The sequence below is a fragment of the Lissotriton helveticus genome, chromosome 7 (genome assembly GCF_964261635.1).
Source record: "Lissotriton helveticus chromosome 7, aLisHel1.1, whole genome shotgun sequence".
Lineage (NCBI taxonomy): Eukaryota > Metazoa > Chordata > Amphibia > Caudata > Salamandridae > Lissotriton > Lissotriton helveticus.
The window spans coordinates 1,655,790,207-1,655,934,385 of NC_136068.1; the positions used below are offsets into that span (position 1 = coordinate 1,655,790,207).

The 144,179-nt window shown below is 43.8% G+C and overlaps 1 protein-coding gene across 1 annotated transcript; it reads left to right on the forward strand.

The window, feature by feature from the left end:
- The first annotated feature begins 14,584 nt into the window (after nucleotides 1-14,584).
- Nucleotides 14,585-88,152, forward strand: LOC144770640 (zonadhesin-like). Its single transcript, XM_078655335.1, has 4 exons — nucleotides 14,585-14,693; nucleotides 43,778-43,835; nucleotides 43,922-43,972; nucleotides 87,647-88,152. Exons 2-4 carry the CDS (start codon nucleotides 43,796-43,798, stop codon nucleotides 88,006-88,008), a joined length of 453 nt encoding a protein of 150 aa, XP_078511461.1. The 5' UTR covers nucleotides 14,585-14,693; nucleotides 43,778-43,795; the 3' UTR covers nucleotides 88,009-88,152.
- Nucleotides 88,153-144,179: the final 56,027 nt, after the last annotated feature.

Here is a 144,179-nt window from a genome sequence, read left to right on the forward strand (position 1 = left end):
GTATCTCATTCATCTTCCGAATCTGAACAAAATGATCGACTACCTTTAAGAAGAAAAAAAGAATCTTTCATCTGGCAATTTTTCACTTATCCTGAAGATCAAAAGAAAGTAAATGCACCAAAAGTAACCTGCACGATATGTGACTCGTTTCTCTCAAGAGGAAATCCAAAAAAATATTCCTTTTCCATACATACCATGGTGCGGCATGTCAAACAAATGCACCCTGTGCAATTTGCAGAGGCATTGACAAAAGCCCTGGCCACGCTATTACCCTTAGAGGTGGCCAGCACATTTTCTGATCGACGACCTGTATCTCCATCGAGTGCACAGATGGACTTGAGATATTTAACTATATATGGTCTATAACCTATGTTTTTTCAGTGAATTTTCAAGGTTTTCTAAATGCTAATTCCTAACTATATATGGTCTATAACCTATGGTTTTTTCAGTGAATTTGCTCCGCCGCCCACCCCGCCCAAAATAACGACAAACCCTATGCAAATATTATAAATATATACAACACACCAACAAAGTAACAAGGTAAAACGTTTCATTAAATAACTATTTACATGGCAGCCTGTTGCAACATCGATCCAAATGCTTGACACTGTTCCTGTCAAGGTAGCATAGCTGGCGGCCTAGGGGTGGAGGACCGTTGTGCAAATACCCCGGGGAGGACTCTGGATATGCTTGGTCCCTGAGATTCTTCAATGTCACTGCCTTCCACAAATGGCATAAATCCTGGATGTTCGGTGCCATACTTGAGGGTTTGACCTAAAGACACGTCCTGCGGTGCCCTAGTCCAACCATCACATATACCTCCACCAGGAGATGGCGTGGGGTACACTGGAAGGGAGAGGCGGCGCGAACGAGCCTCCCCCACCTCCCCAGGTGGAGGTTTCTCAGCTACACCCGTAAAGACACGTCCTGCGGGGGCCTGGTCCAACCATCACATATACCTGCGCCAGGAGACGGCGTGGGGTGCACTGGAAGGGAGAGGCGGCGCGAACGAACCTCCCCCACCTCCCCAGGTGGAGGTTTCTCAGCTGCACCCCAGCACTTCACTCGACATAGGCGGCCGGCTCCCGGGGTCCGGCGGAACTTTTAGCCTTTTGGTGACTATCCATTCTGGACCTTGTCCCACAATCCGTTTGACCTGAAGACACGTCCTGCGGTGCCCTGGTCCAACCATCACATATACCTGCGCCAGGAGACAGCGTGGGGTGCACTGGAAGGGAGAGGCGGCGCGAACGAGCCTCCCCCACCTCCCCAGGTGGAGGTTTCTCAGCTGCACCCCAGCTCCTCACTCGACAAGATGAGTTGCGCCCGCTCCTGCGGCACATTGCCTCGCTCGGCCAGCTCAATTACGCCTGCTCTTGCTATTACAGCGTCTCACCCGCCATCCGTCTGAATTGCACCCACTCTTGCGGTACAGCGACAGGCGGCTGCCACGGAGCTCAGGAAATGGCGGTCGGCTCCACAGACTTGGGCCTGGCCTGCAAGGATGGCTCTGGACAACCCTGGAACTCGGACGCTTCACTGCTACGGCATGGGCCCCATTCCCAAAAGCGTCCCATCAGCCTTGAAGATTCTACAAGAGTCACCGGGGCCCCCGACTCCCGCAGAGTTCTGGTGGGGAGCTTCTGCCATGATTGCTCGCAGAATGGCCACGACGTAGCCACGGGATGCTCTCATGCTGACGCCAGCTTCAGTCTGAAACTTCCAGAAACACTGTAGACTACCAATTCAATCAGTTCCGGTGGACCCCCAACGACGTATCGCGTTGTTGCCTAATGCGTCATATGACACGCCGCGTTAGCGCACCCGGAAGTGCTCCGAGGCGCGAAGCGCAGCTTCCAGGAAGCAATCCGGGGCGCGGCGCGGAGCGCGTAACGTAAGCATAATAGGTCATGTGACTTGTTAATAAAACTTTTCATTGGTTTAGAAATATTTTTATGAGCATATTTGACTATTTTATTAAAGACACTACACATAACCTGTTTTTCAAGTTATGTTTAATTTTAAATGAAACGGTTTACATTTTTACTTTTTATTTCCAGTAAATTTTAAAAATAAATGTTTATAGTTCCATAGGCTGAAGCACGTCAGCTTCCCACCCTATGTCATACAATTCTGACAAATCGGCATCCTCATCATGTTCTTCATCATCCTCAGGATTTAAATCATCTAAGGGATCTACTTCCACTGACGTTTCAATGACAAGTTCAACGATAAGATCGAGATCAACGGATTGCTCATTATCACTCATGGTTGATGTTGTCGTTATCTTTAAAGAAAGAGAACAACAATGAGATGTTGCAGAGTAAGAGACAAATCTCAGAGACTATAATAGTAAAATTGTTTAACAAAAGTAACATTTTGCAGCTATTATTTAGCCATGTCCAGCGATGCTGAGGAGGTGAGGCCTATGTCCAAGTTTTCAGTGAACAGGACTCATCTCTTTTTAACCTTGGATAAGCCTCACCAACTCTGTGTCCCCTGCTCATACATAAATGTAAAGGGGCAGATTTATGTTAACTGGCGCATCCCCAGAGATGCACCAGTTAATGTGCACCGCTGCTCTGCCACCCATGGTGTGCCGCATTTACAATGTGCAGCACCATTGAGCAAAAACAACACAGATGCGGCACGCATCTGTGCCGCAAAAGCAGCACATTGCAGGAATCACGTCGTAAGCGCGACATGTCTACTGCAATGCACAGGAGCAAGCCACACATTGCATGGTGCATCACTCCTTATGCCTGTTTCAAACCTACCCCAGTCAATGTGCCTAGATCGTTCCCACCACAGTGCACAATTATAAGGTCTGGTTCTGGGAGATGCATAAAAGTTTTCACCAATGGTATTAATTGGTGACATCTTAATCCTCTTTGCCCAATCCACGTTATCTGCACATTTGGTAAATCAAGGTTGGAAATTCGTCTGCTTGCTGCATATTTTCCACTCCAGTGAATATAGCTGTGTCCTAAAAGCCAAACCTTCATTTTCAAGGCAGATGCACTCGTGCTCCGATGGGTTCTGGAAGTGGAATGGCAGTTAGAAGCTGAAATTCAGGATAAAAAAATGGATTAGGCTTGGTGTGGTTGAAAAACAAAAAATGATTGGTTGATTCTAATACGTGAAGATTGAAGACTACGTTGCATGTTAATGTTATGTAAAAGAAAAAGTAGTATTGGGTGTGAAAAAAATGACATGTAACAGAGCTGTGGATAGGCAGGTGTTTCTGGAGGGAAAACAGTGTTGTTAGTTTGCTGTAGAACGTTGAGATATGAACTTTTGACCTGTGCCTTCAGCCAGGTGCAGAATGAGGTGTTACCATGGAAACAGCCAGAGATGGCAGTGGGTGATGGGTGACTTTTATGTGACATTGAAAATATTGTGAGGGACAACCAACTGAAATGTAAATTTGAATACAAAATTTTGCGGGAGGAAATATGATTGGCTGAAGAGACATATATGAGTCTGTATTGACTGGATATCTGTGCCATTGAATTTTGGTTGCAGTGATAGCAGCATAATTGAGACTTCCGTCAAACGAATATCTATTTTGTGACTGTCACTGTTGTACATCGTACAAAGCATTGGTAAAGGTAAGTCTGTAACTGTTTGTTTTGTCATGTACCGTAAAAGAAAGGGTTCACGGGCTGTTATAGGCCTGTGGGTTCTAGTATGAGTAAATCAGGTCGACAAAAGAAAATATTAAGTTAGTACAGCTGAAGTTACGTGGATCACATGAATACTGTTTCAATATACAATCATTTTAGTTGAGATTATGGATTAAAAGAGAGAACGTGTATATTTGAAATGTTTATTCAGAAATGCACTGTTTTCAAGGCAAGTTTCTTATCTAATACGAGTGCAGACATTGCAAAAAACAAAGTAATCGGTATAGCCACTAGTACATAAAATACAAACGGTATAGTTGATGTAAAATTAATATGGTTTAGCAAAATTAATTATACACTCTTATGAGGAAGTATATTGGGGCAGATTTATGAAGGCCTTTCGCCGCCGGTGCGTCACTTTTAACATAAATAAGGCTCATTATATGTTAATAAATGGATGAAGGTCTCTGGCCTTTCAGTTTAGGAACGATACATGAAAATGCTAGTGGTTAGACAATATGTCTTTATCAATGAGCTCTCTGCATGCGAAGCACTATCACGTTTCTGTTATGGTATTGTGTAAGGGAAAAAAAATGCGCCAAAACCGACAAAATGGTGAGAGGTGCATGTATGTAATGTGTTGGATCGTTCGCAAATCAGTGTTGGGTTCAGAGAGTGAGTCGTTTCAAAGTAAGGGAGTGTTATATCTATGCTTGTTCGTCGTAAACAAAGAGGCACCATGTTCAGACACCTTTAGACAATTGATGACACTTTTTCCTCGAACTGCCTTGGTAAATTCCAATATATGCCAAAGACAGAAATGGAATTGGTCCAATCAACATTGTGCACAAATTGAGAAAGCAAGGAGACATGTAAATAAATCTGTTTCTGCTTTCCTCAGAGATTATAGCATGGGTTCTATTTACCACAACAACTTGCGTTACCACATGCAAGACATCTATAGGACAGATGGTGTTCATTTCATGGATGAGGGAAACAGAATCTTCCTCTGCAACATCAGACTCTGCATCGGTACTTACTTATAAATGCAGAAAAAGCTCAATTAACACAAGGGCTCTTTTCAGAGCCACCTTATATCAAAGCACTCAAACTTCTGATTTATCTCCATTTTCACACTCTTGTAAATAGGTGTGCGCGCCCGAGTGCGCGCACCCCGCAATTAAAAAAAATATATATATATATATTTTCGCGTTTAAGGGCCTTACTGCACACCCTGAGAAAACCTACGCAGCAAAACAATCTCTACCTTCTCCCCTTTCCATGTTCCAACGCTTTGAAATGACAATATATTTACTCACAGTGACAAAATGGCGGTCAACACTTCCTGATTTCCTTCGAATCGAACGTTAACAGACGTCACGCAGCAAAAAAAAATTCCGCTCGCGCGCACCCGCTTGAGTGCGCGCACCCGTCCGCGCTTATAGATATATAATTGACTTTAACTTTAATTTTCTCAGCAACTACTGAACGGATTTACACCATTCTAAAAAAAGCGTAATCTGCGAGCCGGACTCTACAGTTTTGCCAAATTTCTTATAAATCCATTCAGCCGTTCGACCTGTAGCCGTGTCTAAACGTCCTATGGAAAATAACATGGAGAAAACACGTTTTGGGACCCCCTTTTATCTCAGCCCCCACTTCACCAATCCCCCCCAAACTTTCAGGGAAGGAGCGCAGCGGACCGAGCCATCTTCTTTGAGAAATCCGCAAAGATTCATCCACCAGGGCCAAAGTTAATCCAAATAGAATGTTGAGGATTTCCTATGGAAACTGGGTCCTAATTATAACTACCTACTGGCGACCGCCAGTAGGTAATATATATATATATAGACCCAAAGTAAAACATTTGTACACATATACATAAGACATACATATAAAAATTACTTTTAGAATTATTATAAAACCATGGAAAAAAGAAAAGATATATGGATAGCAAAGATATCAAAAAAGGCACATTGGCTCTTCGAAATTCCACAGTACACATTCAAATATTTTAACTGAAGAGCATGTAATATTACGAAAATGCAGTTGCTCTTCCCAGACATATGGATCAAGTTGAGGGTAGAGCCAAGAGAAATGAAGAAAGGAAAGGAGAGAAAGAGAAAAATAAATAGAAAAAGTGAGTGACAGAAAAGAACCGAGTCATAATATATAATTAAATCTAGATTTTAAATTTTAAGTAAAAAGACAATTAGAAAGTATCATCCAATATCATCTCACCTTACGTAAAGAACACCTAAATATAGTGATCTATGTCAGTTGAACAAGAGTCCTCACAAAACAGCATCATCAAGGTTGTATCATTCCAGGTATTCAGGTTCTAATATCAGGGAAATGTCCAAAAATGTATATCACCAAGGTCATACATCTTCAAATTATAGAAAATCGTCAATACTATCATTCACAAAAAACAATAAGAAATACAAAAGTAATTGGTATTGTGAACCATGAGATAAGCATAAAAAGAACAATCAATGGGTGCAGATCAGATAGAGTCCAGAAATATGTATATACCTCGAAGTAGTCACAAAGTAAACACCAATGACGATTCCAAAGGGAGTAATCCTATTCATATGGCGATAACTACTATCTTCCTGTCTGGGGAGTCCTCCTATGTTTCAAAAATCAATTACACAATCACTCATGCGTTTTATACCAAACCCAAAAATTCACAGGGTCTACCCCCTTAAATGTAAACTTGGTACAGTTCATGAGGATTTTTGTTTTTACAATCAGGGTATCATCATACAAGGCAGCAGAAAGCCCCAATATTGAGTAGTACCAGCTAACTAAATGATGCCAAAAATTACAATCACATCTGAGACCTGTAGAATCCCACCAAGTTCATATTCAGGTGAAAAAAACAAAATTTGTAACAATCGTACGTGGCGATAACCACTAATTTTGAAGACCCCAAATAATGATCCGATTTCTAGTTCGAACTGTTGAGAGAATTTAAGAGTGGCACAATCCTATGACATACCATAAATAGAATAAGTATCATCAATAGATAAAAAGATAATCAGACATTTAGACACCCAGACAAGGTCCCATCTCACCTCAATATGTGTTCCAAATTGAAATAAGAACAGCTGGATTCGTAGATAATATGCCTTAATATTAATAAATTGTATCTACAATGTAGAAGATATATATATTAGATGCGTGACAATAGCACCTGGAGCTCAAAGAATATACTGCCCATATTGTCAAAAGCAGCTTTTTTTTTTAAACTGTGGGGTCATAAAATCCCCACCACACATAACGTAATAATAGTGGGAAATCTCGAGCATTGGAAATACCATAGTGTTTAGCCCACAGAATGCCACAGTCTGAGACGTCGGGACATGTTCAATTGTACGAGCAATATAAGAAAAACAAGAAACACCCCCCCACCGTGGAGTAGTGTGGCTCACTGGTTAGAGGCAGCAGACCTGAGAGCAGAAGTTGGCCTGGGACCAGGGTTCAATTCCCGACGCGGCAGGGTCGTGGACCTGGGTCAGTGGACTCGATAATTCTCCCTTCGGTGCTTACTCTAATCAGGAGTTCCACTCGGCAACTCTGGGCATTAGCTTGCCTAATCTCCACAACGGCCCCATCAATTCCGGGGATGCCTGGCTCCACCTTGGGGGACTCCCAGCAGGGACCATCCCACAGGGAAAGCCAGGACGGGTTCCCCAGAGTTATACAGCGCCAGGAAACCTATGGACGGGTAGCAGTGCGCTTTACAAGCTCAAATACATTTACATTTACATTTACATAATAGGTATAGCCCAAATACCTCAAGCTATTGGCCTAGTATCATTGAACGCATCTCACAATCCTTGACATCATGGGAATGTCGCATCATCGTATCTTAATAAAAGAATTGAGCAATAAAGGGCTTTTGTAAAAGGGCAAACCAAACAAAATCACATAACTCATAATACGGATACTCGCCCTTAAAACATACCTACATTCAGGCACCATTCCCGGAGAAGAGACGGGGACTGTATGGGCAAGATGCACTTCCCTCAATATGTTCCGTCGTGTATCCCGTCGAAATTTCACCTGTAGTGTGGATGAAACAAAATCCCAGCACCTGTATTAATAATAGCACAAATTATAAATGAAGAAATGCCGCATGGAGCAACCAGAATCCACCCGGTTTAGCCCTTAACTGTGATATGGCGCAAAATTTTCCCGTACCTCCGAAAGCCAGCACAAATTGCGCCTGACCTTACGCTCCATTTTTAAAGCGCAAACAATTGTCTACGTTTGTCGGTGAGGACATCACGCCTCATCAAGGTCCGTCCCGCCTTCCCCGATATGTGTATAATGAAAACATATATGGCGGCCATCTTGGAACGGAGCCAGCTGCTCATAAAGTATTGGCAGATTTGTATATGTGCCCGTCATATATCTTAAAATTAACCCGTGGGTACCCAATTATTTAAAACCTTTTTAATTAAGGTTCACAAAAATCCATCTAGTTAAAGGTATTTAAACTCAGGCGAAGTACTACAGCCAAAGTCTTACGAAAAATGAAATAGATATATGTGATAAATAGTGACATCGCAATATCATTACCTATTTTATTCACAATAAAAATATAGTGATATAGACATATTATGTATATTTCCAAAGAAAGGTGAGAGTAAGAAAGGGTACCCAATAGTGTATGTCTGACCATTTGATGTCAAAAGAGGGGCGAGTATACGTTTGAATAAATACTATAAGGATCGAAGCTAAATCCCAGTCGTACGGTCGTCACCTTCATCCATGCTACTGTAACCCCCTATTTAAGGAAATATAAGTACCACAAAAGGGACACAGACAAAGTATACAAAGGAAGAAAAAGAAAGATGATTAGAGAGGGGGTAAAGAGATAAACCGGTTCCAACCAGACAAACATCATAATATCAATACATTGTAGGCAGAGATAGAAATTTTTCTTTGCATTTTACAGATATTGATTTGTAACAAAAATACCAGATGGGGACAACAGGACATGAAGAAATACTTAAAAGCAAGTTAAATTTAAGTCTAACATGCAGCGTATATGTCCTATCAGATTTACACACAATTCACTTTCAGATAGCATTAACCCCTTGCATGCTGATGACGGCCCCCCTCCGTGATGCACCGCGGTGCTCGAGTGCTGATGACGGCTGGGGGCCGCCATGAACCCGCCCACTTGCGATTTTGCCACACAGGCGCAGAATCGCGGCCGCATGCAAGGGGTTAAATAACAAGAACCAAATGTACAGGATCAGCCACCTAGCCTAGGAAATAATGAAGCTCCCTATCAGTATTATGGCCCATCTGGGTTGCTTTCAAACGACATATCCATTTAGCTTCCCTATGTCTAACTGCTAACTCACGGTCACCACTCATGCTGTCTTGTGGTACGTGGTTGATTTCGTGAAACCAGAAAGATAAGTCGTCTGGGTGTGTATCATTGTAATGTACACTGACCGGGTACCGGCTATCCTTGTTAAGTATGGCTCTACGGTGTTCCCCTATACGGGCCTTCAGAGGACGCACTGTACTGAATGATATCACATTTGCAGCCCAACACATATATCACATGTGAAGTGTTGCAATTGATGTAGTTGTTAATCCTATATTTTTTGGAGGTATTGTAGGTAAAGTCCGTGGTTTTATTCAGACCAAAGAGCAAATATTACAGGACCCACAGGTAAAAAAGCTGTGTGGTTTAGGTGGTAGCCATGTATCACGTGGAGTAGTAACATGGCTAGTGCATAAGGTATCTCGTAGTGACCTCCCTTTGTGGTAGGTGATGATAGCAGTGTCTGGATTGGATAAGGACCTGTGGCAGCGGTGAGACCTCACACTCAGAGGAGTCTGAAGCTGGGGATTGGAGAACACTGAGGATGTGCTGCAGCTCAGGTAAATTTGTTTTTTTTTATTCCCATATTTAACCTCTTCTATGCCGAGGACGTAATGGTTATATCCTCGGCTGTGGTACTGCTGTGCCAAGGATGTAACCATTACGTCCTCGGCACAGCAGTAAGAAATCCCTCTGCTGTAAACAGCAGAGGGATTTCTTATTGTTTCTTTGTGCCTCCGGACCTGGGGAAGAGCTTCCCCAGCTGACTGAAGCATTTTTGTTTTTCAGAGTAATGATGATCGGCCTGCCTATATCGTTACACTGAAAGTAAAAGTGAAATTAGCCTGTTGGCTCATTTCACTGCCTATGTGCTCCTGGGACTATCTCAGCCCCTCAAGCATATAGGTGAATGGGAGAGGTATTATTGGAAAGAGTGCAATCTCCACTTTTCAATGGTATTCTTCCCCTGTGGATACCTGCTTGGGGATCAGCACAGGAAGGAGATCCCCAAACAGGGATCCACCTACCAGACACCAAGGAGGGGGGAGTGGCCCCTTGGCAAGGGAATTTGCTCCCTCCTTGTAATTTTGGAGTACAGATGGGGGCAGTAAGCACACTAGACCCCAGGGATTCCTTATTTTTAAAACTTAGATTTGGGGGATGCCCTAAATGGGCATTATAATGCCCTTACCTCTCAAAAAGGGGGACATTCTTCTCACTACCCGGGGTGCAGAGGGGGGGTAATAGCCCAAAATCCCCCCCCCAGGGGCCAGAAGGCCTACTAGCCACATTGGATGATTTTTGTTTATGAAAGAGGGGTGGGGGTTGCCCACAATGGACATGTCAATGCCCTCACCCTCAACACAAAAAGGACAGTCTTCTGTTCCCTCAGGAGGCAGAAGGGGGTTCTCACCCCACACTGTCCCCCCTAGGTGCCGGATGAGCTAGGGCCCAAAATCCACAGCTAGGCACATTACGAAAAAGAGTCTGTTTTCACTGGAAAAATATGATGGATCCACATTGCGTTTTGGGCCATTTCCTGGCACGGCACTAGGCCTACCCACACAAGTGAAGTACAATTTTTATTTGCAGACTTGGGGGAATGCCAGGTGGGTGCAAGTTGATGGCTACCCACAAATTACAGAACTTTCCATCACAGAAATGTGAGGAAATGTGTTGATTTTTTTACAAAGTTTGAGGTTCGCATGGGATTCTGGGTAACAGAACCTGGTGCACGCCACACAGTCACCCCATCCTAGATTTCCCTGGGTGTCTAGTTTTTAAAAATGTACAGTTTTGCTAAGTTTCCCTAAGTTCCGGGTTAGCTAGGGCCCGAATTCCACAGCTAGGCACAGTGCAATTGAAGGGTCCTTTTTCACTGGAAAATGTGATGTATCCGCAGATCGTTTTGGTCTGTTTCCTTTCGCGGGCACTAGGCCTACCCACATAAGTGAGGTACAATTTTCATAGGTAGACTTGGGGGAATGGTGGTTGGGTGGAAGTTTGTGATTCCCTGCAGATTCAAGAACTTTCCATCACAGAAATGTGAGGAAAATGTGTTTTATTTACAAGGTTTGAGGTTTGCAAGGGATTCTGGGTAACAGAACCTCTTGAGAGCCATACAAGTCACACCATCCTAGATTCCCCAAGGTATCTAGTTTTCAAAAATGTACAGGTTTGCTAGGCTTCCCTAGGTGCCAGCCAAACTTGGGCCCAAAATCCACAGCTAGGCACATTGCAAAAATGGGTCAGTGTTTACTAGAAAAATGTGATGTGTCCACTATGCGTTTTGGGCCGTTTCCTGTCGCGAACACTAGGCCTGCCCACCCAGGTGAGATACCATTGTTATCAGAAGACTTGGGTGAATGCTGAATGGGTGGAAGCTTGTGGCTCCCTACAGATTCTATATCTTTCCTTCACAGAATTGTGAGGAAAATGTGTTTTGTTTTTACAAAGTTTGAGGTTTGCACAGGATTCTGTGTAACAGAAACTAGGGAGAGCCACACACGTCACCCTATCCTGATTGCCTGGGTGTCTAGTTTTAAATATTGTACAGGTTTTCTAGGTTTCCTTAAGTGCCGGGCGAGCTAGGGCCCAAAATCCACAGCGAGGCACATTGTGAAAAAAGGGGCAGGTTTCACTGGAAACATATGATGTGTCCATGTGGCATGTTGGGCCATTTCCTGTTGCGGACACTGAGCCATCCCACACATGTGAGGTACAATTTTTATCAGGAGACTTGCGGGAGTGCTGGGTGGGTAGAAGTGTGTGTCTTCCTGCAGATTCCAGAACGTTCCATCACAGAAATTTGAGGAAGAGGTTTGCAAGGGATTCTTAGTAACAGAACCTGATGAGAGCCACATAAGTCACCCCTTCCTGTATTCCCCTGGCTGTCTAGTTTTAAAAAATGTACTGGTTGCCTAGGTTTCTCTTAGTGCCAGCTGAGCTAGTGCCCAAAATCCACAGTTATGCACATTGTAACAAAAGGGTCAATTTTCAATGAAAAAAGGTGATGTACCAACAATGCATTTTGGGCAGTTTTCTGTTGCGGACGCTAGGCCTACCCACACAAGTGACGTGCCATTTATATCAGGAGACTTAGGGAAACACAGAATAGTACAACAAATGTTATTACTATTTGTATTTCAATGTATTTCTAGCTTCCAAATGTAAGACAGTGTATAAAAAAGAAGTAACATTTGAAAAATATCCTCTAGTTCACATTCTAATATGGGTATCTAGAATTTCAGAGATGCACAAATAACCAATCAATCAATCAATCAATCAAAACATTTATAGAACGCGCTACTCACCAGTGAGGGTCTCAAGGCGCTGAAGGGAGGGGGGGGGGTGCTGCTACTGCTCGAATAGCCAGGTCTTGAGGTGCCTCCTGAAGGTGAGATGGTCCTGGATCAGTCGTAGGTGTGCGGGGAGGGAGTTCCATGTCTTGGTGGCCAGGTAGGAGAACGATCTTCCTCCGGCTGTGGCTCTGCGCATCTGTGGGACGATGGCGAGGGCAAGGCTGGCGGAGCGGAGCCGGCGGGTGGGAGTGTAGAATGTGGGGTGGTTGTTGAGGTATTTGGGGCCCATGTCATGGAGAGCTTTGTGTGAGTGGGTGAGGAGCCTGAATGTGATCCTCTTGTTGACGGGGAGCCAGTGCAGGTCTCTCAGGTGGGCGGATATGTGGCTATGGCGAGGGATGTCGAGGATAAGTCGTGAGGAGGCGTTCTGTATGTGTTATAGTCGTTTCTGGAGTTTGGCGGTGGTTCCTGCGTACAGGGCGTTTCCGTAGTCCAGTCGGCTAGTGACGAGGGCCTGGGTGACCGTCTTTCTGGTTTCGGTGGGGATCCACCGGAATATCTTTCGGAGCATGCGCAGGGTGTTGAAGCATGATGACGAGACGGCGTTGACTTGCTTGGTCATCGTGAGGGTAGAGTCCAGGATGAATCCCAGGTTGCGTGCGTGGTCCGAGGGTGTTGGTGCGGAGCCCAGTGCTGAGGGCCACCAGGAGTCGTCCCAGGCGGAGGGGAATTGTCCGAGGATGAGGACCTCCGTCTTTTCTAAATTCAGCTTCAGGCGGCTGAGCTTCATCGATTCTGCGACGTCTTTCATTCCTCCCTGTAGGTTGGTTTTGGCAGTGGCTGAGTTTTTGGTGAGGGAGAGTATCAGCTGGGTGTCGTCGGCATAGGAGATGATGTTGATGTTGTGTTTGCGTGCGATGGCGGCGAGGAGGCTCATGTAGATATTGAAGAGCGTTGTGCTGAGCGAGGATCCTTGGGGTATGCCGCAGATGATTTTGGTGGCTTCTGAGCGGAAGGGAGGGAGCGGGACTCTCTGGGTTCTGTCGGAGAGGAACGAGGTGGTCTAGTCCAGGGCCTTTCCTTGGATCCCAGTGTTGAAGAGGCGTGTTATTAGGGTGTGAGGGCATACGGTGTCGAAGGCTGCCGAGAACCACTGCTTCTAAGCTCCATATCCTGTTTCAATTTTAGAAATTCATAGGTTTCCTTGATACAGATTTTTTACTCTTCATTTTTTATATAATTAATTACTGTATACCTTGTACACAATGAAAAAACATTGCAAGGTGCAACTCATTTACTGGCTCTGGGTACCGCCAGTTCTTGGTGAACCTACAAGCCTCATATAACCCAGCAACCCAAAGGGTCTAGTGGACGTAACGTTATATAGCTTTCAATAATCTACCATAGTTAGAATTAGTTACAGGTGAAAATGTAGGCACAAATGTCTGTTTTTTTCAACAAAATTTCAATATTCTTTTTTTTTTCAACTGTTATTGTTCATGGGAAAACATTGAAGGATCTACACAAATGACCTCTTGTTGAATTCGGAATTGTTTGTCTACTTTTCAGAAATGAATAGCTTTCTAGGATCCTTTATTGTTTTCACACCCATTTCTACCATTAACTGGAAGGAGGTTAAAAGAACAAAAAATAGGAAAAATAGGCTATGTCCAGTAAAATGACAAACCTGTTTAGAATATTTTGGTTTTCTGACAAAAGTCTGCTTGTTCCTGAAAGCTGGGGAAATTGTGATTTTAGCAGCATAAACCCTTCTTTAATACCCTTTGTAGGAAAGAATCCTGACATTTTCTTCTGCAGCACTTTTAACACATTTCTCCCCCAAAAAACACAGTTAGCTGTGTTTTGCATAATTTCTCAGTACCCTCCAGGGGAATCGACAAACACTGGTACCTTTAGAATCCTCAAGATGTTGGAAGAAAAGGACACACATTTAGTGTGGATACCTTACGTGAACAGAACTTTATGGGGGCCTAGGCTCAAACTAATCCAAAAAAAAGGGTGTCACTGGGGGAGGCCTGGCAGCACAAGGGTTAAATGTGTGTTTAATTGTATGTATGTTTTTTAACATATTCTATTTATCTCGCTCCATCATTTTTGTGGGTCACTAACCGTCACTTGGCATAAAGCATCACTGACACTTCAGAATAAACCTACATGCAATAGGCATTGGGCAAGGACACCTGTGATTCATGCCTTAATTACATTTGGGAAGTTCCTGTTACTCTATTAGGTAATAGTGTTGCAAAAGTTTGTTTCGCCAACAATATTATTTGCATGCCAAGAGCTGTGACCAATTACCTGCTATGGGATATAAAAGCAAGCAGGTGGCCTTTTAGAATCAGACAGAAGCGGAGGTGCAGAACAGTCTATCCACAATATAAGGAGAGAGAGGTATGTTTCTAGGAGAAGTTTTTTATAAATATTAATGTGTCATTTAAGGGATGAATAAATGAGTGAATCAAATGGTGTCATGGATAACAAACTAAACATCATGATTCCTTTTGTTGATGGATATGCTGCTACTTTGTTCCTTTATTCTTATCTGTGTGTCAAATTAGACTTATTTCTTTGAAAAAGAAAGATAAGGATCTTAGGGCCAGATGTATGAAGATAACATTTTGTGATTCCCTAATTCTGAATCACAAGGATTCGGAATTAGGAAATTGCAAAATGCAATGTAGGAAGGTGTATAGTACACCTTTTGCGACTCCTAGTGGGTCGCAAATGACCTGCGTCATGAATATTATTGAAATAGGTCGCAATTTTCGACCTCCTAGAAATCACAAACTTCACAGGGATGGTGGCCTGCAGAGATCAGTAGCTTTTTTGTAAAGCAGACTTTTTTTCTTAAAGGAAAACAAGATGCTTTACAAAAAGAAAAAGAAAAAGTTTTCTTTTCATTTTTTAAGAGCAGGCGGTGGTCTGTGGAACCACTACCTGCTCTTAGAAATGGTTTTACAAACATTCACAAAGGGGAAGGGGTCCCTTGGGGACCCTTTCCCATTTGCAAATGGGTTACCACCTACTTGAAGTAGGTGGTAAAATGTGAATGTTATTTGACAGCAATTGCGGCAACAAACCATTCATAGATGCTGATGCGATTCGGTATTAGGAAGGGACGCCCAAATACACCCCTTCCTAATACCAAATCACAAACCCATTTTTCAATTCATGAACAGGTTGCCAAATTGCAAAATCAGGTTTGCTACATCAGAAATGCAATTTTTACATTCACAGATGTGCAGATCCTGCAAATCTGCCCATTAGTGAATGCAAAAAAGCCTTGATACATAATGTTTTACAAATAAGTGTGGAGCTGTCATTTCTATGGCTACTCTAATATGGAAACTACAGCACTCTGCTACCTTTTGGCTAGGTAAAAGGTATAGAAATGACACATACATAGAAGAGACATGCATACAGCCTAATGATACATTTTATGGTCAAGAATACTTCGAGCAAGAAATAAGGGATGACAAATCTTGTGAAAGATTAATTGTGCACTTTGCCGTCATTGCTTAAGGGGGAACGGAGGTTTCAAAAAAATTTAAAACACCTGTGCTGCCATCATTTAAAACGCTGCAGTGTTTGGAGATTTATTCGGGGGAGAAAATTCGACTTTTAGATGGAGGTCTATTTTTAAAAAGCTGCAGGTTTCCGCAAGGTGATTTTAACAGACACAGAGTCAACTGCCTCGAAAAGCCTGGGGATTTATTTAAGACCACTTGACATGCAAAAATGTTGTGCCCCAAGTATCTCAACTAGAATGTTGTGAAGGTAAGAATTTTTTGCTATGCATAGATTGACCATTTGTAACTCCACACCTATATACCATGAAGATATGAGTGAGGGGAATCATGTATGACCCACTGCACTCCGAGTTTCAACCCTTGAGAGTCGCCCAACACTTAACATTGGAAAGATTGGAAATAAACATCATGTTACACTTTGCGCAAATATATATATATATATATATATATATATATATATATATTACCTACTGGCGGTCGCCAGTAGGTATATATAGTTAGGATTTTTTCTCTATGGGTTTTTTGAAAATTCTATGTCTAATAACTTTGGCGTTTGTGGACGGAATTGGCTGAAATTTTCAGGAAAATGGAACATTTTGTTTCTGAGCAGCCCTTGAAAATTTGGGGGGGGTTCGTCCAGTGGGGGCCGAGAAAAAAGGGGGGTCCCAAAACGTGTTTTTAACATTGAGTTTTCCATAGGGCGGTTGGCCTCACTTTTAGCCCGAACGGCTGAATGGATTTGCACGAAACTTGGCAAAATTGTAGGGACTGGTAGCCCGATGTGCCTTTTGTAGGTCTCAATATATGTGCTCCAGTGGATTTTGAGAAATTAACGTTTAAAAAAAGATATATATCTGTAACAGCGGACCGGGCAGCGCTCTGGTTCGCGGACTTTTCGCGCAACGGAGCTTTGTGAAGCGAAGCTGATTGGTTCTCCGGCGTCTGTCAACATTCCAAACAGTCCGTAGCGGCCGCCATCTTGTCTCTCGGTAGGATCGAGAGACAAGAGGAGGCCGAAGCGAAGGGGCAAATGACCATAAGGGGGCATAGTACATTGTCGCTCACCCCCTAGGTTTGATGTGGAGGTTTTAAAAGGGCCCCGCGGGGCAAAAAAAAATAAAAATAATAATAATCGAACAGCTGAATGGATTTGCACGAAACTTGGCAAAATTGTAGGGACTGGTAGCCCGATGTGCCTTTGCTAGATCTCAATATATGTGCTCCAGTGGATTTTGAGAAATTAACGTTCAAAAAAAGGTATATATCTGTAACAGCGCACCGCTTCGCGTACTTTTCGCGTTACGGAGCTTTGCGAAGCGAAGCTGATTGGCTCTCCGGTGTCTGTAAACATTCCAAATAGTCCGTAGCGGCCGCCATCTTGTCTCTCGGTAGGATCGAACAGCTGAATGGATTTGCACGAAACTTGGCAAAATTGTAGGGACTGGTAGCCCGATGTGCCTTTGCTAGGTCTCAATATATGTGCTTCAGTGCATTTTGAGAAATTAACGTTCAGAAACAAGATATATATCTGTAACAGCGCTCCGCTTCGCGGAGATAAAATTATATGTGTATTACCTAGCTGTTGCTAACACCAGTTAGCGACGGCTAGTAGAAGATAGCGACCATCTTGGGCCCCACTTTGCATGTGAGTGATATTTATCACTAATGACATGCAAAGTGGGCATGCCAAGATGTTAGCGACTGGAAACAGTCGCTAACATCGCTATCTCCTATTATCAACTTTTGGAAATATTCGAGATAAGGGCGAATATCTCTAAAAGCTACCACCTGCCCTGAGCAGTTCTTAGCCATGTTATCCAATGGGAGGTGGATAACATGGCTAAGAGCATTAGCTCGGTAATGCATGAATATCGCTGAGTTTTCAGCGATATTAATGCATTGCGGTCGTTTTTTATCGTATTTCCGATAAACCTTGATAATAGCAAGGTTTATCTGCGATAATTTCTGACGGTAAAAAAATCGTTGCTAAGCATCGTTAGGGATAAATATCGCTTAACTTTGGTAATATGCCCCAACGTCTGTTAACGTTCGATTCGAAGGAAATCAGGAAGTGTTGAAAAACATTGTCTGCGCCATCTTGTCTTTTTTCAAATGCCACACTTTTGTCGTGCACGGCAGCCATTTTAGATGCCTTGACCAGACCCACTCTGTGCACGCTGTCGATCCTTAGCATGGCTCCCCACCCTCGCAAACATCTCCCCCAGGCAGTGGTCACCCCCGCTCTCTGTCTTATGCATGGGTAATAAACCTCCCCCATCTGCGCTGCTGTTCCCTGAGAATCACACCCTGTGCCCGCCCGACACCTCCCTTTCGCCCTATTCACTACCGCACCCTCTGACACTCCTTTTCCTCTGTGTCCGATTGTCCAGGCTGGTCCTAGGGTATCAGCTAGCCCTGCAGATGTAGTTTATGGCCACAGCTGTAAAGAATCACCCCTCTTCAAAGGAGTTATAGTAGATCAAGGCCCACACTCGATGAGATTCGTCACAGCAGAAGCGTTGCTATTATCTGAAAACCATCCTGTATTGTGATTGGGGAGGGGACCGAGCCTGAAGCGGAAGATTCCAGGGATGACTGTTTGTACATCAAAGTTTTTACAATTATGTGTCACATTAAAAATATATAGCACTCCGACAAAGTAGTAAGATTATAAAACTTTAATAATTTATAAATATATACAAGAAAACAAAAATAGTAATAACATATAAACATTTTTAGGGAAAAACAACGAAGTAGCGGTCGGCTGTGCGAATAGTCCCAACGCAGCACAACGTCCAGATTTCCGGCGTGGGGCGTCGCGGGGGGTGGGTCATCAGTAGCAAACTGTTGTGCGAATAGTTCCAAGGCAGCAGAACGCGTTGAAATCTAGATGACACGAAAGTGATGTCTAGTAAGTTGCCACCCAGCAAATAACGGCATGGGGCGTCGCGGGGGGTGGGTCATCAGTAGCAAACTGTTGCGCGAATAGTTCCAAGGCAGCAGAACGATGGCACCAAGGTGATGTCCAGTAAGTTGCCGCACTGGTTTTGGTATCCTACAATGCTGCTCCGAATAACGGCGTGGAGCGCCCCGGGGGAGGCGGCGTGAACGGGCCTCTCCAGGTGGAGTGTCATCTGTTGTAGTGGGGCGCCCCTTTACCGTTTCAGTTGCCATTCCGTCCGTTTTTGGTCCACTGTGTCAAAAGCCGCAATTCAGCTGAGTTGCGCCCACTCTTGCGGTGCAGCGATAGGCGGCTGTCACAGGACTCTCAAAATGGCGGCAGGCTGTTTCCTTTTTGGGCCTGGTCCACTGAAATGGCCCTGGAACACCTTGGAAATCGGACGCTTGTCTGCTAGGTCTTGGACCTCATTCTCGAAAGCGTCCCCTCCGCCTTGAGAATTCATCAAAAGTTTTGGGGGCTCCGACTCCTGCAGGCTTCTGGTGGGGAGCGGCTGCCATGATTGCTCGCGGAATGACCACGACTGAGCTACGAGATGGTGGTGCTTTCATGCTGACGCCAGCTTCAGTCTGAAACATCCAGAAACAAGGTGGGGCTTTCATCGTTTGGGGAAAAAAAAAAGTTTTCATCCTATGAAAAGTGTTGTTTTTAGGTCACATGATCAAGCCTTCCATCATTAGGAAACCAAAAGTAAAATGAACCAATGAAAAGTTTTATAAACAAGTCACATGACCTGTTATGCGGCATAGGGTGTAAAATTAGGAGAAAATACGTTGGCACGTGAGGCGGCGTCAGTAGCGGACCGATGTGCGAATAGGCCGAAGGCAACACAACGCGCCAAGATCTGGATGGCACCGAGGTGGTGTCCAGCAAGTTGCAGCACTGGTGTGGCCATCCTACAATGCTGAAAGTCGGCGTGGGGCGCCCCGTTGGCCTGTGAGTTTGCGTCAGTAGCGGACCGATGTGCGAATAGGCCGAAGGCAGCACAACGCGCCAAGATCCGGATGGCACCGAGGTGGTGTCTAGTAAGTTGTCGCACTGGTGTGGCCATCCAACAATGCTGAAAGTCGGCGTGGGGCGCCCCGTTGGCCTGTGAGTTTGCGTCAGTAGTGGACCGATGTGCGAATAGGCCGAAGGCAGCACAACGCGCCAAGATCCGGATGGCACCGAGGTGGTGTCTAGTAAGTTGCCGCACTGGTGTGGCCATCCTACAATGCTGAAAGTCGGCGTGGGGCGCCCCGTTGGCCTGTGAGTTTGCGTCAGTAGCGGACCGATGTGCGAATAGGTCGAAGGCAGCACAACGCGCCAAGATCCGGATGGCACCGAGGTGGTGTCTAGTAAGTTGTCGCACTTCTGTGGCCATCCTACAATGTTGAAAGTCGGCGTGGGGCGCCCCGTTGGCCTGTGAGATGGCGTCAGTAGCGGACCGATGTGCGAATGGGGCCAAAGGCAGCGCAACAATATTTTCTGATTTGAAGACACCACAAGGCGCTGAGATGTCAAGATCCGGATGGCACCGAGGTGGTGTCTAGCAAGTTGTGGCACTGGTGTGGCCATCGTACAATGGTAAAAGTCGGCGTGGGGCGCCCTGTTGGCCTGTGAGATGGTGTCAGTAGCGGACTGATGTGTGAATGGGGCCAAAGGCAGCGCAACAATATTTTCTACTATATTTTCGGAGTAGAAGACACCACAAGGCGCTGAGATGCCAAGATCCGGATGGCACCGAGGTGATGTGTAAGTTGCGGACGGATGTGCGAATGGGGCCAAAGGCAGCTCAACAATATTTTCTGAAGAGAATACACCACAAGGCGCTGAGATGCTAAGATCCGGATGGCACCGAGGTGATGTCTAAGTTGCGGACCGATGTGCGAATGGGGCCAAAGGTAGCGTAACAAGATTTTCTGTATGGAAGATACCACTAGGCGTTGAGATGCCAAGATTCGGATGGCACCGAGGTGATGTCTAGGAAGTTGTGCCACTGGTGTGGCCATCGTACAATGGTAAAAGTCGGCGTGGGGCGCCCTATTGGCCTGTGAGATGGTGTCAGTAGCGGACTGATGTGCGAATGGGGCCAAAGGCAGCGCAACAATATTTTCTGACTGACACCACAAGGCGCTGAGATGCCAAGATCCGGATGGCATCGAGGTGATGTCTAAGTTGCGGACTGATGTGCGAATGGGGCCAAAGGCAGCGTGACAATATTTTCTGTATGGAAGATACCACTAGGCGTTGAGATGCCAAGATTCGGATGGCACCGAGGTGATGTCTAGCAAGTTGGTGTGGTCATCCTACAATGCTGAAACTCGGCGTGGGTCACCCCATTAGCCTGTGAGATGGCGTCAGTAGCGGACCGATGTGCGAATAGGCCGAAGGCAGCACAACGCGCCAAGATCCGGATGTCACCGTGGTGGTTTCATAGTTGAGAGGCACTTCATCTGCAGTGGGGCGCCGAGATCCGGATGGCACCGAGGTGATGTCTAGCAAGTTGCTGTACTTGTGTGGTCATCCTACAATGCTGAAACTCGGCGTGGGTCGCCCCATTAGCCTGTGAGATAGCTGTTCTTCGGATTTGGGCCTGGTCCACTAAAATGGCCCTGGGACACCTAAGAACTCGAACGCTCGATTTTTTTTTCCTTTCCTGTACATGCAAAAAAAGGTAAATGCCCGGTATGTTACACGCTTCATCTGCCACGATGAACTCTCCAGAGGAACCGAAAAAATATATAGTTGTGGTAACTATACCATGCATCGTCATATGGAGAGGTGGCACCAATTAATTATAGTGCTGCATAAAAGAGAGATTTGGAGGAGACCCCCTGACCTGCTAGTACATTCATCAAAGAAGTGGCACTGAGAGCTTCAGAGGCAAGGGAAACGGTCCCAAATATTTAGAAGAACTTTGGAAAGATTAAAATGACATGTTTAGATTGTGGTAAATTAATTTCATGTGGGCAGATGAGTGTTACTCTAATAAATACAGCATATGAACATCATCATAGTCGATGGTTGGTAGAGACATTTTGACTATATCCTGGACCTGCCCGTCCTCGCCCAAAATGGCGCCGGAATAAATGGGACTCGTAACTCCTTGTTGTGTACTGGTTGCAGAACCTTGAAATCACGAGATACGTATGCAGTTTTGAAGCACATGGCGGGCGGGGACGAGAATTGATTGAATATTTCGACATCCCTATTGATATTAAGTTCTGATGTGTTATTGATTACTGTACTGTTGAAAATTCGAATTAACGTCACCCATGGTACTTGCCCGCAAATGTATATCTAGATAATTTTATTGTAACTGGCCCTGTCGTATTTTAATTATAAAATGTACGTCCACCGATTCCGTAACTGTTAGACACCTTAGTTTTTGCAACCTAATGGCCCGCCCGTTACGTTCCTCTACAGTGTAAATGTCTATTCATCATATACGATTACAGTTTGCTCCGTGGCAGGCCCACGTGGTTATAGGCTCGTATTTGTATAATGAAATTTTCACAATAAAGGTTTTTAAAAGAAAACATGGTAGTAGTGTATACATTGGTAAAGTTTTTAATAATAGTCACTGTTTTAGAATCATTAAAAGGCAAGTGAAATAAAGCAGACCAATTACATGAAGGGTAAAAGGTATAATACGAAGGAACGCAGTAAAGATAAATGGTCAAGGGCTGTTGTGTTTTCTATTCCTGCAACATAAAGTGATCGATAAGAATCTCATATTCAGGCGTATCGGCGACTAAGACAGCAGGCCGACCCTCTTTTGCTCAACGGCTCCGTCATGGGACGAAGAAACGCTCTTTTTCTCGAAAAAAGAATATATTTTACTTGCAGGACAGTTGTAAAATTTCCGGGAAAGTACATTAGCCTGGAACATTATAACATATATTTAAGAGAAAATAATGTTCGGAAGTAATTAAAAGCGTAATTTTTAGGTGATATGACCAAGGCTTTCATCATTAGAATAAGAAAAGTAAAATGAACCAATGAAAAGTTTTATTAACAAGTCACATGACTTGTTATGCTTACGTTACGCGCTGCGCGCCCCGGATGACTTCCGGATGCGCTAACGCGGTGCGTCATATGACGCATTACGCGACAACGCAGGTCCAGAATATAGTCAAAATGTCTCCACCAACCAGCGGTCGGAACACAACCTCTTTCAGCAGGCTAAATAGTTCTGTTAAATGACAACAGAAGGGACAGGCAACAAGAACCATCAGTCAAAGAGGGGAGGGCTAGTTCTTCTCTACCGGGTTACATTGGGGCGCTACCGGAACTGATCGAATTGGTAGTCTACAGTGTTTCTGGATGTTTCAGACTGAAGCTGGGGTTAGCATGAGAGCAGCACCATTTCGTAGCTCCGTTGTGGCCATTCCGCAACCAATCATGGCAGCCGCTCTTTATCGTTATTTTGGGCGGGGTGGGTGGCGGAGCCGAGCTGTTTTGCAGCCATCATTGTGTGGAGTTCAGTTCATCTCACTAGTTTTGTATTTGTCATGAGGGGTTGTTCCTAATGTTTCTATTTTAGCGAGGTCAAAAAGAGATCCCATTAGTGGCCTACTGATTTTACTCGATTCCTTTTCTTTTTTTTTACACGATTTCTCGTTATCTGCAAAGACTAAACAGAGTATTGCGACTCTGTGTTTGTTTGTAAATAGAGAATGAACCAAAGAGAACTAATTCTAAAACAGTAAATACTTGGATAACAATCAATCAAATGGAGAGAGAAGCAGGCACGACGGATTACAACGGGGGCAAAGGCCTGCGTTAACTACCTTTCACTATCTGCAAAGAGAGAGTACTCCTAATAGAAATGAGGGGGGGGGCACCATTCAAAGCAGATCAGTGTGCATAAACACGAAAATGTTTTCACTTACCACGTACTTGACATTCGACAGCTTATGATATTTGCTATTAAAAAACCATTGAAATTCACTGAAAAAACCATAGGTTATAGACCATATATAGTTAGGAATTAGCATTTACAAAACCTTTAAAATTCACTGAAAAAACCATAGGTTATAGACCATATATAGTTAGGAATTAGCATTTAAAAAACCTTATTTTACTCACACAAAACCATTGAAATTCCATATATAGTTAGTTGCACTAACTATATATCGCGCACCCGCAATCCACTGCTGATCATGTCACATATTACATCATTCATGACATGGTCAGTGACATCACTGATGACATCACTGATGACATCTCAAATGACATCACTGATGACATCACTGATGACATCTCATTTGACATCATTCTTGTGCTAATACAATAAATCTCTTCAGACTCTAATATAACCTTAGATACACTCAGTGTATACAGACACTCACACACTGCCACTCATCCATGGAGTTACTCACACACCCAGTCAGTCATGCAAAGAAACAATCTCACCTCCATTTCTTCAACTATACAGTTAAACACACCTTACTTATTGAAACATATACTAACACATATTTACTCTCTTATACAATCCCTGATACAAGTTCACAATGAACGATACAACCACTCACTCATTCAGTGGCTCTCATGCACAGTTATTTATATATGCCAACTCTCACATGTACTGTGTTTTACATATGTACTTACTATGACATGTAGCATTGAGATATCCATTCACTCATCAATACACTCATGCACACAGTCAACTGCCCATGTAGCTGTTTCCACATGCACTCTTGAACTCATACACCTAGTGAATAAACTGCTCACACATCTATGCATAGAGTCACACACCTTCCAGCCACCCCCACACAAACTCAATCTTCCATAGAAATACTTGGGCAACCAATTAATAACACATATAGCCTCTCGTATAGCTAATGATCAACACATGCAGCAGTTTACAGAACAACAGACATAATGATGCACAAATTAAGACAGTTTAGTCACTAACCCATGCACTCAGTGAGACACATTTAATCACTCACTCATACATTCAGTCATGCACCTACTAAATCCTTCGTCCAGACACGTATACTTCCACTGTCATTTGAGATGTCATCAGTGATGTCATCAGTGATGTCACTGACCATGTCATGAATGATGTAATATGTGACATGATCAGCAGTGGATTGAGGGTGCGCGATATATAGTTAGTGCAACTAACTATATATGGAATTTCAATGGTTTTGTGTGAGTAAAATAAGGTTTTTTAAATGCTAATTCCTAACTATATATGGTCTATAACCTATGGTTTTTTCAGTGAATATATATATATATATATATATACATATATATACATATATATATATATATTTATATATCATTTATATATCATTTATTTCCACAAGAAAAGGTTGTCCTCTGACATAGGCGCCCTCACAGTCAGTTCTCAATTTCTTTATTGCAGACTACAGCCAAGCCAGCAACATATATAGAATTATTTTTCATGAGGCCTAAGGTGTTTCAGACTTCCTCAGCTCTTGCTCGTATGCCAAATGCCTGGAACTCCAGCAAACTAATTGCAGCAACTGCTCACCCAGTGAAATACCAATCCTGCCCTTCAGTGGGCCTCCTAAGTGAGTTCAAAACTGCACACTTTACCCAAATGGGTTTTCTGTAGCCGAGCTTGAAATTAAAACAAAGGGGCATAATATCAAGACTGGGCGATAAAATTATCGCCGCTTTATCGGCAGGAAACTGGCGCTAAAGTGGCGATAATGGGCTTCATAATATGCCCTAGAGAATTCGCATAGAAGCCCAGGTTAGATGTCTAACCTGGGTTTCTATGGGAATTCTCAAGGGCATATTATCAAGCCCATTATCGCCCCTTTAGCGGCAGTTTACTGCCAATAAAGTGGCGATAATTTTATCGCCCAGTCTTCATTATATGGCCCAAAGTTCATCACCCTCCAGTGGACAAATCCGATGTTACATTACTGAGTTTGCTGAATTTGGCCTCCCCACAATCCCAAAGCACATTGAATCCTGGTTGGAGCAGCAGAGGATAGTGAGGAGCGTAACACAGGCCTCTGCAGCCCCTTAGGTGCAGGGGGCAGTGTTATGCTCCTTTAAAAAGCATACACTTCACCGCTAAGTTGGTAACCCACTCAGAGACTCATGCACCCACTCACAGACCCACTCAGACTCTCACATATCCAGTCACAGACATCAGACCCACTCAGCGACTCATGCACCATTCATAGACCTACTCAGACACTCACGCACCCAGCCACAAACTCTCTCAGAGACTCATGCATCCACTCACATATCTACTGAGAGAGTCATGTACCAACTCACAGTGTCACTCAAACACTCACACACTAGACTCACAGACATATTCTGAGACTCACACACCCAATGACAGATCCACTAAGACACTCATACATCCATTCACAGACCCACTGAGACACTCGGGCACCAACTCCTAGACCCACACGGAGACTCACACCCATTCGGTGACCCCTCAAACTCTCATGCACTTGCTCACCTTGATGTCATCAGGGATGCCATTTGAGGTGTCATCAGTGATGTCACTGACCATGTCATGAGTGATGCTATGTGTGAACTCATAAGCAGTGCATTGCGGGGCGTGTAAGTTATAGTTAGGTCAGGTGACTATAAGTGCTGAATTTCACTGACTTTGTATGAGTAAAATCTGAGCTAAGTATAACGTCACTTTAACCCTTGTTTTACATATATATTGGCACTAAATTTGTGAAGTTATATACAGTAACCCTATACTTACCTATTTACCTACATTTACTTATCTTCACAATATTCTTTTTGATGTTAAAAAATGTATATACTGGTAGGTATGTTCCGATATGTGCTGTTGCTCTTTCCTGTGTTCACTCCACCGGAATGTTTGTGTGTGTGTGTGTATATATATATATATATATATATATATTCACTGAAAAAACCATAGGTTATAGACCATATATAGTTAGGAATTAGCATTTAGAAAACCTTATTTCACTCACACAAAACCATTGAAATTCCATATATAGTTAGTTGCACTAACTATATATCGCGCACCCGCAATCCACTGCTGATGATGTCACATATTACATCATTCATGACATGGTCAGTGACATCACTGATGACATCTCAAATGACATCACTGATGACATCACTGATGACATCTCAAATGACATCACTGATGACATCATGACACACCAATACCAGTTACTACATACGCACTCACTGATTCCTACGTCTACACACACATTCACTCATTCACCCATACAATCACTCATACATACAGTCACTCATTATTACAACACTATCATATGCACTCATACACCTATACAGACAGTCACACTCTGCCACTCATCCATGGAGTTACTCACACACCTAGTCAGTCCTGTAAAGAATCAATCACACTTCCATTTTCTAATCTACACAGTTAAACATAGAGTACCTTACATTTTCAAACATATACTAACACATACTTACTCTCTTATAGAATCACTGATACAAGTACACATTGATCTGCACAGAGTCACACACCTCCCAGCCAGCCATACACACACTCAGTCTCCCATACAAATACTTGTGCAACCAATCAATAACCCATATAGCTACTTATATAGCTACTGATCAACACATGCAGCAGCTTGCACAACAACAGACATACTGATGCACACTTTCAGACAGTTTAGTCACTAACCCGTGCATTTAGTAAGACGCATTTAATCACTCACTCATACAGTCAATCACGCACCTACTAAAACCTTCATTCAGACACTTATACATCCACTCATTCTTCAATATGTAAAACATATTTAAACTTTACAGAAACACATAATCACTGGATGTTGTCATCAGTGATGTCATCAGTGATGTCACTGACCATGTCATGAATGATGTAATATGTGACATCATCAGCAGTGGATTGCGGGTGCGCGATATATAGTTAGTGCAACTAACTATATATGGAATTTCAATGGTTTTGTGTGAGTGAAATAAGGTTTTCTAAATGCTAATTCCTAACTATATATGGTCTATAACCTATGGTTTTTTCAGTGAATTTTCAAGGTTTTGTAAATGCTAATTCCTAACTATATATGGTCTATAACCTATGGTTTTTTCTGTGAATTTCATTGTTTTTTTAACAGCTAATATCTGTAGCTGTAAAATGTATTCTTCTTTAAATCCAAAAATATATTTTATATGTTTATGAATAATTTTTTTTTAAAATATTTTTTTTTCTTCGTTCCCGCTTCGCGAATCGGGAAGCTTCCCGTTAGCTGACCTTGATGCCGCGAAATAGACCGCGAGCCGGTAAACGTTTCTTTACCGCAAGTGCCGCGTTAGAAAACAACATCGTGACGCCTCCCGTCCGCATGACGTTCCACGTTGTCGCGTGATACGTCATATGACGTGCTACGTTAGCGAACTGGTACGCGAAGCGAGTGCCAAAGCGCAGGTTTCTGGAAGCAAACCGGGAGGCCCTGCAAAGCGCTTAACGTAAACACAGCAAGTCATGTGACTTGGTAATAACACTTTTCATTGGTTCATTTCACTTTTGGTTTCCTAATGATGTAAGACTAGGTCATATAATCTAAAATGAACACTTTTGATTGGTTGAGAACTCTTGTTTTTCCCAAATGATGAAAATCCCTCCTTCTTTCCTCACTCTGACTTTCATCATTGTGAGAGAAAGACCCTTTGTGATCACTGAGCAATGGCTTCTTTAGTAGCTTCAGCTGGTGCTTCCCCACCACCTCCACCACATCCAAGGAAGAGTGGACCACCTGCTCAAGTTGTAATTCAACAAGAAGAAGAAGAAGAGGAACAGGAGGACGAGCACGAAGAGAGGCAGTTTTTGCCTGAGCAGCCCAAGACGTCTCACCGGAAAGAAAACTTCATTTGGCAATTTTTTAAAATTCCCAAAGGTCAGAAAAAAGTAAATGCAAGATACGTAACTTGCCTTATATGTCAAGATAGACTGTCCAGAGGGACCGACAAAAAATACAGTTTCGGAAACTACACAATGCATCGCCATATGACTAGGTGGCATCCTAACAACTACAGTGCTGCACAGTTTCGGAACGACCTAGATAATCTCCCTATTATGGCCAGAAGATCTGTTGTACCGGAAGTAACGGGACCAGAGGGCAGGGAGATGGTGCCAAATATACAAATGAGATTTGGTGAAGTAAAACACACCTGCGTATTTTGCGATGGATTCATTTCCTACGGAGAAAGAAGCATCACTCTGATCAACAGAGCTATTGACTATCATATGCAAGTTTGTCCGAAACGCCCAAAATAATAAATACTTCTTTTTTTTGTTTTGTTGCTCCTGTTGAGCCCTTTACAATGAATCGTTTTCATTGCCCCCTCCAAGAAAAACCCAAAAAAATATAAAACTGTTCCGAAAAATTCAAAAACATTAAAAAAATGTTCAGAAAAATAAAAAAAAAAGTTCTTTTCAGAACTACCTCCCCGTTATTAAAAAATTGGTACAATATTTGGAACTGTGCCAACCTCTATTTCTCTTAGTTCGCTTCCTAGTTCGCTCGCTGGTACGCGAACTGGAAGCGAACCAAAAACAGTAAGTATAAGGGAAGGAAACACACACTTATGTTAAAAGAAAGACAGCTATAGGGGAGTAAACTAGAGATACTATTACCCATAATCCACTACTGATGATGTCACATATTACATCATTCATGACATGCTCAGTGACATCATCAGCAGAGGATTGCGGGTTTTTTGGCAACATGCCTTATCCACGGTTTAATAACGCTGCCTTTTGCTTTATATAAGTTTTCAAATTGTATGAAATATATACCAATAGGTCTTTATGAACCTTTAGGTAGTGCTTTTGTTCATGAGGTCTGGTCGCTTCCATACACATACAGATGTTTCAAAGATGATCAAGAAGTTTATCTGAATGGAGAGGAATGCACTGAGACGCCAGATCATTCACTAATGTGTAGGCACATACAGTTACACGATTCATGCAACAAACACCGACCAAATATGGCTTGCGTGTTGCAAGGCACGCCAGTTCCTGCTATCATCCCCACGTTCAAGTTGTTGGAAAATGGTAGTTATTTGATGCTCAATAATGAAGATTGTTCTGAGTTAATTAAAAGTATTCCTTTTATCGTAACAGTAAGTGAACGGGTTATTTGCTGCAGAAATGTTCTATTTCCTCCCACACATGAACATAGGGAGTTTTCAATCTGGCCACAAATACCAACCTTGGGACACGTTTCAACGGCATGACAAGAATAAGAGCTCTTTTGTCTCAGAGAGAGGTGGCCTTGAGTTCGGCCCGTGAAACTTTCGTACTTCACATAGCGAACACCCGTACACAGGTTTGCCTTTCAATTTCAGCAACATGTTTCCGACTATCTTTAACGCATCCTCCACAAAATCCCTGGCACACTTTTTTAAAGTTGTTACCAGTGGTCTCGTGACTTCATTTGAGAAAATCTTTGGAGTCATCCCTGCTCCCTTTCATTCCATTTTCTCCACTCTGGTTCGTGGATTGCATTTTTACTTGCATTACCAGCGGACGCTCTTGTGCTTTTTTACATTTTTAAATATGGATGTCCCTCCTATGCAACCTCCGACCCTGCAGCTGCTGACACTGTTCCGCAATCGCATGCTAGAATATTATGGCACAATGCCGTTGGCGATATTAAGCACGGCATATGGATTATCTTTTCGGTTCTCCTACTTCACCTGTGTCCAGCCTGTATTTCACTGCCTGACCTGTGATTTCGATTGGGCCATTGATTTGTGTCTCTGCGGACCGGTTTCTCCTGACGTCGACTTTAATCAGCTGATGACTCCTATCATTACTCACGAGTTGATTTGTCCTGGCGAAAGGATTATGGCTGTGGCATTGATGCATGGACTACTTGGTCCCTGGAATTTACTGGCGGCAGCACAGTCTTTCTTGGAACACAGCTTTCTTGAAAACCCACCGAGCTGTCCTCTGATGGTGATAGAGGATCCGGTGCTGGGAGAGCACGTATGTTCTTTTCCGCTTTTAAATTGGATGGCTGAACTGTTTTCGGATGAAGACGGTGACTTCCTGTTGGAGGCTGTTGCAGCTTATTTTGCATACACAGTTATGTCATAGACCTTTTTCATGTTTCATATGCTGAGTACTAGCATTTCATTGACAATTCATTGACTTAATTGTCAAGTTTTTATTATTTACCTTGCCTATTGGCTTAAGACTCGATAAAGTACTTGGCTGTTTTATTTTTCTTTAGCATTGAATTTTCCTAGTTTTTAATGCTTTACCTTGCGGACCGTCCACATATAAACTTGCAATCTGCTCTCATGAGATGGCACTTCTATTATCTTATTCAGTTCGTTTCCGGATCATGAGGAGGTGTCATCTAGGTCCTGGATATCTTTACACCGTGTTAAGTTAGCATGGGCTCATTACCGGTTTAAACGCCATTTTTCCTTTTTTGCAACTTCTGCACACGACATTTAGTTGTTGCTTTAGCTTTCCACCTAGTAGTTCATCGTGGTTTACATGAGAATAATATGTTATTGGTCTACTATCTGCTTTACTTGTTAAACTATATCTGTACAGCGAGTGCTAAAGTTTCAAGAACAACACGATACAGAATTGTTATGAGGTCTGATCTCCACGACTTCATACTCATAACATAAGTGCAACTTCTGCCAATTCTGGGCATGAGGCGGGTTTTATATTGCTTTGCCGAACACACATACACAACAGTTGATGCGGTTCACATGAAGAGAGAGCTGGTGTATGCTGATGTGATTCCTTCAAATCTAAGACACTAAAGTATGGGCACGCCCTAAACCAACACAAAGAGACCTTCTTAGCAAATAATATAATATGTGTATTAGGGAGGGTGAGATATAAGCAGCCGCGGGCCGTGGAGGGAGTTACGGTGAGGCAGGGAGGCGGGGAGGGGGAGAAGCAGGGTGGAGCCCTCTCTACCTTGCCCCTCCCCCTCCCCGCCTCCCTGCCCCACCGTAACTCCCTCCACGGCCCGCGGCTGCTTATAAGTGTTGCTAACTCTTATTCATTTACAGCATGTTAACATACTGTCACCATTCGCTTTTTATGTACTAGTAACTATGCTGGTAATTTTGCTACTGATAATATGTGTACTTGTATTCTCCACCCTGCTTCTCCCCCTCCCCGCCTCCCTGCCTCACCGTAACTCCCTCCACGGCCCGCGGCTGCTTATAAGTGTTGCTAACTCTTATTCATTTACAGCATGTTAACATACTATCACCATTCACTTTTTATGTACTAGTAACTATGCTGGTAATTTTGCTACTGATAATATGTGTACTTTTATTATCTAAGGTACTACGCCTGAGAAGACGGCATTAGTAAATAAACATTTCAAATACACATGTGTTCTTCTTAACTCCATGTTCTGGTTTCTAGGAAATATATAACGACCGACTGTTCATGAGTTCCACGTATCCTGAGGTACTATAAGTTCATATTATGGATTGTCTAAACATTGAGAGTTTGTTATATCCAATGTGACACTGTACCTAGCTTGCTAAATAGTTTTTGATTACTAACGTGAGTTTTGGGACACCCTAATTCGCCGAGGTTCCAATCCTCTGTCCACAGTTCTGTGTGAGAACAGAAACCCTGCGACAGGGGCACCCCCGACCCTTGCTGGAGCTTCATCACACTTGCGATACAACTCCAGCAATGCGCCACCTTTACGGCACAGATACATCACGCATCTGTGCTGTTTTTGCCCCGTGATGCGCCGCATTGTAAATGCAGCACACCATAGGTGACGGAACAGCGGCACAGAATGACTAACACATCCCTGGTGATGCGCCAGTCATCATAAATCTATCCCTATGCTTCTTATCTTGTTAGAGATGAACCGCCATATGTATCATCAAAGTTATTTGCATTTCCTAAATAGCGAACTTTAAGGAATAAATAGCGATTCTTTACCATTCCTAGTTTGCGATGAGCTATTTGCTAATTAGCCGAATGTAGCCCAATGAAGCCCAATGTAGCCCAATGTAGCCCAAAGATGGCCGCCAGACACACAAAAAAACAAATGTAGCCCAAATATCAGCCAGATGTAGCCCAACTATAGCCCAGTGACAGAATGACCAATCAGCTTCGCAAACCTCCGTTACGCGAAGCGGAGCGCTGTTACAGATATATATCTTTTTTTGAACGTTAATTTCTCAAAATCCACTGGAGCACATATATTGAGACCTAGCAAAGGCACATCGGGCTACCAGTCCCTAATATTTTGCCAAGTTTCGTGCAAATCCATTCAGCCGTTCAATTATTATTTTTATTATTTTTTTTTGCCCCGCGGGGCCCTTTTAAAACCTCCACATCAAACCTAGGGGGTCAGCGAGGATCTACTATGCCCCCTTATAGTTATTTCCCCCTTTGTTTTGACCTCCTCTTGTCTCTCGATCCTACCGAGAGACAAGATGGCGGCCGCTACGGACTGTTTGGAATGTTGACAGACGCCGGAGAACCAATCAGCTTCGCTTCACAAAGCTCCGTTGCGCGAAAAGTCCGCGAACCAGAGCGCTAACCGGTCCGCTGTTACAGATATATATCTTTTTTTAAACGTTAATTTCTCAAAATCCACTGGAGCACATATATTGAGACCTACAAAAGGCACATCGGGCTACCAGTCCCTACAATTTTGCCAAGTTTCGTGCAAATCCATTCAGCCGTTCGGGCTAAAAGTGAGGCCAACCGCCCTATGGAAAACTCAATGTTAAAAACACGTTTTGGGACCCCCCTTTTTTCTCGGCCCCCACTGGACGAACCCCCCCCAAATTTTCAAGGGCTGCTCAGAAACAAAATGTGCCATTTTCCTGAAAATTTCAGCCAATTCCGTCCACAAACGCCAAAGTTATTAGACATAGAATTTTCAAAAAACCCATAGAGAAAAAATCCTAACTATATATACCTACTGGCGACCGCCAGTAGGTAATATATATATATATATATATATATATATATATATATATATATATATATATGTATATATATATACATATATATATATATATATATATATATATATATATATATATATATATATATATATATATATATATATATATATATATATATATATATATATATATATGTGATATATGTGATATATGTGATCAAGGCTGTAGCAATACAGCCGAAACGCGTCATGCTGGTGGAGAGGAGAAAATAAAGAACACTCTATTCAACTAACCTTTGGCGTCTGAGTGGTCTGTACCTGTGGTTTATGTGCAGCGTCGAGAGCTGGATTAGCAGGATTTTGTTGCATGTATATATATATATATATTCACTGAAAAAACCATAGGTTATAGACCATATATAGTTAGGAATTAGCATTTACAAAACCTTGAAAATTCACTGAAAAAACCATAGGTTATAGACCATATATAGTTAGGAATTAGCATTTAAAAAACCTTATTTTACTCACACAAAACCATTGAAATTCCATATATAGTTAGTTGCACTAACTATATATCGCGCACCCGCAATCCACTGCTGATGATGTCACGTATTACATCATTCATGACACGGTCAGTGACATCACTGATGATATCACTGATGACATCTCAAATGACATCACTGATGACATCACTGATGACATCATCCAGTGACTGTGTGTTTCTGTAAAGTTTAAATATGTTTTACATATTGGAGAATGAGTAGATGTATAAGTGCCTGGACGAAGGATTTAGTAGGTGCATGACTGAATGTATGAGTGAGTGATTAAATGTGTCTCACTGAGTGCATGGGTTAGTGACTAAACTGTCTTAATTTGTGCATCATTATGTCTGTTGTTCTGTAAACTGCTGCATGTGTTGATCAGTAGCTATATGATTAACTATATGGGTTACTGATTGATTGTCCAAGTATTTGTATGGGAGACTGAGTGTGTGTGTGGCTGGCTGGGAGGTGTGTGACTCTGTGCAGATCAATGTGTACTTGTATCAATGATTGTATAAGAAAGTAAGTATGTGTTAGTATATGTTTGAAATTGTAAGGTGCTCTACGTTTAACTGTATAGACAAGAAAATGGAAGTGTGATTGATTCTTTACAGGACTGACTAGGTGTGTGAGTAACTCCATGGATGAGTGGCAGAGTGTGAGTGTCTGTATAGGTGTATGAGTGCATATGATAGTGTTGTAAAGATGAGTGATTGTATGTATGAATGATTGTATGGGTGAATGAGTGAATGTGTGTGTAGACGTAGGAATCAGTGAGTGCGTATGTAGTAACTAGTATTGGTGTGTCAATGGTTTCAAAAATTATACTCTGTATTTAACACTGGGTGAAACAGAGGTTATATTAAAATGTGAGGAGATGCATTGTATTGTCACATGAATGATATCATCAGTGATGTGGTCATTGATGTCAAATGAGATGTCATCAGTGATGTCATCAGTGATGTCATTTGAGATGTCATCAGTGATGTCATCAGTGATGTCACTGACCATGTCATGAATGATGTAATATGTGACATCATCAGCAGTGGATTGCGGGTGCGCGGTATATAGTTAGTGCAACTAACTATATATGGAATTTCAATGGTTTTGTGTGAGTAAAATAAGGTTTTTTAAATGCTAATTCCTAACTATATATGGTCTATAACCTATGGTTTTTCAGTGAATTTTCAAGGTTTTGTAAATGCTAACTCCTAACTATATATGGTCTATAACCTATGGTTTTTTCAGTGAATTTCAATGGTTTTTTAATAGCAAATATCATAAGCTGTCGAATGTCAAGTACGTGGTAAGTGAAAACATTTTCGTGTTTATGCACACTGATCTGCTTTGAATGGTGCCCCCCCCCTCATTTCTATTAGGAGTACTCTCTCTTTGCAGATAGTGAAAGGTAGTTAACGCAGGCCTTTGCCCCCGTTGTAATACGTCGTGCCTGCTTCTCTCTCCATTTGATTGATTGTTATCCAATTATTTACTGTTTTAGAATTGGTTCTCTTTGGTTCATTCTCTATTTACAAACAAACACAGAGTCGCAATACTCTGTTTAGTCTTTGCAGATAACGAAAAATCGTGTAAAAAAAAAGAAAAGGAATCGAGCAAAATCAGAAGGCCACTAATGGGATCTCTTTTTGACCTCGCTAAAATAGAAACATTAGGAACAACCCCTCATGACAAATACAAAACTAGTGAGATGAACTGAACTCCACACAATGATGGCTGCAAAACAGCTCGGCTCCGCCACCCACCCCGCCCAAAATAACGATAAAGAGCGGCTGCCATGATTGGTTGCGGAATGGCCACGACGGAGCTACGAAATGGTGGTGCTCTCATGCTAACCCCAGCTTCAGTCTGAAACATCCAGAAACACTGTAGACTACCAATTCGATCAGTTCCGGTAGCGCCCCAATGTAACCCGGTAGAGAAGAACTAGCCCTCCCCTCTTTGACTGATGGTTCTTGTTGCCTGTCCCTTCTGTTGTCATTTAACAGAACTATTTAGCCTGCTGAAAGGGGTTGTGTTCCGACCGCTGGTTGGTGGAGACATTTTGACTATATTCTGGACCTGCGTTGTCGCGTAATGCGTCATATGACGCGCCGCGTTAGCGCATCCGGAAGTCATCCGGGGCGCGACGCGCAGCGCGTAACGTAAGCATAACAAGTCATGTGACTTGTTAATAAAACTTTTCATTGGTTCATTTTACTTTTCTTATTCTAATGATGAAAGGCTTGGTCATATGACCTAAAAATTACGCTTTTTATTACTTCCGAACATTATTTTTTCTAAAATATATGTTATAATGTTCCAGGCTAATGTACTTTCCCGGAAAATTTACAACTGTCCTGCAAGTAAAATATATTCTTTTTTCGAGAAAAAGAGCGTTTCTTCGTCCCATGACGGAGCCGTTGAGCAAAAGAGGGTCGACCTGCTGTCTTAGTCGCCGATACGCCTGAATATGAGATTCTTATCGATCACTTTATGTTGCAGGAGTAGAAAACACAACAGCCCTTGACCATTTATCTTTACTGCGTTCCTGCGTATTATACCTTTTACCCTTCATGTAATTGGTCTGCTTTATTTCACTTGCCTTTTAATGATTCTAAAACAGTGACTATTATTAAAAACTTTACCAATGTATATACTACTACCATGTTTTCTTTTAAAAACCTTTATTGTGAAAATTTCATTATACAAATACGAGCCTATAACCACGTGGGCCGGCCACGGAGCAAACTGTAATCGTATATGATGAGTAGACATTTACACTGTAGAGGAACGTAACGGGCGGGCCATTAGGTTGCAAGAACTAAGGTGTCTAACAGTTGCGGAATCGGTGGACGTACATTTTATAATTAAAATACGACAGGGCCAGTTACAATAAAATTATCTAGATATACATTTGCGGGCAAGTACCATGGGTGACGTTAATTCGAACTTTCAATAGTACAGTAATCAATAACACATCAGAACTTAATATCAATAGGGATGTCGAAATATTCAATCAATTCTCGTCCCCGCCCGCCATATGCTTCAAAACTGCATACGTATCTCGTGATTTCAAGGTTCTGCAACCAGTACACAACAAGGAGTTACGAGTCCCATTTATTCCGGCACCATTTTGGGCGAGGACGGGCAGGTCCAGGATATAGTCAAAATGTCTCTACCAACCATCGACTATGATGATGTTCATATGCTGTATTTATTAGAGTAACACTCATCTGTCCACATGAAATTAATTTGCCACAATCTAAACATGTCATTTTAATCTTTCCAAAGTTCTAAATATTTGGGACCATTTCCCTTGCCTCTGATGCTGTCAGTGCCACTTGTTTGATGAATGTACTGGCAGGTCGGGGGTTCTCCTCCAAATCTCTCTTTTATGCAGCACTATAATTAATTGGTGCCACCTCTCCATATGACGATGCATGGTATAGTTACCATAACTATATTTTTTTTCGGTTCCTCTGGAGAGTACATCGTGGCAGATGAAGCGTGTAACGTATTGGGAATTTACCTTTTTTTGCATGTACAGGAAAGGAAAAAAAAAAATCGAGCGTCCGAGTTCTAAAGTGTCCCAGGGCCATTTTAGTAGACCAGGCCCAAATCCAAAGAACAGGCCGCCATTTTGAGAGTCCTGTTGCAGCCGCCTGTCGCTGTAGCATCAAGAGCGGCCGAAACTCAGCTGAATGGCAACTGAAACGGTAAAGGGGCGCCCCACTACAGCAGACGAGCCTCCACCTAGGAAGGCCCGTTCACGCCGCCTCCCCCCCCCCTTCGGGCACCCCACGCCGTTATTCGGAGCAGTATTGTAGGATGGCCACACCAGTGCGGCAACTTGCTAGACATCACCTCGGGGGTAACCGAATCTCAGCGCCTTGTGGTGTCTTCTCTTCAGAAAATATTCTTGCGCTACCTTTGCCCCATTCGCACATCGGTCCGCTACTGACGCCATCTCACAGGCTAATGGGGCGCCCCACGCCGAGTTTCAGCATTGTAGGATGACCACACCAGTACAGCAACTTGCTAGACATCACCTCGTGCCATCCGGATCTCGGCGCCCCACTGCAGATGAAGTGCCTCTCAACTATGAAACTACCACGGTGCCATCCGGATCTTGGCGCCTTGTGCTGGTTCCGGCCTATTCACACATCGGTCCGCTACTGACGCCACCTCACAGGCCAACGGGGCGCCCCACGCCGAGTTTCAGCATTGTAGGATGGCCACACCAGTACAGCAACTTGCTAGACATCACCTCGGTGCCATCCGGATCTTGGCATCTCAACGCCTAGTGGTATCTTCCATACAGAAAATATTGTTGCGCTGCCTTTGGCCCCATTCGCACATCGGTCCGCTACTGACACCATCTCACAGGCCAACAGGGCGCCCCACGCCGACTTTTACCATTGTAGGATGGCCACACCAGTGCCACAACTTGCTAGACACCACCTCGGTGCCATCCGGATCTTGGCATCTCAGCGCCTTGTGGTGTCTTCTATTCCGAAAATATTGTTGCGCTGCCTTTGGCCCCATTCGCACATGGGTTCGCTACTGACGCCATCTCACAGGCCAACGGGGCGCCCCACGCCGACTTTCAACATTGTAGGATGGCCACACCAGTGCGACAACTTGCTAGACACCACCTCGGTGCCATCCGGATCTTGGCGCGTTGTGCTGCCTTCGGCCTATTCGCACATCGGTCCGCTACTGACGCGAACTCACAGGCCAACAGGGCGCCCCACGCCGACTTTCAGCATTGTAGGATGGCCACACCAGTGCTGCAACTTGCTGGACACCACCTCGGAGCCATCCGGATCTTGGCGCGTTGTGTTGCCTTCGGCCTATTCGCACATCGGTCCGCTACTGACGCCGCCTCACGTGCCAACGTATTTTCTCCGCATTTTATACCCTATGCCGCATAACAGGTCATGTGACTTGTTTATAAAACTTTTCATTGGTTCATTTTACTTTTGGTTTCCTAATGATGGAAGGCTTGATCATATGACCTAAAAACAACACTTTTCATTGGATGAAAACTTTTTTTTTTCCCCAAACGATGAAAGCCCCACCTTGTTTCTGAATGTTTCAGACTGAAGCTGGCGTCACCATGAAAGCACCACCATCTCGTGGCTCCGTCGTAGTCATTCCGCGAACAATCATGGCAGCCGCTCCCCACCAGAAGCCATTTATTTACAACAAGGGGTGGTGATGGACAGAGTCTCTGAATTAAGCAGAGTACTCTCACCCAGTCAAGAGATCAGGGCTAGATCCAACACCGTTTTTTAGCTCATTGCACCATCCCAGTTTCAGAACCTGGCTGTATGCAAATTAGTCTGTCCCTGGCCCAGTGCATCATGGGAACAGGGCAGACCAGACTACAAAAGCCAATTCTTACACTGGGAAGGAAACAAGCTTCCGGGGACCGGTTTCTGCCATTTCAGGCGTCTTCGGCCCGGCTTGCTTGAATCCTGATGGTGCAATGAGCAAGGGACTCACATCTGAGTATACCCTTCCACGCTTAGGGTGGACAAAATTATTTACAACAAGGGGTGGTGATGGACAGAGTCTCTGAATTAAGCAGAGTACTCTCACCCAGTCAAGAGATCAGGGCTAGATCCAACACCGTTTTTTAGCTCATTGCACCATCCCAGTTTCAGAACCTGGCTGTATGCAAATTAGTCTGTCCCTGGCCCAGTGCATCATGGGAACAGGGCAGACCAGACTACAAAAGCCAATTCTTACACTGGGAAGGAAACAAGCTTCCGGGGACCGGTTTCTGCCATTTCAGGCGTCTTCGGCCCGGCTTGCTTGAATCCTGATGGTGCAATGAGCAAGGGACTCACATCTGAGTATACCCTTCCACGCTTAGGGTGGACAAAATTATTTACAACAAGGGGTGGTGATGGACAGAGTCTCTGAATTAAGCAGAGTACTCTCACCCAGTCAAGAGATCAGGGCTAGATCCAACACCGTTTTTTAGCTCATTGCACCATCCCAGTTTCAGAACCTGGCTGTATGCAAATTAGTCTGTCCCTGGCCCAGTGCATCATGGGAACAGGGCAGACCAGACTACAAAAGCCAATTCTTACACTGGGAAGGAAACAAGCTTCCGGGGACCGGTTTCTGCCATTTCAGGCGTCTTCGGCCCGGCTTGCTTGAATCCTGATGGTGCAATGAGCAAGGGACTCACATCTGAGTATACCCTTCCACGCTTAGGGTGGACAAAATTATTTACAACAAGGGGTGGTGATGGACAGAGTCTCTGAATTAAGCAGAGTACTCTCACCCAGTCAAGAGATCAGGGCTAGATCCAACACCGTTTTTTAGCTCATTGCACCATCCCAGTTTCAGAACCTGGCTGTATGCAAATTAGTCTGTCCCTGGCCCAGTGCATCATGGGAACAGGGCAGACCAGACTACAAAAGCCAATTCTTACACTGGGAAGGAAACAAGCTTCCGGGGACCGGTTTCTGCCATTTCAGGCGTCTTCGGCCCGGCTTGCTTGAATCCTGATGGTGCAATGAGCAAGGGACTCACATCTGAGTATACCCTTCCACGCTTAGGGTGGACAAAATTATTTACAACAAGGGGTGGTGATGGACAGAGTCTCTGAATTAAGCAGAGTACTCTCACCCAGTCAAGAGATCAGGGCTAGATCCAACACCGTTTTTTAGCTCATTGCACCATCCCAGTTTCAGAACCTGGCTGTATGCAAATTAGTCTGTCCCTGGCCCAGTGCATCATGGGAACAGGGCAGACCAGACTACAAAAGCCAATTCTTACACTGGGAAGGAAACAAGCTTCCGGGGACCGGTTTCTGCCATTTCAGGCGTCTTCGGCCCGGCTTGCTTGAATCCTGATGGTGCAATGAGCAAGGGACTCACATCTGAGTATACCCTTCCACGCTTAGGGTGGACAAAATTATTTACAACAAGGGGTGGTGATGGACAGAGTCTCTGAATTAAGCAGAGTACTCTCACCCAGTCAAGAGATCAGGGCTAGATCCAACACCAGAAGCCTGCAGGAGTCGGGGGCCGCCAAAACTTTTGATGAATCCTCAAGGCGGAGGGGACACTTTCGAGAATGGGGTCCAAGACCTAGCAGACAAGCGTCCGATTTCCAAGGTGTCCCAGGGCCATTTCAGTGGACCAGGCCCAAAAAGGAAACAGCCTGCCGCCATTTTGAGAGTCCTGTGACAGCCGCCTATCGCTGCACCGCAAGAGTGGGCGCAACTCAGCTGAATTGCGGCTTTTGACACAGTGGACCAAAAGCGGACAGAATGGCAACTGAAACGGTAAAGGGGCGCCCCACTACAACAGACGAGACTCCACCTGGAGAGGCCCGTTCACGCCGCCTCCCCCGGGGCGCCCCACGCCGTTATTCGGAGCAGCATTGTAGGATACCAAAACCAGTGCGGCAACTTACTGGACATCACCTTGGTGCCATCGTTCTGCTGCCTTGGAACTATTCGCACAACAGTTTGCTACTGATGACCCACCCCCCACGACGCCCCACGCCGGATGCCGAAATCAGTGAAATCTGGACGTTGTGCTGCGTTGGGACCATTCGCACAGCCGACCGCTACTTCGTTGTTTTTCCCTAAAAATGTTTATATGTTATTACTGTTTTTGTTTTCTTGTATATATTTATAAGTTATTAAAGTTTTATAATCTTACTACTTTGTTGGAGTGCTATATATTTTTAATGTGACACATAATTGTAAAAACTTTGATGTACAAAGAGTCATCCCTGGAATCTTCCGCTTCAGGCTCGGTCCCCTCCCCAATCACAATACAGGATAGTTTTCAGATAATAGGAACGCGTCTGCTGTGACGGATCTCATCGAGTGTGGGCCTTGATCTACTATAACTCCTTTGAAGAGGGGTGATTCTTTACAGCTGGGGCCATAAACTACATCTGCAGGGCTAGCTGATACCCTAGGACCGGCCTGGACAATCGGACACAGAGGAAAAGGAGTGTCAGAGGGTGCGGTAGTGAATAGGGCGAAAGGGAGGTGTCGGGCGGGCACAGGGTGTGATTCTCAGTGAAGAGCAGCGCAGATGGGGGGTGGTTTATTACCCATGCATAAGACAGAGAGCGGGGGTGACCACTGCCTGGGGGAGATGCTTGCGAGGGTGGGGAGCCATGCTAAGGATCGACAGCGTGCAGAGAGTGGGTCTGGTCAAGGCATCTAAAATGACTGCCGTGCACGACAAAAGTGTGGCATTTGAAAAAAGGAAAGATGGCGCAGACAATGTTTTTCAACACTTCCTGATTTCCTTCGAATCGAACGTTAACAGACGTTGGGGCATATTACCAAAGTTAAGCGATATTTATCCCTAACGATGCTTAGCAACGAATTTTTTACCGCTAAGCATCTTCAGAAATTATTGCAGATAAACCTTGCTATTATCAAGGTTTATCGCAAATACGATAAAAAACGACCGCAATGCATTAATATCGCTGAAAACTCCGCGATATTCATGCATTACCGAGCTAATGCTCTTAGCCATGTTATCCACCTCCCATTGGATAACATGGCTAAGAACTGCTCAGGGCAGGTGGTAGCTTTTGGAGATATTCGCGCTTATCGCGAATATTTCCAAAAGTTGGTAATAGGAGATAGCGATGTTAGCGACTATTTCCAGTCGCTAACATCTTGGCATGCCCACTTTGCATGTCATTAGTGATAAATATCACTCACATGCAAAGTGGGGCCCAAGATGGTCGCTATCTCCTACTAGCCGTCGCTAACTGGTGTTAGCAACAGCTAGGTAATACAGAGATAATTTTATCTCCGCGAAGCGGAGCGCTGTTACAGATATATATCTTGTTTTTGAACGTTAATTTCTCAAAATCCACTGAAGCACATATATTGAGACCTAGCAAAGGCACATCGAGCTACCAGTCCCTACAATTTTGCCAAGTTTCGTGCAAATCCATTCAGCCGTTCGGGCTAAAAGTGAGGCCAACCGCCCTATGGAAAACTCAATGTTAAAAACACGTTTTGGGACCCCCCTTTTTTCTCGGCCCCCCCTTGACGAACCCCCCCCAAATTTTCAAGGGCTGCTCAGAAACAAAATGTGCCATTTTCCTGGAAATTTCAGCCAATTCCGTCCACAAACGCCAAAGTTATTAGACATAGAATTTTCAAAAATCCCATAGAGAAAAAATCCTAACTATATATACCTACTGGCGACCGCCAGTAGGTAATATATATATATATATATATATATATATATATATATATATATATATGTGTGTGCAGTGTGTTTGTGTATGAATTCTTTTGTGTCCCTGTATGTGCATGTGTAGTAATTTCATATTTCCTTCTGTCTACTGTAACTTTCCTATGGTCTCCTCATCATTCACAGTGTTTTATCCTTGACCTAAAGTCTGTCCCAACTCCTTCCTATTTGCCCAACTGTGAGTTTAAGCTGTATGTCACATCTCTCTATGCACAGGGTATTATTGCGTATGAATCTATACACTTACATTTTATAGCTGTCTTTAAATACGTACTTAATCATTATGCTCTGGTACCGATTGTTTCTAGAAACAAGGCGAGGACAACATGAAGCAACCCAGCTCATACCTTCAGCTCCTGATTTTAGGTGAGTACAAGAGTACCTAGAGAAATGGTGATATGGCACTGATGCTGCCACAACCCAGTCTGTTAACACACTATGTATCTTTTCAGGTCTATTGCTGATCTTTGTCAACCCACTTCTGGCTGATTCTCCTCCAAAAGGTATGACATTTTACCCCCAAAGAACTTGATCTGTATTTCATAGTCATTTTGTGAAGTTTGGACTTTTTAAATGCATTGATTATCCCTTTCACCGTGCATTCCCTTGATCACTTTCAGTGCCAGTTCTATGGCAAAACAACTCAAAGCAGTTAGAAGAAGAAGAAGTAACTTTATTGTTTGATTAATAAAAAATCATTACAATAGTGAACATGCGAGCACTATAAAACGTATGTCATGAATAGTTAAAATATTTACATTTATACCATCACAATGAGGGCTCATTACATAAATAGACTGTAACCCCAGGATCCCCACCACAAACCCCGAACTATATTACTAAAGTCATTAAAAGTTGCTTCTTATAAGCAAATGTCTGCATTTGATCCGATTAGATGGAAAAACTAGAACGGATAACTACGGTTTACAACTACTTTTATTAACAGGTTATTAAGATTTTAAATCGTTTTTTCTGATGAATTTTATCTCTTATTCCCATTGTGATGGTATAAATGTAAATATTTTAACTATTCATGACATACGTTTTATAGTGCTCGCATTTTCACTATTGTAATGATTTTTATTAATCAAACAATAAAGTTACTTCTTCTTCAAAGCAGTTTTTTTAGGAGGACACTAAACAGAAGGTGCTACATTCCTCTAAAGGAATCAAATGTTCTACACTGCAAAATGGCAGAGGAAGCACATTTGTTACCATATATCTTTTTCTAAATTTCAATCTCACGTACAGCTTAATACAGTATTTGACTGTGATGAAACTGCCCATAAGCTAATGTTCTGAAAGCCTATAAAAGATGAATCAAGCAAAGAACAAGGTACATTTAAATTAAAAAAAAACCTCTTTCTACAAACATACGTTCATGTGAGTATAACATAATTATTACATGTCCTTGCATTGCTCTCAATTGTGAAGCTTGACCTGACATATATTACAACTACCACTATGCAAACCTATCTTCCCCAACTACATTTCTGGCATTTATCTTTTTAAAATAAATGTGATATTTTGCTGAAGCAACCCACTACTCTGACTTTCCAATCCATTCAATAGTTGATTAGTATGTCTCCTGAACGCACATGGGCCTTTGAGGGTAAAATGCTGACTTTTGCATTACTGAAAACAAGCCTGTGATGGAAGACTGGTAGGGCAAACGCAGGTTCCTTAAGCAACAAGAGAGGGGAGACACAAGAACTGTCTTGGTATCCTGTTAGCTCCCTTTTAAATGTGCCACAAGTATTACTTGTGGTATAAAATGTATATCAATCAGGATTTGACATTGGGGTATCAACAGCATACCCACAATGCCCTACACAGAACATTCTGTGGAGTTCAGAGGGCCATCCCTGCCTATTCAGGTGAACCTATTGTTTGCTCTTGGAGGGCATTTCACATGAATTCCTGTGCTTGAGCATAGACTGGAAGCTAGCAGAGGATTATGCTAATTAGCCTTCTATCAGTTCAGGCAGGTTAAGGGTAACTTTTAAAACGTTCATTTCATAAAATATTTATTAAAAACCAACGTTACCATTGAATTGGACTTTTAATACCTATTAAAGATAGTTATTTCAATATTTTATTAGCTTTTCCCATTCTCGACATAGCGATCTTCATTTTCAATTTGTTTTACACATAGTAGCTACCACTGCCACAGTGAATAAAGCTTTTAGTTTTTTTTTGTTGCTGTGGGGACATGGTAACATTACTTTTCTGTATGTCCCCGTTTTAAAGACCATGCACTCTAGCTTGTGGGCTAAAAGATTTACATAGAACTGACTTACTAATATTTAAAATTGGACTCCTTAAGCTCTTAAGAAGGGTTATGTTAACAGGTCACACTGCAGGTATCACACTGCAGTAATAAGGCGACAATGATACAGCTGAAGCCATGTTTTCCTTTGTCACAGAAGTGGATGTCACAATAAGTGTATTTCCACACCATAAACAATGGCCTTATAGAAAGGCTAAATTATCCAACCAGGGATTAAGCATTTTAGGGGTCAGTGCATGTACAGTTGGCACTGGATAGCAGTGCCCCAGTGTACAGGGTCTAATGACAATCTATAAATGTTGTCAGAAAATGGTGGATATTTTTTTGACTCACACCTACCATGCCCCAGGTCAACAAAACCCACCACATTTTTTAACATAACTCCTTCTTTCAACCAGGCCAAGCAGCAATCTCAAGGCTAGCAGGCTGCTGAGGAACGTCACAGTCAGAACCACACAGACATTTCCCTCACCTCCTGCTGGCCCCTGCCAATCAGAGCCAAGCTCATCTTTTACACATTAACAGAACTTGTGCTCCCATAGACAGAAGACCACAAAGTAATACCCCACAATATACAGCACAGAAAGGTCCATTGAGTCCCACATTGACTAGCCAATCAGAGCCACGCACTTAATTTCCACAACTTTAAGGTGCAGTCTACCAGGTGAACACTGACAATGTTGTCACCCCTTTCGGCCTGTTCAGGACAGGAAGTGCCTAGACCTAGAACACAACCTCTAATGAGACACCTATACGCTGTGCTACACATGCACACACACACCACACACAAAATACACACACTACAGTGAGTGCACTGTGTGACAGATTACCACTGAGCAATTCAACTCATTGGCGCACACACACACCACCTACAAAACAAACCCTCCAACTTACCATCTCATGCTGAATAATGCACACTCTGCAACCATACATTGAAATAGGTGCATGATTGCACAAAACAACTATGATGCATTTTGTTATCACGTAAATATGGCCTACTTCCACCACAATCATGTCTTTGACACAGCAGACTATATCACTGAACATAATGGCCATACACTGAATGGGGAGAGTGGGGATTGCCCTCATTCACAAGCATATTTGGCCGTGCATTCTCACAGAACAACTACCACCCAATCATAATACAACCTCTTCATTTCCCATTTCTACCCCTCATCATGCAAAGAACATTTCCAACAAACTCCAAAAGATCAGACTTTGGGCTTCATGTGCAACCATTTTATTTTGTGTCTGTAATTGCTATTTTTGTGTGACTCGCAAATAGAGACTTGCAAAATGAAATGTACTAATGTGTCTCAGACACATTAGCAATTCCCAATGTGGTCACTATGGACCTACCTCATCAATATTCATGAGTCAGCTCGCAATTTTCAACCCATTGGGAATGGGCAGTAACACTGGGATCGTGGCCTACTGGGGATGTCTGTGTTTGCGTTTTTAAAAAAGCATCTTTTTTTTAATGCAGCTTGCTTTCCTTAAAGGAAAACAAGATGTGTTTCAAAAAGAAAAAAAAGGTCTCTTTCATTTTTAAGAGAAGGCAGTGGTCTGTCGGACCACTTCCTGCTCGTAAAAAATGTTTTCACTGCCAGTCACAAAGACCTGGGGATCCCTTCCCTTTTGTGACTGGCTTACCACCTACTTCTAGTAGGTGGTAAACTGTGATTGTTTTGTGACCACATTCCGTTCATAAAACAATAGTACATCCCTCTGCGACTGGCTATTAGGAAGGGACACCCTTGGCACGCTCCTTCGTATTTGTGACTCGCAACCCCTATTTTGCGAGTCGGTAATAGGTTGCCAACTCGCAAAATACGGTTTGTACATAGCAAAATGCGTGTTAGCGGTCCCAAACAGTCTGTTTGCGACCTGTTTAATTCACCGTACATCTGGACCTTTATCACTAGTGCCCCATTCAGCCCTCCCACCAAAACCTCCTTTGAAACTTGAATGTTCTTAACATCTTTAGAACGAAAGCAGTGAAAGTATCTGTATGTACACTGGTCTAATATCTGACACCAAGAAAATAATCATCAAACCTATTTACTCTCAGAGCAGCAGCCTGCACCATAATAAGGTAATGCCCCTTTACCACTGAACCGAAATACTATGCTACTCTCCACACTACATTTAAGCATGACACCCAACCAAAAAGAGAAAATCAAAAACATTTTCCTTGAAGACTTTGCCAAGGATGACTTTTAAATGGAACTCAATAAAGTCTCAAACACTCCAGGCCTCGTCAGATCTTACTAAACATCAAAACAAATACATTACTGTCCTCAAAATACCATTCGCCAATAAATGCATCATTAACCCCTTCGATGCTCATGGCGGAACGGTTCTGTCATGAGCGTCGGTTGAGCTGTGCTCATGACGGAACCGTTCCGTCATGAGCCCGTTGGCTCATTAGAACCTTCAGCACAGCCCGAAAATTCGCGCCGCACTAAAGGTGATAAAACATGGTCCTCCAAACCAAATCCATGTGCACTATTAGTAAACTAATGAACTAACAGATAAGGAATGAAATATGTGAAATTATGATAAGAAATTGAAACAGACCAATGCCTTTGTCAACCTCATCCAACTCAAAGCACTTCACTAAGCCAGTGAATCAACTCAATTACAGCCTCCTCTACAAGACAGGCATCAAACAATGACTAATATAAACAAATCTCTCTTCAAGTCTCTCAAGCACTGCATTACACTACTCCCAGATTACAGAATATGATAATAAGTCAACAACTGCAGGGCCATCGACCAATATGAAGCAGACACACCTACTCTGCTTTTTCTTCAAGTGAATAGCTTTGGACCTCCTATTGCATGCCAAATAAACTGGTATTCTAAAGTCACTCATCACTATATCCTATACAGACAAAATGCTGTGATCATTCATCACAGAATCTCTTCATGGAAATGCACTAACAGCCAACCTCAACAACATCAACCCTGCCTCTGACAGGAAAATTTTGGTTGATCCCAAACCACAACAGAGCATCTCTTTGCTGAACAACCCTACTTTGGCCTTGGACAACCTTACCAACCAAACACCTTCCATATCTGGAGAAAAATTTAGAAAAGAGTGTTATCAAACTACAGCATCAGTTTGTCAACATTTCTTTGGGGCCGTTTTTCTCAAAGGAGAAGAGTGTCACCTCAGGAGTTCCCCAGGGCTCCATCCTGAGTCCCTTACTCTTTAATATTTATATGGCGCCCCTTATCTATTTAATTGAATCTTATGGGATAATGGTAACATCATATGCTGATGATACCCAACTGATTGTATCCCTCGTCAAAAATTCCACAGTGGCCGAACAAAACTTTCAGAATTGCCTTACTGATATTTTCCAATGGATGAATGACAATTGTCTTCAATGCAATTTTAGTAAAACAGAAATATTGCCCATTGGGAAAAAAGTCAATTTTAGCCCCAACAAATGGTTGCATAAGGGAGCCACCCCGCCTCCCAGTTTGGTGGAAACGGCCAGGAATTTGGGCATTCTTTTTGATTTGTCACTATCCTTTGACCATCAAGTAAGGAGTTTAGCTGTTTAACATCATCAAATCATTGAAAAAATTCTTAGATTTCCTTCCCACTGAATCAAGAAAGTCTGTGGCTGTTGCCCGTATATATCTCCCGCCTCGATTATTGCAATGGCTTGATGGCTGGAGTAAAAAAGTTGACACTAAAAAAACTACAAAGTGTCCAATACGCAGCTGCACGTCTGGTATTGAAACTGCCCAGTACATCTTCGGCATCTGCGGCCCTAAGGAAATTGCATTGGCTTCCTCTCCACAAAAGGATTATTTTCAAAATCCTATTGACCTCTTTCAGAGCACTAAATAACATTGGCCCTAAGTATCTCTCAAAAAGATACTCACGCTACAATCCCACCAGAGTTCTGAGATCAGCAGGTTGTAACCTAATTAACACTCCTACTTTTAAGTATAAAACCAAAGGGGGAAAAACCCTCAGCGTCCTGGCTTCCAAGGCTTGGAATGTGATGCCAAAGGAGTTAAGGCTACTAGATCGAGAAGCCCCTTTCCGTAAACAACTTAAAACCTGGCTATTTAACTTGTCAGATGCTTATGTATTAGCTGCCATCTAGTTCTCACTTCGGTTAACTCTCTCGCTCCGTAGCGCCAGGATGATCCTTTCAGAGCGGCAGTTCGCGCTCTATAAATTCCGAATAACATTAACATTAACAACAACCCATTAATCCTGATGGGAGCCTCAAGATTGTCGAAACTCCCTGTATCCTTTGTAGTTTCTCAAAGTTGCATACCGTACCTCCACCTTCAACTTCAATATGGAACCCCAGGGGATATAACTTACTCACAATAATGGCAATATACACTAATATGCCAATAACACAAAACTGTATCTCAAAATCAGTCAACTTGATAACACTCAACTACTTAAATTCTGCCTCAAGCTAATTAATAACTGAATGTCAAGTCCTGACCTAAAGTTCAACCTGATAAATACAGAAGTTTTACTGTTCTCGGACAATGTCAACCAACCTTTTATTCAAGCTTGGCTAGCAGGCACGAGCAGAGACTTCTTGACCCCTGACATCAAATACCAAATCGTTTTGATTTATAGTTAACATGATCTCAGGGAAACAGCTCTTTCACCTGACAAAATGTAAACCTTTCCTACATAAATCTGATTTCTGTTAAACAGTGACCAGTTCTTTCCTAACTAGATAGAGGCAATGTTCTAGTCTACCACATCACTGACTGCATTGGCTCTTCTGAAAGGCATCCAGCACTTGTAGGTTCACCTCATCTAGGACCAGAACCAATTTGATCAGTTAACCTGCTCCCTCTCACAGCCTGCATCATTTTCAATACTACCATCATCATCACCTACAAGACCTTCAGAAGCAAAACAACTATACCTGGCAGAGAAATTAGCCACCTTGCATAGTCAATTTCTAAATTACAGTCAGGCCATTGCTAAATTATTGAGAAGCTAAGGCAGGAAGGAAAAGTTCATTCCTTTTCAGTCTATACACCCATTATCTGGAAGCATATCCCCATAGACATTGCACCTGTTCAACTCCACTGTGATTCAGAAGGCCCCTGAAGAGGAGGCAACCCACAAAAGGTATCATTTGTGGATGTCTGACATTACAACGCATGCTTTTATATCGCATGCCTTTACAACGCATGCCTTTACAACGCATAGTGCTTTGGGGCGCTGGATAGTGAATAGTTTAATTTACTATTCCAACTCCAGTCCCCGTGGATAGTAGGGAAGGTGTTGGATAGTAAATTAAACCTATTCTCTATCCTAGAGCCCCCCCAGCGCAATGCGTTGTAATGGTTTGCGTTGTAAAAGTTGTGTCGTAAAGGCACTGCGTGGTAAAAGTTGCGTTGTAAAGGATGTTTCCCAGGAAAGGAGATACGACACCGTCGCCCTCCACGCACTCAACCCCGGTCGGCCATCCGCTTGCTACGGAGCCACCCCGAAGCGCACCCACGGACCCTTCACCTGCCAAGCCTGTAAATTCACCTGCCTCCAAACATGCACCCACCCCCCGGACCAAGCAACTACAACAACAACCTCAAGTACATCCTACTCAACACCCGCTCCGTCCACAAACACGCCGTCGAACTCTGGGACCTACTCGACACAACAGCGCCGGACGTCGCCTTCCTCACGGAAACCTGGATGAACGCCTCCTCAGCCCCCGACATCGCCATAGCCATCCCAGACGGCTACAAGATCACCCATAAGGACCGTGTCAACCAAACCGGAGGAGGAATTGCCATCATTCACAAGAACACCATCAGCGTCACGACCAACACCGGAGATACCCTCACTGCTGCTGAACACCTACACTTCCAGATCCACACCGACCCCAAGACCACCCTCAGAGGAACCCTCATCTACAAACCCCCGGGCCCACACACACAATTCATCAGCCCGCATGCCCTCACCTCATCAGACTACATCCTCCTAGGGGACCTGAACTTCCACCTGGAGAACAATAACGACAACAACACCACCACCCTGCTCGACAACCTCGCCAACCTTGGACTCAAGCAACGTGTGAACACTCCCACCCACTACGCCGGCCACACACTCGACCCCATCTTCTCCACCAGCAACCACATCTCCTTCAGCCACTCCACCGGACTACACTGGATCGACCACAGCTGCATCCATTTCACCTTCAAGAAGACTACATCCCATGACTTCCCGCAACAGATTCCCCGCAGAGGCTGGAGTAAAGTCACTACAGACCAGCTAACCATGTCACTAAGCCAGAACCCACCTACCGACACCACCGACACCAACGAAGCAGCCCGCAACCTCACACAGTGGGTCACCAACTGCGCCGACACCCTTGCCCCACTGATGAACCCCCCAGGCAAGACCAACAACAGGAAAGCCACATGGTTCACCGACACCCTCAAAGAATCAAAGAAATCTTGCTGAACTCTCGAGAAAACCTGGCGCCACGAACAGACGACAGAAAACCTGACAGCTCTCAAGAACGCCACTCGCGAACACCACCAGCTGATCCGCACCACCAAAAGGACAACGTTCAAAGTGCGGCTGGACAGCAACACACACAACAGCAAGGAACTCTTCAGCATCGTAAAAGAGCTCTCCAACCCCAGCGCCAGCAGCAACGACATCACACCATCGCAAGACCTCTGCGACTCCCTCGCTACGTTCTTTCACCGCAAGATCGTCGACATACACGACAGCTTTGGTGCCCAGACTCCGCCTCCAATCACCAAAACAATGCCCCCTACCACCACCCTCAGCGCCTGGACCCCCATCAACACTGAAGACACCACCCACGTCATGAACACCATCCACTTCGGCTCTCCCTCTGACCCATGCCCTCACCACATCTTCAACAAAGCCAACACCATCATCGCACCCCACCTCCGGAACGTCATAAACAACTCCTTCACGTCCGCCACCTTCCCAGAGAGCTGGAAGCACGCAGAAATCAACGCCCTTCTGAAGAAACCCACAGCTGACCCTAAAGACCTCAAGAACTTTTGCCCCATCTCTCTTCTTCCCTTCCCCGCAAAAGTCATTGAAAAGACTGTCAATAAATAGCTAACCACTTTCCTCGAGGAAAACGACTCCCTCGACCCATCCCAGTCTGGATTTCGAGCCAATCACAGCACCGAGACTGCCCTCATCGCAGCCACCGATGACATCAGGACCCTGCTTGACAACAGGGAAACAACCGCCCTCATCCTTCTAGACCTCTCTGCCGCATTTGATGCCGTCTGCCATCGCATCCTAATAACCTGCCTCCACAACATTGGGATCCAAGGAAAAGCCCTGGACTGGATCACCTCGTTCCTCTCCGACAGAACCCAGAGAGTCCGCCTCCCTCCCTTCCGCTCCGAGGCCACCGAGATCATATGCGGCGTACCCCAAGGCTCTTCGCTCAGCCCAACCCTCTTCAATATCTACACGAGCCCCCTCTCCACCATAGCACGCAAACACAATCTCAACATAATCTCCTACACCAAGACACCCAGCTGATACTCTCCCTCACCAAAGACCCAGCCACCGCCAAAACCAACCTCCGGGAAGGAATGAAAGGAATGGAAGAATGGATGAAGGTCCACCTGTGACGACTCCTGGTGGCCCGCAGCGCTGGGCACCACACCGACACCCACGGACCATGCACGCAACCTAGGATTCATCCCGGACTCCTCTCTCAGTATGACCAAGCAAGTAAACACCATCTCATCCTCATGCTTCAACACCCTGCGCATGCTCCGGAAGATCTTCCGGTGGATCCCTATCGGAACCAGAAAGATGGTCACCCAGGCCCCCGTCACCAGCCGATTGGACTACGGGAACGCCCTATACTCAGGAACCACAGCCAAACTTCAGAAAAGACTCCAGCACATACAGAACGCCTCTGCACGACTCATCCTCAACATCCCTAGCCACAGCCATATATCCGCCCACCTGAGAGACCTGCACTGGCTCCCCGTCAGCAAAAGGATCACGTTCACGCTCCTCACCCATGCACACAAAGCGCTCCACAACATGGGCCCTGAATACCTCAACAATCGCCTCACGATCTACACTCCGACCCGCCAGCTCAGCCTCGCCTTTGTCGCCATCCCACAGATTCGTAGAACCACCACCAGAAAAAGATTGTTCTCCTACCTGGCCGCCAAGACATGGAACTCCCTCCCAGCCCACCTACGACTGACCCAGGACCATCTCACCTTCAGAAAACACCTCAAGACCTGGCTATTCGAGCAGTAGCAGCCACCCCCCCTCCATTCAGCGCCTTGAGACCCTCACGGGTGAGTAGCGTGCTCAATAAATGCACTGATTGATTGATTGATTGATAGCTACTCCTGCCACAGCAAATATATAGCTTTTAGGGTTTTGTTGCTGTGGAAACACGGTGACATTGCTTTTCAGTATGTTCCCCTGTTTAAATACTATGCATTCAACCTTGTGGGCTAAAAGACATACAATTAATTGACTTACTAATATTTAAAACTGAGGTTCGTATCCTCCTAAACAGGCTTATTTTAACGAGTCACACTGAAGGTTTTACACTGCAGCAATCAGGCGACAATGATAATCCTGAAGCCATAGTTTCCTTTGTCACACAGGTGGATGTCACAATAAGTGCTGCAGACCTCAGGCGACATTTAACTTTTCATGCTTTGGGTATATTTCTAAACCATAAACTATGGTCTTATAGAAGGATTAAATGAGCCAACCAGGGACTCAGCCTTTTAGGGTCAGAGCATATTCAGTGGGCACTCGGCAGCAGTATCCCAGTGTGCAGTGTATAAAGACCATCTATAAAAGAAATCAGAAAATGGTGGGTATTTATTTAAGCTCACACCTCCCATGCACTGTCCAACAAAACCCACTACATAACTACTACTTTCAATCAGGCCAAGTAGCACTCTCAAGGCAAGCAGGCTAGTCAGGAGCATCCCAGCAAGAACCACACAAACATTTCCCAAACCCCCTGCTACCCACAGCCAATCAGAGTAAAGCCCATCTTTTAAACCTTAGCAAAACGTCTGCTCCCATAGTCGAAAGACCCTCTAGCAAAACCCCAGACTATACACCACAGAATCTCCCTTTTGTCCCAGGTATTACAGCCAATCAGAGCCTGGCACTTCATCTCCACAACTTTAAGGCACAATCTACCAAGTGGACACTGAGAATGTTGTCACCCATTTAGGCATGTTCAGAACAGTAAGTGCTTAGACCTAGAAGCACAGAGCCTCTAATGAGACACCTATACTCTGTACTACACATGCACACAAACCACACACAAAATGCACACACTACAGTGCAATCTGTTACAGATTACCGCTGACCAAAAAAACATTATTTTCATTCTACTCATTAGCACACACACCACCTACAAAGCAAACTTTCTAACATACTGATTAATGCATACTCTGCAACCATACATTGTCTTGAAATAGGCGGCATAATTAAACGAAACAAATGCATTTTTCATAATGTAAATATGGCCCACCTCCACTCCTAATCATGTCTTTGACACAGTGGACTATAACACTCCCCATAATGGCCATACACATAAGGGGAGGGTGGGGTTTGCCATTATTCACAAGCATATTTTACCTTGACTGCTCACAGATCTAGTAACACCCAAATCATAATATAACCTCTTCACTTCCCATTTCAACCTCTCTGCATCATGCAAATTCCATATCCAACAAGCTTCTACATATCATACGTTAGCCACATGTGTGACCATTTTATTTTTGCGTCTCTAATCCAGTTTGTCTGTGACTTGCAATTTGAGACTCTTAAAATGAAATGCACTAATGTCTCTCAGACACATTAGTGATTCTCAATGGGGTCGATTTTGACCTACTTAATCAACATTCCTGAGGAAGGTCACAATTTGCAACCCATTGAGAATAGCCAATAAAACAGGGATGGTGGTCTGCTGTGGATATCTGTGTTTACTTTTTTTAAAAACTATTTTTTTTAAAATACAGCCTGTTTTGTTTCAGAAATAAAAATAAAAATGTACTGTTTCATTTTTCAAGAGTAGGCTCTGATCTGTGAAGCAAGCTGCCTGCTCGTAAAAAATGTTTTCATTGCCAGTTACAAAGACCTGGGGACCCCTTCCTCTTTGTGACTGTTACTGGTCCCAAGCAGCCCGATGGCTCATTTGCGACCGGCTAAATGCTATGTTCATCTGGCCCTTTATCACTACTGCAGCCATCCAGCACTCCCACCATGACCTCCTCTGTAACTTCAATGTTCTGAACATGTTTAGAACCAAAGCAGTGAAAAAACCTATCAAACGTTCTTGTCAAGTCTCTGACACCTAAAAACTAATCATCAGACCTATACACTCTCAAAGCAGCCCCCTACATCATAACAAGGCAATGCCCCTTTACCACTGAACTGGTAAGCATTTATAGATACAACGGTACAATGACACATAGCATATAAAGCAACTGTAAGCACAATATCATATCATGGTGCCAAACACCAGGAAACAAAAAAACAAAAAACAAGAACAGTAAATAAACATCTGAGCCGAGTCTCGCATTAGGATTACATCAAAAGTAGAAGTAAAGAGTACATGCAGGTTACTTTCATAGGTACAATATATCAACAGTTGTGTCCACATGATAGCTCTGCCCCACCTCTCACTGCATGTGACCAAGACCAGAAAAAACCCCGGAGGCATTCACGCCGCAATACTTAGTCTCCCCTCGTTCGCTTTGAGCCACCAGATACTCCCTCATGAGGACCAAATGTCCTCAGGCCTAGAGGACACCGGGAGCTCCTCAGCATATAGGTCTAATTGCTCCCGATAGTACACCATGTCCTTCAGCCACTTGTCCACCTTCGGGCACCGTCATCCATTCCATGTGAACAGCACCCGCCTCTTGGCCAGCATCAGTGCCACCCATACAACCTTGCCCACTGCTGCCCTCAATTCAGGCATGTAACTCAATAGACACACTACTGGTGTACAATCTACCACCTGGTCAGTCATGGTGTGTATCAGAGTGCCAACCCCCTCCCAATAGTGATATACAGGTCTGCACAAAAAAGCGAGATGAATGAAGTCAGCCCCAACCTCCTGCAATAATCTGAATCCCTAAAACCAAGCTTACATAGCTTATAAGGAGTATGGTATACCTGGTGAAGGAACTTCAAATATATAATTTGCAGGTTGCTATTAGACCTTAACCTCCCTGTTAGTATACAGATCTGTTCCCACACCTCAGCCGTGATCGGGGGATCAAGTACTTCGTTCCAGCGTCCCATGCAGTTATCCACCCCAGAACCGTCTCATCCTGCACTGCCCTAAACAATCTGGTAAGCAGCTTTTTTCTAGAGGGGGCAACTATTAGCAGCTGCAGCATCTGTAACACCTCAGGCTCATCAGGGAAACATGTCTAAGCGAAAGAGTTGAGTGGGATTTTGTACATAGCTCAGATCATTCACTGAGATATATTTCCCTTCCTCATACAAATCGCTCAGCAGAGAAATCCCAGCCTCTCTAAGTGCTGTTACAGGGCCCTTTTCACCTGTTACCGACAGCGCTGAGTGTCCCTCTATAGGCAGCGCAGGCACTATACAAAGGACGTTTGTGAGCCCGTCTCCCAATCTCCTGCAGCGCAGAAATGGTGGTGTCTATCATGTTTATCTTCCCTGTGGGAGTGTGCCTGCTGGTATGCATGACAATACCTTTCAAGGGTACAGGATGTGCATCACCTTCCTCCACTGCTACATGCGGGATGAAATTGTGCGCCCGGAACCAGAAGTATGCATGTTGGGCTTGCCCATACAGATAGTACACATAGTGGTCTGGAGCATTGAATCCCCCTTTTTCAAATGTCAGCGTCAACTTATGCCACCCAACCCTCGACTGTTTGTTCCCCCATACTAGCCTCAACAGTTGGGTCTGGATTGTGCTAAAATAATGCTTGGTCAGTTTAATCGGTATATTACAGAACAGGTATAAAAACTTGCGAAGTATGATCATTTTAATCACCTCTATTCGGTCCGCCAAGGAGAGAGGCAGACAGCACCAGCAATCAATCTGTCGATCCAGCGCTGTATATGCAGGACCATCATTTTCCCTAATAACGACCTCGGGGTCCTGATGGAGCCAGACCCCCAAATACTTGACTGGTTCTACTGTCCATATGAGAGGATATTCCACCTGGGGTTAGACAGTGGCAGCAGTCAGGGGGATGAGAACTGATTTCTCCCAATTGACCTGCAGACCGGAGAAGAGTCCAAACTTCACTTATTCACGCAGAATAGGTGACAGGCAACGCTGCATAAAGAGAAATTCCAACCGGACGGTTATGGAAATTGAACGCAGCCGCCCTATGTGACTGACGAATTTTACATCCCAGTGGCTTCAAAACTATGGCAAATAGGAACAGGGAAAGGGGACGGCCTTGCCGAGTGCCAAGTTCTATGCTGAAAGTCTCAGATGTTAACCCGCCCACCCTAACCCTCGCAGAGACGTCCGTGTATAAGACCTGTATCCAGCGGATAAAGACTGGGGGGAAGCCCATCCTATGAAGAATATACACCATGTACTTCTACTCTATTGAATCAAATGCTTTGGCAGCATCTAACAGCACAGCCACAGCCTGCAGATCAGGATTGAGCACATGGAACATGGCGAATATCGAACGTAGATTAAAAGAGGTGGACCGCTCCGGAATAAACCCGGATTCATCCTGTAACACCAGCAGGGGCATCAGGGGCTGTAATTTAGTGGCTAAAATCCACGCTGGTATCTTTTCATCCAAATTTATCAAAGATAACGGGCGATAGGAGTCGCACTGCTCCGGAGGCTTATCTTTTTTCTATAAGGTAATGATTAAGGCCTGTCTTAAGGATGGGGGAGACAACCCGTCTCATTGGCCTCCGTATACATTTCCAACATATGCGGCACCAGGAGATCCGAGTATGCCTTATTAAACAATGACGTCAGGCCATCCGGCCCCAGAGCCTTATTGTTCGGTAGAGCAAGAATGGCCTCTTTAACATCCTCTTCTTCAATGGGCAAACTCAGGTACTTTCTGTGCACACCAGATAACCACGCACATGACCTATCCTCAACATACTCGTTCATAGCCGAGTCTGGCATGCCTCCTCGGGACGTGAATATGTCTGTATAGAAAGCATGGAATTTCTCTACTATGCTGTCATGGGAATAGTGGACTTCTCCATTGGCATCCACTATATGGTCAATTGGGGGGTGACCAGCCCTATCCCTTAGCCTATTAGCTAATACCCTACCAGTTCTGCCGCCCTCGCCATAGGCTCTGGCTACATACCGTTTTGATAGATATTTCACCTCTGTCGATGCAAGCGTGTTGTATTCCTTAACATGTTCATGAATTTAAGCCAATATCTCAGCAGATGGTGCAATGTTATATTGAACCTCTAAGTCTTGCCGCCGCTCTTCCACCCGACTAATTTGTTCCCTGATGTCCCTGAGTATTCCCGCAGAAGTGCTGATGCACACCCCCCTTATCGATGCCTTAAAGGCTTCCCACAAAGTCGCCTGGCTCTCTACGAATCCCGTATTTAACTCAAAATACTGTACAATAGATTTCCTGACGGTTTCAGCATAGACCGGCTCCAGCAAAGCATCAGTGCGAAAATGCCAAGCGAAGGGCCTCCGTATGTTGGCAGAGACAGATACCTCAAGAACAACAGGATTATGATCGGACAGGGTTCTCGGAAGTGGATAGACCTTCTCCACCCACCCATTCGCCTCTCTGTTAAGCAGCCAATAGTCCAGTCTGGACCAACTATTAAAAGCAGGAGTAACATGAGTGCCCTCAAGAATCCCAACATGGCGCATCCGCCAGGCATCCACCAGGCCCATCTCTTCCATAGCGTCCCTGATGCACAGCGAGACTCTGACCATGCGTGCCCCAACTTGATTAGATGTATCCTCCTGCGGATTAAGATGGGTGTTAAGATCCCCCCACACAGGATCGCCGCTTCTGGCCAGGTGTGCATGATATTAAACAACTTTACAAAGGACACTGGCTTGTCCACCACATGGCCATATTTACAGACTATAGTCACTAGCGCCATGCCCAGTTTGCCATGCACCATTGCCCAACGGCCCTCATCATCCACACATGATTGTACAGGCTGAAAGGGAACACCACTCTTGATAAGGATAAGGACCCCGCGCGTATGATGAATAGGAAGTAGCCAGGCAGTAAGCCGCCCACCTGCGCGCTACCCCGCCCTCAGTGGAGGCACACAAATTGGTCTCCTGCAACAACGCGATCCGCACATTATGTCTGTCCAGCTGCACCAGCACCTGTCTCGTCTTTTTAGGTGTGCTCAACCCCCTGATGTTCCAAGTCACACACTTATATAGCTCCCCTGTTGTCGTGATAGTAATCAATATCCCGGAGGGAGTGGAGCCAGAGCACGTAGACACACTTATAAACCACATTAAAGTAGCAGTACCTCTCCTTTCACAGTACCTCAGGCTCAACAACAGTAAACATTCCCCGCCACTCCCACCCACTTCAGCATCCCCAAAGTGCTACAGACATACCCCAGTTGTAACATGACCCCCAGCAAACACAGTATAAACCATCAGAAGAAGGGGGGAATGCCCATTGGGGGACGCAGCGGCACCGTTCACTCCCAGATCTAATAGGGAGGTGGCTGCCGAAGTAGCAATCGCAAATTCCACTGTGTCCAACCAATGTCCCGCAAATCAAGAAAGATGGTGGAAACTAATGCATAGGCCAAAAACCAAACAGGACGCATGCACCCCAGCACTACGCTTGAACATTACACAACCATCAGAGTCCCCGACTCACCAGCCATGCAGGAACCCATATCCCAAGCGGGAACCCCCACCCCCTGCATACCCAACCCATGGTCATATCAAAGACAGGAATTGTGGCTCATCGGTACATGTCGGAACCCCCTCCAGGCAGGAATGTCCTGCGGGCCCTAGGGCCCGAGCACCCCCGCAGTGAAACATCACACTGTTTAGTCGTCAATGACCGACGTGGGGCTAGGTGACTTCCGTCGTCTTTGCAAGCTTGGGATTTGTGAAGATTTTGCCCTTGTCGGCGTCCCCAATCCGCAGCCTCGTCGTGAAGAGCATAGCATAAGGAATTTGTTCTTTAACAAGACCTTCTTGACGCCCTGGAATTCTTTCCGGGCTGCCTGTACTGTAGCAGTGAAATCCGGATAGAAAGATAACAGATTGTTTTGATATGTTATCGAGCCTTTTTGTCGAGTCACACAGAGAACAGTGTTCCGATCCCTGAAGTTGAGCAGCAGGGCGATAAAAGGCATCGGAGCGGCTTCTGGGGGAGGGTGCACCGCCAGCAAGCAATGGGCCCTTTACATAGAGAACAGGGGTGTCAGTTTACCATCACCACAGATTTCGTGGAGCATCGTCTCCATGTAGTCTTTCAGATGGCCCACGTTCGTACATTCTGGCAGGCCCAGGACGCGAATGTTGTTGCACCTGGACCTTGCTTCAATGTCCTCGTTTTTTGCCTGGATAACTGTGGTAAATAAATAAATAATACCCTATTTTTGAATGTATAAATGAATAACAGATAGCTCAATGAATAAGAGTCAAGATTCGAGGTAGTAGGAGTTTCGCAGGTTTATTACAGCATAAAGGACAGGAACAGGACAACCTGCATAGGAATAGGATGGCAGGGCCCAGCAGCTGCTGGGGCTGGATCTGGGATGAGCGCGCTAGCATTTAATAACAATACACAAGCATATATAGTAAAACAGTTGCATTACAGTACATATGATAGGTGGAGCAGTGGGTGGAGCAAAGGGTGTGACGCGTAGCAGTCGCGAAAGATAAGGGTGAAAGTGGGTGTAACAGGGCGTATACATAGACATGTGATGCAAACGTAACAGAATATGTCATGAATAGGGCGGAAACCATGGAGGGGGCTATCTAAGGAGCCGGGACCTCTAACCTGGTGGTGCGCGCAAGCTGGCAATGACGTATCACTAGGAGAAGCTGGGGGCTATGAACTCTGTGCTAGGAGCAGAGACTGAAGTCTGGAGAGTCAGGGCGACATGTACCTAAGCAGTATCTAGTATCTGATGTTTAGAGAACATGTTGATATAAACTAGAAGTCAGGAGGGGAAAGGCTAACTTGATTCTAAGACTGGACCATGCATTATTCTACATGTAGTGCGTGATGAAGAATATTAAATGACCATTAAATGCAGTATTTCTCTAACGTGGAGACGTGAAGGCTAGACAATGACGGAAACTATTGATGCAGTTCAGTAGCTTAGGAATGCAGAGAAGGAGGACTGAACTGATAACTGGAATCATAACATTTTCTTGGCAGACTCAGAGGCAGAGCCAGGCTGAACCGGGCACTGCGAGGCAGGAAGTAAGTGAAGGGTCGAGGATACAGGTGGGGGCTGTATCGCTCCTCAGCGAGGGCTCAGGAGACAGGAGCTGAATCTGGTGTCCAGGCCCTTTTGAGGCCTAGAAACGGGGACTTTATAATGGAATAATGTGCACACTGAGAAACGTGGCAACGTAGCTTTACATAGACCTGATATTCGTAGTATTCACGAGAACTGGAAACTGGCATACTAGAGGTGGACACAACTATAATTGTGTCTTGAATCGAACATAGGGAATACATATGCATATCTAATCATGCACACATAACATATGATGGATGACACGTAGGGACACAGAACATGGCAAAATTTACTTTTCCACATTCCCTCCTTGTCACTACGTTTCCATCAGGAAACATCAATATTCATGATACCATCTATCATTTCATACAGTATCATTTGCTCGTCTCGAATTATCCTGGAACGGGATTTAGAACGGGGTTTGGGATTAGGAATACAAGAGGTAGCACAAATGCCGCAAATCGCAGGGCCACATTGTATACAGAGACAGCAGCTGAATATGATCGCTACTGCAATACCTAGGAAGGACAATATTTTCCATCCCCATGCGGAAATTATATTCCAGAACCAACCGGACCATGTCCAGGTGCCTGGATCTTGGTGTATCAGATGGGCAATTTTATGGAGTCTGGTTATAGCTGAATAAACAGACGGCGCGTTATTTGGAATGAAAATGCAGCAACTAGATCCGATGACTCTACAGGCCCCGCCCCTATCGGCCAGTATGACGTCAAGGACGAGACGATTCTGTAAAACGACAAATCTCATAGCAGATTGCTCTTCGGTTAAGTTACCTAGAGCAGAGGCAGTCTCATTTACTACAGCTTCGAGGGTTCTTGTTAACCTACGGATCAGTTTACTATTCTGGATAGGTCCTATAAAGAAAAAGAAACCTCTGTTGAAATCTGTATACTGTTCTAGAGCAGTTTCAGTATAATCGACAATTGGGGACTCCCTTCTATGTCTAATGTGTACTAGATGTGTGTTTCTGTGATAATCAGGTGGGGCTAGGAAAACAGGTGGCAGTAGGAAGGCAATGTAACAGGTTCCCTCCCAATCGAGGGGCAGACGAACATATGCAGTTTGACCACAAATAAAATAAGAATGACGTGAAGTTTTGAAAATAGATTTCCCACTGTCACTATACTTGACAATAGTAGTACAATCACTATGTCCTACATGTACAGAACCATAATTTCGGACACATAATTCGCCTTTGACTGGTAACACTGAAATAGCAGGTAAGTCGGGAGTAGTATCAGACTGAACATTCAGGACCATGAAATTCGAAGAATAGTTACCTAAATTATACACTTCATTTTCTAGATCTAAACCTGTTCTGTGGGGGAGACCTTGCTTGTCTGGGAAACATGTACTGTTAAGAAAAGACATATCTGTTGAGGATGACGTTAACGTGGACCATGCTCCACACGAACCATTATGTGAAAATGGATAAGGAAAAAGTGGCAGAACTCCCTTCGGTGTCTGGAAAGGGGGGAGTCGACCACACACCCAACAATTAGTGGCATTGCTGGTCTGGTGTGAGTAATGTAACATGCGGATAAAGGAATTATTTCGCATAGCGAGGCGGTAAGAGAGTTCATGGGGAGGTAGGTCACTAAACATGTGCTCTACAGTAGCATTAGAAGACTTATTTACATGAGGAACTGGAAGATACAGGTAAAATGCATAACTGGTGCAGGAAATCATAATGCTGAGAAACAATATGAAACATAGAAAAACGATACATCGGATTGAGTTTTGGCTAACTCTCTCACTATGGGGGTCTATTTTATACATGTCAGAAACAGTCTAACCGTTTCACCTAGGGGAGGACTTAGACAATCAAACTGACTGACTTATTTTACTAGACCGGAGTTTTAACTTATACTCCTGTTGCGGAGTTTTCTCTAACAGGGGGGGTGTAGTAACATTGTCTTTTGCGGGACAGTCCTTAAAAATGGTGCTTTGGCAATCCTTCAAATCATGGGAAATGTTCTTTAAGACGGGTTTCAGTCCATAAAACTTTTTTATATGAGAAAGGTGCACCCAGCCTTTGCGACCTTCCAACTTCACGGCTGTACGGGTGGTGAGGAGGACCTGTCGGGGCTCCTTCCAGCGAGGCTCCAGCGGACTTGATCTGTCAAAATTCCTCACCAACACCATGGATCCTGGAACGATTTCATGCGGTGCCACCTCGGTATTGTCTGGAAATGCGGCGGCAACCTGTGAACGACATGAGTTGAGGGCAGACATCAAGGAAGCTAGGTAATCTGTCAGCATATTACTTGAAACATCGGTAATACTTCGGGGTCTAGGAGTACCCCACATGTTAGGGGGGCGGCCGAAAACGACCTCATACGGGGACAGACCTGATCTGGAATGTGCGACCATGCGCATATAAAATAAAGCAACTGGTAGAGCTACCAGCCAGTCCACACCTTTTTCTTTGCATACTTTGGCGATACGGATTTTCAGAGTCTGATTATGTCTCTCTACGAGACCAGCTGCTTCAGGATGGCGTACACAATGAAACTTCCACTGGTACCCTAACAACAGGGAAACATGCTTCATGAGTTCAGATGAGAATGGCTGACCGTTATCAGAATATACGACTCTAGGGAGTCCATAACGGGGGAAGAACTCACGAACCAACTGCTTGGCAGTGGTCGCGGCTGTGTAATCTGGGACTGGATATGCTTCTGTCCACCTGGACAAAGCGCATACAACTACAAGGACATACTTGAAACCTCGACATCGCTCCATCTGAATATAATCCATCTGGAGGACTTCAAAAGGGTGGTCAGGGGGCTGGAATCCACCTTGTTCCACCGGGACACTTTTACCTGGATTAAACTGACAACATATCATACAGGTACGGACTTTCTGCTTGGCTGCAGCTCGTAAATGCTTGTTGAACCAAATGTTCTGGATACTGTCTAACATAGCTTTTTCTCCTAAATGTGCTGGACTATGTGCGGTATTGATAATGACTTGAACCATAGAGTCGGGGAGAAACCATGTGGCTCTACCCTTCGTTAACCATCCTTGATCTGTCTGGACCCCTCCTTGTTCGGACCATTTCTTGATTTCTTCGGGAGTAGCATGTAACTGTATGTCTATGACATCTTGAGTAGGGTCCTTAACTGTCATACATGTAATCGGATCTGGAGTGTGTGTCATGTTAACTGGAATGTCTAGAGTCTGTGCTTTAAGCTTGGCTGTGCGATCTGCTAGATCGTTACCTTGAGAAGTGGTGTCAGTAACTTTCGTATGTGCTTTACATTTCATGATAGCGATAGATGTCGGTAAGTGTATGGCATCTAACAGAGCTTGAATAAGGAGACCATGCTGAATCTTGGTTCCATGAGAAGTCATGAAACCTCTCTCCTGCCAGAGCACTCCGAAGTCGTGTACGACTCCAAATGCGTAACGTGAATCCGTGTAGACATTAACTTTCAAGTTCTTGGCGTGTATGCAGGCTTGTGTCAGAGCAACTAGCTCTGCTGCTTGAGCGGACAGGGTGTCAATACGGTGTGTCTCAATAACGTCAGTGTCAGTAGTCACTGCATACGCGGCGACTAGTTCTCCTGTACTTGTTCTCATACATGAACCATCCACATAAAGTGTCAGGTCGGGGTCTGGTAACGGAGTATCTGTCAGATCTTGTCTTGGCTTTGTCGTAATGTTAACTACTTCCACGCAATCATGTGTGGCTGGATTTGAAGTAACTGATGGTAACAGTGTAGCAGGATTCAAAACGTTGCAGCGTCTGATTTCTATGTGTGGTTGGAATAATGTCAATTCATAACCTGTTAAACGTGCAATTGTCAAGTGCTGAGTTTGTGTTCGGTTCAAAAGAACTTCCACAGAGTGTGGAACCTGTACTGTCAGGAAATGTCCTAAGACTATGGAATCACTTTGCCTGATAGCTAGTGCTGTGGCTGCAACTGACTTGAGGCACGCAGGCAGAGCCTGGGCTACAGGATCTAATGTGCTCGAAAAATAAGCACATGGCTTGTATTGTCCTGCTTGATCTTGTGTGAGAACAGATAATGCTGTACCTCCGCGTTCAGTAACGAAAAGTGTAAAAGGCTTACTGTAGTTCGGTGTCACTAGAACTGGAGCTTGGCATAAAGCTTTCTTTAACTAATTGAAACTAAGTGTATGTTCAGATGTCCAAGGGAGAACAGTCGATATGGCTGCCTCCTGTGTCGTTAACTGTATCAGTGGTTTGGCTAGAAATGCATACTGAGGAATCCATTGTCTGCAATAAGAAGTAAGGCCAATAAAAGCACGTACCTCCTTCTGGGTCTTGGGCTGAGGAAGACTCGCTATTAACTGGATACGGTCTGGTGTCAACTGCCTACCCCTCTTGGACAGTGAGTGTCCTAAGTATACCACTTGCTGGACACAGAATTGAAGCTTAGAAGGGGACACCTTGTGCCCCATCTCGGCTAGGAAATACAAGACTGTAAGGGATGCTCGTTTGCAAGCACGTTCAGAACGGGCTGTGATCAGTAGATCATCGACATACTGGAGCAGGGCAGTGTCAGTTGGCATGTGAATGTTGTCTAGTTGTCTCTTAAGTGCTTGACTGTAAATACTAGGACTTTCTGTGAAACCTTGAGGAGCTCGTGTGAATTTATAGCTCCTTCCATTTAAACAAAATCCGAAAAGGAACTGGCTGTCTGGATGAATGGGAACACTAAAAAACGCGTTCTTGAGGTCGATTACAGTAAAGAACGTGGCTTCGGAATCAATGGCTGTTAATAGGGAAGAGATGTCTGGGACAACTGGGTACTGAGGAATAATACATTTATTAAGCTCTCGTAGGTCAATCACTAATCGATATACTGGGGGTGCATTTGGATCAGTACGTTTCATGACTGGAATGATCGGAGAATTACATACATTGGAGTCAGTTTCTACAACCACTCCTTGAGCAATAAGCTCGTCAATAATTTTGGATAAGGCTGCTACAGCCTCAGGTGGCAATCTGTACTGTCTGATTCGTGGTAACACTACACCTGGCTTAAGAGTCACACGATAGGGTGTGATTTGCATGTAACCTACATCAGTTGGACCTTGCGCCCATAAGTGCTGTGGAACATTAGACAGTCTTGAATCAAAATCTCGTAATACATAGTGACCCTTAAAGTCACGTAGGAACAATCGTATTCCCTCTGGGGAACAGCATATAACTGCACCTAATTCTTTCAGTGTCTTAATGCCTAATAGATTTTCTGGACATGACTTAGTAAGTAACAGATCAGTAGTGCGGGACAATGGACCTACTTCTAGAGAAACTGGCTTTGAGATCTCATTTACGATAGGTTTTCCTGAAAATCCAAGGGAAACATTTCTTGAGCCTGAGAGCGGAGCCCCTGGAACTTCGGCGTGACTAATTGTGGTCCTACTTGCCCCTGTATCGATCACAAACTTTCTGTCTTTCCCTAATACTTGACTATGAACATAGGGACCTTCTTGATCTACAGGTATCTCGATGAGAGGCAAGCCTACCTCCCTCTCTAGGCTGTTTCATGAATACTGTTGGTACTCTGGATACTCAGACTGTGCATACTGGTACATCTGCTGTGTGACATGCTGTGTTGCAGCGATAGGCTGCGGTGCTGTAACTGTCTATGGTGCATTCTGTAACTGAGGAGTCTGTGAAACTTGTTCTTGTCTAGGCGGACGTGGTCTTTCTTTAGTCTTACCAGTAGCTATGTTGTGTTTCAGAACTGCACACTCGTTTATAAAATGACCTGGCTGTTTACAATAATTGCAATTCCCTTTAACGGGAGCTGCAGGATGACTGGCTTGATTCGGACCCCTCTTCTGACTGTCTTGAGGAACAGATTGTGCAACTAGTACTTTCATTTTCGTGTCTTTCATACGTTTTCTTTCATGTTCTTGCTCTTCTCTGATTCTATTCTGGTGGTATTGGAGCATCTGCAACATCTGGGACGGGGTATTAGCTTGCCAGGTACTTTCGACTTTCAGAACTCGATTTTTAATTGGTGAACTTGAATTCTCGACTAATTTAGTAACAAAAAGGTGAGGGTATGACTCACTACTTGTCTTGAGGCCACTGTTGATGCTAAAACATTTCTCAAATCTAGAATAAAAATCACTGATATCTTCGTCTTGTTTCTGTTTACAGGCTGAGATTGCATCCCAGTCTTCCTTTTTAGTTGTTAATAATCTAGGTAAAACTTGTATTAATAATTCAGGTAATTCTTTACATTTATCTCCGAGACCGGTACCTGGTACTCGTATCTTATCTTCAGCTTCTAGGACTGCCCAATCGATCTTTTTCTCTCCCACCTCCCATTCTTTTTCCTTGAGCTTTTCATACACCCCTGCGGGCAACAGAACCTTTAACATTTTAATTATATCTGGATACGTGTATTCTCCCATACGGAGCATGTCTTTTAATTCTCTATGGAACCCTGCTGGATCTTTATCATGACAGGGAATTAATTTCTTCATCTCCAGAAGTTCCATCTTTGTGATCGGAGTGTATACAAACACTCGCTGCATTTCGCCACCCGTTCCTCTAACTGGGTGGACTTCTCGTAACGGATTCTGTCTGTCTATGTAAAATGGTTTACTTTCTGGGGGTGAGACATGAACAAAATGCGGGTTCAGAAACGTTCTATATTTGTGGCGCTGTTCTAGAATGACACTAATTAAATCGGTACCTAGACCTCTCCATCTATACTGGAGTAACTCGTTCAGGATATCATGTAACGGACCTGGATCAGAATGTTGACCCTCATACAGAGTAATGAGGTGCTGAATCATATACATACCCACCAGTCGTTGCTCGGCTGGGGGCATTTTCAGAAACATTTGTGCCACTATTTCGTCTGGAAAAGTGGTAGAATCAGTAATCCATCGGACTGCTGATCGGGCTAGTTCTTGTTCATGCATAGTACTTAACTCACTGTAACCGATTCGTGATTTCAGAATGTGATCGGTAGCTTGAAATACTTGTTCTAGAGAACCTTGGTCTGGTACTGGATGATGGAACGTAGACTTGGGTTCTAGACGTAAATGGCGATCTGGAAATCTAGGTTGTCCTACATACGCTATTCTGGCGGAATTCTCGTCGTCTAACTCTTCAGTATCAGAGTTACTTTCTTTCTCGTTTACTTGTGCTGCTTTACGTTGTTCGTGTAACTTTATTATTTCTTTACGGATTTTCTTGTACATACTCTCCATAGCACCGATAGTCTTGTGCTTACCCTCGGCTATACTATTACTCCACTTCATCAGGGCTTTCATTTCGGCCTGATTTTTGGACGGGTAATCTTGTTCTCTTATTAGACAATTAATCAGAAACTTTAATATCATGAGCTGGGTCTCAGCTTTCCTTTGGGACATGACATCACTAATACTTTCTGGATCTTCCCCTGTACGGATGAAACGATATATTCTGTCTAGATCTTCCTTCATATCTGGTAGGGTGACTAGATACTCGGCCACATTTCTTACGCGTAATGAATATAAAACCATATCATCTTCGCCTGGGACTGGGTCATAGCAGCATTCGGCAAGGGATTTTCTTATTTCTACAACAGACAGTCTGGGCGTACGTTGTGACGCTTGCATATGTAATTCGGCTGCCGTTAAACGCTTATGTGGCGGCGGGGTTCGAGGAGGACCTCCTCCTGCGGCCCCTAGACTAGAATCATCAACTGATACTTTTCGTCCTGGCAGGGTGGGAAATTGGAATGTGGGCTGGACTTGTATGGCGGGCTGGACCGGGGGGACCGTAGCAGGTGCTGCAAAGGGTGCCCCGGTGTCTGGAGGAACGGGAAGTGCCTGATTTACAGGGACTGGTGGAGCGGGAACAGGATTTGCATATTCTGGGACTGTGTCGTCCAAATAGGACGAGATGAAAATATCAGCTGCGGTTGGTTTGTGACGTAACTTGATCGGAACTAGTGGTGGCGGAAAATTACTGGATGCCTCCGGGGTCGCTTTTGGCAAGCACTCGGCAAGAAGAGGATACATACCCTTAATGAGGGCATGCCTCTGTCTGTCTGACTGTTCGGCTTTGACTTGTTCACCTATCTCGATTAGTTCTTTTTCATGTGCTCGTTCCGAGGATTCTCTACTTAATTCTGACTTTCTGATTTCTTTTTCGGTTCTTTTATGAGCTTCTTTACGCCATAGCTCGATGGCATCTTTCTGTGATTGTCTGGCTTTCTTTTTCCATAATGCCTCTTCTACTCGCATGATGCACTCGGCATCCCATGTACCCGATACGGGCCATCTATACTTTTCTTCTAACTGTTTTGTATACTCTACCCATAAATCTAGATATAGTATGGCACTTATGCCATGCTTCTGATACATACAATGACCTGGACTGTCCCTAGGCGGGACAGGAACTGCTTCCTCTAACAAACCCTTTCTAGTTTTTTAACTGACGTAATTTTGAAAACAGCGGCATGACTGAACTATAATCTGGACACAATACAATACACAATGAACACGATACTTATTCCCCATTCATACCACGACATTAAAATACATGAAAAACATTTAGAAATAACAGTTCGAACAGAATACTACCTGGAATACGGAACACAGAATATATGACTTTATATGAATTTTCTCGAGAACAGAACTGACTGGAACAGAAACTAGATGCACTGCTGAAACAGTACGAAACTTACCGGTCTCATAAAGAGACACGTCAGGACCCGCATCCACCGAAGTGGACACTTCGTTTGTGTGTCTGGGTACCACCAACCCACGGACCAGAGTCAATTAGGTTGACCCTGTCTAGATACTACCCCAGTAATGGTACTCACCGGGCAGCAAGAACGGAAGGCCTCGGACTGGACTGGACTGCTTCGACGACGGACAACGAACTTCGGACTTAAGTTACGGGTGGACCTCCGGATACCTCGGACCTTGGACTCTTGGCTTAGGCTCTGGTCGGGACTCGCCGCATTCCTCCACCGCCTCGTCTGGATGCTGGACCGCCTCCTCCGTCTCCTCCGTGGGCCTGAGGGATACTTGAAGCAGAAATATCTGCACGTGCACGGTATGGTTCCGTCACGGCTGCAGAGGGTCAGGGGGCCGGCGTGGCTTCACCGGCGCGTGGGGAAAGGGCAAGTCCCTATTCGGGCGCCATTATGTGGTAAATAAATAAATAATACCCTATTTTTGAATGTATAAATGAATAACAGATAGCTCAATGAATAAGAGTCAAGATTCGAGGTAGTAGGAGTTTCGCAGGTTTATTACAGCATAAAGGACAGGAACAGGACAACCTGCATAGGAAAAGGATGGCAGGGCCCAGCAGCTGCTGGGGCTGGATCTGGGATGAGCGCGCTAGCATTTAATAACAATACACAAGCATATATAGTAAAACAGTTGCATTACAGTACATATGATAGGTGGAGCAGTGGGTGGAGCAAAGGGTGTGACGCGTAGCAGTCGCGAAAGATAAGGGTGAAAGTGGGTGTAACAGGGCGTATACATAGACATGTGATGCAAACGTAACAGAATATGTCATGAATAGGGCGGAAACCATGGAGGGGGCTATCTAAGGAGCCGGGACCTCTAACCTGGTGGTGCGCGCAAGCTGGCAATGACGTATCACTAGGAGAAGCTGGGGGCTATGAACTCTGTGCTAGGAGCAGAGACTGAAGTCTGGAGAGTCAGGGCGACATGTACCTAAGCAGTATCTAGTATCTGATGTTTAGAGAACATGTTGATATAAACTAGAAGTCAGGAGGGGAAAGGCTAACTTGATTCTAAGACTGGACCATGCATTATTCTACATGTAGTGCGTGATGAAGAATATTAAATGACCATTAAATGCAGTATTTCTCTAACGTGGAGACGTGAAGGCTAGACAATGACGGAAACTATTGATGCAGTTCAGTAGCTTAGGAATGCAGAGAAGGAGGACTGAACTGATAACTGGAATCATAACATTTTCTTGGCAGACTCAGAGGCAGAGCCAGGCTGAACCGGGCACTGCGAGGCAGGAAGTAAGTGAAGGGTCGAGGATACAGGTGGGGGCTGTATCGCTCCTCAGCGAGGGCTCAGGAGACAGGAGCTGAATCTGGTGTCCAGGCCCTTTTGAGGCCTAGAAACGGGGACTTTATAATGGAATAATGTGCACACTGAGAAACGTGGCAACGTAGCTTTACATAGACCTGATATTCGTAGTATTCACGAGAACTGGAAACTGGCATACTAGAGGTGGACACAACTATAATTGTGTCTTGAATCGAACATAGGGAATACATATGCATATCTAATCATGCACACATAACATATGATGGATGACACGTAGGGACACAGAACATGGCAAAATTTACTTTTCCACATTCCCTCCTTGTCACTACGTTTCCATCAGGAAACATCAATATTCATGATACCATCTATCATTTCATACAGTATCATTTGCTCGTCTCGAATTATCCTGGAACGGGATTTAGAACGGGGTTTGGGATTAGGAATACAAGAGGTAGCACAAATGCCGCAAATCGCAGGGCCACATTGTATACAGAGACAGCAGCTGAATATGATCGCTACTGCAATACCTAGGAAGGACAATATTTTCCATCCCCATGCGGAAATTATATTCCAGAACCAACCGGACCATGTCCAGGTGCCTGGATCTTGGTGTATCAGATGGGCAATTTTATGGAGTCTGGTTATAGCTGAATAAACAGACGGCGCGTTATTTGGAATGAAAATGCAGCAACTAGATCCGATGACTCTACAGGCCCCGCCCCTATCGGCCAGTATGACGTCAAGGACGAGACGATTCTGTAAAACGACAAATCTCATAGCAGATTGCTCTTCGGTTAAGTTACCTAGAGCAGAGGCAGTCTCATTTACTACAGCTTCGAGGGTTCTTGTTAACCTACGGATCAGTTTACTATTCTGGATAGGTCCTATAAAGAAAAAGAAACCTCTGTTGAAATCTGTATACTGTTCTAGAGCAGTTTCAGTATAATCGACAATTGGGGACTCCCTTCTATGTCTAATGTGTACTAGATGTGTGTTTCTGTGATAATCAGGTGGGGCTAGGAAAACAGGTGGCAGTAGGAAGGCAATGTAACAGGTTCCCTCCCAATCGAGGGGCAGACGAACATATGCAGTTTGACCACAAATAAAATAAGAATGACGTGAAGTTTTGAAAATAGATTTCCCACTGTCACTATACTTGACAATAGTAGTACAATCACTATGTCCTACATGTACAGAACCATAATTTCGGACACATAATTCGCCTTTGACTGGTAACACTGAAATAGCAGGTAAGTCGGGAGTAGTATCAGACTGAACATTCAGGACCATGAAATTCGAAGAATAGTTACCTAAATTATACACTTCATTTTCTAGATCTAAACCTGTTCTGTGGGGGAGACCTTGCTTGTCTGGGAAACATGTACTGTTAAGAAAAGACATATCTGTTGAGGATGACGTTAACGTGGACCATGCTCCACACGAACCATTATGTGAAAATGGATAAGGAAAAAGTGGCAGAACTCCCTTCGGTGTCTGGAAAGGGGGGAGTCGACCACACACCCAACAATTAGTGGCATTGCTGGTCTGGTGTGAGTAATGTAACATGCGGATAAAGGAATTATTTCGCATAGCGAGGCGGTAAGAGAGTTCATGGGGAGGTAGGTCACTAAACATGTGCTCTACAGTAGCATTAGAAGACTTATTTACATGAGGAACTGGAAGATACAGGTAAAATGCATAACTGGTGCAGGAAATCATAATGCTGAGAAACAATATGAAACATAGAAAAACGATACATCGGATTGAGTTTTGGCTAACTCTCTCACTATGGGGGTCTATTTTATACATGTCAGAAACAGTCTAACCGTTTCACCTAGGGGAGGACTTAGACAATCAAACTGACTGACTTATTTTACTAGACCGGAGTTTTAACTTATACTCCTGTTGCGGAGTTTTCTCTAACAGGGGGGGTGTAGTAACATTGTCTTTTGCGGGACAGTCCTTAAAAATGGTGCTTTGGCAATCCTTCAAATCATGGGAAATGTTCTTTAAGACGGGTTTCAGTCCATAAAACTTTTTTATATGAGAAAGGTGCACCCAGCCTTTGCGACCTTCCAACTTCACGGCTGTACGGGTGGTGAGGAGGACCTGTCGGGGCTCCTTCCAGCGAGGCTCCAGCGGACTTGATCTGTCAAAATTCCTCACCAACACCATGGATCCTGGAACGATTTCATGCGGTGCCACCTCGGTATTGTCTGGAAATGCGGCGGCAACCTGTGAACGACATGAGTTGAGGGCAGACATCAAGGAAGCTAGGTAATCTGTCAGCATATTACTTGAAACATCGGTAATACTTCGGGGTCTAGGAGTACCCCACATGTTAGGGGGGCGGCCGAAAACGACCTCATACGGGGACAGACCTGATCTGGAATGTGCGACCATGCGCATATAAAATAAAGCAACTGGTAGAGCTACCAGCCAGTCCACACCTTTTTCTTTGCATACTTTGGCGATACGGATTTTCAGAGTCTGATTATGTCTCTCTACGAGACCAGCTGCTTCAGGATGGCGTACACAATGAAACTTCCACTGGTACCCTAACAACAGGGAAACATGCTTCATGAGTTCAGATGAGAATGGCTGACCGTTATCAGAATATACGACTCTAGGGAGTCCATAACGGGGGAAGAACTCACGAACCAACTGCTTGGCAGTGGTCGCGGCTGTGTAATCTGGGACTGGATATGCTTCTGTCCACCTGGACAAAGCGCATACAACTACAAGGACATACTTGAAACCTCGACATCGCTCCATCTGAATATAATCCATCTGGAGGACTTCAAAAGGGTGGTCAGGGGGCTGGAATCCACCTTGTTCCACCGGGACACTTTTACCTGGATTAAACTGACAACATATCATACAGGTACGGACTTTCTGCTTGGCTGCAGCTCGTAAATGCTTGTTGAACCAAATGTTCTGGATACTGTCTAACATAGCTTTTTCTCCTAAATGTGCTGGACTATGTGCGGTATTGATAATGACTTGAACCATAGAGTCGGGGAGAAACCATGTGGCTCTACCCTTCGTTAACCATCCTTGATCTGTCTGGACCCCTCCTTGTTCGGACCATTTCTTGATTTCTTCGGGAGTAGCATGTAACTGTATGTCTATGACATCTTGAGTAGGGTCCTTAACTGTCATACATGTAATCGGATCTGGAGTGTGTGTCATGTTAACTGGAATGTCTAGAGTCTGTGCTTTAAGCTTGGCTGTGCGATCTGCTAGATCGTTACCTTGAGAAGTGGTGTCAGTAACTTTCGTATGTGCTTTACATTTCATGATAGCGATAGATGTCGGTAAGTGTATGGCATCTAACAGAGCTTGAATAAGGAGACCATGCTGAATCTTGGTTCCATGAGAAGTCATGAAACCTCTCTCCTGCCAGAGCACTCCGAAGTCGTGTACGACTCCAAATGCGTAACGTGAATCCGTGTAGACATTAACTTTCAAGTTCTTGGCGTGTATGCAGGCTTGTGTCAGAGCAACTAGCTCTGCTGCTTGAGCGGACAGGGTGTCAATACGGTGTGTCTCAATAACGTCAGTGTCAGTAGTCACTGCATACGCGGCGACTAGTTCTCCTGTACTTGTTCTCATACATGAACCATCCACATAAAGTGTCAGGTCGGGGTCTGGTAACGGAGTATCTGTCAGATCTTGTCTTGGCTTTGTCGTAATGTTAACTACTTCCACGCAATCATGTGTGGCTGGATTTGAAGTAACTGATGGTAACAGTGTAGCAGGATTCAAAACGTTGCAGCGTCTGATTTCTATGTGTGGTTGGAATAATGTCAATTCATAACCTGTTAAACGTGCAATTGTCAAGTGCTGAGTTTGTGTTCGGTTCAAAAGAACTTCCACAGAGTGTGGAACCTGTACTGTCAGGAAATGTCCTAAGACTATGGAATCACTTTGCCTGATAGCTAGTGCTGTGGCTGCAACTGACTTGAGGCACGCAGGCAGAGCCTGGGCTACAGGATCTAATGTGCTCGAAAAATAAGCACATGGCTTGTATTGTCCTGCTTGATCTTGTGTGAGAACAGATAATGCTGTACCTCCGCGTTCAGTAACGAAAAGTGTAAAAGGCTTACTGTAGTTCGGTGTCACTAGAACTGGAGCTTGGCATAAAGCTTTCTTTAACTAATTGAAACTAAGTGTATGTTCAGATGTCCAAGGGAGAACAGTCGATATGGCTGCCTCCTGTGTCGTTAACTGTATCAGTGGTTTGGCTAGAAATGCATACTGAGGAATCCATTGTCTGCAATAAGAAGTAAGGCCAATAAAAGCACGTACCTCCTTCTGGGTCTTGGGCTGAGGAAGACTCGCTATTAACTGGATACGGTCTGGTGTCAACTGCCTACCCCTCTTGGACAGTGAGTGTCCTAAGTATACCACTTGCTGGACACAGAATTGAAGCTTAGAAGGGGACACCTTGTGCCCCATCTCGGCTAGGAAATACAAGACTGTAAGGGATGCTCGTTTGCAAGCACGTTCAGAACGGGCTGTGATCAGTAGATCATCGACATACTGGAGCAGGGCAGTGTCAGTTGGCATGTGAATGTTGTCTAGTTGTCTCTTAAGTGCTTGACTGTAAATACTAGGACTTTCTGTGAAACCTTGAGGAGCTCGTGTGAATTTATAGCTCCTTCCATTTAAACAAAATCCGAAAAGGAACTGGCTGTCTGGATGAATGGGAACACTAAAAAACGCGTTCTTGAGGTCGATTACAGTAAAGAACGTGGCTTCGGAATCAATGGCTGTTAATAGGGAAGAGATGTCTGGGACAACTGGGTACTGAGGAATAATACATTTATTAAGCTCTCGTAGGTCAATCACTAATCGATATACTGGGGGTGCATTTGGATCAGTACGTTTCATGACTGGAATGATCGGAGAATTACATACATTGGAGTCAGTTTCTACAACCACTCCTTGAGCAATAAGCTCGTCAATAATTTTGGATAAGGCTGCTACAGCCTCAGGTGGCAATCTGTACTGTCTGATTCGTGGTAACACTACACCTGGCTTAAGAGTCACACGATAGGGTGTGATTTGCATGTAACCTACATCAGTTGGACCTTGCGCCCATAAGTGCTGTGGAACATTAGACAGTCTTGAATCAAAATCTCGTAATACATAGTGACCCTTAAAGTCACGTAGGAACAATCGTATTCCCTCTGGGGAACAGCATATAACTGCACCTAATTCTTTCAGTGTCTTAATGCCTAATAGATTTTCTGGACATGACTTAGTAAGTAACAGATCAGTAGTGCGGGACAATGGACCTACTTCTAGAGAAACTGGCTTTGAGATCTCATTTACGATAGGTTTTCCTGAAAATCCAAGGGAAACATTTCTTGAGCCTGAGAGCGGAGCCCCTGGAACTTCGGCGTGACTAATTGTGGTCCTACTTGCCCCTGTATCGATCACAAACTTTCTGTCTTTCCCTAATACTTGACTATGAACATAGGGACCTTCTTGATCTACAGGTATCTCGATGAGAGGCAAGCCTACCTCCCTCTCTAGGCTGTTTCATGAATACTGTTGGTACTCTGGATACTCAGACTGTGCATACTGGTACATCTGCTGTGTGACATGCTGTGTTGCAGCGATAGGCTGCGGTGCTGTAACTGTCTATGGTGCATTCTGTAACTGAGGAGTCTGTGAAACTTGTTCTTGTCTAGGCGGACGTGGTCTTTCTTTAGTCTTACCAGTAGCTATGTTGTGTTTCAGAACTGCACACTCGTTTATAAAATGACCTGGCTGTTTACAATAATTGCAATTCCCTTTAACGGGAGCTGCAGGATGACTGGCTTGATTCGGACCCCTCTTCTGACTGTCTTGAGGAACAGATTGTGCAACTAGTACTTTCATTTTCGTGTCTTTCATACGTTTTCTTTCATGTTCTTGCTCTTCTCTGATTCTATTCTGGTGGTATTGGAGCATCTGCAACATCTGGGACGGGGTATTAGCTTGCCAGGTACTTTCGACTTTCAGAACTCGATTTTTAATTGGTGAACTTGAATTCTCGACTAATTTAGTAACAAAAAGGTGAGGGTATGACTCACTACTTGTCTTGAGGCCACTGTTGATGCTAAAACATTTCTCAAATCTAGAATAAAAATCACTGATATCTTCGTCTTGTTTCTGTTTACAGGCTGAGATTGCATCCCAGTCTTCCTTTTTAGTTGTTAATAATCTAGGTAAAACTTGTATTAATAATTCAGGTAATTCTTTACATTTATCTCCGAGACCGGTACCTGGTACTCGTATCTTATCTTCAGCTTCTAGGACTGCCCAATCGATCTTTTTCTCTCCCACCTCCCATTCTTTTTCCTTGAGCTTTTCATACACCCCTGCGGGCAACAGAACCTTTAACATTTTAATTATATCTGGATACGTGTATTCTCCCATACGGAGCATGTCTTTTAATTCTCTATGGAACCCTGCTGGATCTTTATCATGACAGGGAATTAATTTCTTCATCTCCAGAAGTTCCATCTTTGTGATCGGAGTGTATACAAACACTCGCTGCATTTCGCCACCCGTTCCTCTAACTGGGTGGACTTCTCGTAACGGATTCTGTCTGTCTATGTAAAATGGTTTACTTTCTGGGGGTGAGACATGAACAAAATGCGGGTTCAGAAACGTTCTATATTTGTGGCGCTGTTCTAGAATGACACTAATTAAATCGGTACCTAGACCTCTCCATCTATACTGGAGTAACTCGTTCAGGATATCATGTAACGGACCTGGATCAGAATGTTGACCCTCATACAGAGTAATGAGGTGCTGAATCATATACATACCCACCAGTCGTTGCTCGGCTGGGGGCATTTTCAGAAACATTTGTGCCACTATTTCGTCTGGAAAAGTGGTAGAATCAGTAATCCATCGGACTGCTGATCGGGCTAGTTCTTGTTCATGCATAGTACTTAACTCACTGTAACCGATTCGTGATTTCAGAATGTGATCGGTAGCTTGAAATACTTGTTCTAGAGAACCTTGGTCTGGTACTGGATGATGGAACGTAGACTTGGGTTCTAGACGTAAATGGCGATCTGGAAATCTAGGTTGTCCTACATACGCTATTCTGGCGGAATTCTCGTCGTCTAACTCTTCAGTATCAGAGTTACTTTCTTTCTCGTTTACTTGTGCTGCTTTACGTTGTTCGTGTAACTTTATTATTTCTTTACGGATTTTCTTGTACATACTCTCCATAGCACCGATAGTCTTGTGCTTACCCTCGGCTATACTATTACTCCACTTCATCAGGGCTTTCATTTCGGCCTGATTTTTGGACGGGTAATCTTGTTCTCTTATTAGACAATTAATCAGAAACTTTAATATCATGAGCTGGGTCTCAGCTTTCCTTTGGGACATGACATCACTAATACTTTCTGGATCTTCCCCTGTACGGATGAAACGATATATTCTGTCTAGATCTTCCTTCATATCTGGTAGGGTGACTAGATACTCGGCCACATTTCTTACGCGTAATGAATATAAAACCATATCATCTTCGCCTGGGACTGGGTCATAGCAGCATTCGGCAAGGGATTTTCTTATTTCTACAACAGACAGTCTGGGCGTACGTTGTGACGCTTGCATATGTAATTCGGCTGCCGTTAAACGCTTATGTGGCGGCGGGGTTCGAGGAGGACCTCCTCCTGCGGCCCCTAGACTAGAATCATCAACTGATACTTTTCGTCCTGGCAGGGTGGGAAATTGGAATGTGGGCTGGACTTGTATGGCGGGCTGGACCGGGGGGACCGTAGCAGGTGCTGCAAAGGGTGCCCCGGTGTCTGGAGGAACGGGAAGTGCCTGATTTACAGGGACTGGTGGAGCGGGAACAGGATTTGCATATTCTGGGACTGTGTCGTCCAAATAGGACGAGATGAAAATATCAGCTGCGGTTGGTTTGTGACGTAACTTGATCGGAACTAGTGGTGGCGGAAAATTACTGGATGCCTCCGGGGTCGCTTTTGGCAAGCACTCGGCAAGAAGAGGATACATACCCTTAATGAGGGCATGCCTCTGTCTGTCTGACTGTTCGGCTTTGACTTGTTCACCTATCTCGATTAGTTCTTTTTCATGTGCTCGTTCCGAGGATTCTCTACTTAATTCTGACTTTCTGATTTCTTTTTCGGTTCTTTTATGAGCTTCTTTACGCCATAGCTCGATGGCATCTTTCTGTGATTGTCTGGCTTTCTTTTTCCATAATGCCTCTTCTACTCGCATGATGCACTCGGCATCCCATGTACCCGATACGGGCCATCTATACTTTTCTTCTAACTGTTTTGTATACTCTACCCATAAATCTAGATATAGTATGGCACTTATGCCATGCTTCTGATACATACAATGACCTGGACTGTCCCTAGGCGGGACAGGAACTGCTTCCTCTAACAAACCCTTTCTAGTTTTTTAACTGACGTAATTTTGAAAACAGCGGCATGACTGAACTATAATCTGGACACAATACAATACACAATGAACACGATACTTATTCCCCATTCATACCACGACATTAAAATACATGAAAAACATTTAGAAATAACAGTTCGAACAGAATACTACCTGGAATACGGAACACAGAATATATGACTTTATATGAATTTTCTCGAGAACAGAACTGACTGGAACAGAAACTAGATGCACTGCTGAAACAGTACGAAACTTACCGGTCTCATAAAGAGACACGTCAGGACCCGCATCCACCGAAGTGGACACTTCGTTTGTGTGTCTGGGTACCACCAACCCACGGACCAGAGTCAATTAGGTTGACCCTGTCTAGATACTACCCCAGTAATGGTACTCACCGGGCAGCAAGAACGGAAGGCCTCGGACTGGACTGGACTGCTTCGACGACGGACAACGAACTTCGGACTTAAGTTACGGGTGGACCTCCGGATACCTCGGACCTTGGACTCTTGGCTTAGGCTCTGGTCGGGACTCGCCGCATTCCTCCACCGCCTCGTCTGGATGCTGGACCGCCTCCTCCGTCTCCTCCGTGGGCCTGAGGGATACTTGAAGCAGAAATATCTGCACGTGCACTGTATGGTTCCGTCACGGCTGCAGAGGGTCAGGGGGCCGGCGTGGCTTCACCGGCGCGTGGGGAAAGGGCAAGTCCCTATTCGGGCGCCATTATGTGGTAAATAAATAAATAATACCCTATTTTTGAATGTATAAATGAATAACAGATAGCTCAATGAATAAGAGTCAAGATTCGAGGTAGTAGGAGTTTCGCAGGTTTATTACAGCATAAAGGACAGGAACAGGACAACCTGCATAGGAAAAGGATGGCAGGGCCCAGCAGCTGCTGGGGCTGGATCTGGGATGAGCGCGCTAGCATTTAATAACAATACACAAGCATATATAGTAAAACAGTTGCATTACAGTACATATGATAGGTGGAGCAGTGGGTGGAGCAAAGGGTGTGACGCGTAGCAGTCGCGAAAGATAAGGGTGAAAGTGGGTGTAACAGGGCGTATACATAGACATGTGATGCAAACGTAACAGAATATGTCATGAATAGGGCGGAAACCATGGAGGGGGCTATCTAAGGAGCCGGGACCTCTAACCTGGTGGTGCGCGCAAGCTGGCAATGACGTATCACTAGGAGAAGCTGGGGGCTATGAACTCTGTGCTAGGAGCAGAGACTGAAGTCTGGAGAGTCAGGGCGACATGTACCTAAGCAGTATCTAGTATCTGATGTTTAGAGAACATGTTGATATAAACTAGAAGTCAGGAGGGGAAAGGCTAACTTGATTCTAAGACTGGACCATGCATTATTCTACATGTAGTGCGTGATGAAGAATATTAAATGACCATTAAATGCAGTATTTCTCTAACGTGGAGACGTGAAGGCTAGACAATGACGGAAACTATTGATGCAGTTCAGTAGCTTAGGAATGCAGAGAAGGAGGACTGAACTGATAACTGGAATCATAACATTTTCTTGGCAGACTCAGAGGCAGAGCCAGGCTGAACCGGGCACTGCGAGGCAGGAAGTAAGTGAAGGGTCGAGGATACAGGTGGGGGCTGTATCGCTCCTCAGCGAGGGCTCAGGAGACAGGAGCTGAATCTGGTGTCCAGGCCCTTTTGAGGCCTAGAAACGGGGACTTTATAATGGAATAATGTGCACACTGAGAAACGTGGCAACGTAGCTTTACATAGACCTGATATTCGTAGTATTCACGAGAACTGGAAACTGGCATACTAGAGGTGGACACAACTATAATTGTGTCTTGAATCGAACATAGGGAATACATATGCATATCTAATCATGCACACATAACATATGATGGATGACACGTAGGGACACAGAACATGGCAAAATTTACTTTTCCACATAACCACTAAGAGCTTTGTGAGATCCGACGTCTTCGCAGCCACTTGCTGAAGACCATCCTCTGCATCTGAAATGCGCTGCTCAGCATCCCCAAGTCGCGCAGCCTACTTGTCTAGTTTTGCGGAGAAGTGGTCCATTCATCCGTTTAGGGCTTCAATTTTCCAGTCTATGGCCTGGAGACAGACCTGAATCGCAGCCAGCGACTTCTCCAGTGCAGAGGGCCCCATGGATGTCGCCTCCAGCTCCGAGTCCGAGGCGGCATTTTGTGAGGGCTTACCACCCTTGCGCAGTTCAAATGTTAAGCTTGGCTGATTCTTTTCAGGTTTGCCCATGTTGCACTATTCCACAGCCCAATGTTGTGCCGTCTGCCACACGAAGGTGCACCTCTAGTGGAACTGCCACAGACACAGGATGGACGCGGTGTGATCAGCTGCACCTCACCTAGAGCACCAACAAAACTATGCCCAACACACCTCTAGAGCACGGCGTAATCAGCAGCACCAACAATCCGCCTTCCAGGCTCAGCTGTACAACACAACACAGCAGCTCTCCTATCCCGCCAAATGCCCGGTACCCAACCTCTCTGTCAGCCAAATGGTCAGCAAGGTGGAGGCGAAGGCAGGCGAAGGCAGGCTAAGGCCACGCTGAGAGTCTTGTGCAGAGGATGGTACACATGCAACTCCCCCCGAAGAGAAAATTCAAGTAACGGCAGGTTATAGGCTCCACTCGCACGGCCGCGCAGCACACGTGGTCGCAGCTGCCAGTTCACCTGTAATGGCGGGCCAATCCAGCACTCCACTCCAGCCTTCCTGGGAATGCGCGCCTACCACAATGCGGGAGAAAACAGTCCCCCCCCGTCGATCTCGCTACAGGCAAGTAGCGGGTGCCGATAGCTGCTGGGGGACAAGTTGCGCAGCCCAGCAGAGCGCCCCAGATAGGCTGTAACTAAGGGATAATGTTGCGGCCATGCGTCCCACTACCGGCGGGTACCACAAGGGGGCGCCGGGGGCTCACGCATTTCCAGCCGCCCGGCGCAGCACCCTGAAGGCCCGCTCACCTGTCGTGGGCGGCAAACCAGCCCCACTGGGCCTCAATATCAGTCCTGAGGTACTGATGTGCACCCAACGGCACCTACCGCATGCCGGACCGCCCCGGGTGCCGCAGCAACACAGATGCGGGCATTAGTGAGATGCTGGAGTCCAGGCTTCTCCGTCACTCTGCCATTTTGTCACAGGGGCCCACAACAGCTCCCCGTCGGCGATTTCACCTCAGCACACCCACAGCGATGCGAAACTTAGCCAGTTGGCGGTCGCAGTGCCAGCAACAGGAATCCACCATAAGTACGAGTGGGTGGCACAAGGAAAAACAGGATAGATGCAGGATTATTCCCGGCGGCCGGCAGAGCAACACTACTGTGCGGCCATCTTGCCGAGCACCAGGCCACGCCTCCCAGATGTTAACAAACATCAACACAAATACAACACTGTCCTCAAAACCCATGTGCCATTAAATGCATCATTAAAACATGGTCCTACAAACCAAATCCATGTGCATTATTAGTGCATCAACAAACTAACAGATAATAATTGCCAAATTTAAAAATAAGAAATTGAAACAGGCCAATACCTTTGGCAACTTCAACCAACTTAAAGCACTCCACTAAGCCAGTGGATCACTCATCAACTCAAACACAGCCTCCTCTACAAGACAGTCATAAAACCAATGACTAATATAAACTAATTTCTCTTTAAACCTCTCAAGCACTGCATTACACCACTCCCAGATTGCTGAATTTGACAATAAGTCAACAACTGCTGTACTAACGGCTGATATGAGAATGAAACAGACAACCTACACTGCTTGTTCTTCAAGAGGAGAGGTTTGGATGTCATCAAACCACTGCATAAGTTTGTCAACACCAACCAGTTCATCCTAATGGGAGCCTCCAGCTTGCAGAAACTCCCTGTACCCTCTGTAGATTCTGAAAAATGCATTCCTTACCCACATCTTCAAATTCAATTTGGAACCCCAGGGGATATTACTAACTCACAATAATGCCAACATACACTAATATTCCAAAAACACACAACTGTATTTCAACATCTGTCCACTTGATGAAACTCAGCCCCTTAAATTCGCTTTAAGTTAATTAATAGCTGAATGCCAAGTCTGGACGTAAAGCTCAATCTGATAAATACAAAATGTTGACTGTTCTCCAACAATTTCAACCAACCTTTTATTCAAACTTGACTAGCAGGCACGAGCCTAGAATTCTTGACCCTCTACCTGACACCAAATTCAAAATCATTTTGATTTGTACTTAACATGATTGCATGGTGCCAGATCTTTTGTCTTAAAAAATGTAACTCTTCCCTACTTGAATCTGATTTCAGTTCAACAGTGACCACATCTCTCCTAACTAGATCGAGACAATGCTCTATTCTACCACATCACTGACTGCATTGACTCCTCTCAAAGGCATCCCCACTTGGAGGTTTGCCTCATCCAGGACCGGAGCAATTTGATCACTTACCCTGCTCCTACTACCAGCTTGCATCTTTTTCAATACTACCAGCATCACCTACAAGACCTTCAAATGCAAAACGTAACTATACCTGGCAGAGAAACTGGTCAATATCATAGTTAGAGCAAGGTTACTGCCAGATTATAAACAAGCTAATGCAGGAAGGAAAATAACTGTCCTTTTCAGTCTATGCACCTAGGATCTGGAAGCATATCCCCATAGACATCACACCTGTTTAACTCCACTATGATTCAGAAGGCCATTGAAGAGACATATCTTCGCAGAATAGCATCACCTTACCCGCAAGGTTGCCACCTTCTCTGGGAGAGATCAGAGGAGACTTTTCTATGATATTCAAGAAAGTGTGAGCCCTTACTGAAATGGCAATCAGGAGGAAGGTGCTCTGTCATGCTCTTGGAAATTCTACTTGAGTCCCGCAATAGAGTTCCAGGAAAATTTGAAGCCTTGGAGTGTTCCAGCCTGGAAGGCAACCTGTTGTGCCTCCGAGTTCCTGCTCTCTCTCAGTTATACTGGATGGCTTGTAAATTCTTGTTACTTTTCTACTTGCTGTTTTTAAACAGTGTCTTTTACAGCCCCTTTGTAGCAAAGTTTTTTTTTACATTCACTTCATGAGTTCATATCTCTTGTTACCTTAACCGTCCTTTAAGCATTTTGTCCCATGAAGCATAATATATTTTTCTAGGATTTCCGAATTATGGGGCATATTAGCAAGAACCTCGTTAAAATTATCGCCGTTTTAGCGGCAGGAAACTGGCACTAAAACTGCGATAATGGTAATGATTTTAACGAGGTTCTTGCTAATATGCCCCATGGTTTGAAAATGTTATCGTGTTCTTGACTTGAATTATGTTTGGTACTGCTTGAATGTAGCATGCATTTCTCTTGAAAATAAGGCTGGAACTTTGTGCTCCCCCGACTTGGGGGTCACCATCCATTTCACAATGAACGGTGTTGTAACCTAGCAAAATTGCCATATTTGATTGATGGGCCACCCCATTCCTAATTAATACATCACGTTCTGACACCTACATATGTACTCTTTTGCTCCATCCCTTTTGAAGTGGTTATATCTTCCTCATAGACACAGACAAATGCAAATCAGGCCAGACTGCTGCAGGGAGGGAAAACTCGTTTGAAGTACTGCTAAATTGCTTTGAGGTGTATATTAGAAAAGATTGAAAAATAACTATCAGCTGTGAATTTGTCGGATGGCTTATGTATTGGTGAAGGTGGCTGATGTTTTTTTCTTAGCACACACTGCTTAACTAAATTGTTGTCAGGTGCTTCAGGTTGGCCTTTTGGAAAAGGGAGGTCTGGTTAAAAATTGACGCGGCCTGGGCAAAATGTCTGTAATTTCCTTTGTGAAAATTATGTAAAATGGCCCAAAAAAACTATACAACATTATAAATGATTGAACACAATGTTGGCTTTTACTGATATCTTAGATGAGGTAATTGGCTAATGCATACAAAAAAAGGAAGGGGTCCCCTTTAAAAATAAAAATAATTAAAATTTGTCCTCCTTTATTGTTAACTGCAATCCTGTTTCCTTTAAGAAAAATGGGCGGCATTTTAAAAAAGCTTACTTTATTGAAAGGTAGCCACAGATATGATGGTCCGCTGGCCCCCCCACAGGCCATCTTCCTTGTGATGCCATTCAATTATAGTGATCTACCTTCTTAATTTTTATGAGGTTGGTCTGATTGTGACCCACTACCATTCAGGCTTTTAAGAATCTACATATTGTTGATAGATTCCTTCTTAAAAATTTGAAAGATCAGATGAGATGACGGTGGTCAAATATCTGGATAGACTGGACAAGTTGCAGCCATGCCCTCAGACTCACCAGTGCAGCATCTCGGGGCGCGCAATTGCAAAAATATTAGGAGACACTCTGCTCACAGGGGCATAGACGCAATCATGCTGCCATTTCCCAGCCCCGGTATTTGAAGTAGGTAGAAAAATTAGAGCTGATTGGTCCTATAAATGCAATGAGGATAGGAAATGAGGAAGAGGTGTGGCGCCGCGGCTAGGGCGACTGACTCCGTAGTCTGGGCACCACGGCCCGGCTCCGGCGGCAGGTTAGCCCAGCACCATGTGACTCTGGGCAATAGCTTGCTTAATCTTCCCGACGGCCCCCAGCGCCTAGTGATTTACGGGTGATTGTGCGCTTTACAAATGTGGATTATTATTATTATTAATATTCTTATTGTGGATACTTCAGTTAAAGAATAGCTGCTGTTATTACAAGATGCATTTACATTTATTTTACGGTAATAATTTAGACTGCATGTTTTTATTACTGATGTCTTACTTATTTCTTTCTTAGTTCATTTTTAAGGCGCATACTGGTTATTGTGTGTAATACTTTTATGTGAATTATGCTGAAATAAAAACTAAAATATGACTAACACAATTGTGTCTCCCTATATTAGGGTGCCAACCCAACGCCACATATAAATGCATGAAGACCTGTCGAGAAAACTGCGACAAGCTTAAGGAAACCAAACTTTCTGCGTGTACTAAGGAATGCACATTTGGGTGTGAATGTGATGCTGGTTATATATTCAAGACCAGCACCTCACAGGAATGTGTAAAATATGAAGCATGCCAAGTTAAGTGCCCGGCGAACATGCATTTTCAGCCTTGTTTAAAATCCGATGATGCAACCTGTGCAAATCCGGATGTCAAACCTGACAACAGAGCCTGCGAGCCCTGGTGTGTCTGCAATAATGGCTATGTGTACCGCTCTGCTACCGATCGCGTATGCGTGCCCAACTCTGAGTGTCCCAAGTAGGATAATTAACCAAGAAAAAGAGATTTCTTTTAATGCATTCTCTTGAATTATCTTTTTGTCCACCGGATTTTCTGTCGATGATGCATGTTTTTTGTAAAACCGTTCTGTTTTATGTGCATCATTAAATTCATATGTGAGTCTAAATATTCATGTCAACTCCCTTTTTCACGCTCTAAGATCTGCAATGAAAGTTAGAATTATAGATTTGTTGTAAGGCATGTGTGCGTAAAATACGTTTGTGTGCGCTCTAAGTGGATCACGCATCTGAATGTTTGCACGTGTGTTTGTGTATTTTTGTGTTAGGCTTTATTAGCTATAAATAGCTCTGCCTGCTGCAGCCCAAACTGGATTCGTTGACACTGTTCCATTATAATTCTACATGCATCATTCGAGTAGCAACTTGTCGCTGTGTAAGAGATGTTGGCATTCGAGATGCATTTCTGAGAATTTCACAGGCGTGTAGTTGTGGAAGGGCGGCCGTAGACCAGTAGTCAGCAGCTGGCGCCTCAGAACCATATTAATATATCCTGTAAAACAATGTGCAGATGGAAGTCGCTTGGTAAATGTTCGAATGGTGGCATCATATTTACACAGCTTTCCTGGCCGTCTCAGTGGTGGAGAACCTCCCCAAAGACCAGAGCTGAAAAATAAAATGGTAATAAAGTTTATTTATTACCATTTCAATAGTCAGCAACCGACCCATCCTGAACTAAGTAGCAGGGGCCAGTCTTGCTTAGTGGCAACAGGGAGCTGAAACACCAGGGGCCCGATTCACAGAACTAACTTAAGACTAAATCCTAAACTTGCTACCATTTTGGTATTCACAGAAGGCACTTACTCATTTTGTTATTCACAGAAGGCACTAACTCATTTCGGAATTCACAGAAGTTAAGACTCTTAACTTTAGGACTACTAAATACCTTCTGTGAATACCGAAAGTCTCAAAGTTAGGATTTTTCTCAGTTTAGGAGTAGTAAAGTTAGGATTCCTAACTTTAGGACTCCTAAATACCTTCTGTGAATACCAAAAGTCTTAAAGTTTGGATTTTTCTCAGTTTAGGAGTAGTAAAGTTAGGACTGAGTACTGAGAGATACAGCTCTATCCAATCCTGGCACTGCTCTCAGGCTTTGAGAGCAGCTCCAGGATTGGTTATTGCAGTTTCCTGGTTCTGTGCTGGAGCCTGCAGGAAAGGAGACAACTGGTGGAGGGGGACGTTGCGTCGTGCCTCAAAGGAAGTGTTCTTTTTGCGTTGTCCTACCTCCCTCGGTACATGGCAGCCGCCACTGTCTGGCTGGTACCCAAATCTATGAACCGAGTGCAATCTGCAGTGCTTAGTTTGAGCCAGTGGTGCCCACCCTCATTTATTTTAAGAAACCTGTATTTATTTTTCATGAAACAGACTTTGATCCAGAGCAATATAATTAAAAACACAATAGTGAGACAGAAGAAGGAAGAGAATGACTTAGAAAATTGTTAAAAAGAGAGAAGACAAAGGGTGAAAAAGAACACTAAGGGCCCGATTCTGATGTCCCAACCAGTTTCCGGACATACAAATACGTTGCATCTTCACTACGCTTAGTACAGGGTGCCGCTTCCAGCATGTCACAGCATTTGGACGAGGCGTATTGAAGCTCCGATTTGCGCCTGAACATTGTCAACGGGGATGAGACGGAGCAGCCATTTATCCAATCGGGCATGTCTACCCTATACTGTAGGCCAACCGTTACTGACGTGCACAATGCAGAAGGTAAGTCAGACATCTACCACACACCAAAATGACACGAAAGGAAACCCCACCATAGTGGGGCGGATGCCTATCACTCCCATCATTGTCCACCCCATAAGGGGGTGAATGCCTATCACTCGCAGAATAGTCTACCCCATAGCCTGTCAATCCCAGCATTGTCCACCCCATAGGGGGGTGGATGCCTATCACTCCCAGCATTGTTCACCCCTTAGGGGGGTGGATGCCTATCACTCCCAGCATTGACCACCCCATAGGGGGTGGATGCCTATCACTAATAGCATATCCTAACCATAGGGGGGTGGATGCCCATCAATCCTAGCATTGTTCACCCCATAGGGGGGTGGATGCTTATCACTCTCAGCATAGTCCACCCAATAGGGGGTGATGCCAACCCAGCATTGTCCATCCCATGGGGGTAGATGCATATCACTCCCAGCATAGTCCATCCCATAGGGGGTGGATGCCTATCAATCCCAGCATTGTCCACCCCATAGGGGGGTGGATACCGATCACTCCCAGCATTGTCCGCTCCATAGGGGGGTGGAGGCCTATCACTACTAGCATATCCTAACCATAGGGGGGTGGATGTATACCGCTCCCAGCATTGTCCACCCCATTGGGGGGTAAATGCCTATCACTCCCAGCATTGTCAACCCCATAAGAGTGTGGGTGCCTATCACTACTAGCATATCCTAACCATAGGGAGGCGGATGCCTATTACTACTAGCATATCCCAACACAAGGGGGCACAATGCCCATCACCACCAGTACCCCCACCCATAGGAGGCTGGATACCCATCCCTATTACCATCCCCACTCATAGGGAGCTGGATGCCCAGCACTACCAGGATTCACACACATAGAAGGAGTAAGCAACCCCCTACCATCTTTGCAAGATTTAATGTCTGTGTGTGTAAAATGCTCACAACACAGATCCTGACAGTGAACATACATTGTGACTCCCATCACATGTGTGCCCACAAGGTGATATTGTGGTTCAAAAATCAAGCATCTCTGGACCAATGTGGTAATCGGGTCTAAACCCACCATCACTACAGTGACCAAAAGGTGTTAGTGGGGTTAAAAAATCCAGCATCTCAGGACCAATGTGGTAATGGTGTCTAAACCCCCATCACTACTGTGCCCAAAAGGTGTTAGTGGGCTTCAAAAATCCAGCATCTCAGGACCAATGTGGTAATGTGTCCTAGACCCCCCCATCACTACTGTGACCATAAGGTGAGCGTGGGCTTGAAAATAGCAGCATCTCCAACCCAGCATGCATGATTCCTGGACCCATCACAAGCAATGTTGTGGCAACGTAGTGGTTGTCTCACATACAAACATAGATTTGGTAAGGCAAAGATTTCTGGCTATCACCCTCTGCCATGTGCAGACAAACAATGGCCTTGATCCCTGATAATTACTCCAGTGCAGCCGCGGGCCGTGGAGGGAGTTACGGTGGGGCAGGGAGGTGGGGAGGGGGAGGGGCGGGGTGGAGGGACCTAAAAACTGGCATATGGATAATTGCAGGTAAGTACACAATTTAATTATTAAAACGAATTTCGTAGCACGCACAGCATCGCATTTTGCGATGCAGTGCGCGCTACGAATTTCGTTTTATTAATTAAATTATGACACGGTGGTCAAGTAACTCTGGTGATAGAGTCGGACATATCAAGAAGAACTACAGTGGTACGGGAGCGGCAGTGTGTGAAGAACCGAGGGAGGGCAGCTACTAGTAAGAATTCTGCCAAATGACTGTCAATGGATGTTATAATCGGCAATTAAAATACGGTGTGGTATTGGTGAGATGAAGTGGGTGCGGCGAGTTTAGCGGCGCGGTGCTGTTGAGTGGAACCTTTTGTACCGCTTTCTGCCGCCATAAGTGTGGCAGGGTATGCTCAGACGTGAGTCCCTTGCTCACTTTGCCACTGGATTCAAGCAAGCCGGGCTGAAGACGGCTGCAATGCCAGAAATCGGTCCTCGGAAGCTTGTTTCCGGTCCAGGGAAGGCATGGCTTGGCAGTTCGGGCTGGACTGTTCCCATGAGGCACAGGGTCAGACTGATTTGCATATAGCCATGTCTCAACTGGGGTGGCAGAGTGGGCTAAAGAACGGTGATGGATTAAACCCAGATCTTTTGACTGGGTGTGAGTGTTTGATTGGTTCAGATGCTCCGTCCATTACCACCCCCTTTTGTACCGTTGAGTGGAACCTGGCATTATGGGGAACGCTTACCGTGACTGAGCCAGTGTGGAGAGGGCTCATGAACCGGTGACTTGCAATGAACAAAGTTGTGGACGGAACCCTGCAAGAGTAGGACTATCAGGGATCGTGGAATGACTCGAAATCAACGTTTTTAAAATTATGTACGGCCAGGGGGCTTACCAGAATCGGAGTCCAATATGAAGCATCAGTTCAATTAGTAAACAATACGAGTTATCGCTTACATTTTAAGGAAAATAGCCTGTAGAAGGAAAAAAAGGGTAAAAAAGTACTCCGTGAGAGTTGGCCTCTACATCATATTGCCCAGCTGGAAAGGCGAAACTGTGTGCACACTTACCGAGATTTCCAAAGAGTGTCGGTCCATCATGATGGAGTGGTGAGACGGCAGTGTTCATGCAGCCCTACTTAAGGTGAAAGCACTAACCCGATTGGCTGCTGAAGTCATGTGCAAGTGACGGAAATGGAAGAGGGGCTAAGAGTGTAGGGAAGTGGGCGGCCATCTTGGAGTGGTCGTCGGGGTAGAATATTAAGGGAGAATTGTGCAAGGAAAAATAAAAAAGTGCGTTATACAGGGAAATGCAAGAATAATAGAATAAGAATACTTCGTGGACTAACATAGAAACAATCGTACTGGTAAACTGCAGTGAGCACCATTCTAATTATTTAGAACAAGAGAATTATATGAGGGAGGTCCAGTCCTCCAAAAGGGTAAGGCCAGAGTTCAGGCTATCTGTTCTGAGAATCCATTTGAGTTCCTCTCTGTTAAGGATTCTTGAGAGGTCGCCACCCCTTGGTGGTAAAATCACTTGAGAGATCACTGTCCATCGAATGTTATTTTCATTGTGACCCTTGTCAATAAAGTGTTCAACGAGGGGGGCATTTGCTGTCTTACAACGAATCCTGCTTCGGTGCTGTGATATGCGCAACTTGATTTTCTGTTTCGTTTGTCCCACATAAATCATGTTAAACGGACAGAAAATGGCATAGATGAGATTACATGTATTGCAGTTGGTGAATGTCCTCAGCATATTTTTTACATCATTAAATACAAATTCTTTACATCTGATGGTATAATCACATACAACACATTTACCACACTTAGAGTGGCCATGGAGAGGGGGTAAGGACCAAAAATCATCCAGCGTGGTGTTGGGATTGTCAGCAGGAGGGAGGGCTGCCCTTACTAGTTGGTCCTTTAAGTTCTTGCTCTTTTTAAACGCAAACATGGGCAACTCCAAATTTAAATTACCGGCATTCAAAATAGGCCAGTTTTTTCTAATTGACTTGCGGATGTTATTCGATACCGCAGAGAACGTGGTGACACACACCAATTTCTCCGTAGCCTTTTTGGGTTTGGGACCAAGCAACGTCTCACGCGGGCAATGCCAGGCCCTTTTCATGGCATTTCTGACCAAACGGCACGGGTAGCCCCTAAACATCAATTTGACAGAGAGTGTTTTAGCCTCAATTAAGTAATCTGTTTTCTTTGAGCATTTCCTTCTGATTCTAAGGAATTGTGAGTATGGGAGGCTATCTTTTAGAGCTCTGGGGTGACTACTGCTATAGCTCAACAAGGTATTACGTTGTGTCGGTTTGAGAAAGAGTGATGTAAAAAGGAAACCCTCCTTGTGTTGGATACATAGGTCAAGAAAAGCAATGCTTATGTTACTATGGGGGAGGGTGACTGTAAGCCCATTACAATTATTATTGAGCCAGTGAAGGAAAGTTTCAAGGGCATCTACAGGACCACCCCAGATAAGGAAAATATCGTCTATGTAACGCTTCCAGGTAATTATCCCTTGGTGAAATGGGTTGCTAGGGGGCAGGATGGTGTTACATTCTAGCCAATCCATATACAGAATTGCTAGGGTTGGAGCAAAAATAGCCCCCATTGAGGTCCCCTTAACCTGTTGATAGAACTGGTTCTCAAATAGAAAGAAATTCCTCGTAAGTCCGATCTCTAAAAGTTGTATGATAAAGAGAGTGGGCACAACATGTGGGCGAGGTCTCCTGTTAAATATTAATTCCATACCCAAAAGTGAGTCTTTTTATGGAATGTTTGTGTAAAGAGACTCTACATCCATCGTGCATGTAGTCTCTTTATCGGGATCAAAAGGATGGTTCTCAATTATATTTATCATTGACATACTGTCTCTGATGTAACTGTCAGTATTGGGCACACAATCTTTGAGGAAGAAATTTACATATTGTCCTAGGGGTTCAAGGACTGAACCACAACTCGATACAATCGGTCTACCGGGGGGGGTTTCTAGTCTCTTGTGGACTTTTGGGAGGGTGTAAATAACGGGGGTCCGAGGTTTGATGACATTCAGAAAATTAAATTCACGTTTACTGAGGAAACCCTCACCTAGAGCCTCAATAGAGATCTGTTTGATTAGTGATTGTAGCTCTTTAGTTGGGTTGGTCGGCAGCTTACAATAATGGTCAGTGTTGGACAACTGGCGATGGAGTTTTCCTGGCTTGAGTTTTGAAGGAGATATCTTGGTCTAGCCAGATGCCTAAGCTTTTCATTTCAGGCTTTCTGGCCGGGCCAGGACCATAGTGGCTGGCCAAGGCTTGTGAGGTTGATGCTTTCCAAGTGTCATCCACTCGGTTTTGTCACCATTGAGCTTGAGGTGGGAAAGGCTCATCCACTTTGCCACATCCTCTAAAGAAAGAGAGGAGGTCAGTGGGCGACTCGTCAGCTTGGTTCAGAGCTAAGACAAGCTGTGTGTCTTCGGCAAAGGACAATATATGGATTCCAAAAGGGGCGACGATGTCCACCAGTGGAGCCATATACATATTAAAAAGAGTAGGGCGCCGGGAAGAGCCCTGCGGAACTCCACAGTGCAGAGGTTACAGGGTCTGAGGTAAAGTTTTCTTCAAACACCTGAAAGCACCTTTCTTCCAAGAAGGATTGAAGCCAGGAGAGAACATGGCCTGACACTCCTACATTCCTGAGACGGTGAACCAGGATTTGATGGTTCACCGTGTCAAAGGCCGTACTCAGATCAAGGAGGATAATCGCTGATGAACCTCCTGCCTCAAGAATCTTTCTTGCTTCCTGCACAACTGCCAACAAAGCGGTTTCAGTGCCTTGACGAGGACGGAAACCAGTTTCTGAAGGATGATGCAAATCATGAGACTCGAGAAAAGCAGGAAGTGTGGAATTCACATATTTTTCTGGATTTTGCTCACTCCAGGGAGGAGCGAAATGGGTCGATAATTGCCTGAGTCGTTGAGATCCAGGTGCAGTTTTGTAGTGTAGTTCCTATATTCCCTAAAGGCTCGGCGCATTGGAATAACATAAACGATAGTTTAGTCGTAGGACTGAAGTCGACTAGGTCTCTATTGAATATGTTAGACTTAATTTGTGAATGCCAGCTAGCTCAGAGGTCACTAGAAACTTTCTCGAATACACAAGAAGGGATTAGTTTCTGACAACCATATAACATGACAATTTTGTTCCCCAAGAATAAGGAATATATCTCCAGAGTCGTGGAAACAATAGATGGCTATTTCACTCAGTCAATCGTGCATGCTTAGTTTCACCAGAAGTGCAGAGAAATATAGAGACGGGCATTTTCAATAAAGAGGTTATTTATTGAGCAGTCTTCTTTCTCATGCAAGAGAAGTGAATTGCTACAATCGCAATACTTGTCATAAAGTAAAGTGCGTACAGTAAAAAGAGTATTATGAAATAATACTGTAAAAGCATTTATATGGTTTCTAAGCCATAAGATATTAAAATTGACAAAATACATACAATGATAAAAGATGACTCAACATACTCAACTGATGCTTCTAGGATACGCCTACCCCGGTGTACCTAACCTAAGCCTGGGACATGGGAAGGAGTAAGTGAGATGTAGCTTGAGTTAAAATAGTTTCTGCCAAGAATCTATTCAAGAATTCTTTAAGGGTCTAATCAGCTCCGTACCTTGTTTGTAGAATGTTGGAGGTCTTGTATCTCTCTCTCACGACTCGATCTCCCAGTAACCCGCAAGGGTAGCCGGGAAACACCGGAGCTGGATTTCTAAGCAAGAGAAAAGACAGCGTCTCTCTCAGTGCGTCAGCTGGAGGGTCGGCTTCCTTCGGCACTCGCTACAGCAGGGCGTCGGGCAAGTAGTTAGTCGATCTGCTCCAAACTACCGTGTGTTTTGCTAGGGCAGATGCTGGTATATTTATACCTGGAAGGTGCAAGGTTGGACATAATATGTCACTAAGAACTCGCAGTTCTGTTAGGACTCCAGGAGTTCTAGGACAAATCAATACAGAAGCAGGGGAAAGTCCCGGACTGCTGGAGTTTTGGTCTCTCCAAGAACTCGTTGTGATTTCTAGGAATCTGTGGAAGTAGCAATGCCGTATTTGGACTACATTGGCTGTGTCAAAACATGGTTATGATTCTGATGCCTATATAAGGATATGAATCGGGAAAATTACACTAGAGCCCTAGACTCGTCTACAACACCCACTCCACGTAGAATGTCCATCTTTACTAAGTACTAAAGCAAGTATAACATATCTAAGCATGTGTTTACAATCCCACCCAAAAATACATAAGATGCATTTGAAATAGTTTGTACGCGAAAAATGAGTATTGTACTGTACGTTTTCTAAGCAGTGGTATCATTCAAACAATGCATATAGTTTACATTTGAAATGCTGACTGAATGAATCACGAAAAGTTTACATTCATGAAATGGCTCTTAATACAGAAGAGAAGGTCGAGACCATTTCATCACATATTTATACAAGACTGTACATGTGCTAGAGGCTGAGTTCAAATATTGTCTCTAGATTTTTCCTTAAAAATAGAAATCTTGTTCTCTAAGAATAGTTCTACTTTTAGCAGGTTACTCTGTGCCAAAAAAAGTAAATATTTTGGGTATGAGAAAAAAATAATTTTGTTTCAGGAAAAAAGAGTTCAAAAGTTTTAGAAGTTCTGTTTATCAAAACTGAAGGCCGAATTCAAAGTTCAGGGAGCGCTGTGTGCTCGTGTTTTTAAAAGTTATTTTCGTTGTTAGGAGAGAACATTACCTCAGATAGGCTGGCAAAGAATTTGTCTACAACAGTAGGTGATAGTTGGACCATGTTCGAAAAAGTAGAAATAGTGCATATGTGAGATGCATTGCTGTCATTGTTGACTAGATCAGCAATGGTCACGGAATGTTGTACCTTTGTGCCGCATTCATCTCGTACCTCACTGCCAGCATGTTGCTGTGAGGTCTCAACGAATGCCGTCATCAGAATTGGTAGCCACTGGGGACAACACGTTGCATGATACGTTACCGAACCAAGCAAAGTATCAACATCAATAGGTACTGCTGATGGGAGTGTGAAACAGACGTCTTCAGACGTATTCTTCTCTGCAGAGCAGGCATCGTAGAACAGGTAGGATGCAATCTTGCCAGATTGGTCTGAATGAAAGAAACCATGTGGTATTCAGATCTCTTAGCCGAGCCAAGCCAAGGATTTTGGTAACCCTATCTCTGTACCGCATTGCCAGGATCATTTGTTCCATGGTAACCTGGGTATTGCTTGTGACTGGACTTGCCATATCGGAGCAGAAGGAACAAAAATAAAATTCATGCTACGAGTCCCAAGATGAGAGGCAGGCCGCCAAACACAGAGTGCACGAAATTCGGGAAGATGCTCAGGACTGCTTCAAAGGGTGATAATAGTCCAAAAAAATGGTCTTAAATACATGTGCGATGCCACTGGTATCAGACATGTTTAAGATTTGAATTAACATTTCTACGAAATGCACGGGGCAATTTGTTGATAATAATGCATGTATCTCTGCTGACGTCCTTGCGACTTGCAGATCATGCGTCTCTCTGGACGAGGTCAAAGGCACAGTTTTTTGTAAAAGAATGGCTTTCATTCTGCTTAAAGTACCAATTCGAATAGAAGAGATATTCAATGAAGGCCATATCGTTGCCTCCTTGTCTGGTTTGCTGTTTGGATACAATACTTGCATACAGCAAGTGACCCTGAGATAGGCCGTTCCTGGCAGCATGCCGCAACAGCTGTGGTCACTTAACATAACGTAACTGCTGTTGGAAAGTTGTCTGAAAAAAGGCTCTATTAGTGTGGCTGGGGTGCCGTGCAGGTGGCATGAAAGGTCATTTGACGAACCCTCGCAGGCTCCATGCAAGTTAATTCCTTGACACAGAAGTGTACCACTTAGTGAGTTTTTACAATTGTTACCACTAAAAAAGACTTCTTTTTCCCCCACTCCAACATCTATGTGTGTAAGGTAAATTCCAGGTTGACTTTTCATACAGGCCCCCTGGTATGTGCTTTAGGCAATATTGAAACTGAAATGTCGTTATTGTTATTGTAATGCTGCAATGTATTATCCATTCAATGACAGGCTTTTCGGAAACTGTCAATGGCAATCGTTCTAGTTTTTCAATGCTCAGCACCGTATAGTCAGCTCCTCTTTGTGCCAAAGAGATTTGTTTATCTGTACGGTTAAAGATAGAAAATAATGACGTTGTGTTGATTAGACGCCATGGCACGTAGCCTGAACGGAGATTTTGTAACGTCCAGCCTAACTGTACAATAGAACGTAATTGGGACTGGCCATGTTGTAACATTAGCATATCCTGTTCTATTATATCAATAGCAGATGATACAATGCTGTCCAAAGAATAAATTCTGGAGGACAGAGTCATTAACCCGTTGTCCACTACAGACAGTGTTTTTTCCAAATGAATACAATCAATTTCTCGTATTTTTTAAGCAGTTTCAATTTGCGTTACTTTCTAAGCTTCGTTGTAAGCAGCATATATACCGGCGTATATGAAACGTTTTTGGCGCTGTTTGCAAGGTCCCAATAAGAAATCTCGCAAGTCAACGCCTACTTTAATTAAGGTCAAGTGTTGCTTAATTTCAGGTAGTATGGATTTCTGTAGCCATTCGAGGCATCGTTTTCCTACACTGTATGTTGTTATTATCCCTGGATGTTGTCTCTGGGAATAACTTGGGTCTGGCCTGTTCTGTGTGAACCCCTGTGTTTTGTTCAGGAATCTATCTTGACAGTTATAAGTGTCTGTGGGCCAGATCAACCATTTTCTCCAATCAGGATTAGTTCTGTTTTGGTGTAAAATATGGGATACGTCTATCTCCACATCTGTAGTGCTATTACTATCAGGTATGGGCTTTGGTATATACGGCTTAAGTCCTTTATCCTGGCTAGGCCAAGACAGGTTGTTTGTTGAATGGTGTCATTCAGGAACATTATTTGTTCTGGGATCATGCAGGCCCTGAATAATGATTCTAAACCTTGTACCTGCCAGTCTTTTGTACCCCAGACCATTTTTGTCTCAATGTTGTCTTTCCAAAGTTCAAAACCAAATGTATACAATTGTGCATAAAATTTTGCAGAATAAATTAGTTGTATTTGTCAACATGTTTTTCCTTTCTGTCTTATTCATAATTTTCAAATAAAACGTTTCTGGATCTGTGTTATTAAACCCTGAGAAATATGGGAATTTCTCATAAAATGTTTTCGAGCTGCCTTTTGGCGGTGTCGGACAATGTTCCCATTGATTATAAGTAAAAACATTTCTAGGATTCGCAGATTTATGCAAATAGTGATGCCCAGAATGATTAAAGCAATACATTTCTTCATAATCTGATGAACCTTCTAAATAATCTTGTTCTGTAAAATTTGCTGACATTTCTAAATCTGACATCATGTTCTTAATAGTTTCAAAATCCCAATCATTAGAGAAAGTGCTCGGTGAGACAAAGTCACTTAAAAAAACCTTGAACTGGTGTAGATACTTCAAGAGTTCAACCGGGCCATAGATGTCGTAATCAGTAGCGTCCCATGCTACACCACCAGGTATAGGAATGGATGTGATGTTTACTGATGACAGTTCTCTTTTTTCAATGTGAGAAGATTTGTGAGACTTTAGAACCAAGTTGATTTTCTGACTTGCTGTGTCCATTGTACTGTATTTTCCATCAATCATTCTTCCCAAGCTTAAAACTAAAATGAGCCAGAGCAGGAGGAAAAGTACACCTAACACAATCCATAATTCAATCCATGGTGAAATCAGATATGTTTCTCCAAGTAGATGAAAGAGTTCTGTTACTTTTTCTTTGAAAGTTTTGTTTGCTGGCTTTTCTTCATATTCACTAGGATCTTCAGAAAAGTCATCGAAATTGATGAAATAGCCACAGGCAGTTCTGTCAATTGTTGGAATTGCCTCATGATTCTTATTAATCTTTGTAGTTTCTTCTTCCTTTGTCATATTAGTATAGTTAGAGGCTACATCATTGTAAACAGGTGTTTCTTGATGAACTGTTGCAATTTGGGTTTCAAGAGGCACTAGTTCCATGGCTTTGTTGCATAGTCCTTCTTTTTTCGCTGCAGGTTTATCAAATGTGATTAATCTCTCAGTTTGAACCTCTTGAATTGTAGCAAGGTTTGGTCTTCTGCTACATCTTGGGAGTCCACTGGGCCTTCTACTGATTATTGGCCACATGGTTGTGGTTTTACCAGGTCGATTGATACAACTCTGTTCTCCTTTTTAGCATATAAGGGGCGGTAGTACTACTGATCTTGTTCCGTGGATTGCTAAGACAGGTACAGTTTTTCTGTAAGAAGGCCCAAATTCCTTCTTCACCGCAATCCTTTCTCTGACCAGATCCCCAATCTTTGGAATCCAGACAGGTCTTGCTGGGACAGGTGGTTTTTCTTCAGTGGCCGTTGGCTTTAGCTTTGTGTTACTTAGACTTCTTCTTGTTTCATTTAAGTCCTGTAAAACAGCCAAACGATCTTTGAGATCAAAGGTTTTTTGTTCCACCACTGAAGTCTGACGATCAAGGTCTTCGATCAACATTCTAGTACCAAAAAAAAGTTCATACGGAGTGATTCCACCCAGAGAATGTCTTGGAAGATTATTAAGACTACGTTGGACATTTATTAGAGGTTTGATCCACCCATCACCCAAACCTAATACCCTCGCTGTTATAGATTGCTCTATGTCACGTTTTTTTCTCTCCACTACCGCATTACCCTTAGGATGGAAGGGACTAGAGTACCGCAATGCAACGCCCAAGCTGGCCATGGCCTCCTTGTAAGCTCGAGAGCTAAACGCAGGACCCTGGTCAGAATGTAGCGTGCCAATTGCGTATGCGCCGATAAAGACTCGCAAATCTTTTATAACAGTTCTGGCGTCAGACAAGAGCTGGGGCCCATCCAAATGAATCGCGTGAAGGAATCCACTGCGACCATGATATATTTATAGTTGCCATCCCTTTGTAAGGGACCACAGTGGTCCAGGTAAACACATGCTAATGGTTTATCTGAGATTAGAAGGGGCGTCTGCGCAGGTCGTTTCACTGTTGATACCTTCATTTTTTGGCATATTTCACAGTCTAGAACATAGTTTCTGGTCTGTTTCCTCATTCGCGGCCACCAATATCTTTGTTTTAGTAACAATACGGTGGCCAAAACACCCGCATGTTCAGAGCCGAGCCCTTCATGTGCCGCTAAGATTAGTCCTAACCTATGTTCCATGTTTGGAATTGCCATGTCCCCCACTCCAGGGATTACGGCAAAAGGAACATTATTTGCATCAGTTTTGTATGAGTGTAAATGTATGTATTTGAGCTTGTAAAGCGCACTGCTACCCGTCCGTAGGTTTCCTGGCGCTGTATAACTCTGGGGAACCCGTCCTGGCTTTCCCTGTGGGATGGTCCCTTCTGGGAGTCCCCAAGGTGGAGCCAGGCATTCCCGGAATTGATGGGGCCATTGTGGAGATTAGGCAAGCTAATGCCCAGAGTTGCCGAGTGGAACCCCTGATTAGAGTAAGCACCGAAACGAGAATTATCGAGTCCGCTGACCCAAGTCCACGACCCTGCCGCGTCGGGAATTGAACCCTGGTCCCGGCCGACTTCTGCTCCCGGGTCTGCCGCCTCTAACCAGTGAGCCACACTACTTCCAGTACTTTACTGGAAAGAATTTCAGGAGTGTCCTACCACTGTTTTTTACTGTAGCAGTGACAGCTTGCGTTATCTCGCTGTCTATTTTAGTTTTTGACCGTGTGATAGCAGCTACGGAAGCTGTTTGCATAGCTGCCTTGGCGGCTTAATTAGCCAATGAATTCCCTGCAATGTGAAGGCCATCACGCTGATGATTCAGTGTATGGATCACGTGAGTCTTTTGTAGTTCTTTCTGCAAAAGAACTACTTGTTCCCATAGCATTTTATGTTTTATTGGGCTACCTTTAGCGTCTTTGAATCCGTTTTGAACCCAGTTCTGCAAGTATTCATTGTAAGACTGGACGCAGTAATAGGAATCGCACACTATGAGTGTGGGTAATTTGCGATCAGTATTCTCAAGCTCCATCCTAAAAGCCTGTAGTTCAGCTCGCTGAGCTGTACAGTCTCCGAGTGATTGCGTTTTAGTGACCATTGGTCTAAATTTGCCTTTGCGCCAGCGACCTTTAACAATTGCGCACGCAGGAATATAGGCTTGTTTACCCCCAACTGCGGGCTGTGCTGATCCGTCTGTATATATTATACAGCCGTAATGTTCCAGAGGCAGAATTTCGGTCGGCAGAGGACATACATGCTCGTATTGGAGAAATTCTTGTGTTTTCAAGGTAGGATCAAATTCGTAAATTACGTCTGATGCAGCAAGAGAATTAACCCATTGTATCCATCTCGGATGTAAAGCTTTAGCATTTGGAATGCTTGCTCTTGTCACTGCTTCTAGGGCAGGTACAGGTGGAACGATTATTATACGTTTACCTTGTGCGAGGGCTCTTTCTTTTGCTACAGCAGTTTGAACTGCTGTCAGAATTTTCTCAGTAGAAGTGAATTTTATTTCAGCTTGTGTGTACAAGTGTGATTTGTAAGCTATCGGTACCATTTCCCCTTCATTATAGGCCAGGTACGTGAATCCGCATCTTCCTGGGATGACTCGGATTAACAGGTTGCGTACGTTTACGCCTATTTGCAGCTTTGTTTTAACTAACATGTCTGTTTGTATTGAATGTAAAATTCCTGTGTGTTTCTGTGTCCAATTAGTTGGTTTGAAATCCGGTTTAATTAATTCGTACAGAGGTTTAACCCTCTCTGCGTAATTCAGAACGTAAGTTCTTCCAAAATTCAAGAAACCTAGAACTGATTGTAAGTTTTTAAGCGTTTTTGGAGCTTGGAGCAGCGCACATTTCTCCAATAAATTGGCTGCCAGGCTTTTGCCTTCACTTGATAACTCATATCCTAGAAATAGGACAGTGAGGTGGGCAATTTGCGATTTTTTAAAGTTGAATTTGTACCCTTCTAATGCGAACCCAACTACAATGGTGTTCACTCTTTCCAAGTGACTGTCCAAATCATCATCTGTTAGATAGATGTCATCGACATAAAATAATGCCTCATCATCATATATTTGTAGTAACTTGGTTATTCTCGCTGAAAATAACCCTGGGCTATTCTTGAATCCCTGGGGGAGACGACAAAACTGCACTGGGCCCCCATACTGAAGAAAGTGGTCAAATACCTGCTTTCTGTTGCAATGTTTTGACAGAAGAAACCATTTGAAATATCTAATGTTGTTTTATATTTTTTGTGCACAATGTTATTCATTAGTGCTGCACTGTGTGAGTTTTGCACTACAAATGTTTTGCAACAAGTGTTTAAGTGTCTGTAGTCCAATACTAGACGATATGAATTGTCTGGTTTGGAGACAGGAAACAAAGGATTGTTCATTTGTGAGGTGCATGTTTCAATCACCCCCTGGTATTCAAGTTGATCTAAGATCTCCCTGACTTGTTTTTTAGCTTCTTGCCTAGGATACTGCCTTTGTGCAGTAGGTTGATTTTTTTACTGGATTACAGTGAGGGGATTCCTCATCCCATCCTACATGATTTTTATATAATGCAGGGGCTTGGGCCACTGCCCATTTTCTAGCATATGTGTATTTTTTATGAATTGGAATGTGATTTGAGAAGGCAGGCATAATCATTTCTTCGCCATGTGGGCACTCCCTAAAAAATTCTGGTGGCTAGTCTTTCTCAGCTAGAAGGATATTATAGCCTTTAGATAGCTTCTCCCAAATGAGACCTCTTATTTTTCAAATTTTGTCCCATTCTATACGTAATGTTATTTCATATAATTTATGGGTTACACTAACTCTGGTGTCTGCAGTTTCCACCTGAATGTACTCCTTTGTGTCCACTGTCTCCAGAAGATTCATCAGGATCTTGCGAGCTATGGTCACTTCTGCTGCACTGTCTAGCATTGTCTGGGCCCATTCTCCGTTCTTGAGTTGTGTCCTTAGGATCCTCGGCATGTTTTATCTTTATGCTCGCTACCTTCTTTTTAGAAAATTGTGATTTTTTACTTTGATGAGCAGGTTCCTTGTCTTTCGACTTGATGCGCTCTTCTTTATATTCTGACCGTCCTCTTTTTTCTGATTTCTGTGACGAAGTCTGAAAAGATCGAGAGGGACATGTATCATTATCTGGATATCTGTCAGGTTTTCTCAAATTATCCCTATTTCTGAGGTTATATCTCTTTTCAGAGGGCTCCCTTCGGGGAGACTTGTCTCTCTGTTGAGGAGATCTTCCTCTGGGTTGAGAATATTTTTCTCTAGGAAGAGTTTGTTTATTACTCTCCCACTTCTTTTTTGGAGTAGTGAGATTATTCTTAATAAAAGTTTTTTCGTGATTTTCTGTTTCTTTTAATTTTTGGCGGCAGGTTGTATCGTAAATTGTTAATTGAACTAATTGTCTATATGCTTTTGTTAATTGTTTTAGCTGAGCTAACAGTTCTTTGTCTGACATTTCTTCAATGTCCGGATGTGGTGTATAGCTGGCTAGAACCGGCCATGTAGCTCCTGGTCTACCTAGTGGACCGAGCCTGGTAATGTGATTTTGATGTTTTAGGGAGCCATTAAACCAGAGCTGATGCTCCTGGTAAGTTACTGGTAAGTTCCTCTGTTTTGTAGTAGTGGAACTTGTGTGTCACAGCACTGCTGCTGGAAAAGATATCCATGAATAGAATACCTCTGTCTACCGATATTCATGTGCCTCTATTACAAATATAACTTTACCACCTCTCGATGATACACCATTTTCTATAAGTTTTATAGTTATGGTTTTCCTTATATTTGCCGGGATGAATATAGCATCCGGGTCATTTTGTTGGACAGCTGTGTCATTTAAGATTGCTTGAGCTGCTATTCTAGCTCTATCCCTTTCGTCGTCACTCTCGGCCATTTTATTGACTGAAAGTTTGCAGAGCAAGTTTAAAGGAAACAAAGATGAGGTGCACAATATTTTGGAACAATGTATCCTTAAACGTTGAGCAAACTAAAAAACTAATACATAGGTTTCTCCTCCTACTAAGTTTTGGCGGATATTAACCTTTCACCCACTCCAGACGTCTATTGGAGTTTTTACGGGAAAGGGGTCTGTGTGAAAAGCACGACTGAGTTACTCTTGAATCTAGCGTTAAATTATCGCCTTACCAAACGTTGGGGGCAATGTAGTGTAGTTCCTATATTCTCAATAGGCTCTGCGCATTGGAATAACATAAACAATAGTTTAGACGTAGGACTGGAGTCGACTAGGTCTCTATTGAATATGTTAGACTTAATTTGTGAATTCCAGCTAGCTCAGAGGTCACTAGAACATTTCTCGAATACACAAGAAAGAATTCGTTTCTGACAACCATATAACATGACAACTTTGTTCCCCAAGAATAAGGAATATATCTCCAGAGTCATGGAAACAATAGATGGCTATTTCACTCAGTCAATCGTGCATGCTTAGTTTCACCAGAAGTGCAGAGAAATAGAGAGACGGGCGTTTTCAATAAAAAGGTTATTTCTTGAGCAGTCTTCTTTCTCATGCAAGAGAAATGAATTGCTACAATCGCAATACTTGTCATAAAGTAAAGTGCGTACAGTAAAAAGAGTATTATGAAATAATACTGTAAAAGCATGTATATGGTTTCTAAGCCATAAGATACTTAAAATGGATAAAATATATACAATGATAAAAGATGACTAAACGTACTCAACTGATGCTTCTACGATAGGCCTATCCCCGGTGTACCTAACCTAAGCCTAGTACATGGGAAGGAGTAAGTGAGATGTAGCTTGAGTTAAAATAGTTTCTGCCAAGAATCTATCCAAGATTTTTCAAAGGATCTAATCAGCTCCGTACCTTGTTTATAGAATGTAGGAGGTCTTGTATCTCTCTCTCAGGACTCGATCTCCCAGTAACCCGCAAGGGTAGCCGGGAAACACCGTAGCTGGATTTCTCAGCAAGAGAAAAGGCAGCGTCTCTCTCAGTGCGTCAGCTGGAGAGTCGGCTTCCTTCGGCACTCCCTACAGCAGGGCGTCTGGCAAGTAGTTAGTCGATCTGCTCCAAACCACTGTGTGTTTTGCTAGGGCAGATGCTGGTGTATTTATACCTGGAAGGTGCCGAGTTTGACATAAGGTTGGACATAATATGTCATTAAGAACTCGCAGTTCTTTTAGGACTCCAGGATTTCTATGACAAATTAGTACAGAAGCAGGGGAAAGTCCTGGACTGCTGGAGGTTTGGTCTCTCCAAGAACACGTTGTGATTTCTAGGAATCTGTGGAAGTAGCCATGCAGTATTTGGACTACATTGGCTGTCTGATGCCTATATAAGGATATGAATTTGGAAAATTACACTAGAGCCCTAGATTCGTCTACAACAGTTTCATTATAAAGGGTTTGACCATCAATCTCTACCATTCTGGGGGGACCAAACCCACAGCAAGGGAGGCCTTGATCACACTCAGAATAGAGGAGGCAACTGTAGAAGCTGCCATTTTCAAAATGTTGAGCGGTGCGGGGTCAAGAGGCGATCCACTTTTCACAGAGGCAAGGATAGGTAGGAGAGAGCCCAGGGTCATGGGGTGAAAGTCACCATAAGCGGGGCGTTCTGAACTTGACTGGAGATGAGGCTATTAGTTATGAAAGCGTTGCCTTTCACGCGGAGGGACTTGAGAATGTTTCGCACTTTTGACAAGGAGAATTGTACAAGGCCGTTACACCGGTGTCCGGAAAGATCAGGAATGATTGGTAGGTCGGGGACTTTTAATAACTTTTTTGCGATCCGGAAAATTTCCCTGGAAGAGTTATCAAAGAGAGGGAAATCTTTTCCTGAAAGTAGAGAGCTTGAGTTTTTTTAATTTCCACTGTATAAGTGCATAAGATTGCCCTATATTCTGATTTCTTGATAGGAGAAAAGTCCTTCTCCATAACCTCTTGAGCTTTTTACCTTGTTGTTTGAGACATCTTAGTTCAGGGGTGAACCCTGCTGATATATTAGATCCAGCTTTAGTCTGGATATGTTTTTTCGGAAGCACTAAATTGAGGGTACCTTCAATCCAGGAAGGGAAGCGGTTACCGGGTTGGAGTCTAGAATGGGAGGGGATTTTCCAAGTTCATGGGACCATTCTTCCAAAGGGAGTCTGGACCAGGGATGATTAAGTGTTCTAAAAATGGTCCGACCAGGGGAGGGGAACAGGGGGCTTTGCTCTTAGATCCTCCAAACTGGAAAATATGGGGTCAAGGAGATGGCCTTTACTATGGGTGGGATGGAAGACTTTCTCCTGGAGATGGTGAGCGAGGTCACTAGCAATCAGGAAGGAGGGGTCGTCAAAGTGAAGATTAAAATATCCCAAGAGAGTGAAGTTAGAGTAGGAATTTGCAAGGTGAACAGTAGTTTCCAACAAGGATTTACAAAATTTACTAGGCGCTCCCGGGGGGCGGTACATAAGGAGACCTGAAAATGTAAGTGAAGGGGTAAATTAAATAGAGAACTGAACATTCTCACAGTCTGCTATGGGGCTGCTGAGTAGGTGGCAAGTCAGATCATTCTTGTAAATGATAGCAATGCCGCTACCTGTACCAAACGTTCTGTCTAACCTTTGGATTGAATAACCTGGAGGAAGTGCTAACTATGTCAGGCTTCGAGCTTTCAGAAAGCCCGATCTCGGTCAGGAACAACGCTTCAGGTTCCAGATCTGATAGCAGCAATGAGACCTTTGTCGAGTGCTTTGGCAAAGACCTGCATTTTAGAAGCAATCATTTTAAGCGTTTCCCCACAGAACCTGGGGAATGAGAGTAAATGAAATAAAACACCTAGGGATGACACCTTAAATACCGGTAGTGTGCCATGCACCTACATCCCAGGAAACCCAGGACAAAGATGTTGGGTGAATACAGGACAACTCAGCAAGCACCACAAACAGGAAACATCTGTAGGGAACACGGGCTGTGTAGAAAAAATGAATGGAACACATATAGACATGCTCACACTACACACACAATGTCACGGTATGACACATTGCCATGAGGGGACTCCAATCCTGGGGTAGGTAGGCTGTGCCAAAAGTTGTCTGTGCAGGGCTCCGTCATGTCAGCATAACACATGCTCAGTGAGCCAACAATTGCAACACAATGAAAGCTCTGGTCACATCAGCCTGTGTACGGGAGTGTCCATTGAATCATCTGCACATATGCAATAAACATGTAAAGCAAGATACCCTGATCACACAGATGACTTGTGTACTATTGATGCACAAACCTGCCTGTCCAGTGGAGATGGTCCCAGTCACGGAATCTTACAATGTGCACAAATGTAGGCCCAACATATGTGCAACAGTGCATGGCAAAGATGTGAAGTAGCAAACAGAAGGAGTAATACCTGGTCCACAAATTCTGCATACATTACACCCTGAAATTGCAGCAAATTATGTCATGAATACATTTCAGCAAAGTACACATATCCCCTGGACCACATGGAGTCCATCACATCAACAAATCAGCCTCTTATGCCTTTAAAACACCATTACAACAGCAAGTTCATGATACACGTCATCAGCATCATGTACATTAGATGCAACACCACTAGATAACAACAATTTGCTTTATTCAGCAATGATATCCATGTAACTGTGAACTCAACAATGTCAAAAGGCCAATGGCCAGTCCTTCTCAGGAGTCCTAACAGGGTGACATATGGCAACTTGACACCCATTGCTTGCCTGCACTGCTACAGGCAAGGGACAACTATCCCTGCAGGGACAGGATCAGGTGACATCAGAATAGGGCAGGGGAGTGGTGGTGGGTGCAGGAGTGTTGCTGGCAACTGCAGTGGAGGTGTCTGACACAGTGAGTGCTGTCACCACTGACTGGCCCAAGTCACATGTGGTGGGTGCTGTCACTACTGCAGGGCTCAAGTCTGATGGGGTGGTTGCGGATACCACTGCAGTGAGCAGGTCAGATGGTGTGGACGGGGTCTCTACTGCAGTGCCCAGGTCAGACAGGGGTGAAAGTGCTCCCTACTGCAGTGCCAATCTCAAGAGGAGTAAAATGGAGTTCTGATGAAGTGGGCAAGACAGAGGGGGGGGGCAGGTTCAACTTGATATAGATTGTGCAAGAGTGCAACAACCGCCACCAAGTTATGTAGTATAACAAGGACCCCCTGGTTAGGATACAATTCCTGGGTCAGGAAAAGTAGTTCAATGCAAAGGTATAAGCCCAGGCAGAAATACAAAACAAGAACTGGCTATTCAAAAAACAAGATATACACAAACAGAAACACAATGAACTGTACTGATATATAAAAATTTAATTATATTGATAAAAAAATGTGGTTCATCGACAAACATCAAATACCCTGCTCTAAAGCTTTTATCCAGGAATGCCTAACACTTGTACTAAAGGAAAACTTCTTTGAGTTTGGGGAAAGCATGTTTTTGCAAATAAAGGGCGTCAGTATGGGGGCCTTTATGGCCCCATCAATAGCGAATATCTATATGACTTTATTTGAGACTAAATTCATCTTTAATGAAGTGGCCCCTTTCTTTGAGTCTGTTTCCCATTGGTACCGTTACATAGATGACATCTTTTTTGTATGGACCAATGGGGAACAGACCCTAAAGGAATTCCTCCTATGGCTGAACCTAGTGGATAAGAATCTCCGTTTCACTGCCCATACCAACACATCAAAGGTGGAGTTTTTAGATATTTACATTAAAAATAACGACGGACTACTTGAAGTAGACCTATATACAAAGCCCACTGCAAGGAATACTCTATTTCATTTCAAAAGCTATCATCCTAGATGTCAGAAGGATAGCATACCCTTTTCGCAGTTCTTAAGGGTAAGACGCAATTGCACTAACCTTAGGGATTTTGACATTCAATCTGAAACTATGAAGCAGAAATTCCTCCAAAGAGGATATCCCCGCCGCCTGGTCAAAGAGGCCTATAAAAGGGCTCGTTTCTATGATCGACACGCACTCTTAACTCACAAAAGCAGAAAATAGACCCTAAATTGGTCTGTATAACAAAACATTCCACCTTGAATTCGACAGTCAGGCAAATAATCAAATCGAATTGGCATCTGTTAAATTTGAATGAAAATCAACAAAAACTAGCCAAACCCATGTTCGCGCATAGGCGAAATAAAAATCTGAAGGATCAGATAGTACGCCCTCGTTACAGCAAAAGGGCAGAAAGTCCACCTTTCCTACAGAATTCCATTGTAAGCACTAACGCAGTAAAAGGTACCTCCCGTTGTGGCTCCTGTCAGTTGTGTAACAGTATTATTACTGGAGAGACTATGATGTTTAATAACACCAACATCCAGGCCAAGGAATTATGGACGTGTAATACTCAAAATGTCGTCTACTTAATCACGTGCCCTTGCAATTTGGGGTATGTGGGAGAGACGTCGCGAACAGTAAAGACCCGATTAACAGAGCACTGGTCAGCAATAAAACCTAGGAAGTTGACTGCGCCACTTGTAAATCACTTCGTGGAGAATAGACACTCCCCAGAGGTGGTGATAAAATAAGAAAAAAGAAAGAGGTGTACTGGACCTTTACCCTCGGCACATTTAACCATGGTTTAAATCAAGAATTGCCTTGGGAAAATGCAATAACATAGGAAAGAAATACTGATACTGGCTTATGATTTTGTAGGAAACTTTAGGTCAAATACAAGAATAAGAAGAATAGGGTTTGCAATATATATCAAAATGTGGTCTGTACTAAGTTCACTAATCCCTGTGTGAATAAGCCCATATACCAAAAAGTGATTGATCAGCACAAGTACGTAATGAGAACGAATGGGAATAGCTGAAACAATTCCAAAATCAAAAACGCTACCTAGAAATCGGTAATGGTAATACAACGACCACAAGCGCATTCTGCTTTAAATATGGGCGTGCCCTTACCCGGATGACACTAGAGGAGTATGGTATAAATACCAATTGGTAAGGAGCTTACAAACCCTTTCCTTTTTGAACAAGCCAGCCCGCCAGGGAACGTGAGCCTGAAACGAACTGAATCGGTAAGCACACAAGAGCGATGGGAAATGCTATGCGTTTTTCATATGACATTGAAAAAGCTTGCTTTAGAATAAGACTACTTGACAAACCTAAATGCCTTTTGACATTGTGATTTTGCTCTAATTCTTTACAGTCTAACGAGCCTCGTCGAGAAAACCCTCCTTTGATTGAGAACTTTGTCAAGTCTATAGAAATCGCCAAATCGAGCGCATTCTTAAAGTCCCCGTTTGGGAGCTCCGTCACTGGTGTCCCGACATCATAACTTGTGAAGGTAAAAATCCACCTTGTCAAAATTAAAGTCAGCTAGAACTATATATCAGAGCAACGTTAATACAAACATTGTTTTCTCTCATTATGATTTAAAATAGACACGCCCAGACTTACGACAGCGTCCCTGGTAGGCGTCTTCTAACAATCAACCCTGAACCCTCTTTCGACAAAAGAGAGTCGATCGCTGCGGTGAGAAATCAGGTCCGACATACTTTTGATAACTGTAAACATCCTGAGATCCTGGAAACTGTGTAATACGGCCTTTTAAGCTAACTTTATGATTTAATTTCCTTTTAGAACCTTTGTTTTTATTGAAAAATATCGTCTTTAGTGGTCCCGGTACGTGAAGTGGGAGGCGAGCAGTGAAATCTGACAAAAAAGGTAACGCGAGACTATGCAAATTGCATCTATGTAAATTAGGAACTTAACATGAAGTCAATCGTATCAAGTTAAAAGGAAGCGAAATACCCTATTTACCCCACAGATTTCACATACCGACAGAGAAAAATAGAAAAGGTGCCCCACTCCTCGTATCCGGTGTTGAAAATTTCACATCACGGATTTAGCGATTCTAGGTAAGAAGTGGTTTTTGCTAAAATAGGAAATTAAAACCACCTGGCCCTACACAGTACATAGAAGACTAAAATGTTCACATTAACTTAAGCAACAAAGGAGCTTTACTATGAATTACTATTAATTCAAATGACACACTTGAGGAACGAGGAAAGATAAGAACAGCTGTGCCTCGAGTAATAAAAGCATACAGGTTTTGGTGCATCGAATTAGGCAGAATAAAAGAAATAAATATTAATGTTTATAGAACATAAGAGACCGAAACTTTCTGAAAATCCCCCCTCTTTTTAGGAATAGTAATCAGGATTAAATAAAGCATAAACTAAGATACCTTTCTACTTTCTCTGTTATTGTTCTAGCCCGATACGTATCGACTGATTTTAACAAACACTACAGGAATCTATGAAAGTTGGTCCTACCCCATAAATAAAGGTGAGTGAAATTTCTAGTCCCAATACAGCGTAGTTAGGAAATTGGTTAAAACAGATACAGATTAGGTCCGTAACAAGATTAATGCCATGATGGCGCTATGCATGTGTACACGTGCGTATATACACATATTGGTACAACTATATAGTTGCCGGTACATATGAAAATTAGGGAATGTGCAAAACTTAAAACCCTAAATAGTTACACCAGGAACAAAAGCAAGGAATGTCCTTATACTTCTGACCAATTCACCCTTTTCTTGTTTTTTCCCCTCTTTCTATCCAAATAAGTGTGCAATAATAATGTAGACATGTGACTGAATGTATATATCAAATATATCAAGAACTACACAGAATGTTTAATCTTGGACTGTTATCAAGATTTGAAAAGTCTATCTTCAGCTTCAAATCAAATATTTATATCTTCAAGTCTGGCTAAGGAAAACTAGAAAAAGAAGCTCTATCTGACAGAAAAAAAGAGTATTTATTAATTATAACACAATGTACTGTATGTTTTGTGAAGTCTAAAAATGTTTTGTTCTTTCTAGAGATTTGGCTGAATAATATTTGTCCTGATGAAGACACTACTACGTGTCGAAACGCGTTGACAGACAACAGCCCCCCTCATACAATCTGGGATGACTATATTGTTCCTCTAGTATCATTATCAGAACAAATGTCTTTTTTAAAATAATAATCAGAATATGTTATTGTATCAAACATATCATGTATATGGGATTATATGTGTTTAATCTTTTTTATCAATATAATTACATTTTTATATATCAGTACAGTTCATTGTGTTTCTGTTTGTGTATATCTTGTTTTTTGAATAGCCAGTTCTTGTTTTGTATTTCTGCCTGGGCTTATACCTTTACAACCGCCACCAAGAACATAAGGTTCTTATCACTAAGTTTCTAAGGTTCCTCTCAAGCTTCAAATTTATCTGGCCTAACTTCTATTCCTGCATAACAAATGAAGCATTGTGTGACTTATCTCGAGTGGAGGTATCTGCTTACTGTCTATCAAAGTCTTACTATCTATCAAACATCTATGCAAATCTTACCTACATCTAAGGTCTCTGCTTAATGATCTCCACTCATCAGCGTACCCGCCGCAATCCTGCCGATAGCCAAAAACCCTGATCTTCCGGTGGAGGTGATTTGCTGCTGTGAACTCTCGCGAGTACACGCCAGAATATCAGCGCCATATTTGAGTGGACACCTAAACACTATACCGGAAACTTACATATCTTACTCCTGAATTAACCGCTCACATAATGGATCAATTCATACAGACACCTATTGCTCTACAACAATGTTAAATGAAAAAGAATCTAGCCAAACGTATCGGCTTCATCCCGGTAATCAGAGTTTAAGTATTCAGAAGCCCCGTTAACGTAGTGAATCGAAATCGACATCGAACCTCTGAAAAGAAGGAGAATTATTACAGTGGCAAATTACAAAGCGTTTAGGTGTCCTCCCATTCAACAGTGGAGATAGTAAACCTCTGACATGCTTACAAGTGTCACTAAGTTCATAAGTGTAAAAGATCTATGTAAAAATGCATAAGCCCCTAGGCACAACTAGCTTCATGTGCATAATGATGTTCCCAATACGCAAAAATATGGGTTGAATACTAGCTGTTCTGTGAAAACTCGGTGTGTCAAACTGAAAGGTGTAGGAATGTGAACAATACAGTGTTGTAGTTACTGATAGATACTCTACTGACATATGTATGCACAGGTGCCTTATATAATTTCATAGAAAGCATGACATATCCACTTTGTCATTAAGCCCATACAGCATTACGGTGTTAAGTTTCCTGATACAATGTATTTCCCTTTGTAGCAACAATTTACAATTATCTGTTCCGTCCCGTAGAGGGATGTGTTCCACAATTTGACATTTTAGTTGCGCAATGCAGTCGCAAGCGTCTATCCAATGTAAGGCTAGATGTGGTGCTCTTATTCCTGATCTGACTTTTATGTTCAGTTAAGTGAGTTTTCATTTTCCTATTGGTCTTACCAAGAAAATAAGATATAATAAGATATAGTAAGCGACATGGGCATTTAATGGAGTACACTACACTTGTGGAATTGTACTCAAAAGTTTGTTTTAATTAATTTTTTTTCTCCAGTTCTGTGATGCAACAAAATGTCTCCACCTATAACATTGTTACAATGGATACAGTTCCCACATTTGGATGTACCTGACTTGGTGTTAGCTTTCTTAGGTTTCCTGTATGATAATATCTCTTTCAGATTACGCCTGCTTCTCACCATATAAGCCATTTAACTCCGGTTCCTCCTTCAGTAATTCCCAACATTTCAAAATAATCTGTTTGATTTGGGATGAAACGGTGGAAAACTTGGAAACAAATACACTCCTGTTTGTAGTTTTCTTAGGATGTTTTTGGAGTAGATCTCTTCGGCAGCATAAGTATGCGCGTTGTCGGTGTGCTTCCAATAGTGCTTCTGGGTATCCTCTTTCCAGATAGTTGGCTTTCTGAGTTTCCATGGTTCTTGAGCTGATGTCAGCATTGGATGTGATCTGTTGAATCCTCAAAAATTTAGAATAAGAAAGATTCTTGATGAGTGATGGTGATGTGATGTGTGCCAATAAAAAACTTATTTCTGTAGTAGGATCGTAATTAAGTTTTGCATAGGGGTTGGTATTATTAACATGGGTATTAACCTTGTTTTCATAAAACTCACAATCCATGATTATAATCCTTCACCTTTGTCTGCTTTCTGAACCACTATGATCCTAGCTTACAGTGCAACTATTGCATTGTTTGTGAGGAACATGAAAAGTGTGAGTGACCACTTCACAGATCCTCCTCCTATGCTTGGACAGAGTCCCAGTTGATCATTGTGTTTACACCGGTTACATCCACACATAATCACAGCATCATCTGATTATGTATTAAAGTCAGATGTGTGAGTTCCTATTGACTGTGTCCAAAGTATGTGAGACTTGTACAATGCCAAAACTTACTGTTGAAAATGTTAACAGTATTTTAACATACCTCATCTTGTATATGTCATGTGAGTTGCTGGTGTGTCTATGTGTCACTGACTTACATGTATGCATGTCAAATACATATGTGCTACACATCATCAATTTTTTGTGTATGTCATAGGACATGGAGGACAGACATCACATCATGACAATGTCCACACCATGACATTGGTGTGAATGGTGACAAGCTGCCTGTGTCTAGTGTTGTTGCTAGGTTGCAATACATGATCCATGTCTGTGTACCTTTAGAACATATGCTAGTTGACCTTGACATTTATATTTGATACTTAATTAGGTGTATGTTGTGTATTTTATGACCACAAGCGCATTCTGCTTTAAATATGGGCGTGCCCTTACCCGGATGACACTAGAGGAGTATGGTATAAATACCAATTGGTAAGGAGCTTACAAACCCTTTCCTTTTTGAACAAGCCAGCCCGCCAGGGAACGTGAGCCTGAAACGAACTGAATCGGTAAGCACACAAGAGCGATGGGAAATGCTATGCGTTTTTCATATGACATTGAAAAAGCTTGCTTTAGAATAAGACTACTTGACAAACCTAAATGCCTTTTGACATTGTGATTTTGCTCTAATTCTTTATAGTCTAACGAGCCTCGTCGAGAAAACCCTCCTTTGATTGAGAACTTTGTCAAGTCTATAGAAATCGCCAAATCGAGCGCATTCTTAAAGTCCCCGTTTGGGAGCTCCGTCACTGGTGTCCCGACATCATAACTTGTGAAGGTAAAAATCCACCTTGTCAAAATTAAAGTCAGCTAGAACTATATATCAGAGCAACGTTAATACAAACATTGTTTTCTCTCATTATGATTTAAAATAGACACGCCCAGACTTACGACAGCGTCCCTGGTAGGCGTCTTCTAACAATCAACCCTGAACCCTCTTTCGACAAAAGAGAGTCGATCGCTGCGGTGAGAAATCAGGTCCGACATACTTTTGATAACTGTAAACATCCTGAGATCCTGGAAACTGTGTAATACGGCCTTTTAAGCTAACTTTATGATTTAATTTCCTTTTAGAACCTTTGTTTTTATTGAAAAATATCGTCTTTAGTGGTCCCGGTACGTGAAGTGGGAGGCGAGCAGTGAAATCTGACAAAAAAGGTAACGCGAGACTATGCAAATTGCATCTATGTAAATTAGGAACTTAACATGAAGTCAATCGTATCAAGTTAAAAGGAAGCAAAATACCCTATTTACCCCACAGATTTCACATACCGACAGAGAAAAATAGAAAAGGTGCCCCACTCCTCGTATCCGGTGTTGAAAATTTCATATCACGGATTTAGCGATTCTAGGTAAGAAGTGGTTTTTGCTAAAATAGGAAATTAAAACCACCTGGCCCTACACAGTACATAGAAGACTAAAATGTTCACATTAACTTAAGCAACAAAGGAGCTTTACTATGAATTACTATTAATTCAAATGACACACTTGAGGAACGAGGAAAGATAAGAACAGCTGTGCCTCGAGTAATAAAAGCATACAGGTTTTGGTGCATCGAATTAGGCAGAATAAAAGAAATAAATATTAATGTTTATAGAACATAAGAGACCGAAACTTTCTGAAAATCCCCCCTCTTTTTAGGAATAGTAATCAGGATTAAATAAAGCATAAACTAAGATACCTTTCTACTTTCTCTGTTATTGTTCTAGCCCGATACGTATCGACTGATTTTAACAAACACTACAGGAATCTATGAAAGTTGGTCCTACCCCATAAATAAAGGTGAGTGAAATTTCTGGTCCCAATACAGCGTAGTTAGGAAATTGGTTAAAACAGATACAGATTAGGTCCGTAACAAGATTAATGCCATGATGGCGCTATGCATGTGTACACGTGCGTATATACACATATTGGTACAACTATATAGTTGCCGGTACATATGAAAATTAGGGAATGTGCAAAACTTAAAACCCTAAATAGTTACACCAGGAACAAAAGCAAGGAATGTCCTTATACTTCTGACCAATTCACCCTTTTCTTGTTTTTTCCCCTCTTTCTATCCAAATAAGTGTGCAATAATAATGTAGACATGTGACTGAATGTATATATCAAATATATCAAGAACTACACAGAATGTTTAATCTTGGACTGTTATCAAGATTTGAAAAGTCTATCTTCAGCTTCAAATCAAATATTTATATCTTCAAGTCTGGCTAAGGAAAACTAGAAAAAGAAGCTCTATCTGACAGAAAAAAAGAGTATTTATTAATTGTAACACAATGTACTGTATGTTTTGTGAAGTCTAAAAATGTTTTGTTCTTTCTAGAGATTTGGCTGAATAATATTTGTCCTGATGAAGACACTACTACGTGTCGAAACGCGTTGACAGACAACAGCCCCCCTCATACAATCTGGGATGACTATATTGTTCCTCTAGTATCATTATCAGAACAAATGTCTTTTTTAAAATAATAATCAGAATATGTTATTGTATCAAACATATCATGTATATGGGATTATATGTGTTTAATCTTTTTTATCAATATAATTACATTTTTATATATCAGTACAGTTCATTGTGTTTCTGTTTGTGTATATCTTGTTTTTTGAATAGCCAGTTCTTGTTTTGTATTTCTGCCTGGGCTTATACCTTTACAACCGCCACCAAGAACATAAGGTTCTTATCACTAAGTTTCTAAGGTTCCTCTCAAGCTTCAAATTTATCTGGCCTAACTTCTATTCCTGCATAACAAATGAAGCATTGTGTGACTTATCTCGAGTGGAGGTATCTGCTTACTGTCTATCAAAGTCTTACTATCTATCAAACATCTATGCAAATCTTACCTACATCTAAGGTCTCTGCTTAATGATCTCCACTCATCAGCGTACCCGCCGCAATCCTGCCGATAGCCAAAAACCCTGATCTTCCGGTGGAGGTGATTTGCTGCTGTGAACTCTCGCGAGTACACGCCAGAATATCAGCGCCATATTTGAGTGGACACCTAAACACTATACCGGAAACTTACATATCTTACTCCTGAATTAACCGCTCACATAATGGATCAATTCATACAGACACCTATTGCTCTACAACAATGTTAAATGAAAAAGAATCTAGCCAAACGTATCGGCTTCATCCCGGTAATCAGAGTTTAAGTATTCAGAAGCCCCGTTAACGTAGTGAATCGAAATCGACATCGAACCTCTGAAAAGAAGGAGAATTATTACAGTGGCAAATTACAAAGCGTTTAGGTGTCCTCCCATTCAACAGTGGAGATAGTAAACCTCTGACATGCTTACAAGTGTCACTAAGTTCATAAGTGTAAAAGATCTATGTAAAAATGCATAAGCCCCTAGGCACAACTAGCTTCATGTGCATAATGATGTTCCCAATACGCAAAAATATGGGTTGAATACTAGCTGTTCTGTGAAAACTCGGTGTGTCAAACTGAAAGGTGTAGGAATGTGAACAATACAGTGTTGTAGTTACTGATAGATACTCTACTGACATATGTATGCACAGGTGCCTTATATAATTTCATAGAAAGCATGACATATCCACTTTGTCATTAAGCCCATACAGCATTACGGTGTTAAGTTTCCTGATACAATGTATTTCCCTTTGTAGCAACAATTTACAATTATCTGTTCCGTCCCGTAGAGGGATGTGTTCCACAATTTGACATTTTAGTTGCGCAATGCAGTCGCAAGCGTCTATCCAATGTAAGGCTAGATGTGGTGCTCTTATTCCTGATCTGACTTTTATGTTCAGTTAAGTGAGTTTTCATTTTCCTATTGGTCTTACCAAGAAAATAAGATATAATAAGATATAGTAAGCGACATGGGCATTTAATGGAGTACACTACACTTGTGGAATTGTACTCAAAAGTTTGTTTTAATTAATTTTTTTTCTCCAGTTCTGTGATGCAACAAAATGTCTCCACCTATAACATTGTTACAATGGATACAGTTCCCACATTTGGATGTACCTGACTTGGTGTTAGCTTTCTTAGGTTTCCTGTATGATAATATCTCTTTCAGATTACGCCTGCTTCTCACCATATAAGCCATTTAACTCCGGTTCCTCCTTCAGTAATTCCCAACATTTCAAAATAATCTGTTTGATTTGGGATGAAACGGTGGAAAACTTGGAAACAAATACACTCCTGTTTGTAGTTTTCTTAGGATGTTTTTGGAGTAGATCTCTTCGGCAGCATAAGTATGCGCGTTGTCGGTGTGCTTCCAATAGTGCTTCTGGGTATCCTCTTTCCAGATAGTTGGCTTTCTGAGTTTCCATGGTTCTTGAGCTGATGTCAGCATTGGATGTGATCTGTTGAATCCTCAAAAATTTAGAATAAGAAAGATTCTTGATGAGTGATGGTGATGTGATGTGTGCCAATAAAAAACTTATTTCTGTAGTAGGATCGTAATTAAGTTTTGCATAGGGGTTGGTATTATTAACATGGGTATTAACCTTGTTTTCATAAAACTCACAATCCATGATTATAATCCTTCACCTTTGTCTGCTTTCTGAACCACTATGATCCTAGCTTACAGTGCAACTATTGCATTGTTTGTGAGGAACATGAAAAGTGTGAGTGACCACTTCACAGATCCTCCTCCTATGCTTGGACAGAGTCCCAGTTGATCATTGTGTTTACACCGGTTACATCCACACATAATCACAGCATCATCTGATTATGTATTAAAGTCAGATGTGTGAGTTCCTATTGACTGTGTCCAAAGTATGTGAGACTTGTACAATGCCAAAACTTACTGTTGAAAATGTTAACAGTATTTTAACATACCTCATCTTGTATATGTCATGTGAGTTGCTGGTGTGTCTATGTGTCACTGACTTACATGTATGCATGTCAAATACATATGTGCTACACATCATCAATTTTTTGTGTATGTCATAGGACATGGAGGACAGACATCACATCATGACAATGTCCACACCATGACATTGGTGTGAATGGTGACAAGCTGCCTGTGTCTAGTGTTGTTGCTAGGTTGCAATACATGATCCATGTCTTTGTACCTTTAGAACATATGCTAGTTGACCTTGACATTTATATTTGATACTTAATTAGGTGTATGTTGTGTATTTTATGATTGATCACATGGAGAGTGACAAACAACAGTGAATAGTCACAGTACAACACTGTATCACTTGAAAATCCATGGCGAAGTTGAGTGTATGTTCAGGATCACATAGCTGTCATTTGTAGATTAGCTCAACCTCACACCTCTGACTTCACTGTGTCTTTATTGAAAGTGTAATGCGATATGTTGAATCTAAATTACGTGATTATAATTTGTAATAGTAATGTGTGTAGATACTTTGTCATATGTTCCGCAGGAGACCAAATGTCCACAGACCCTTCCCCGATCTTGCGACCATGGTGGAACGCGAGTGCATGAGGAAATACAGGTTGACAAGGTGATTAATTTCTTACTTTACAGACCAGTTGTCACCACACTTGCAACCTGGATGCACATATCCCTTTGCCCTGACCCCCAAAGTGAAGGTGATGGCAGCACTACATTATTTTGCGACTGGATCGTTCCAGTTTACTGCGGCTGATGCTGGTGGGATGTCGCAGACGATGTTTAGTCGAGTGCTCTGGGATGTGCGTGATGCCATGTTGAGGTTCCTCATCCTGTATATACAGTTTCCTACAACCCCCACCGTCCTTTGCAAATTAACGATGACTTTTATGGCCTGGGACACATGCAACATGTGATTAAATCGATTGATGGGACACATGTGGGTTTGGTCGCACCACAAAACCATGAACAGTTTTACAAAAACCATAAACACTGTCTTTCGATCAATGCCCTTGTGGTATGTCTGGTGGACCAGATCATCTCCCATGTATGTGTGCATTTCCTGGGATCTGCCCATGAGGCATACATGATGAGACTGAGTTGGATACCCCAGCTGATGTCCCAGCTCAGGAATGAGCGTGCCTGGCTTGTTGGTGAGTCATGTTGTCAGTTTCAGTAGTGTGTTCATTATCTGTCATGTTGTACCCTGTTTTTGCTCAAATGATCTTTTATATTTTATAAATGTATGAGACTCTGGATACCCCAACATACCCTGGTTGCTGACAGCACTCAGGAACCTGGTCACCCCAGCTGATGTCCTTTACAACGAGGCACATGGGGCGGGCCAGGCGCCTGATAGAGCACACATTGGGGCTGCTGAAGACCAGACTTTGCTGCCTGGTCCAGACAGGAGGTGCCCTTCAATATTCCCCGGCTAAGGTGTGCAAGATCATAATTGTGCGCTGCATGCTTCACAACTTGGCTGTGAGAAATGAGTTACAGCTCATCCAGGATGCCAGGGACCAATGGCCTCCATCTGTCAGATGAGACTCCAGCCACTCACCTGAATGTCCAGGAAGAATTGCAGGCACAATGTTAGTTCTCCAATCCTCTTGGAACAATACTCAAGGCTACTGATAGAGACAGCAGGCTTGGCAATTGTCCCAAAGGGAATGGGATTGTGATGACAAGAGAGAAAAGAGAAGACACCGCCACCTGGACCAGCCAGGATCCGAGTTCTTTTGAGCAGGTGTTGTTAGTATCTTCTATCTGTAAACAATAGGCGGAATGTAAGCGGAATGTTAATAAACATCAGTAAAACATGAATAGTCTTAAAAAAAGGAATGAGCTGCACTATTAAGTACCTTTATAAAGACTGTTGTTGCACTGTAAATCTCTCTGTTCTTAGAAATGACTGTAATGGTGAGTCACGCCTAATTCTTAAATAACTACAGTTTGTTAAAGGGAAACACAAATAAAACACAATAAAGATGTGCAATGACCCCACAACATCTTACTAATTTGATCCCCTCTAAAATAAACCCAATGAGCATATGAGAAATATACCTAAATAATGATCCTCTTTTCAACTAGGCAGTTAAATGTTCATCAAAAAGTCTACTGAATCAAGGCTGAGACCAAAGGAAAAGAATAAACTGTTTCTCAGGACCTTCTCAAGAAATGCAGTCCGAGTTGGCTTTTGTCAATTAAATAAAACACATTTAAATATCACTGCAAGAGTTAATTTCACACAGTCTCGAACAAATTGGGCTCGATTCACAGAATGAACTTAAGACAAAATCCTAAACTTACTACAATTTGGTATTCACAGAATGCACTTACTACTATTTGGTATTCACAGATGCACTTACTACTTTCGGGATTCACAGAATGAACTTACTACTTTTGGGATTCACAGAATGAACGTACTACTTCCGGGATTCACAGAATAGACTTACGACTACTAACTTTACGTCCGCCGCCGGGCCGTAATTTACGGCACGTAATCGTAATTTACGGCATTGTGCCGTAAAATACGATTACGGGCCGTAAATTACGATTACGGGCCGTAAATTACGATTACGGGCCGTAAATTACGATTTCTGGCCAATGGTCTTGTTAGCCAAGGGGAAACACCTGGCCAAGGTCCACCCATCCCCCAACATGGATCAGCTGACACACATCAGCCAATCCCAGCCCTGCAGCATGTATGAATGCAGAGCAGACACAAACAATCCCTTTTCAGGATGTCACTGAACGTGTTTGTAGCACTACCCCTTGCCATGCGGCAAAACTACTTGAGGAGGAGGAGGAGAGCAGAGAGGATCTACAGGCAGAGGGTCAACCTATTTGGAATGTCCAGCCAGGATGTAAGGGCCAGGTACCGTTTCCCACCTGAAGTCATCTTGGAAATGGTTAATAGAGCAGGAACTTGACTCTGTGACCTGGTGCTCACATGCAATACCAGCATACCTCAAGATCCTTTCTGCCCTCCACTTCTTTGCTACTGGGTCTTTCCATAGGGTCACCAGTGACCATGTGGGCATTTCCCAGGTGAGCCAGTCGCGGTGGCTGCATCAGGTACTGAGATGCATCACTGATAGAGCCCCCAACTACATAAAAATGCCATATACTTTGGCCATGAGACAAAGGGCAGCAAGAGATTTTTATCTCCTTGCACAATTCCCACGTGTGCTGGGTGCAATTGATTGCACCCATGTGGCCCTTCACCCACTCCGCCACATTGCACACATCTTCTGCAACAGACACAGATGGTATTCCATCAATGTTCAAGCAGTCTGGGATGCCAGTGGAAGGTTCATCAATGTGCATGCAGTGTTCCCAGGCAGTACACATGACAGCTTCATATTCCGCACGTCACCACTTGCTCGGCGTATGGCTGCTGGAGAATTTGGTAACATGTGGCTACTGGGTAAGTACCAAGCACTGAAAATGAGTGATATGCGTCATTGAAATGTCTGAATGCCCCCCAATAGTAATGATTGTACAATAAGATACATGGCCCAGCAGACACTGCATGTATGAACGTATAGATCATGTTCTGTGAAAGTCAAAGAATGAAATGTTAACAACTGCCCTTTCTTCCCTCCTCAGGCGACGCTGGGTATGCACTCTCTCCACATCTCCTCACCCCTTACAGGCGTGCCAACACTGTACCTCAGCGTAGGGACAATAGGGCACACATACGTACTCGAGCCATCATCGAGCGCACTTTTGGTCTGTTGAAGTCGCGATTCAGATGTCTGGACCGTACAGGGGGTGTGCTTCTGTACTCCCCAGTAGTCGTGTGCAAGATCATACTAGCCTGTTGTGTTTTGCACAACATTGCTCTAATGCATGGCTTACACATGCCTCTCGAACCTCGACTAGCTCTAAATGTGGGAGACCGGGCTATTGCACATGACCGACGTCAGGGCATGCAAGTCCGTGATCAGCTCGTTGCCACGTATGTCGCATGAGCAACCTGTAGTGTCATGGCCAACATGTGGTTTGCTGTCTGTTGTCAATGATGAAATGTGGACAGACACAACAGTGTCCATAAATCCCACCCTGAGACGACTTTACAAACCAAACTAACTGCATGCAAATCACAGCTGCTGACAGAAGTCAAAAGGTGAATTGTGCCTCAGGTCATGTGCCCATGTCAGCAAGCAGCGTAGTGGAGATCCCTTAAACAAACTATTCACGCTGATGACAAACAATACATGTCCTGACAGACATACCAGGACCTCATAAGGATGGGTCACCAAATCACAAAAGGTTGCACACTCAGGCCTATGACCACTACAGGATTGACTCCCCCACAAATGATGGGCCCAGAATGTGAGTGCTGATGTCATGGGAGATTCATGCACCATGGGTCAGATTTATAATAAGAGTTGCATCGCTGCATATCAGCAGGGATGCCCCAGTAATTGTGCCTCACAGCAGACATCCCTTGCGCCATCATGGATGTGCCACATTTACAAATCTGTGCGCTGTGGGCCAAGTATAGACAGAAGCGTGAAGCATATGCTGTCATAAAGGTGAAGCATCACTGGAGTTGGGTCGCAAGGGCAATGCAGCTCCAGCAAGGCAAGCGGTGAGACGATGCCTAACATGCTGCATCAATTCTTAGGCCTCCTACAAGCAGGCGCAGGGTTGTGACGCAGCATGGCCATAAAAATGACTGAGTGTAATTTTGTACATTTCACCCTGCCACTGTTCGGAGGCGTTTGTGTGCTGGAAGGCCCCCCCTGTGCAGGAATGCACAACTGCGGTGCAGGGCCTTACAATATGACACATTTCACAGATGCGTCATGTTGAAGATACCCCACAGCATGGAGGTGGCGTAGCGCTGCTGCGCCACTAAAGTTACGCTACTGTGGCGCAATTGGTGCACACAGGGCTCGTATAGCTGCCCCCATATGTATCTGACATATCCACACTTCTCCACACCAATGTTACATAACACTTCATTCAACTCTGATACTGAGTACTCAATATGAACTACATGTCCCATAATGCAAAGTATGAGAATAGGAAAGTGGGATGGATGTTGTCAGCCCCCTACCCCCTGTCAGTGCATAAATGACTTGAAATGATCTGTTCCCCCTTTTGATACATATTCATGATTCACACCTGCATTGTCATTTCAGTTTCCCCTACATCAGATCAACAGGATGGCAGTGGATTTGTTTACTGAATGTGGATGGCCCAGGATGAATACAAAATGGCTGCAAAATACTTCCTGTGATGTATTTCCTGTCTCCCACTACCTGTATAACATTTCCTGTATGATATAATGTGTCCGGGTCATTTTCGGAAGTTACGGCGCAAAATCGTAGTTTCCGGCGTCGTATCGTAATGCGCATGCGCGTAAATGACGCTCCGGAACCGGAAACTACGATTTTGGGCCGTAAATTACGAAAATAAACTAGAACACATAATTTCATACAGGCAAGGTAATACGTGAAGTGGGAGACAGGAAATACATCACAGGAAGTAGTTGGCAGCCATTTCGTGGTCATTCTGAGTCATCCTCTATCACTGATCAGATCCTCAGACATCCGGCTGCTCTCATCTGACCTATTTCCCTATAATGGCTGAGGAATATGAGGAGAGAGCCCCCCCTTTCACAGACAGGGAATATGACATCTTTGTGGAGGGGGTGCTGGAGAAATTCCCTCAGCTATATGAGGACCCTGAGCACCAGCTGAGCACTGCAGCCCGGGGCAGGCTATGGGCCAACATCGCCGAGCGCTGCAGTGCAGTGGGAGTGGCCACCAGGAGGGCTAGGGCGTGCCGCAAGCGCTGAAGCGGTGGGCCCGTAGCAAGGCTACGGAGCTGGCTGGCCTGTCCTCACAGCACCATGTACATCGTCCTTGCCTCTCACCACTGTACAGGAGGGTCCTGCGAGCAGCTTGGCCGACCCTCCATGCTCAGCTGGAGGAGCACGAGAAGCATGGACCTAGTAAATGCATCATATGCAATATGAGTCTGGGATTATGATGTGAGTGAAACAGTGCTGTACCATTGTGTGTCCCATGCCTCCATTAGCCAATTCCATGTCCAAGCAGCAGTCACCAGGTTTCAAGAGGCACACTGTGGCATATGTACTATACAGGCCAGAGTGCATTTTGGGAGTTATAGTTTTCTCATGACAACTGGGTAAATGAGCCACACTCATGCATCCATATTGAATTCTGCTCTGCCAGCACCACTGCAATTGAACCAAGTCAATCATAACGGATGTGTGCATTGGATGAGCGATGGTACAGAGACTGTCCAGTCTGCACATGGCAGGCCATAGGGGATTGGATGTTGTGATTAGCATTGCACCTGTAGCGTTGTGTTCCAATTGAGACAGATCATCATGTGCCTTGGAGTCAAGACAGAATTTGAGATCCTTGCATCACTCACAAGTTTTCATAGGTTGGCAAGGTGTGTCCACTGACAGACGTCTCACCCTCAGTGGCCTATATGACTTTTTACATGTGCAGGTAGCTGTCACAACCGCCCACCACTGTTCAGCGGTGTACTGCACTACCTTGTAAGTCAAGTAAGCCACTATGTGGCACTGGATTGTCCGAAGATGTGTGGGGACATCAAAAGGCTAGACACACAATGTAGCTAGAGGAGTACTCCAGACCCCACGTGGATGTGTGACCCACATTTGTCTTGTCCCATACAATGCTACAAAGCAGATGACACTTGTCCAGACATTAAATAGCTGCAAATCCATATCAATGGCCAATATCTATTATATCTGGACTCTTCGTGTTCTCCTCTGGTGGACTTGTAGTTGAACTGGCACATGCAGCAGTGACATGACACACAGATCACAACAATGCCAAGGTTGAGGTTTGGATAATGCAGTTGCGCAAGCCACAATAATACACATGAGATGTCCATGTCAAACTCAAATCAGTATATGACAGTGTGCATACATGTAATGTAAGTGCATGGACAGAATGGGGGTTGGGAGCACACTGCCTCACAGTCCCAGCACGGTTTGTCCCTTTGCATCCTGGTAAATGCAGTACACAGTTCAAACTTACTTTGGAATAATCTGGAGTCATACACCAAATTTGCTGCTGACTTTGCTGTATATCTCTAGACACGTGTTCCTGGAATGAGCGCTTCATCAGTAGAGAGCAGCAGTTTCAGAGAGCAAAGTAAATCTTCTGGGTTTGCTGTGTGCCTGTGAGTGTTACCGTGATCTGAGAGGAACTTGGCAGCATTCCCAGCAAACACAGATGATTCAGGAGTTAGTTAGTACTGTTAACAGCATTTACCCGGATGAAAAGGGGTAAACTGTGCTGGGACTGTGAGGCAGTGTGCTCCCAACCACCATTAAGTCCATAGGGACTGATGGGCAGATCAACAAGGCAACTAAACACCAAAAAAGAGGGTCCTAGGGGAAGATTAATGACCAAAACTGCTATGCCCCCTAACTAAACATTTTCACCAACAAAAGAATAGCAGTGGGTCAAGGGACTAACTGAATTATGTATCCTACAGTTATCAACAAATGTGTTTGAAAACAAATGTAAAGTCTAGTGAGGGGAACCACTCAACATGAACGAGTTCCCATCAGTCCACCGTCGAGACCGCCCTTCATCATCTGGGTACTCTCAAACATCAAGAGTGCTGATACCCACAACAGACCGGCAGATGCTATAAGCCTAATCTGGGGTGTATCAGTAAAACAAGGCTCAGATGTGAAAAAACGGTGTCTATGAGGGAACTGAATAGCAGTGCTAACTAGAGTAAAAGTGATTAAGTGAAAAACAAAAGAAATATTCTAAAATTGGATAGTGGTGGGGGAAAAAAACTTTTAATATGCACCCCTTCACTCCCAAATCAATAAAAACAGTGCAAATAGTAGTGTAACAAATAACTACCAATGAGAATCTTAGGTGGAAATGTTTCTGCAGTCACTCGGAGCCATGTGGTCTGCTGCTGCTTCCTCAGGACCATTAATGCTACTGCTATACCTATAAAAAGAAGAAAGATATCACCTGAAAAGTGCGATATGTATTCATCCTCCTGACTTTCAGCCACAATAATCAGCAGGAGAAATTCCAGATACATAAATAGAAAGACCAAGAAAGCACAATCAGTAACTTAAACAATGTGCATGACTCACGAAATAATTATATCATGAACAGCATGCTAGCTCATAGATGCTAGCCAACTATGGACAGTAAATTCTTCCACATATTCTGAATGTTCATGCTTACTCACCTATTAGGTAGAAGGGAACAGCCCCACCTCACCTGGCGCCGGCTCAGGTACTGGGAGCACCGCTCTAGTAGAGGGAAAAAGATACACTTAGATATGGGGGGAAATTATCCCTCAAACAACAATGATTCACCGGTTCCTCACGTGCGCTGTCCGGCGCTAATCTCTCTCACAAAAAAAGTCATCAAACGCCTACCATAGTAGTAGCGTATTGTTGGCTTCGTTGGTATGCCATTGGTCTGTGCATTACTCCATTTAGACTAGTTCAATTACTTGAACACCCTCGTATAATCACGTGTTCAAAATGCGCTAAAAAACCTTTCACGCTACCCTTTAGGAATGATTAGCAATTGTCTGTCATCGTCATTGCAAAGTATTTTAATTTAATGCTGCTGGGTTCAGCATGCCCTTTTCGATTGTATGCCACTGGTCTGAATAAGTCCCCGATTACCCTCTTAACCCCGGGCCGTTTTCGAACAACCTCCCGTGAATGCCTCTGGTCTGAGCATGCCCATTTCAGTTGTATGCCACTGGTCTGAGTAATTCACCATTTAACCTCTTAGCCACGGGCCGTTCTCGTTAGACAACCGCAAGTGGTAAGCGATCTCCACCTGTAGCTTGCGTAGCTCACTGCGCGCTAGCTATTCTAAAGAAAGTTATTACCCCTAACAACGCGCCAAAATCGTCTTACCCATCCGTCGGTACACCGGTGGTCCCTCTGGGCTGTATCATGGGGAGGTATCGGCTCGGTGTACCGGCGGTGACTAAATCAATTCCGGCTTCGGCGTCGTGCGTGCGTGTGACGTCATCATGGCGTGCCGCGTCACAGGTGCTAGGGAAATGTAGTTCCCCTATCTCGAACTGCGTTTACTCGTCAGCTCAAACGTGAAGCAACCTTCCAACTAAATACTTATTAAGGCTTTGTGTCTTGTTCATATTGCCCAGATTAGTTATAGACCCATATTTACCAAACTTTAACCATGATTGTGAGACAAAAAATATAATTAATTAATTACAAATTAATGTTTCGAAAAAATCGGCGCAATATAATGCCAGTACCAGTCATGTTTCTGAGTTGTATTCAAAATAACAGGTAAATACAGCATATATTGACGCAGATTACATTGCTGCTTGACAGGGCTTTAACCCCGCATGAGAGCAAAATGCTCATACTTATGTGTGGCACATCAAGGAAAACCACCCAGGTCTAATACACGCAAAATGGTCATACTAGAATAGCCAGGATAGATCCACAGTCCCATCACCCGGTGTATGTATTCAAAGGGAAGGGTTTAAAAGCAGAAGTATGTAATTATACAAGGGAAGGGAAGGTTAATGTAACACACATCCCCATCTATCAATCAGAGGTTTGGGCTCTAAGAGTGACATCCAGGGAATTTCTTCATTTAACCCAGTCTTGTCTGTCTTAAGTCTGAAGACCCATTTCTGTTCCCGTCTGAATAAAAAAGTAGAGATGTCTGTAACCTCTACATGAATCCAAGGTTGATCCAGTACTGTCCAGTGTAGATCAGTCGGCAGATGTCCCACTTCTAAAAAGTGGTTGGTCAGTCTCGTCGCCTGTTTGGAACACCTGATAGAGCTTTTGTGTTCAGAGATTCGTACCTTAATTTTCCTAGTAGTCATCCCTACATAGTTCTTTTTGCAGGGACAAGTAATCAAATAAATAAGGTTGGTGCTGTTACAGTTCGTGAATCTTCTGAGGTGCCAGGGTCGGTCAGTGCCAATATCAATACTATATGTCTTAGTTGTTTGCGGACAGGCAGCACAATTACCACAGGGATGATGTCTCGTAACGGCGGGCAGATCCCACAAAGTCCCTACCGCTCGAGGAATTGTTGTCTTGGGTCTGGTATGCACAAGTTGGTCTCTCAGACTCTGTCCTCTTTTAAAGGCAAACAGAGGAGGTGGCAACGAATCAGTGCCAGTATTTAAAATCTTCCAATGTTTCTTTACAATTTTCTGGACTTGGTTGGAATATGTGCAGAAAGTATTTACACTGGTGATCCTGTCCTGTTTTGCTTTAGGAAGCGCCAGCTCCAAGAGGCTCTCTCTGTTATTATTAGAGGCCCTTTCCTTTGCGTTCCGAATCAGGCGTTTAGGGTAGTTCTTAACGGCCAAATTCTTTGCCAGTGTCTTAGAATGGGCTTCAAATGCGGACTTCGTGGAGCAGTTCCTCTGGATACGGAGGAACTGTCCAAAGGACAGGTTGTCCCTCAGAGCCTTCAGGTGACAGCTTTCATAGCTCAATAAGGAATTCCTCGCCATGGGCTTCCGATATAATTTGGATTGTAGCCCAATCACTGAAGATGTGATTAGCAAATCCAAAAAAGCCAGCTGATGTTTGTCAAATTCAATCGTGAATTTAAGGAATTGATTTCTTTCATTCAACCAAAGGTGAAACTGATGGAGTTCTGCAACCGTTCCACGCCACACAACCAGGAGGTCGTCTATATATCTTTTCCACACTCGCAGACACTGCTGATGTGGATTAGTGTCTGTAAAGATGTGGTCCTGTTCAAATTTGTGGACATTCCGGTTAGCGAGACTAGGAGCAAAAACGCTGCCCATACTAGTCCCGCTAACCTGTAGATAGATCGACTCCTCAAACTGAAAAAAATTCTCAGTCATGGCCAAAGTGGCAATTGTCATAATTAGTCTTACCGGAGGGATGGAGTTAAGGTCTCTGTTAGTTAAAAGTTCTTCAATCACCTCCAGCGTTTCGGTCTGTGGGATAGATGTATAGAGACTTTCAACATCAAAAGACACTAGGATGTCTAGATCTTCATTGTACTCGATGTCAGGGAGAATTCTGAGAACATCCTTTGTATCTTTAAGAAAGGTAGGCATTTCCCTTACTATTGGTTTTAAAAAGAAGTCGACAAAGTTCGAAAGAGGTTCAAGCAGTGATCCGATGCCCGATATAATCGGCCTACCAGGTGGCAACCGTTGAGCCTTATGTACATTTGGCAGTACATAAAAGTACGGCATTCTGGGGTTCACTGTACAAAGATATTGAGCTTCTTTTTGAGTGACCCATCCTTCAGCTAGAGCTTCCTCCACTATATGGCCAATAACCGTGGTGAGTCTGCCCGTAGGATCGTTAGTCAGTTTACGATAGGCCCTGGTGTTGTTCAGTTGGTGTAAGCATTCATCTCAATACATGTTTGAATCCATAAGGACAATTGCACCCCCTTTGTCCGCTGGCTTCACTACCACTGATTCATTGTTAGCCATTGTTTGTACTGCCTCTTGTTCTTTTCTAGACAGATTGACAAAAGGGCTACATTGTTTTTGATAGAGTTTTCGACATCCTGGTTGTGTGGCGTGGAATGGTTGCAGAACTCCATCAGTTTCACCTTTGGTTGAATGAAAGAAATCAATTCCTTAAATTCACGATTGAATTTGACAAACATCAGCTGGCTTTTTTGGATTTGCTAATCACATCTTCAGTGATGGGGCTACAATCCGAATTATATCGTAAGCCCATGGCGAGGAATTCCTTATTGAGCTATGAAAGCTGTCACCCGAAGGCTCTGAGGGACAACCTGCCCTTTGGGCAGTTCCTCCGTATCCAGAGGAATTGCTCCACGAAGTCTGCATTTGAAGCCCATCGTAAGACACTGGCAAAGAATTTGGCCGTTAAGAACTACCCTAAACGCCTGATTCGGAACACAAAGAAAAGGGCCTCTAATAATAACAGAGAGAGCCTCTTGGAGCTGGCGCTTCCTAAACCAAAACAGGACAGGATCACCTGTGTAAATACTTTCTGCATATATTCCAACCAAGTCCAGAAAATTGTAAAGAAACATTGGAAGATTTTAAATACTGGCACTGATTCGTTGCCACCTCCTCTGTTTGCCTTTAAAAGAGGACAGAGTCTGAGAGACCAACTTGTGCATACCAGACCCAAGACAACAATTCCTCGAGCGGTAGGGACTTTGTGGGATCTGCCCGCCGTTACGGGACATCATCCCTGTGGTAATTGTGCTGCCTGTCCGCAAACAACTAGGACATATAGTATTGATATTGGCACTGACCGACCCTGGCAGCTCAGAAGATTCACGAACTGTAACAGCACCAACCTTATTTATTTGATTACTTGTCCCTGCAAAAAGAACTATGTAGGGATGACTACTAGGAAAATTAAGGTACGAATCTCTGAACACAAAAGCTCTATCAGGTGTTCCAAACAGGCGACGAGACTGACCTACCACTTTTTAGAAGTGGGGCATCTGCCGACTGATCTACACTGGACAGTACTGGATCAACCTTGGATTCCTGTAGAGGTTACAGACATCTCTACTTTTTTATTCAGACGGGAACAGAAATGGGTCTTCAGACTCAAGACAGACAAGACTGGGGTAAATGAAGAAATTCCCTGGATGTCACTCTGAGAGTCCAAACCTCTGATTGATAGATGGGGATGTGTGTTACATTAACCTTCCCTTCCCTTGTATAATTACATACTTCTGCTTTTAAACCCTTCCCTCTGAATACATACACCGGGTGTTGGGACTGTGGATCTATCCTAAGAGCAGTGAACTCCCCCTTAGCTATTCTAGTATGACCATTTTGCATGTATTAGACCTGGGTGGTGTTCCTTGATGTGCCACACATAAGTGTGAGCATTTTGCTCTCATGCGGGGTTAAAGCCCTGTCAAGCAGCAATGTAATCTGCGTCAATATATGCTGTATTTACCTGCTATTTTGAATACCACTTAGAAACATGACTGGTACTGGCATAATAATGCGCCCATTTTTTCGAAACATTAATTTGTTATTAATTAATTATATTTTTGTCTCACAATCATGGTTAGAGTTTGGTAAATATGGGATTATAACTAATCTGGGCAATATGGACAAGACACGAAGCCTTAATAGGTAATTAGTTGGAAGGTTGCTTCACGTTTGAGCTGACGAGTAAACGCAGCTCGAGATAGGGGAACTACATTTCCCTAGCACCTGTGACGCGGCACGCCATGATGACATCACACGCATGCACGACGCCGAAGCCGGAAGTGATTTAGTCACCGCCGATACACCGAGTCGATACCTCCCCATGATACAGCCCAGAGGGACGACCGGAGTACCGGCGGATAGGTAAGACGATTTCGGCGCGTTGTTAGCGGTAATAACTTTCTTTAGAATAGCTAGCGCGCAGTGAGCTATGCAAGCTTCGGGTGGAGATCGGTTACCACTTGCGGTTGTCTAACGAGAACGGCCCGAGGCTAAGAGGTTAAATGGTGAATTACTCAGACCAGTGGCATACAACTGAAATGGGCATGCTCAGATCAGTGGCATTTACGGGAGGTTGTTCGAAAACGGCCCGGGGTTAAGAGGGTAATCGGGGACTTATTTAGACCAGTGGCATACAATCGAAACGGGCATGCTGAGCCCAGCAGCATTAAATTAAAATACTATGCAATTACGATGACAGACAATTGCTAATCATTCCTAAAGGGTAGCGTGAAAGGTGTTTTAGCGCATTTTGAACACGTGATTATACGAGGGTGTTCAAGTAATTGAACTAGTCTAAATGGAGTGATGCACTGACCAATGGCATACCAATGAAGCCAACAATACGCTACTACTATGGTAGGCGTTTGATGACTTTTTTTGTGAGAGAGATTAGCGCCGGACAGCGCACGTGAGGAACTGGTGAATCATTGTTGTTTGAGGGATAATTTCCCCCCCATATCTAAGTGTATCTTTTTCCCTCTACTAGAGCGGTGATCCCAGTACCTGAGCTGGCGCCAGGTCAGGTGGGGCTGTTCCCTTCTACCTAATAGGTGAGTGAGCATGACATTCAGAATATGTGGCAGAATTTGCTGTCCATACGTGGCTAGCATCTATGAGCTAGCATGCTGTTCATGATATAATTATTTCGTGAGTAATGCACATCGTTTAATTAACTGATTGTGCTTTCTTGGTCTTTCTTTTTATGTATCTGGAATTTCTCCTGCTGATTATTGTGGTTGAAAGTCAGGAGGATGAATACATATCGCACTTTTCAGGTGATATCTTTCTTCTTTTTATATGTATAGCAGTAGCATTAATGGTCCTGAGGAAGCAGCAGGAGACCACATAGCTCAGAGTGACTGCAGAAACATGTCGACCTAAGATTCTCATTGGTAGTTATTTGTTACACTACTATTTGCACTGTTTTTATTGATTTGGGAGTGAAGGGGTGCATATTAAAAGTTGTTTTCCCCCACCACTATCCAATTTTAGAATATTTATTTTGTTTTTCACTTAATCACTTTTACTCTAGTTAGCACTGCTATTCAGTTCCCTCATAGACACAGTTTTTTCACATCTGAGCCTTGTTTTACTGATACACCCCAGATTAGGCTTATAGCATCTGCCGGTCTGTTGTGGGTATCAGCACTCTTGATGTTTGAGAGTACCCAGATGATGAAGGGCGGTCTCGATGGTGGACTGATGGGAACTCGTTCATGTCGAGTGGTTCCCCTCACTAGACTTTACATTTGTTTTCAAACACATTTGTTGATAACTGTAGGATACATAGTTCAGTTAGTCCCTTGACCCACTGCTATTCTTTTATTGGTGTAAACAGATCAACAAGGCACCTGCGCCTCTTTGCACCGCCATTGGGTCACTTTAGTGACGCAGCGGCAGAGCACACAACGCGCCATGCTGCTGGATTATTACAACGTGACGCATACGGTGCAGGATTGCATCCTAAAAGTGGCTGAGTGAAACTACAAGATTTCACTCAGTCACTTTTATGGCCAAGCGGAGTCAAATCTACGCACCTGCTTGAAGCAGGTGACAGGATTGCCGCAGCATGTTAGCGATCGTGCACCCCTGAGCCTTGCTGGAGACGGGTTTGCACTTGCCACGCCACTCCAGCAAATCCCGGCTATTCCACCGGGGATGCATCACACATCTGCCACCCAAGCGCCACGGTGTGCCGCTTTGTACATGGGGTCCAACAGGGGTGACGCACGGGTGGGCTAATGCGTTGCAACTCATCAGACACACCTCTGCTGATTAGCGGAGATGCACCAGAAGTTGTAAATCGGCCCCTGATAACTATACAGTGTGATCAGAGGCAAACAAATTCGGACCTAGGCTATTCCATGTATGTGTAGCATCATGCATGGAACAACCACCACATCAGGATTTTGCTTACACTCCTGCAGGCACGGCTGGTGAGACAGGAGATCCGCAGGAACAAGTCCGGAGAAGGAGACCATCAGTTCGGCAGCGGCTAAACCCTCTTTCCACCAGCGATGAAGGAGAGGAGGAGGAGGAGGAAGAGGAGGAGGAGGAGGAGCCCTCAACATCTGCAGGCCAGGGGGTTTCACCCACCCGTGATGAAGAAGAACACGACACTGGTACTATGTCCCGGGTGGAGGCTGTGGACATTGAAGGGGGGGTGAAGGACCGGACACCTCGGACCATGATGTGGGGGATGGCCACTCAGCCTCACATACATCACCAGTGGGTTACAAAGAGGTGTCCCCGGGGCAGGCCAACGGTCAATCTGTTCCTGCCATCTGCCCCTCCCTACCTCTAGAGTCCCCCATGCCATCAGGGGCTCCAGCTCAATCCCCTGATACCTGTCCCCCTCCTCGTAGCCGCCAAGCTGAACCCATCCGCTCCGGACCTGAGGCACCACATCCCTTCTGTGTCTCCCCCACCCCCAGTGCCGGTGCTGTTCCTCCCGTGGCTGTGCCAGGGGACTTGAGTTGGATGGTCGAGGGTCAACCTGACATGTCCGCTCGCATCTTGCTACAGGTGTGTCTGGAGATACGCTCGATGCAAGCGCACCTAGTCCGATCAATGGACAACCTCGACACCCAAGTCCAGTCCCTGAACACGGACCAAGTCCGATCTATGGACAACCTTGGCACCCAAGTCCAGTCCCTGAACACAGCCATTATGTCTTTCATCTCCCAAGTGCCTTCCCATACCACCGTCAATGTGTCCCCCTGTCCGTTGCCCCACACTGTTTCCCTCCGTACTCCTCGTGTGTCACGTTCCCGTGTGGTGCCTGTTCCTGCATCAGCCAGCCGTGTGGATGTGTCCGACCCAGAGGATCTAGACATTGTGGTCCAGGCGGATGACCAGAAAGACACTTGACTGTTGGACTGAGACATTGTTTTGGACTAAGATTTCTTTTTCCCCTTTTGAATAGACTGGTTCCCATGACGCTACGTGACGTATTATATTTGTTTTGTCCCACCCAAATCCAAGTTCCATTCTCCTTCTGCATTAAGATCATCATTTGTTTTCCTTTCTCCCTTCCAAACGGACGGTTTGTTTGTGTTCCTACATAAATAACTTGCAGAATTATACTTTGTCTGACTAGTTTGACTTCATTTTGAATGTCTATCCCCAAATATAAATGTGTATAAGGCCTGGGATCGCTAGATACCCAGGACTCCAGCGTGCACTACAACAAAGAAGTTTTCCAGTCAAACGTTTTCAAAATAACATTTATCAATGATATGTCAAAGAGTTATTCCTTGCAATACATATGCTTTTTATACGATCATTTAAATTAAGCAAAACATTATATCATGTACACAAAACTTCCTTTTTGTAGATCCACAATCATATCGGCAGCAAATAAAGACCCGTTGGTGAGCATTAAACACTTGTTAAGGCGCCCATATACAATCTTTTTATTGTTTATATCACGCTAAGACGTGATGCATGAAACACTCACATGTGCATATATACATTCTTTTGTAGATTTCCTGCATTCACGATACAGGTAAAATGTCCACTTAATACTAGAGTTCGCATAACCCCGATTTGAATGAAATGAACCTAAAAATATTTTGGTTGCAACTAATTTTTTAGATTGACCATAAAAAGGAATACTCAACAAATTCCTTCAAAAGACCCTCATATCATGGTAAGATTCTCTAATTTTCACTCCTAATTGCCCTATAATCCCCACGGCATCCCAAGTTACTAAGTTTCCTTTTCTTCTTTCTTATTACAGCAAACCCCCGACAAAGGGGCTTGGACCCAGAAATGCATTGGGTTTTTCAAAAAATTTTCTGTATTAGGGTTTTTCTAAAAATGTACTGTATTACAAGCATGTGTACATGATATAATGTTTTGATTAATTTAAATGATCGTATAAAAAGCATATGTATTGCAAGGAATAACTCTTTGACATATCATTGATAAATGTTATTTTGAAAACGTTTGACTGGAAAACTTCTTTATTGTAGTGCACGCTGGAGTCCTGGGTATCTAGCGATCCCAGGCCTTATACGCATTGATACACAGTTCTGCAGGCACTGATCTAGTGTAGCACACTTATCGCACAAGCGATTAAACCTTTATTAGAAAATTGAGTGCATTACCTACATCTATACATAATTATCCCCAAATATAGACACATATTTAGTAAGTCACATTCTATGCACATGACAACGTGTTGCTATGATGTGTTACACTTCTACCTGTCTCACACACACACACACACACACATGCCTACATCGTCAGAAGGGACATGGTACACAACAGGATATTACTTTAGTAGATATTTATTGTCAAAATACTCCTAAGGAGCCAAAACAAATTGGCCATGTCAATGGCGGTCATGTTTGCGTTTCCGCAATAGTGGAGGGGAGGAACGCGGTGAGGGGTCAGGTTGAGGTTGTCGCCTTCGTGTCTGTGGGTGTTGTCCAGGCTGATCAAGAGGTGCAGGTGCCAATGGTGTCTGCACATTAGGTGTCTGTGGCTGGACAAGGGCTGGTTGTTCAGGTGGTTGAAGTGACTGTGCAGAGGTTGTTGGTGTTTGGGCAGGTAGTGGGGGTGGTGGGAGTTACTGTGCAGAGGTTGGTGGTGTTTGGGCAGGTAGTGGGGATGGTGGGAGTGACTGTGCAGAGGTTGGTGGTGTTTGGGCAGGTAGTGGGGGTGGTGGAAGTGACTGTGCAGAGGTTGGTTTTGTTTGGGCAGGTAGTGGGGGTGGTGGGAGGGACTGTGCAGAGGTTGGTTGTGTTTGGGCAGGAAGTGGGGGTGGTGGGCGTGCCTGTTCAGGGTGCGGGTGTGTTTGGGTACCTTGGCTGTGGTGCTGTGCAGTTGGTGTTACAGGTGTGGGGATGTGCTGTCCTACAGGCCAACATGATTGTTCCCCTCCCTGCGTTGGCCATGAAGGTAGACTTTGGATCACTCTCACCATGCCCTCCATCATCTTCATGGCCAAGGCATGTTGTCTTGCACTCTCTTCCCTTTGGATGGATATCAGGTCTCTCATATTTCTAGACATTTCCTGCCAAGTGCTATCCATCCTATCCAAAGCTTGGCCCAACCTGTCCGCCACCTGAGGGAATTGGGCCATGTCCTGCAGGGACCCAGAAATGTCAGACAGGGTAGCCCCTATGGCCCGAATGTCCTGCCTCACATCTGCCTGCTGTCAGAAGAAGTCCTGCTCCCATTGGCCACCATCGTCATGTGCAGGCCCCCTCTGCTGGTGTCTGCCAGGCATGAGATGAGCAGGTCCAACAACAGGGTGGGTGGCAGGTAGAAGTATGTGGGCAGGAGTAGGGTGCCCAGGGGATACCAGGTCCACAACAGGGCTGGTACTTCCCACAGTTTTTGGAGAGAATGGCAGGGATAAACTGCGTAGGCAGGAGTGGGTAGGGGAACCACCATGTCGGTCCCGGACGTGAGGGCTGTGAGTGAGTGATGTCTGTGAGTGTATGTCGGTGCCGTGGATGGTTTGATGTATGCCGTGTTGTTGATGGTTTGAGAGGAGGCAGACGGGCATTGCATGTCAGAGGATGTGAGGCCGGGACGTCAGTATTGTCATCCCCGGAGTCAATAGAAATGTACTCATCATCCTCCTCAAAGTCATCATCCTCTTGACCTTGATCCTCCTCCTCTTGGGCATGAGTTGCAGCCGACATTGCTGCCTGGAGGATCCGGGGATTCTCCCCTCGGATTGCCCGTCGGCCAGCACTGGTTGTCGGTCTGTCAGCCTCTCCCTCAGCATCATCTGAATCAGCAGATGACGATCATGTGATCAGGTTAGGGTACCACCACAAATGGCCGCTCACACCATAGCCCTGAGGTGTTACACGGAGATCTACATGATACTAGCAAACTCACCAGCTCCAGCCCCAACTCTCTGTCCTTTTGCGTTCCCTCCTGGTGTATCCTGCTGCACCTGTCTCATCATAGTTGTTGTAGAAATAGCTGTAGAGGGTAGAAACAACATTCTCAACGATCTGCCTCACTAAATGACATCAATGCATATGTGTCACTCCTGGTCTGTATTTCACTTTGTAATCAACAACTGTTGATTCCATGTAGAAGGGGATCTCGATCTCTGTTATGGCTTTGTAATCTAAGCTGTTGACACTCCTCATGCCCGATTTACCTGAGGGACAGGTGCGCAACAGTTTCACAGCTGCAGCCAGGATGTCATGCATCCCCCGGGATGGTGTCCGCTGCAGTGGTCTCATCCTGTCAGCACCTGTGATGAGAAATACATGTCCATATTTTAGTACAACAGATTGTAGCTATGAGATCAAATTACATTCTCATTAGCCATTTGTGGATAATCAAGGACGATGTGCAGCATGTGTAGCTCATTGACTTAACATGTGGGCACCTGCTCACAAGCAGCATTTGCTAGCTTACAGCCATGCAGCACTGACTTCAGTAAGATGACACATCAACTGACGAACTTGTATGAGAAGGTTACTGATTTCACCCTTACCATTGTGACTGACTTTTTTCATGGGTGTAATGTTGTCTGTTGACAAGTCAGAAAGGAGTTCATGTGTGAGATGTGCAGTTGTCAGGGGCCTGATGTTGCCCATTTGTGCTTCCCTACCCATGAGGTCACACAGCTCATTTTTGAATGAGAGAACACAGATTACTAATGTTCATCCTTTGAGTGTTCTCTGTTCCCATGCTCCGTTTCCAACATCATGGTACTACTTACATGACAACAGATGGTATCTTGTGCAGCAGACATCCAAACCTCATATTTCATCCACTCACCAATACATTTCAATATGGTAGAAGGGAGGCAAGCAGAAGACAACATTTGGTTTAGATCACACATTGCAGATGAGGTGAGAAGCTTTGAATCTTCCCACCTGCACTGGATTATCCTGTTGCCCTTCAGGCAAATCATTTTGCAGGTGTAACTGCATGAAGATTCACCTTAGCAGCCCCTACACCCATCTCACAGGTACACAACTCGCACCAGTGTGTGCCTCAGCCATATCAATTTCATATTGATTTGACCATGTTAATGTTGCTAGGAATTTAGCATATCATTGAATTGCAAGCCTGTTGTGTTGTGGACGTTTCTTATGACACATTGTGCTATTGTATGTCCATTGTGCACACACTTGGCATACATTTTGTGTCAGCATCTCATTTGCCACCAGGGTCTGATTGGCCATGTGTTCAAATGCCCTATGTGAGCATATTGTGATGCAGGATAACAGTGTTGTACAACACATACGGTGGAGGTGAAAGGCACAATTAATAAGCATTCAGCAAGCTTGACTTACCGTGGCCCTGCACCGGAGCAATAGGTGGTCCCTGGACAGATGTCGAGTCCAACCAAGTAGCAGAAGTCAGTGGGCGTCTGGGGTACTGGGAGGACAACATTGTACCTACAATGATAAGTTTGTTTAGCAACTTTACATTCCTGCTGCCACATGTGATGCATTCAATTTCTGGCACAGGACGGGCACAAGCAGTCATGGTCACCACTGTTGCAGAAGTGTGTCATACATTATGCAATGTGTGATCCCACATATAACTTAGATTGGGCCCACTACCTTGATGCTACCTATGTCACAATGACATGCCTATGAATCCAGAGGTAAAGTTCACTATCGTGTTTTGTTGATGTCCGGAAATTATCCATCCAATGTACGCAGTACATGATCAGCTGTGTGGACTGTGCTGAATGAAGTATGTATGACAGATTAGAAGTTGGACAGTGTATGCATTGTCAATACTACAAAGACTGGTATCTCACTGTTTGGTCTTCATTTCCGTATCTGTGCAAATGCTATTTCTTGATTAGGTCTACATACACTATTACAATATGGTGTGTACACCCTTTTGACTTGTTGTGGCCCTCGATTACAGGATTGCTTTCCCCGTTCTGGGTCTGTTGGTGTAATACATGTTGTCTACCACATTTACAAAGGTATGATGAGCCAAGACATTTTATGATTTATCTTTCGCTGTTCACAAATGTCATATGTTAAAGGTGAATGTCCATTGACAACTCCAATTGTAATGCAGCACATGTAGCATAAATGGTTGACTTACATAGCTGGGCACTATTTGTCCCTTTGTCGTTTTCTGACGATGTATGCATTTTGACCATCTCCTGTCCACTTTGACTTACCAGTTTTTGTGGTTGACATGCCTTCCTCGGTACATTGCCGATTCCTCCTATGCGATGCGGTGACCTCTGCTAATGCAGTTGTCTGTGCTCTGGCTGGTTGTTTCAATGGGCGAGAAGAGAGAAAAGTTGACAAATGGGAAATGTGCTTGTGTAACGTTTCGGGGATTTGCCCATATCTTCTGTGTGATAACAGTATTGTGCGGAACTGCCGCAGACGGGGCAGGTAGGAGCAGTGGTGTGTTGGGGATGTAATGGCGTGGCAGAGTGGAAATTGGACAACAGGATATGTGTTGGACATATTTACATCAGAGGATACTCTCACCATCTGCTTTGTGATTTAGGCTGGCACAGGGTGAAGTACTTTTTGGAGATTTTGTGGCAGGTTTACGACCCCCTAAAAAAATAATTTACACTGTTGCTGCACCACTTCTGTGACACAACGGTGGTGTACAACAGACAACACATTTAGGATTATTTGCAACGTGACGCTACTATGGTGAATCGTCATGTTGTGAGTAGGGTGACCAACCTTCCGTAAATTTCACGGACTGCCCGTAATTTGGGCCTCTTGTCCGTTGTCCGTGAAGGATTCTTTCACGGACGCCATTTGTCCGTGATTTCAGGTATTTGAGCGAGCTGCCCCCTGTATGCAGTCTGAGAGTTCTGTAACCTCTCACTGCAGGGGCCAGCTCGTGCTCCTGCTGCGATCAGTGGCCTGCAACAGCCCCTCCCCGACCTGGCACAGGCTGCTATCAGGCCCATTATCATTCTGTATGTCGGCCTAATGATCACATACAGAATGATAATGGGCCTCTGCACAGTGACACCATTTGTTGGACCTTCTTCTGCCAGCACCCAGGGTATATCAAAATACTTTCTGTTTATGCCCCTTTAGCGTTTACATGTCACATCCCCTGGGGATGATTGAGCAGATCAAGTTTTTCCTTTTTTTAGTGGGGGAGAGGAGGCATATAAGATCTGAGCCTACAACTCTCCCTAACATACTATCATCACAGATTTTTGACTCGGATGCCCTGGGGTCCATTTTTTGATTCACAAGTTTGTGAACCTATTAAAGGCTTGGTACTGTGCGGCTGAGGGCTCCTACACAGGCCCGGTTCTAGAGGCAGGGCCGGGTGGGCTAGGCCCACCCAACTCCCAAGGTCTGTACTCAAGTAAATAGTGTCCATTTGTTTTTTGTTTTTCAAGTGTCTGTGTGCTCTTACACTTGTTTAATCGCCTCACTTGAAGGATGTTCAGTTAGGCTCCTAAAAGTATCTGCATGTATAGGTGGGAATTTCAGGAGGCATGGATGTTGATGTCTCCCACACACAAAAGAACACCTGGGTGTCTAACACTCCCATTACTGCAAAATACAGTGATTGTAAGCGCCCCTATCAATTGGGAATCAGGCAGCGAAATGTGTAAACACACACTCTTGCTCTCAGGGAGAACACTTAGAGAATATATATATTAGTAGTGGTTTGTTTTCTTTTGTTATTATAGTAGAGCCTTTCCTAAATGAGAAAAATGTTGCAGTGTGACAGTTAAATAAGAGCATTTTATGGTCCATTCGGCTTAGTTCACATAATATGCGTGTAAATTTAGATAGTTATAAGTGTCGTTTTGTGACTTTTGCTGGAGTCATGTGTAACCTGCAGGACTCTGTTTTGAACACCAACGTGGACTTCTCAGCATTTCATCCTTCTGAAGTTGATGAAATGGAAGTCACTGGTTAGACAAATTCAAATTCTTGCTATTTAGAATGCTTTATAATGGTACAATGTGGCTAAATATATTTTATGAAGAAATGTATTATATCAAGCACTATCAGACACATTTGTATACTTGTTCAATAAAAAAATAAAGGTTTCAGGTTGAAGTTAAAATGGAATGTAAAAGTCTCAAGCGTACTAAATCACATAATTGAAGATTTTTTTTAAACATATTAGTATTAACAACTACTGTAACTATTTGTGAATATTGCAGGAAGTCTCTGCTTATTGATCACTAATCTGTATATCACGGTGTGTTTTTTTGTCAAGATACAATTTATGTATGATAATTCTTTTGAGGAATATTTTTGCGTTGT

Excerpts from the sequence above, each read along its gene's own strand:
- LOC144770640 (XM_078655335.1), top strand. The coding sequence starts at position 43,796 with ATGAAGCAACCCAGCTCATACCTTCAGCTCCTGATTTTAG. Across the intron at positions 43,836-43,921 it reads CCTTCAGCTCCTGATTTTAG|GTCTATTGCTGATCTTTGTC; the intron begins GTGAGTACAAGA and ends GTATCTTTTCAG. Across the intron at positions 43,973-87,646 it reads GGCTGATTCTCCTCCAAAAG|GGTGCCAACCCAACGCCACA; the intron begins GTATGACATTTT and ends TCCCTATATTAG.